Source organism: Cinclus cinclus, chromosome 23 (assembly GCF_963662255.1).
Source record: "Cinclus cinclus chromosome 23, bCinCin1.1, whole genome shotgun sequence".
NCBI lineage: Eukaryota > Metazoa > Chordata > Aves > Passeriformes > Cinclidae > Cinclus > Cinclus cinclus.
The window spans coordinates 3696652-3838879 of record NC_085068.1 but is presented as its reverse complement, the minus strand read 5'-3'; the positions used below and the strand labels follow the sequence as shown (position 1 = coordinate 3838879).

At 42.8% G+C, this 142228-nt stretch overlaps 5 protein-coding genes across 6 annotated transcripts; 3 read left to right on the top strand and 2 right to left on the bottom strand.

The window, feature by feature from the left end:
• Window positions 1-42595: 42595 nt before the first annotated feature.
• UBIAD1 (UbiA prenyltransferase domain containing 1) lies at window positions 42596-46305 on the bottom strand. The gene is made up of 2 exons (XM_062507592.1): window positions 45593-46305; window positions 42596-44679 (listed from the first exon to the last, which is right to left on the bottom strand). Exons 1-2 carry the CDS (start codon window positions 46113-46115, stop codon window positions 44192-44194), a joined length of 1011 nt encoding a protein of 336 aa, XP_062363576.1. The 5' UTR covers window positions 46116-46305; the 3' UTR covers window positions 42596-44191.
• Window positions 46306-50655: 4350 nt separating this feature from the next.
• MTOR (mechanistic target of rapamycin kinase) lies at window positions 50656-110732 on the top strand. Its single transcript, XM_062507390.1, has 55 exons — window positions 50656-50809; window positions 51163-51363; window positions 52090-52224; window positions 52651-52926; window positions 53249-53357; window positions 54179-54365; window positions 54552-54680; window positions 55455-55699; window positions 55874-56089; window positions 57158-57363; window positions 57863-57985; window positions 58305-58394; window positions 58482-58574; window positions 59054-59188; window positions 59525-59654; window positions 59834-60084; window positions 62067-62153; window positions 62726-62893; window positions 63678-63790; window positions 64255-64417; window positions 64670-64762; window positions 65447-65593; window positions 66399-66541; window positions 67137-67299; window positions 67414-67559; window positions 82970-83045; window positions 84912-85051; window positions 87419-87519; window positions 88363-88478; window positions 89815-89892; window positions 90280-90387; window positions 92412-92537; window positions 93135-93266; window positions 96263-96378; window positions 97657-97774; window positions 98504-98710; window positions 99212-99312; window positions 99639-99735; window positions 100358-100456; window positions 101014-101136; window positions 101745-101927; window positions 102514-102648; window positions 102931-103105; window positions 103318-103453; window positions 104125-104272; window positions 104945-105067; window positions 105499-105581; window positions 106523-106595; window positions 107094-107168; window positions 107643-107778; window positions 108086-108151; window positions 108297-108377; window positions 108657-108737; window positions 109161-109266; window positions 109782-110732. Exons 1-55 carry the CDS (start codon window positions 50672-50674, stop codon window positions 109795-109797), a joined length of 7242 nt encoding a protein of 2413 aa, XP_062363374.1. The 5' UTR covers window positions 50656-50671; the 3' UTR covers window positions 109798-110732.
• Window positions 69731-74373, bottom strand: ANGPTL7 (angiopoietin like 7). Its single transcript, XM_062507698.1, has 5 exons — window positions 73995-74373; window positions 72307-72410; window positions 71808-72002; window positions 70838-71036; window positions 69731-69900 (listed from the first exon to the last, which is right to left on the bottom strand). Exons 1-5 carry the CDS (start codon window positions 74371-74373, stop codon window positions 69731-69733), a joined length of 1047 nt encoding a protein of 348 aa, XP_062363682.1.
• A 1156-nt stretch (window positions 110733-111888) lies between the features above and the next one.
• Window positions 111889-126140, top strand: EXOSC10 (exosome component 10). 2 transcript variants are annotated; one of them, XM_062507627.1, is made up of 25 exons: window positions 111889-112017; window positions 112874-113010; window positions 113461-113584; window positions 114047-114151; window positions 114545-114710; window positions 115429-115540; window positions 115817-115892; window positions 116030-116140; window positions 116573-116716; window positions 117035-117225; window positions 117888-118044; window positions 118644-118792; window positions 119074-119124; window positions 119855-119966; window positions 120616-120666; window positions 121204-121282; window positions 121446-121567; window positions 121874-121969; window positions 122579-122653; window positions 123085-123172; window positions 123368-123441; window positions 123999-124179; window positions 124649-124710; window positions 125372-125445; window positions 126007-126140. In XM_062507627.1, exons 1-25 carry the CDS (start codon window positions 111889-111891, stop codon window positions 126035-126037), a joined length of 2697 nt encoding a protein of 898 aa, XP_062363611.1. In that variant the 3' UTR covers window positions 126038-126140. The 2 variants fall into 2 exon arrangements, with proteins under 2 accessions (XP_062363611.1, XP_062363610.1); XM_062507626.1 differs by lacking the exon at window positions 126007-126140 and having other exon boundaries at window positions 111916-112017; window positions 125372-125991.
• Window positions 126141-128418: 2278 nt separating this feature from the next.
• SRM (spermidine synthase) lies at window positions 128419-133875 on the top strand. Its single transcript, XM_062507628.1, has 8 exons — window positions 128419-128564; window positions 128702-128822; window positions 129082-129174; window positions 130626-130779; window positions 131489-131572; window positions 131889-132034; window positions 132900-133022; window positions 133577-133875. The coding sequence occupies exons 1-8, from the start codon at window positions 128419-128421 to the stop codon at window positions 133592-133594; spliced, it is 885 nt and encodes a 294-aa protein (XP_062363612.1). The 3' UTR covers window positions 133595-133875.
• The last annotated feature ends 8353 nt before the right edge of the window (window positions 133876-142228 follow it).

The window sequence follows — 142228 nt, the reverse complement described above, 5'->3', positions numbered from 1 at the left end:
ACATGCAGCTGTTTGCAGGTGGGCACACAGGTCTAGATGCAAACACAACTAAGGGACACACTCCCTGGATGTGAACCCCCACACACCCCCTAAGTCCTGCAGGCAGTGGTCCAGCAGCACACAGACAGCCCCAAACCCCAGCACACACCTTCAACCCAAGACACATTTGCTGTAACACTGCATCAGGTGTCATGTCCCTGCTTCAGGCTCTTCCCAACCCAGCTGCACGAGGCAGTGGTGAGGGGGAGTGTGACTGGCACCACTGAACATCTCTGGAAAGGGTGTTGTGGGTTGCAGGGAACACCAGCACAGGAAACACTGCCCCATGGGAGGCAGAACAGCAGCATCATGAGGGATGCCAGGAATTATGGATATGTTCCTTTTCCTTCCAGTCCTACTCAGTATAAGGCACAGCAAGCCCTGAACTATTGAGCTTGTGTGATGACCTGTACAGTTTGCAGCAGCCACTGCATACATTAATAATGCCACAGTTTGTGCCAAGGACTGACCCTGCTCCCAGCCAGGGTCAAGGTCCATTGGCTATACGCTGTGAAGTAGCCCAAATATATGAACACTGAAACAGAATAGCTTGTCATTGGGCCAGTGATCAGAAGATGGAGTAACTTCTTGAAACATGAGCATATAGTACCCTCATCCTGCACAGCACACGAATAAATGGTGAAGCACTTGCCAGCACAGCCAGCTCCATCTCACCCTGGATGGTGACTCATTATCCTGAAAGCAAACAGCAGAAGCACAGGGTATGAAAGGGAGTGTAGTCCCTTCCCAAACCTACCTGCCATTCCTTTGCCACACTTTCCTGAGCCAGCCAGACCTATGTAAACAGAAGGGAGCCAATTAGTTTCTGATCTGAGTGGTTCCGTGGAAAGTTATTACTTAAAAGCTAATTAAAATAATTAGGGGGCAGTTTAATTAAGACATCAACTTAAAATGAATGCAGTAGATATCAAGCCCAGCAGGATGCACAGCTAGCAGATTCCCCTTGGAGGCTGCTAATTAGTGTTTGAAGTGACTGCTAACAATAAATAAAATAATAATATTCCTTTAGGCCTTAGAAATTTTAAGAATCTGGTTCCTTTGTGTCTGGTGTGTGCCCAGAGCTCAATCCCCACTGCATGCCCAGATACTTTGAAAGAGTATGTCAGTATTTCAGGATATTAGAAGACTGGAAAGCTGTAGTAACTCAGCCTAAGTTTTTCAATGTCTTTGTATCCCTTTAATCTAACAGTGTCTTGCAGCATAGAGAAAACCACTTGAGTTCCAGAAACCACACCACCCACTGGGCCACATTTCAGGGCTGCTGTTTTATGCAGCATCATCTGCAGCATCATCTGCATTTATGCAGCATCACCTGTTCTCGTACCAAGACCTGTGAGCAGGTTGTTTATGATCAGAAATTGAAAGAAAACCTCATTTTTCTTTACTCTGATATCAGAAGTGTTATAACCTGGGAAAAGTTGTTCCTGGGTGTACATCTGGAGAGTCCTGATGCTGCACTGAAAGATGCAGAAACCCACACAGAGCTCAAGGCCATCCCTGATACTGTGCCTTGGTCTCCAAAGAGGAATACACCACCCTTTGTTACCTTTGAAAGTTCTGCAAAAGCATTTGCTGTAATGCTTCTGAGGATCTAATTCTGACCTCAGTGGCACTGGTGCTGCTCTGAAGCATCTCTTGTTCTCTCTGCACTGAACACAACAGCACTGGGCTAAGGGGGAAAAGGTAAGATAGCTGCACTATTTGAGGGGGCATGCTGGTGATTCATCCCTTTAAACAGCTCAAATCAGAATTCTCCAACAACTCCAGAAGGAGACACTCCATTTCACACAGAAGTTAGTTGCAAGGGATTCCAACACAAGACAGGAAGATCTCTTCAGTAGAAGAGATGATGCTTCCAATAGAATGTACAGTGCCATGAGGAACAAAAGTATCTGTTTTCTCAGCTGAACATAGCTGAGATGTGTTATCTACTTCCTGAGCTGTAGATTGTGAGTTGCCCGAAGGGAGGCGAATGCATCAATTACTAAAGAATCAATTGATCTGCTGCTATTGCAGGTGCTTTGTAATAGAGATGATTCCCAAATAGCAGCTCTTCCTTGCCCCCTCTCCCCACAGAAGAGCAGGATGGGAGACTGCAGGACAGGCAACTTTCAGGATGTACAGCACCTGTCTTTTTTTTTTTTAATCAAGACATCAAATTATACATTATTAAGAAATTACCTAGTCTTGCACAGCTTTTAGCAAGGGATGATGAAACTTTTAAAGCAGAAAATGTGTGTTATTATTAGCATTTGCAAACAGGAAAATGGAAGTACAGCAAGATTAAATTTCTTGCTAAAGGTGTTCGAGAAGATTACTGGCCAAGCCAGAAACAAATTCTAGTGACTCAAGTGTTGTGTCAATTCCCATGATGATGCCAGGTAAAGATCAACTCATTCACCACTGAACACAACCATTTCTCAGCTGAAACTGATCACTGCATATCAAAGCCACATGGCAATTCAGGACAACTGTGACTTAGATGTTGTCCCTCTTACCTAATTCAACATCCTATTCCACAGTGCAACTGAACAGGACAATATTATCTGACTGCAAAGCCAATTGCTGGCATTTCTAGTTTAATTCCATCCATCCATCCATCCATCCATCCATCCATCCATCCATCCATCCATCCATCATCCATCCATCCATCCATCCATTCATCATCCATCATCCATCCATCCATCATCCATCCATCCATCCATCATCCATCCCTCCTTCCATCCATCCATCCATCCATCCATCCATCCATCCATCCATCCATTCATTATCCATCATCCATCCATCCATCCATCCATCCATCCATCATCCATCATCCATCCATCCATCCATCCATCCATCCATCCATCCATCATCCATCCCTCCTTCCATCCATCCATCCATCCATCCATCCATTCATCATCCATCATCCATCCATCCATCCATCCATCCATCATCCATCCCTCCTTCCATCCATCCATCCATCCATCCATCCATCCATCCATCATCCATCCATCCATCCATCCCTCCTTCCATCCATCCATCCATCATCCATCATCCATCCATCATCCATCCCTCCTTCCATCCATCCATCCATCCATCCATCCATCCATCCATCCATCATCCATCCCTCCATCCATCCATCCATCCATCCATCCATCCATCATCCATCCCTCCTTCCATCCATCCATCCATCATCCATCCATCCATCATCCATCCATCATCCATCCCTCCTTCCATCCATCCATCCCTCAGGGCCCCAGCCATGCAAGGACAGCTGCAGTGAACACAGTGCACTGACAGGACAGAGTTACACAGAGCACTGTGCCTTTAGTCCAGGGATGATCACTAACTCAGCATGAAGATGGACTGGGACAAAGGCTGGGAATTGCTTCAGGCAAAGACAGAAGACACAGTGTTGGTGTCAAGGACTGAATAGAAAGGGCTGGCCTTGATCTCTGTGCTCTCTGAAGTGCCCCTGTAGAAAAGCTCCAGGATTAGTGGGTAATTAAAGCACTTGTGCCTTTTGGCCACCAGCTGCTGCCTGAATGGATCCAGCTTTGCCCATGGTGACTTGCTGTGCAGGCTTAGGGCACACATGAAACATTGATTCAACACTACCCAAGAGGGCAGCATGTCAATAATTGTACCCAGAGACAGCCACAGCAGCAGCTCTTGCTCTAGAGGAGCAATGGCTGAAGGGGAAGCAAAGAACTCATCACTGCAGATCTAAACAAATCCAGATTGCATGTGCATTTCATTCTGATTTAATAAGATAGTTATTGTTTGTCAGTTATGTGCCAATTGATTAGTGCAGCAACATATTTATTGAAGAGGAATAATTCAGCTGAAGATGCATGTTCTATTCATCTATTGAATCAATCAATTGAATCAAGCAGATTGAAAGCAAAGAAGTGTCATGGAGCATTCATCTCCAGTTTGCACGCACTTTGGAAAGAATTCTACAATCTGCTGCTCTGTTCCACAGCAACCTGTGACTAGGAGGAGGTATCACACATGAAGGACTTGAGTGTAAGATGCTGGAAGTCAATTATGAACCTGCAGACCCTGAAAACCACAAAACCTGGCTCTGCCAGGAGTTCTTGTAGTGCCTGTGCAGCAGCTTCTGTCAAGAAGAGCTGTACATACAAATACATAGAGTAAACACAGAAATAAATGGAAAAAACACAAAAACCTCACTCCCAAAACTGGAAGCTGTAATCACAAGAGCCAATGTTCTCATCCATCTTTCCAGTAAAAAGCAAGTTCTTGTCAACACTAAACTCCATAGAGAGCTGAAAAACCAGGAGGTATGGCAAATATCACCCCTAGAAAAAGGTGAAGAAAAGGCAGAGTCCAGAGCTTGTTCCAGTTCTGGAAAGGAGATGTGGGGTATATGGGGATGGGGGAAAATTAAGTCCCATTTGATGAATATGAAAAACTAATGATCCTCTTCATGATGGTCTCTGCACACAAGCAGTTGCAAATTAGAAGACTACTCCAGCCAGGAAATGTCAATTGTATGGAAATGTCATCTTCATTGCAGAACTCTCCTGGGGCTGCTGGAAACTGCAACTCAACTGCATTAATTTCCATTCCTCTTTCTCTGTCTTGCTTTCTGTTTTATTTTTCAATCTTTTAACCTTTATTTAAAAATTTAAAACAACCACCTTTTCTGCATTCAGTAAAAAATTGTATCTATAACTGTGCAGAAAGGTTAAAGATTTCAATTAGAAAGGTCACTCCAGGATGATTGTACAGCTGGATTCATATGCTGCCTGCTGTTTGGAAAGTTAAAGATAGCACTGAATAGCTTCCTGTGCCAGGGCTGACATCTCCAGCTTTTCTAGTCCCAACAAAAATAAACTTTCAGACATTACTCTTCAAATTGTGCAAAGGTTCACAGATCTCAGGAGGCTTTCAACAGGGAAAACTGTAATTTGAGTTCAAATTGAAGAACAGATCAAGAGGAAAACAAGATGTATACAGTCAGATGATTCCCAGTGGGGGACCACTACACTCCAAACTGAGGACACTGGAGCTCTTGACATCTCCAAAGCACCCTCGGCGTGAGACAAAGATCACTGGTAGGCTTATATAACACTGCTGTCTAAGCTCCAACTCCCCATATTCCATAATTCTTCCCCCTACCCTAAACTATACCTTGTTTCATAGAAAAACAGATTAATGTATTCCCTGGTGTTGAAACAAGGGAGAAACAACAAGGTGCACAGGAGAGACAAGCACGTGGCTGGTCAGGAGAGAGGGATTAGGTGAATTACAATTGATTTTCCACTCTTAATGAACCATGAAGTGCTTGTGATTGCATCTTGAAGAGATTTATAATTATTCATTGAATCTCAGAAGATAATTAAACTTCATTAAACACAGACATGACAAGCTTGCACAGTAAAGAATAAACTCCAGAGCAGGTTCCTTATCAGAGAGGGAGATGCCATGTGGGAGATGATAGGAGAACCAGGGAAAATGAAAGGATTTCTCACTAAAAACAGTTTTTGGGCAAACAAGAAGCTACTACCCTCAATGTGACCTTTTCACCTATTTTTCCTTTGTTTTAAAGGGTTCTTTGATTTATCTTTCACACACTACTTTTGCCTGGCAGTAAATGCTTTATGTGAATGCCACTTCCCTATTCTGCAGCAGTTGCTGTATTAAAATGTAAAGAATGTTTTAGAGCCAGTGGGGACTGGTCTTGTTGCATGTTTACAAAACTGTCTGTGATCTCCAAAGCACAGATTGAGGAAGGAGCAGGGCAGAAGTAAGAGGAGACTGTAGAGGGAAGAAGAGTTCATCACCACATGGATCAAAATTCCCAAATAGCAGCATTTGTGGTATCAAGGGAATGCATATCTCTTTCAAATAGTTTGTTCTTAGCTTGTGACTGTATGAAAATTTAGCCCATAGTAGTCCATATTCTAGATATTTATTAGGACATAATGGCACATGTATTACAGGCTGTATAGCGTGTTGAATACTGATATAAATTACACCCTAGTAAGTTACAAAACAGTTGACACTAGATTAGCAAAATCTAAGAGTATTTCATTCAAATAAGTTATTCATTATTATAGACAAGAAAGGGCATGATTTGCTCTCACAATTAAGGGATGAATATTGTGTGTATGTTAAGAGCAGTTTGATGGATGCACAGTTATGTTGTTGTGGCTCGTTGTCTATAGACCCTCTGTTCTCCCCATAGTCCCTCCCCCCTCGGTGTTGCTGCCACCAGACATCCTTGGTTATGAAAGACTCGTGGAGGGAGGGGTGCACACCTGCCCCTTGCACAGCATGGAAAAGCTTGTCGCTGGGGGGGCACGGTGTGACAACACCTGGTCTCCAGTCAAGCTGCAAGAAAGTGATCCCCACTAATAAATGGCAAATAAGAACCGAGTGACAGACTTTGGGAAGGGGTGGGGTTGGCTGATGCAGGTCATCATCTGAGAGCTGTTACTTATTTTGTCCCTTAGACAATCTTTGTACAAAGCCCAGAGTCTCTGGCACAAAGAGGATTCAGGTTCATGAGGCCTGATTTCTAATTGGTGCAATTGAACTAGTGAAAAGTCCTTCATCAGGTTAAACATTCTATGAGCCAATTAAGCTAAATTGATTTAATAAAGGAGCAAACCAGTCTTGCTGTACATACCCGTAGTACTTGCTCCAGTTTAGATGAATGAATTTAAAATCAGTTTCAGAAAATCTTTGGAAAGCCTGTAAAGGGATTTCCGGTTCTTTCAGAGAAGAGAAAGGCTGAACAGAGACTGTCTCCACCCAAGGCCCTTCCTCTCTTATTTTGCAATGACTCACACATCCCAGCTTTGCAATGAAGGAGATTTCCAAAGGCAGCATTTAGTCTGGCTCTCACCCCCATGCTGGAGCACCATGTGTTTTACAGCATTGTCAAACATAATGATTCCTACCCTGGAGAGAAATTGGGTTCAATTTTATATTTTATTACCTAAGAAAGGAGATTTTTTACTTTCCACAGTCCACAGTTGGCAGTAACAGCCCCATAAATCTTGTCAAATGCTTTTTGTTGAAATATTGTCCAGCAAGATGTCTGTGAGGCTGGGGCCTGCATAGAGTAAACAAGTTAATGACCTCCTGATCCATGTCCAAAAAGGAAGGGCAGCAGGGGTAGAGAGTGCTGCAAAGTCACTGCAGGCAGAGTCCAGCAGCTGGTGGGTGAGCTGAGAGACCACTGGGAGTTTGTTTCCCATGTTTCATCCACAGTAACCTGTAAGCTGCAAAGCTTCCTGACTCCCAAGAAAGGGATCTTATTCAAGCAATGTCACCTAGCCCTGGGGTCAGCACACTCTGCCAATACTTGTGTTTGCTGCAGGGGCCTGGTTCTCACCAGGAACCGTGATGGGGGAAATCTGCAGGAGCCACAGTGTGTGCCAGCAGAACTGGAAACCCAGAAGAAGGATGATTGGAAGGAAGGGAAAGGCAAGAACATACTTGTGAATGCATGTGCATAGATTTCACACCTGAGGGGACAGAATGGAATGCACAGTGTGAGCACAGAGGACTGCATGCAGGGGACACCCAATTCCCTGTCCATAGGGAGCAAGCTTGGTACCACTGCTGTGCCTACTTTCTGCTAGGAGGGTGGGATTGTTAGATGGGACTGAGCTGGGTGTGGTTGCAAACAGAGCCTATAGAGCAGATGAACCGGTCTGCAGATACAGAGCATGTTTTGGTACCTGTGTTTCTAAATTTAAGTCGACAGTGATGGAAGGAAAGATGATTTTTCTTGCACTATGGAAGCATCCAAGATGTGCATTGCCTATGTGTTAGCTGGTGCAGGGATATATGTAGGTTACAGCTCCCTGAGCCAAGCCTAATTCCTAAGAGACTTGTCCTTTTTGGGTGCTGATGGAACCTCCTCTGAGAAAAAGAGATGCTCAGCTTGATTCCTTTGGGCAGTTAATGAGCCATTTCCCTCCTCTCTGTCTTTCTCCCTGTGCTCCGCCCCATGCTACAACAGCTCTTAGTGGGTAACGAGGAGATAATGCCATAATGACTGGGTGTGCAATGCTCAGCCCTGTTGTTATGCCTTGGGATATTACAGCTAACTGCCCTGCAGGGCTCTGTCACTTCAGCTGGTCATGGTCATGGTCCCTGTCTGCCTCTCGGGGCGCAGGGACCTTTCGATGAACTTCATCCTGCCACACCAAACCAAACCTTGCAAGGCCCCAGCTTTACAGCCCCACACTTTTCCTGCAGCAGGAATGCAGTTCTACACACACAACCGCCACCAGTTACTGTGTGTTGGCTGTGATTTCTTATGAGTTATTCTCCTGAGACCTCAAGAATAAAAATACTGCTTACCCTGGCTGGAAGCATAAGGAACAGGAAGAAATATTGATTGCTAGGTAATTAAGTGAGAGCTTTGATAGCCTCCTAAGCTGCATGTGGAGTCGTGAGGAATTAGAGTGGCATGGACTCCCTCCCTGCATCCTGCCTCCCTGTCCTGTTAGGAACAGCACCTTAGGATTCTGAGCACACAGCTGTCCTGCTCCAGGCTTTATAGGCTACAAGTCATTTTAAGGGGAAATGGAAGAAATGAGCTTCCCACAGATGAGTGTGACAGGAGACTCAGGGACTGACTAGAGTGGGAAGGAGCAGGAATTGGCAAGCTGCCTCCCACCCTATGCCTCACCTCCCACTCTCAGTCTCACCTGAGTGTCTCTCCACATTAAGCAGAGCATTGCATCCATTTATAGCCTCTGAACCACGTCTCAGACGCAGGGCAGGAGGGCATGGGGAGAGGGACAGAAGAAGGAGGGAATAATTATCCACCGAGGACTTGAATCCAATGAGATTTACACCCTTTCTCAGTCATAAACATCTCTGTGAGCTCTACAGATAAACATACTTGCTCAGCAGAAGCAAATGCTGCCTGCCAGCCTCCAGCTGCTCAGCCTCCCTGCATGTGGGTTCACGAAGGATAACCCAATTATCCAAGGGGATGCAGCTCTCTCCATGCCACTCCTCTCCCATTCGCACACAGCAGTGGTATCTTCATTGGATATCTCATTCACAGTACGTGTGGTGTCCCAAGAAGAACAAAGATCGTTTTTTCCCCTTAGCTGAGGCTAATGCTCTGCCTGCCAGCCTTTCATTTTGCAGCACAGCCACACCAGTGTTCCCACCCGATGGAACAGATCATCACACCATCCCTCCTCTCCTCCTCCCAGCCCAGCTTGCCCCATGTAGTGCTTGTGCTGGAGTGGTTTCTGTGACAAAAGAAAGACAGGCTGCTCATATACGTGTCAAAAGAAAACATTTCCACGCAGCTCTGCGAAGATCTCCAAGATCCTCACAAGAGCCCCCTAAGGAGCCCCTCTGGCCCTTCCTTCCCCCAGCTCCCACTCCAGCTATGCACAGCCCTGCAAGGAAATACTCTCCTGCAGGCTGTTATCCACGTTTTTCCTGCTGATCGTGGGCAATACATGCACCCAAAAGATACCCTACTCTTTGCTGAAGATACCTCCTGAAATCCATGGTTATGCCAAAAGTTTCACTGTCTGGCAGTTCAAAAAATTCCTTCTGAACTTAGCTGTGGAAGTCTCTCACAATCCAAATGGCCTCCCCAGAGAAGAAAGCTATTCATTTACTGCTTCTCTTTCCTGAAGTCTTTTCGGGTCAGCTTCCACTATGACAAACATAGCAGGCACTGTAAACCCAGCAAGTGCACTACTTCTCTTCCTACCACTGCCAGTATAAACATCACCCTGAATTAAGGGCTAAGTGCCAAGTTAAAATAATACTCTCTTTGGTGTGGGGATCTGGCTTCTCCAGAGACCACAAGAAATCTGTGATGATGGGTGAGAAGGAGCAGGGATTTGATCCAGGGACACCAACAGGAAATACTTTCACACTAAATTTCACACTCAATTTCTCACCTCCTCCTATGGGTTTCAATGAATAGTTGTTATGATGCAGCCCGAAGGGCCCCCAGAAAGATGGATATCCCATCACAGGCTCTTGAACATCTCTGTAACTCTCAAAGCTGTATATTGGAGGGCAACCTTGTTTGTTTTTCCTTTCCTCACTCCTACTCCTCTCTGCTCTGCTGCTTTTCTGGGAAACCCCAGGGGAAATTATTCTAAAAAAAGGAAACAAATTTAATCAGGACACCAAAGCTGTAGGCAGCCCACAGCCAGAAACAGGGCTAGCCTGAGATGGAAGACAGAGAATGTCAGAATTGACAAACAATAACTGCCATCCTGAAACAAGATAGAAATGCCACAAAAATCCTTCCTAAACATAAACTTCCTGTCTAAAAAAAAAAAAAAATCAGGTTGGGTCAATCAATAGGTTTCTTTGCAATAATTGTAAATCAAGTCATTTTATGTCACAGTTACAGGAGGAGTACTGATATGGGTGTAACCAAATGATGCAGTTCTACACCCATCCACGTTAGTCCTGATGAAGTGTGAATGGTGGGTGGTTTTCAGTAGCTGTGCAGTGCACACCTCACCCCCCAGGCTATGAGCTCAGTGAGGGCTTTCTGTGTGGTAACTACACCCAGCCTAAGGGGGTCATCTCTGCCAATGGGCCACCATGGCCCCAGGAGGCAGCTGTAGCAAAAGGCCAAAAGGACTTCCCAAAATATCCCATGACTCATAGGATTACATCATTCTATTGTGAAATTCCCTGCCCTGGAGGCAGTACTAAGCATTCCTGCCTGTATATAATCTGGGCACTTTCGGCTCTAGAACTGCACCAATGGACATCCACAGGACCACCAAACCTTCCACAGGACCACCAGACCTTCCACAGGACCACCAAACCTTCCACAGGACCACCAGACCTTCCACAGGACCACCAAACCTTCCACAGGACCACCAGACCTTTCACAGGATCACCAAACCTTCCACAGGACCACCAGACCTTCAACAGGATCACCAAACCTTCCACAGGACCACCAGACCTTCAACAGAACCACCAAACCTTCCACAGGACCACCAGACCTTCCACAGGATCACCAAACCTTCCACAGGACCACCAGACCTTCCACAGGACCACCAGACCTTCCACAGGACCACCAAACCTTCCACAGGACCACCAGACCTTTCACAGGATCACCAAACCTTCCACAGGACCACCAGACCTTCAACAGAACCACCAAACCTTCCACAGGACCACCAGACCTTCCACAGGATCACCAAACCTTCCACAGGACCACCACTTTCAACAAGACTGCAACCATCACTTCAACAGAACTGCAGCTGCTGCTTAATTGGAATGTGAACACCACCCTGACCAAGAGGGGCCAGCCTGTACTCTGACTTTGTGGCTTTAAGCTAGTTTTTTTTTCTGTCTTACATTTATTGTAATTTCTCTGATTTTAACTCCAGCTTGAAATCTCTTGCAAGGTATTTGTGTGGGGTTAATTTCTCCCGCTGGTTTCTCCTGCTTTCAAAGCAGGATGACATGTTTATATTTTTTGGTAAACTGATTTCTTTTACAACAGCATAAATTCAAAATATAAAAAGAAAATGTGTTTTTAACAATTTATATTTTTTTATTAAGTCATCCTATTTGCTTATTTTACTGCAAATCAGGGCTCCTTTTCCTCACATTAACACAGTGCTATGGGAAGGGATCTGGAGTCTCCAAGCTGGAGCTTCAAACCTCCATGCAAGCCCTCCTGCAGTTCTCAGAGGATGTGAATCTATGCCCAGATGCTTTGCAGGCAGGGCACAATCCCTCTTCCTGCAATGAGTGACCCTGCTCACAGGTTACAGGTTTCCATACAGTCACCAAAGGGCTCTGCAGTCTTTCCCAGCACAGCAGATATACTCTGCACAAGCAGTTATTCTGTCCTGACCTTCCTGCTAATATTCCAAATTCCAATCCAAACACCTGCACCTCAATGAAATTGAATCAAGATTGCCATGAACTCATCTCCAGCATCATTTTCTTTTTCCTCAGCTTGATTGTGAGGCTTTACCCATATGACAGCTTCATTACAAGTGACCTTCAGCACTGGCTTTGTTGGGGAAGTGATTTAGAACCAAATTACTGATCTATTTCTTTCATCTCCTCCTTCTTACTGAAAGCAGCAATAGCAGCCCTGGAGAGGCTGCCTGAAACAGCATATTTTTAACACATTACAGAAGGGGAGAAAGAGAGCAGAAAGCCATTCCCCATCACAGGCCAATATGAAGGGACTAAACTGTTCTTGGAGAAGTGCCAAAACAATTGTGCAATTTATTCCAAGAGTATGGAAGAGTCTGGTTTAGACCAGCCAGGAGACGACTCTTGAGGAGTTGGGGACTCTACTGAGAACAGATGGAGGCAGCTGGAAAAAACAGGGACCAGGTGGCTGCTTGGAAGGCTTGCAAGGATCCCTGTGGCACATGGGCAAAAGCAGAAGGGAGATGGCAATGTGGGCCTCGTTGTTATGGGCTGGTTTAAATCTCATTGGAAGAAGTGAGAAGAGCAGCTGTCTCTGAGTCAGGCTAAATCAAGGAACACTTAAACATGTCTTTGTTTGGTACAAACAAAGCAACGTAGGCTGTTCAAATTTCAAAGACAAGGGTTGATCTGAATTGAGTTATGGCACAGCTTTACTGTAGACCAGTGTCTGTGTGTCTGTGAGAGAGAAGAGGGGGGAGAAGAATATGAAGAAGAAAAAAAATAACCAGAGCAATAGCAGATTATCAAGACAGAATAAGCAGGGGAAACTTGAAAAAAAAAAGTCAAAGAGATGGTAATGGAGAAAAGAGTTGTTAGAGACCTCTGCTTCCTACAAGGCACTAACAGCCAGGGGGACTTCAAAGCAGAGAAAGTGGGGAAGAGACTGGGGAGTCCCTGCCCTCACTGACTGAAGTGTTTTCCACCATTAGAGCCTAATGTAACAGAGTATTACATTAGTTGGGGTCGTAGACACACAACCCTTTAGTGATCCATATGACAAAAGCCTCTTTACTCTTCTGAACCCTTCTTAAATAGAGGTTTTTTATTTCCCAGTCATGACAGCTAATTGGTTGGGAGTTTGGACTGCCCAGTTCTCTGACCAGCGAGGTAACTGCAGCTTAGGATGGAACATGGTTGGATGAATTCTCTGTTTAGGTTTGAATAAATCCTATCATTGTTCACCTACAGGCCTGTTTATCGGACCAGGCTAATCAAACTGAATTTCTTATCTATGGCTGAATTAATTGCCTAGATACAAGCCAGTTTGTGCTTTGACAACAGAACATACCAGCAGCAGATCCTTGTGCAGGTGTTCAGATCAAAGACTTGATCCACCCATGAAGTGCTCATTCTTCCTTTCAGCAGCAGCATCCCCAGTTAGCCAACAGTTCCTGAGCAGGACTGCTGCATGATGGATGAACTACATAAAAGAGAATCTCTGGGATTCTTCACCCATGTAGGCTCAGGAACAGAGACAAACTGAATCATTCATGGAATGAAACTGGTAGCAGGCTGTTTCAGCACAACCATTTCAGTAGACTGACTTACCAGATGAGAAGAGTTTAATTTACAAACAGAAAATAAAAAAGGAAAGTCAAGATTGTAAGCAAAACACCAGTAGAAGAGCCAGTAATGAGAGGTTCACACAAGAGGAGATTGTGGTAAAGAACAGCACAAAGGGATAGATTGACTGGTGACACTGAAGTGCTATTACCAGCTGACATTTATCTCTGACTTGAAATTCCCAGTTGGAGAGATGAATACAAACAGGAGAAATTTACACTGGCCCCTTTATGCAAATCTAACCTTTCTGCACCTGCCAGGTGGGGAGCATTTATTTACATCCTGACTGCCTGGCTAGGTTGGCAGAGGGAATGAATCCAAACAGAACCCTGAGAAGATGAAAGGAAATTACAGCCCATGGCTGTAATTTCAGGACTTGTTATAGGCATTACAATTTTAATGTGGCAGTTGAGAGATACACACTCCAGGCAAATGAATTGGCAGAAGACCTGTGCATGTGCCAGTGTATTGCTCCACATGAGAATTCCATTGCTTCCTGACAGGCAGATTCAGAGTCATTAATCAGTGATGCAGTCCATACCTGTGCCTTGCTCATAAAGGACCTCAGCAAATTCCTTTAGCATCATGTATGAAGAGTGATTACTTTTGCACCAGACAGATCTGAGTCAAATCTCCTTTGCCACGACATATTAAGATGCAAAGATCTTGAGCAGCAACTGTAAGATGTCTGGGGGTGAATTTGTCACAACTTAAAATAGAAAGACTCATATACACTATCAAATTAACAAGTTCATATTGCACTCTTAACAAGTGAATATAAATTACATCACCCCAGAATAAGACTGCCTTCTTTATAGCATTGCCAAATATCTCTTTGCAAAATAAAGTCATGTTAAGTTTTTTACATTAAAAAGTCTTTTTGTCCATGTAAATGCAATGCAGCTGTCTCTTCAGCAGAAAATAGCACAAGAGCCCTTTGCACAAAAGACCAGGAAAAAAGACAAAAAGACAAAGACACCTCTTTCTTGATGCACCATGCTGAATATTTATTGCACACAGTTCATATTTACCTGGTTACCAGAAAGCACCATGATTAATTAAAATTAATCAACTTACTGTAATTTACTGTAACTCAGTTCATTGTCTGATAATGGCTAGTGTCTGTGTCTGTCAAAACTTTTCTCTCTAATGATGTTTACCTATTTGTCTCCTGGGTAAAGAAAAATTCCTCACGGGTAAGAGTCTTTCTTCTCACAGGTGCAATCAGCCCCCACAGGAACAGATTGATATGCAAGCTGATTCTCACTGTTACAAATCTTTTCTCATGGGAACTTATCAGGCTAGCTGTTAGCTATACTTAGCCAGCAACAAGGCCTGATCCATGATTTTACAAGGCCTTTCTTTTGTAAGGTTTTACCTATATGTGACAAATAAAGACCCACATATTCAGCTAAAAGGAGGAGAATTTAGAAGGACTGCTAGTGCCTTTGCACCATATTGAACTATGGTCACAACACAAGAAATTAAAAACAGTGCCCTAAAAGCAAAAATGCCCTGAGATGTCTGGCCTGCCAGGTCAAGAATAAAATTGCACAGCCCTACTAAGGGTGTTCCATCTGCATATTCCAGGAGCCTGCCAGGGCACTGCTTCAGTCAGGCCCAAACAATTATACCACATTTTCCAGCTCATGAAGCATCCTCCAAAATACCACTGACACTAGCACTTGTATAGTCAGTAGAAACCCTGATCTTTTAAACATGTCCAGCAGTTTAGGATCCTGCTGACAAATGGCTTTGAGGCATTAATTTCTAGAAAGTACTCAGATCTACCTGTCTCTTTATGGTATCAGTGTCTGGGCACCAGGGTCACTCAATACATGCAGGCACAGGGACTGCTGACAGCCAGGTTTTTTTAGAGCTGCTTTAAGTCTCTTGAATTCATATCTAAGTCAAATACTTTATAACTCATGAAATTGGCTTAGAAAACAAGAAACTTTTATAAGCATACCTGGGTCAAATGTTCAAGCTTTTCACTACAACTGTGAGACTGGAATTGACTTAACAAAATAGCTTGTGGCATGTTGTTCCTCTAGGATCTCCAGAAGATGAAATCATGCAAAGTTCACAGTAGATACTATAGAAATGGGCAAACTTTGGGCAAAATCACTGGTTCCTCAACTGATCTCCCCATACCACATGGCAACACTGGGACTAAGCTCATTGGTGTCACACTTGAGAGCCTTGCACAGACAAAGCTCAAAGGCTCCAAACATTGTCAATGTAAAATCAGGTTTCTTTCAGTATCTACCGTCTAACCCAATTGTGCTTAGTACACAAGGACTGACAACAGCCTGAGGTGATGCAGCTGCAGGACACACCAGGGACACATTTCTGAACCAGGCATACCCTCACCTTACCCTTGCCCTGCATCTCTGCCTGTCTGGTTTTGTGCAAGAAGCAGAAAAAAAGGATTTATGAAGGGTCAGGGGAAAAAGGCAGAGAAAGAGAACTCCCATAAGATAGAGGAGATGAGAAATTCAAGGTAGTGTTAAAGCAGTTAGTGAAGTCAAGAGCCCAAGCTGACCTGAAGTCAGGGCAGTGAGAACGTAATTGGACTTTTAAAGGCTTAGACTGAGGTTTTCACAACCTTTCAACAACTTGAATGTTCATTTTCATTCTACTGGATTGTAGCCAAGAAAATCCTGTGGGCTGCTCTGATACTGGAGGTCTGAATTTGGAAAAAAAAAGCTAGACTTTGCTTTATTTTTCATCTTTTTATATAGAGACAGGTCTATATAAAGAATCAGCAAAACGAGCCAGTCATTTCCTCATTAGAGTGCCTGAAGGAAGGGTCAGGAATTGCAGGCTACAGACTTCTCCCATTCCAATTCAAGACATTAGGAAAAGCCCATCCATATGAGCCACGTGGGTTGTTTGCCTTTCCAGTAGGAAAGAGCAGTAGTGGAAATGACTTTTTTCTGTTTTCAGCTCTCATGAGCTCCAGCTTAAGAAGACTTGGGGTTTCAGTTCTGTCAGACCATTGACTGCCCAGCAGGTAAAGAAAGCAGTAAGTGAAAAGTAACTGATAGCAGCAGGTAGCTCAGATCTGAATCAATACCTTTTATAGCAGACTCAGCTCCAAACACTGAAGTAGAGAAGCCCAGCTTCATATGTTTACAATATTTCTCATTTTGCTTTGCTTGTTTTTTCTTCCCTACTTCTTTCAGCAGTGATTTTTTGAGAACTGATTTCTCCATGGATGTAAAAAGTTCATGTTTTGTTCATCATTTCCTTACAAACTCATTGTAAATGGAATTACCTGTGTGGCAAAGGGGAACTGTCATAGTTCTGCGGGATCCTAACTGGAACTCAGACACATGGCCTTACTCTTAGGAGAAAGAACGTTTTTTTTCCTATTATTTGATTTAAAGTGAGGATAAATGACTGGAAAGCAAATTTAAAAATATCCACTCCCCAGAAAGAATGAACAGCACAAATTAAATCATTATGCAACCCCAGAAACATCTGTTCTGTGCACTGTATCTCCTACCTGAAAGCCACTGGAATATATGTAGATTCTTTTTCTCTTCCTGGTCCAAGTGATAAAATTACAGAATCTTCCTCCTTCCCAGCAACTTCAGTTCCCAATTTAATTCCTCTGGAAAAGATCATATCAAATCTGTTATATGGAGAAAGTGGATAGAGAGGATTTCTCTCTGTATAAGGTGCATTTTTCTTCTTTCTTGCTAGCTGAGATAGGAAAATGAAAAAGCTGATCTACAGTTCCTTCAAAACTTTGTACAGAATCACAATCAATATTTTTTCAATACGCAAACAAACAAAACTATGTTTTACCCTGAAAAGTTCTGTTTTGGTAAAATATAAAAAGCTGGTTATTTCTCCAAATAACCAGATGGGGAATAATGAAAAGTCTGTATTTGTCAATTATCAACATTTTTTAGGAAGTTTTTAACTAAAAGTCATTTTCCGGTGGGTAAAAAAACCCACCATACTTTTCAGCAAAATGCTGAAAATACTGAGAAACAGTCTTGGGTAAAATTTTTGGCAAGACAAGTAAACCTCATTAGAAAAACTAGTCCATAGGAGATGTATGACTCCTCTCCAGTGACTCAGCAGCCTCAGACAGGCTTCCAAGCTGCTACTTGTTCTTCCAGGGATATTATAGAAACCTTTCCTTCTTCAGGAAACCTTTTACTATATAAGATGGTTTAGGGAAAAAATAGTCCAAGCTTTGGTTAGGTCCCACTGAGGAATCCAAAATAAGGACATTAAAATTTAAGGTATCAGAAACTATTACTTGTCCTCACATACAGAAGAGGAAGCAGCAAGAAGACAATCCCTGAAAAGCCATCTTCCTTGTTCCTGCAGGACAGAGGCACAGTCATGGTTAAACAATTGCTTCTGAGGTTCTCTTGTGGTTTGACAGTGGCCAAACACCAGGCACTCACAAAAGCCACTCACCCTCCCCTGCCACAGTCGGGCAGAGGAGACAAAAGTTGAACAAAGGCTTCACGAGTCAAGGACTGGAAGAAAACACTCCAAGGGCAAAACAGGCACAGCTTAGAGATACAGGCTGAGCTTATTACTAATAAAGTCAGAGGAGGATAATGAGAAGTAAAATAAGCCCTTAAAATCACCTTTTCTTGCCCTAATCCCTCCCTCCTCCCACAGACAGCACAGGGAGGCAGGGCGTGGAGGTCTTGCTGAGTTCATCACCCAAGGTTTTCTTCTGGTTGGCTCAGGGAGAGAAGTTGTTCCCCTGTGAGACCATGGAGTCCCTTCCCATGACAGGTAATGGAGACAGTTCTCCATTAACTTCTCCAGCATGGCTCCACTCTCATGAGCAGCAGTCCCCCCAAAACTGCTGCAGCATGGGTCACTCATCCACAGGGTCCAGTCCTCCAAGGACAGGCTGCTCCAAACTGGGAGCAGGGGCCCCCTCTCCTCATGGGGTCTCCCACTGGCTCACAGCCTCCTCCAGGCATCCTCCCACTCCAGCATGGGCACTCTCCTGTGGGCTGTGGGTGCATCTCTGCATCCCTGTGGATCCCCGTGGGCTGTGGGTGCATCTCTGCATCCCTGTGGATCCCCATGGGCTGTGGGTGCATCTCTGCATCCCTGTGGATCCCCATGGGCTGTGGGTGCATCTCTGCATCCCTGTGGATCCCCATGGGCTGTGGGTGCATCTCTGCATCCCTGTGGATCCCCATGGGCTGTGGGTGCATCTCTGCATCCCTGTGGATCCCCATGGGCTGTGGGTGCATCTCTGCATCCCCCATGGGCTGCAGGGGCACAGTTGCTCCCCCATGGTCTCACCACAGGCTGCCTGCAGAGGAATCTTTGCTCTGATGCCTGGAGCACCTCCTGCCCCTCCTTCTCCACTGACTTTGGTGTCTCCATGTTGTTTCCCTTACATGTTCTCACCTCCTCCTCTTCTCTGGCTATAATCATCTCTAATTGGCCCAGGTTGGCCAGCAGCATGTCCATCTTCAGAGCCATCAGGGATTCACTGTGCCAGATATGGTGGAAGCTTCCAGCAGCTTCTCACAGAAGATGCCACCTCTGTGGCCCCCATGCTACCAAAACCAATCCGTGCAAAACCAACACAGGCTACCTCAGAAAACCTTGCCCTGGTCTTTTTTCTCAGAGAACCATGGCCTTCTTGAGCTTACTCTAGATTTTCTTTGTGGAGGGGACAACTTTCATGGGACAGGTCTTCCCATGGGGATAATCAACAAGGACCCTAAAGAGAAGGTAAAATTCTCCCATGTGCAAAGATCCAGCCCAGATGCACTCCAAGCCCCCTTGACAAGCCCTCAGGAGGATGCTGAGAAACATTTAAGCCTATTCCCAAACCTGAAGCACAGGGATTCATCTTCATTCCTGGGAAAGTGCAGAAGTGCTGTGTCAGCCATTAGAGAGCTACAGAAGGTCCTGGTGGGGAAGTCTCCATACCCCTGAGCATCAGACTGCTCAACCAAAGCCCAGCTGCAGCAATGCCAGGAAGAGATACTGTGATAGGGAGACAGTTTCTTTTTCTTTTAATGACATTTTAAGGGAATGAATAATTCATCCTGAATTACTTTGAGCTGAGGCAACACTCCACATTACCACCTGATTATACGTCCCATAAAAAGAGATGACAGCAATTTATCTCTTTTCTCTTGCTGGGTGGGCTGGTGGGGGATAAATATGCTGCCACCAAACCAAAGTGATGAATCATCTCTCAGTGATTTGGTAGTTCTTCCTAGTGGGAGCAACAGGAAGGAGGACTTCAGCAAAAACTTTCAGGAAAGGAAAGAAGATCATGGGGAATGGAGGGCTCAGTTCTCTTCTTTCCCATAGGACTGGGGGTACCCAGTAAAGGGCAGAAGAGCCTTTCTCCTGAGAGCAGTGGAGTCTGCAAAGATCAGGTGCTCACATTGCTGCCTGGTGATAAGGAAACGAGTTTTATTCTTCTTTATTATTGACTGAACAGCAGGATTGGGCTGGAGGAGCTCCATTATACATTGCCCAGAATAATGCTTCTTTTTGGTATAACAAGCAGTGCAGCACATGTCCATTGTTCATCCAGAAAATGGGAGGGAAAGATTTGTCCTGGGAATTAAAGCACAGCTTTACTTAAATGAGGCAGGCATGCAAGTGGGTGCTGCTCTGGCTAGAGGGATGTCCTATCCTTTACCTGTGCCCACTTAGGACAACCCAAGCCTTTCCCAAGAAGGAATCATTAGCTCTGCCAACATGGAGCTTTTGGGATGATTTGAAACCACTGAACATGGATCAATTAGGGCCAAGTGTGAGAAATGGGGGCTTCCTTTCCTTAAACCACTTGATATCCTGCTAGTGCTAGCAGTCCATCAGGGAGATACCCCAGATGTTTATGGCCATGCAGACAGCTGCAATCAAGCTACACCAAGCCAAAGGCAGCCAAATTCTTGATCTGCTTGCCCACAAGTAACATGTCCTGGCTGAAAATTTTCTCCTTCTGCACATGCTCCCACCTATGCCCCCAAAACCAGTTATGTTTCTTGCTATACCATAAATTCTCTGCAGCCAGGGGCACCCAGAAGCATTGGAGCAAAGGAAACATTTCCTTGTACACCTCTAGTGCCCTCACCTGCACACTTTATTCTGCTGCCTCTGTCCTCCCAGCAGTGCCCAGCCTGCACTGGGCTGAGACAGCATGTAAATCTGCTACAGACACATCCTTCCCACCCCCACGCTGGATATGGGGAGCGTAAAACACAGTGGAGATTGCTGCTACCTTATTATTTATGAAACTTTGGTTATTTCACATATAAATAATCCATGACTGCAAAATATTGCTGGCACTGCAATTGAATATTCATGAGGTATTTTTGTTGAGAATTTTCACCATCATTTCAAACCCAGCCATAAAAATAAAAATTTCAGCTCTCGTTTCACAGTTTCAAACCCTGAGAAACTAAATCTCCTTCCTGTCCTGAGGGCTTTTTTTTTTTTTTTTTTTGCAGGGTGGGACAAAGTAGGGTTAATATGGAAGGCAAGTCCATGCTGCATTGGAAAGAAGTGGGAACATCCTTCATTGTAGCTCTGCCTGCTGACTTTTAACGTTGTCAGGATGCTTCATCTGGGGATGTATGCTGCCTGCATGGAGTATGTGCAAATTCTTTCTCTCCCTTCTAGAAATATTTCTTTCTTCAGGTTTAATCCCAACCAGAACCTTGACAGAGAAGCACCCAGGTGGGATCCTTCAGCATGGAAATTGAAAGCATGCTGCTGCCACCCTGTGGCCCTGAATTGTTGGGGACCCCCTCCAGATGTTCACAAGACCACAGCTGGCATGGTGGTTACAGAGCTACGTGAGGCTGTCGTTACCTTGATGAGACACAGAGGTAAAGAAACCAGGGAATTTCCATTAAATAACTTCAGGATTTACAAGGAAGATGTTTGGATGCTTTACAGGAGCAATTGATGGTAACTGTGCCATCTCCATGGTGTACCAGGAGGATGAAGTATTTCTGCTGCAGATGCTTTCGAGGACATCCTTGGCAAATTTCTGACATAAGCAATGATCAAACATCTCTTGCATGCGCAGCTTCACCTGCTTGCATCACTAAGATTCCCTTTTTTATTTTTCCCTTAAAGCTCTTTCTTCTTGTGCTTTTCATCTCCTTTTTTTTTATACACACCCACACCCCTTCCCCTCAAAAAAATAAAAAAAAAAAAAAAGAAAAAGGCAAAGGTAAGCAAAAGGTAGTGGCACTATCCAAACTGTTTCATTTCCCTGCTTTCTATCCACATCCTCTGTGAAAAGGTTCCACAGCTGCCTGCATGACACGTAAGCCACTGACCCAATTCTCCTCTACAATTTCTTCAGATCACAGCTCCTTTTTCAATTCTGTGCACAGAAAGGAAACAGCAAGAAGGAGAAACAGCAAGTTCCCAACCCTTCTAACGCAGCCTTCTCAAAACCAGATTGGGGCATATGAGAGCCTGGCAGCCAGATCTGAGATCTCCATCCACACAGATCTGCCGCTGTCCACGTGCAAGTGGTATATGTGAGGCTGTGTCACATGAGCACATGTCAAATGGGGCCAGAGCTCTGGGAGCACCTTTCCTTCCAAGAATGATTTATGGCCCCTGTCAGTCCAGCAGACTGAGCTGCAGAGACAACTGGAGCATGCAGCAAAGAGCACAGCAATCCATCAGCACCAGCTGAGAGTCAGCCTGGAATCCATCAAGAGCTTCATCATGGTGACATCTTCGCAGAGGCAGAAAGAGAAACAAAGGAAAAAGACAAGAGACAGAGTGAGTAGGGAGTGGACAATCCACCCAGCATTTCTCAGGACTTCAAAGCCTGGAAGTAAAGCAAGATGACAGACATATTTTTTTTGGGTCTTTAGCAATTGAAGTGGTCCTGCTCCAAAGCCACAAATTACAATGCATCACACAGCTGAACAGGGCTTTCCAGTGGCAGCAGTATTCAGGAATTGCTTTCCCATTGGCTTCATTTCCAGGTAGGACAACTGCCTGGTTTTGAGGGCAAGGATATTTTATTGTTCAGAAGCTGCCTTTGGCAGAAGGAATCAAGCCTAGGTCCACTACAGAGGAGAAAGGTGATGCCCTGTAGTTCAAGAAATATAAAACAATCTGCAGCATGTCACTATACAGCCTAAAGCTGACACCTCAGCAAGGGCCAAGCTGATCCCCCCAAAAATGCAGGTGAATAGATACAAGTACCCCAGAACCACAAGGACACAAGACCTTACACAAAGCATATAGAGACACCCAAGTTCAGAAAAATACATGTGCAACAGGTCAGCATGCGCAAAGAGAAGGGGCAAACACAGAGATTGTGTCTGGTAGAAACGTAGAAGATGCAGACACACAGTCCTCTGTGCAGTGCCAGTATGAATACAAGAGCATACATTGTCTGTCTTTGATCTACAACTCAGTTAGGTACCCCAGTAACACAACTTCTCTCCATCCCAAACTCTCTAATAAAAATTGGGAATGTGATTTGCCTTAAATCTGTGTTGGGCATCAGGGAGTGAGGTAAAGAAGTGAGCTTCTGCTGTTACAGGAAAGAAAAGCTATTTATCTTTGAATAGGGAGCTGCAGAACAAAGCACATTATTTCTTTTGCTTTATGGACAGACACTGTTGTTATTTTGAATCGTGCTGCGTACAGGTTAAGCATGTGCTCCCAAAGCTCAGGAAAGATGGAGGATGTGTTAGGACACCTCAGAACAGCAGAAAATTAGGCAAAATCAAATATTAAATGAAGAAAAGAATTCAGAACCTGGAAGTGGACACAACAAATGTATTTGTACATCACAAGGTGGATAAGACTCAATAGGTAGAAGAGAGATGGAGGTGAGGGTCAGGGCATCTGTGGGAAGAAAGCAGAGGTGGGCATGAGCTGGAACAGCTGGAATGACTGCACAGGAGAAGAGTGAGTACCTGAGACTGAGAAGAAGAGGTCACAGATCTCCTGACCCAGGTTTATTTCTGATATGTGTCTCTTCTGGGCCCCCTGACTTGCCTCCAGAGGACGTTCTCCCCACCTAAGCCATCCATGCAGGCAGAGTGTACCTCCTTGCCCTGAGAACACAGGGCACTGTGGGGACAATACGATTTCCAGTGTAACAGGAACTGTTTTCACAGCACAAGGCAGGCTGAGCTGTAGCTAGTTACCTCCAGCACATTCCCAAGTGCCATCTGAGTCACACAGACTGTGTGGAGCCATTTGAGTTTATGATCCTTTTATCTCTCTGACCAAGGGACCATATGCTGTTTGTACCAAGAAGAATAATGAAGCCTCATACATTACATATCCCCCAAGGGATTTGATTTCCCTTAATCTAAGGGGAGGATTTGCCTTCAGTCTCCAGTCTCTTTTATCATCCATTTGTTGCTCCATCTACAGCACGGATCACAAAGGAATTAAGTCAACCTTTGCTTGGGCATCATTAAGACCTTGCACAAAGTCCCAAGCTGCTCACACCTTAGAGAAATAAAATGAGACAGAGGCACTGAAGGCTGGGTGGCCTTGTTCTCCCTCTTAACAGTGCACTGCAAGGACAAGAGAATGTCTGGCTCATAACCAGAAAGATTAAATAATGAGTCAGAAAAGAAATGAAGCACTGACACTTACCCTTCCCTCAGACCCAAGTTTGCTCTGAAATATGCTGCTTGGACAAACAAGATTAGCTCTGGTTTGGTGAAATACTGCTGTTCACACAGTGGGAGCAGCAGCATTAATCAGAGAGCCAAGACTCCTCTGGGCTGTACAGAGATACACAAAGAAAACTGCCCCATCACAGAGAACACAGCCAGTGTTCTCAGCTGTTTTAAATATGCAAAGCACATCCAGGTAAGGTAGAGCTCCCCTTTACTTTGGGCATGGCTTACTAAAAACAAACAGCTCTCCTGCACACAAAATTTAAACACAAGGAAACAATAAAAAAAAAATCCCATAAGTGGCATTACTAAGGATTATAAAATAATGAAACTGGGTTTTTTTTCCAATTTGTTTCTACCCCAGATAGTGGCAGTGATCAGCACTTTACAAAATATTCTTCTTCCACATCCTGGCATATGTTATTACTGTTATTAATAGCCAGCCATTCCCGGGGGCAGCACTCTGTACAGGTACATTTATTTCCTTCCCAGCCCTGTCACCCCCTTGCTGGTGCTCCAGCTCCCTAGAGCACATCCCACTATGAGGAAAGGGAGGCAAATGGAAAGTTAGGTACCATTCTGCCACACTCCAGACACAGTTGAACCTCATTCTGTCACTCAGGATGTGCCTGATGTTAGTTTTATATCATCATAATGACATAACCTGTCTCTCATTCTACTGTTATTTCCTGCTCCTCCCTCCTAAATCAAAACTGGGCATAGAAGAGGGAAATACTTGGACAGTGCCTCCTTCCCTCAGAGCTACCAGGAATAAGATTTATCAAAAATTTTCTACTCAGTAATGAGTCCAACTCTTTACTAGTTTTTCTGTTTCCAGGTGCTGACTCATACCTTCTGACCTTTGGGCAGGGTCTGACATTTCCCTTTCATGCCTAGCTCTTCTCAGGAGGGGTGCAATAATCAGGTATGTGCTTGGGTGTTACTATGAGCACCTCATCAGCCTCAGGCTTCCAGTCACAGCCTCACAGCATTCAGACAGGTAATGAACTGCAGCATAACAATGTAACATGCAGCAGCTGAGCTGGAATAACCACCCTGAGGCCACCCAAGGTGGGATAAAATGGACAGACAAGTCAGTGTAGAGCTTTGTTTCTCCACCTCTCCACTGCCCATCTTCCCTACCTGGGCCACACACTCTGGGAAGCAAGTCTCTTAGTGTCCAACAGAGCAGGAACTCTTTTCTGATTTTCTTCCTTTACCTAGCTAGTAGCAAAGTTGCAGCCACATTTGCCTTCCCTGGGTGGGATGAAGCTCTGGGCAGTCTCTGAAGTGCTAAACCAACACCCTGTGAGCAACGCAATCCAGATTTGTGAGCACAGAAGAAATCAATACCATTGGGAAGCTTAGCTCCTCTTTGTCCACAGGTCATGTTTATCACCAGCACAAGGTAACAATATAGAACCATTTAATGACACAGCTCATTAGGCTTCTGACAACAGGAGATGATGGAACTAGGGCCTCAAACATACAGCCTCATGATTGTATTTGCATATGAAGTTTTGGCCTGGGTGTGCTATACTTCTCAACATGTGAGGAATACACGTCTGGCACAAGATTCAGAGGGAAATTTCCTATGAAAAACATAGGAATCCCCCTGAGGGAGCGAGCCAAAATGCTCAGAAAACTGGAAAATAGTTTACGTTTAGCAGATAGTGATAACCTAGATTAGACAGTTTCTTCAGCTTCCCAATATCCGGAAAGCATACGTAGCTCACTTTTGTCAGGAAAACTTCAAAAGAACCACTTCTGGTTATTCTATTCTAGATTATAACTTTTCTTGCCCTAGAATTTTGGCCTGAAGCTTCTCTGCTATTTCTGATAAAAATATTCATAGAGGAACAGAGCCATAATGGATAACCAGAGTCCAGTTAGGGACACGCTGCAGTTGCATGGAAAGAGTCTCCTTAGCTGCAAGCTTAGACATGGTTTTCACACAGGTGAAGACCAGTCCCTGCCCAGCCACCAGAAGAGTACAAGGACACAAGGCACAGCTCTCCTGTGCCATAGACAAAAGCTGGAGAACCAAATTCACCAATAAAACAAGGAGTAAAATCCTGATCCCTTTGATGCTGATGACCAACCCACCACTGATTTTAAGGATGTTGTGGGATGTTACCCACAGTCCCTGTGTAATGCCAGGAGAAGGTAGAGGTGATGTGGAAACAAAAGCAAGGCTCCCTGCTGCTACAGCCAAAAGACAACCACATTCCTTCAGCAAGCCAGGCCACCTATGAGATTATACACTTTTTGGAAGAGCCCCCAGCCTGATTCAAAGTCTCCTAATAAGAGACAATCCACCACAATCTCAGGCAAATTGCTCCAGTAGCCAATTATCTCCTTGTTTATGTTTCATTCCCAGCAGGAGTCAGACTATATACTCTTCCAGCTATTCAGTTTCCTAGCACTGGATCTCACTGTGGCCATTGTCTGCTAGATTAGTGAGTTTTCTATTATCAGAAATCTTTTCCTTGTATTTACAGACTGTGATCAAGTCACCTCTTTAGCTTTCTTTGTATAAGCCAGATGCAATTTCTTGGCACATTTCAGAGAGTTGTATAAGAATAAATATACACAAGTTGTGATCCTACCATGACGGAAAACAGAATTTCCAGAATGGAATAATTATTCAAAGCTGTTTACTGAGTTTATCTGTACTAGATTTCTGTCAGATTTAAATGGTTTCTTGCATTGTTCCCAGACTGTAACTTCTAAGCAAGGAATAAAGAGATTTCAGCAATTTACTTTGGGCAGAGAAGGGAGAGGGCAAGTTTCAAAAGTGTTTGGACAGCTGAGAGGTATGTATGTGTGCTTGGGACACTTTTGGGATGCTGCACATTGGGTTGGGGAACGTTCCAGGCTGGATGTGCTCCTATTTGGGACTGGCAGCTGCTGACATGCTGCCTTTGTGGGGGCAATGGGGCAGCCTGGAGGAGCCCAGCTGGCAGTCTCCATCAGCAAGGGGAGCACAGGATGCTCCCTGTGGCACACACAGCTCTAGAACAATGTGCATCCTACTCAGATCATTGCTGCTACCTCACAGGAGAGAAGTGTTTTGGGGAAAGCTTCAATCCATGCTTCTGCAATGCAGGACATCTGCAGAGCCCTAACACCTGGCAGAAGAGGAAGGGAAGAATGTGTCTGGTATCACCTCAGTCCCACCCACCTTCCCCAAAACCACAGCTCAGAAATCCAGTCTAGCTCGCAAGTCTCTCCCTCCTTCCTCTCCTCTTTCTACTTACATTTGCTAGTGATGGTGTAAGAGGGACAGAGCATAAATCAAGTGCTGTATCAGAGCATTCTATCCCTGACTGTGTAAAGAGCAGCTATTGTGACTTCCTGATATGATTTACCATACAATGACAACGTTTAATGTCCACCAGTGTTATAACCTACTTTATCTTAATGCAATCTTCCCCTGCTGAACCCTCCAGACTCTTAACATCTATTTTCATGGAGTTTTTTGATTTTTTTTATGACTTGATACTGTGATTACTGTTGCACTCCTGCTCTTTGTGGAAGGAGAAATTAGTAAGTTTTTTCTTAAGCACTTTGCACCAGAACTGAATACCAATCAGCCTCCAAGCTGGGTTCATTCACCTTCTGGATTCCTTTATGAACCTTTGCTCTAACTTTCCAAGACACAGAACTTTTCAGATCAAGAGCAAGTCAGCACATAAGGCCTTGTTCCCCTTTCCACAGGTTCTCATTGTGGGGAGGAAAGGAAACAGCCACTGAGAGTGGGAATAAATGACTTTTCATAGTTATTTCCATAGACATGTTCCCGTATCAAGGCATTGGCCTCATCACACCTTAGAGAGGAGGGTTAAAGCACTGTCATTTGTATGAATTATTCTCTTCCTTTGCCATCCTTGCTCAGTCTCCCTGCCTCCTTTCAGAGCTCACTGCATTTTCCTTTCTCTCCAGGAAATCATTGTTATTAGGCTGTGCCACATCTCTCTGCACAAGCAGTGATCACACTGTGCTCTCCTGCAATGAACACATTCCAGTTGAGGGTGAGGCTACACAATCCAAGACCTTCCAGTTAAACTCCAGCACAGATGGAAAAGGTTCTGTCTCTGCCCACAGAAGTTGTTTCTTTCTACCATAGAAACCATTTAGTTCAATATCTGGTCCTTTCTTTCCCTTTCTTCCCTTTCTAGAAATGGAATCTGAACCTTCTGCTGCCCCTAGCCTCTTCCATCTCCTGAATAGGGTCTTCTGCTTCTACTAGTCTCCATAACCCAGCAGTCACCCACTCTGTAGCATGTGCATGAACAACCCATGAAAGGAGTGCAGACACAGGGAATGCCATTTCTACAAGGATGATGTCTATCTCTTCCACTCCTAAGGATGAATTTGGTCTGTCATTGAAGTATTTCACAGCTAAAGATGGATGGCTGGCACAAATCCCCAGCAATGCACTGCAAGGATTGAAAAGACAGTGACATTGCATCCATGCCTTGGATTAGGCGGTTTCCACTTTGCACCTTATTGCTACTACAACACAAAAAGCTTCCCTTCTGCTAGGCAGCATTTCACACCTGGTTTGGACAAGTGCAATTGAGCATGTGAAGCTGAGGAGATGGAGGGGAATACGCTTGGGCTCTCATTTTTCAGGTTTCTTTTCTAAACATAGACCTGAAAGGCAGGAGCTGGATGAGAGGACCTGGTTTCCTGTAATGGGGGACACACATGAAAAATGTTCACATGGAACACCCAGGAGTCTTCACTGAATAGATACCCACAGATACCAATAAATACAGCCAGACAAAGGCACCTCCCAGCTCCCTGTGGTACAAAATATTCCATGAGCTGTAAAATCCTACAGAAACAGATCAGACACAGGCTGGGTGCTCACTGCCTGCACCTAGGCTCTTGGGGATGATCCTACAGCATTTATTCTCCCACTCGTTTTTTCAGTTTTTTTAGGATGATCAAACCCTCATCGTGTCCCAAATAGCTGATTGCATGAGCAGCCAGGCTTGGGGCCCAGTCTGCAGGGACAGTGCCAGTATTGATTAGGAAACCTGTAAAAAATAAACAAACTCTCTGTAATTACTCAGCCTGATGGATGCCAGTAGGTTTGTTTGCTTCCTGCCAAGATGCCAATAGCATAATGGAACAAATATCACTGTTATGTAATAAAACAATGCAGGTAATTAAAAACATCCTGGCAGGACTATAAACAGGAACATTATCTATTAACTCTTTCAGTGGAGCATGAGGGAAAGGATGAAGATTCTGCTTCATTTGAGGGGAGACAGATTTAATGGATACTTGAATAAGAGCTGAGCCAGTAGGTGATCACACAGAGCTCAACATTGTCCTTTTTCTGCCATGAAATATCCCCTTGAATATTACAGCATTCTTAAAGATCTCAAATTAAACTAGGACCACACTCCACTGTGTTTCTTCTGTATCAACACCTCAGAGATTTTACCTAAAAACAGAGAAAAAAATGTAGAGGTGCTTTCCAGAGGACATCAGGCACCTGATACACAGCTTCACCTCAACAAGACTCTGATACTGCTCCATCAGTGGGCAGGAAGCAGGGAGAAATGTAATCTATTTAAATGCATTAAGCACCTCACCACACCACAGCTGGCAGCATAACAACTTCATACAACTATTGTTGAAGCCAGAAAAATCTAAGTATAGCCTTCAGTGAGACTTGGGCTTGGCTGGAAAACTCAGAGCTTTCTGACAACTTCTTGCTAAATACTTTAAATAACCCTGTTTTCCTTCCTCAAGTGCACCTGAAAAATACCATCTTCCTATCAAGGATCATGATCAAGCAACTGTGACCTTCGTGTGTATCAATATGAAAGGGCAACTGCTCTGGACAGCAGCTTATGAGGAGATTTTGGAAGAAAGGTCAAACACCTACATCACGTGCAGCACAGATCAGACAAGGTTTAAGCTAGAAAGCTGCATTCACTGCCTAAGGGGTCATGCTGCTATTCCTGTCAACAGTCAGCTGGGAAGCCTTGGATAACATTTCCCTGCCTTAATTTCCCCTCAGCTGCAGAATAATTAATTTGTTGGTGCTTCAGCATCATTAAGGCTTAAAAGACAGTGCTATGGACATGTGAGTTATTTCTTTGTCAGACCCTGATGCAAAACAGTGACATGAGCATAAATCACAAAATGTGATCCTGGAGAAGCAGAGATACACAGATTAAAGCTGTGTGACTCACTGGATCACAAGTCCCTAGGGTTCAAGTACAGCTTGTTTGTAGCTGCTGTGAGCACAAAGTCCCTGGATCTCAGAATGACAGCTGGGAAAGGAAATATACATTATTTTTTATTATTATTTTACCTCTGCGAAATGTTTCTTGCTCACAAGAACACATTAAATCAACAAAGACATGAAGATTCCTGAATCACAGACAATGCTGCATTATATCTCACCTCTTCTGCCTTGCTTACTGAGCAAAGAACTGATCTTGCTGACCTAAGAAATTTAACTGGTGCATGGAAATCACAGCCAGCCAAACCTAGGTAGTGAGAAGAAACTGGAAAAGCAGCCAGGTTGTCCTAGAGATATGAAGTGTACAGAAACTATTTCACCTTTGAGCTCAACTGGAGCCCAAACTATCTTTAGAGACTTTGATACTGCAAGCAATTGTAATGATTTTTTTCAAACTGCACATCAACAGGGATAGCATGAAACCCTCCTGGTGTAAGAATTCCTTCCAGTTTTGCTCCTTCAAGCTTAGGAGACAGGAAGACCTGCATTAGGGAGTCCCAGATAGCCCAGGAGCCAGAAAACAAAGCACTGCAGGGCCTGTCCAACCTCAAATGAATGGATACCATTCATATTCAATACCACCAAGAGCTGTCTCTCATCTACCACTACAAAAAACCCCAGCAGACTCCTTTACTTCCGCACAACAGATAATAAATATTTATTACTGTTTCTAAAAGCATCATTACAGAAAATTTTAAGCACAATAAAGAAAAAATAAGGCATGATTTTCCTAAAAGCTTTTTTCATGGCAAAGCAGGCTTATCAGTGGAAAGGAAAATTCCCAAGGCAGCTTGTATTTTAAAACATGTGGGAAATAACATCTCTGAATGACTTTTGCTTAGCACTAAAGGGTTTGTAACAACAGTACTGACAGGATCTGAAGCTGGAACTCCAGATTTTCAGCTTTGAAAATAGAATTATTGCACATTATTCCTTCGAAGTAAATTAAACCCATTAATCATCATAATTAGTAACACTCTGTGTCAGTGATATTGTAACAGAGCTAGTGATTATATTCTGCTAAAGAAACTAAAGAATGATACTACAGTACCATTCCACTACATGCTGCTTGCTGTCACTGTCTGGCTGTGGAGGAGGATGTTAATGCCCAAGGCTTAAGAAAGATGCCAACTTCAAACAGATATGAGGGAAGTAAGAGATACCATCTCTCCCATGTCAGTTTTAAAGCCCCTGGAATGCTGAGAGATAGCAGAAAATAGCAAATTCATCCTTCTATGATTCTGCTTGAGTCATTTCAAGCATGACAAAAATTATTTTGGTCCACAGGGTTTCCATCTTGATTTATATCTAGCAAAGACAATATTATGCAAATGTGAAGTCAGCTCCAGTCCCACATTTCCAGGCATGGACTAGGTTTTGTGCTGAGTTCATCAGGATGCTGAGCTTTGGCACCATTGTCCTCGTGCTGCTCAAGTCAACCTTTAATCACCATTCATATTGGAAGTGCATTAATAATGTGATTACCAAGCATGAAAGAACTGTCCATTAATAAATGAGCGGGAGATTTTGCTAAACATTTAATCATGATGCAAGTGCCTTATCCCAAACCCTAACATGTAATACTCAGAGGTTAGACATGTCAAGATATTTGTGCAGTACCTTAATCGGGTTGTAGTCCATTTTTACTTGTTTGAATGTATTTTTATGCATACTCATAATGGCAGAGGGCAGTCCATGTAGAAAATGAGGCCTGTGATGATCCCTGCCACAAAGTTTACTAGCCATCCAAAGCACAGCAAGTAACTTTCAGCAAGTTTCTCTTCCTTCTTTTGCAAGATGTCTCTGGAGAGAGGGAGATTTTTTTCAACCTAACAGATTTGTTACTTGTAGTCATTTACTAAAGTGTGTCACTAATTTCATTTTCATTCCTGCTCACCAGTCACGCTAGGTTGCTTAGTTCCAATTGTCAGTTGGAATTATTTTTGCTCCGTGACTTGACAAATGATGAGTTCTCTGATTGATTCTGATGTTGATACTGACAGAAATTTAATGTAACACTTCCTTTCCTCCTGCCTAGTATGATTGGATGGTGTGAATGTTACAGAAAGTGGACTAAAAGGAATCAATCTGAACGCCTCCCTCATAAAGAATGTTCCTTACAGTGATGTCAGCAAGACAACTTGCCTGGAGTGCAAGAAACTGATGCAAACAGATGGCTGTTTGTCTATTTTTTCTATGATAGGCATGTACATGAAGAGACAATGCGCTCACATACACCTGTGCTTGATAGGATGTCATTGTCCTGTAGCAGCTGTCCTTACCACTAATAGTCCCACAACATGCTCTTAGGACAGGTGCCCAAACTGCCCAGAAATCTGGGATACAGCAGGTCCTCAGAGCAGTGTCTCTCTCAGTGAATTGCAACCCCAAAGTAACAGCTTTCAACTCTGTGCTTCCTCATCCCCCATTCTTTAGTACCCTCCATGCTCCACTCCATTCACTTCACATTCCATCCTTTCCCCATACGTTAATTTGCCACTCTCTCACACCAGCTCTTTCTAAACCAGACAGCTTAGTCAATAACAGCATTTGGCTCCTCAAAGTCAAATATTTCTTGTGTCGTGAGCTCCATCTGGTGATGTAACTGAAGCCTTATCTGCAGCCAATCTTCACAGTGCGTGCGAGGTATTTTGTGCTAGACACAAGGGATCTGGCATTGAACAACACTAGGATACAAAGCCTTTCTCTCCTTAAAGAGAACAGTAGCTACAAGAGCTGCTGTGTGGCACAGGCAGTGCAGTCAGCTGGGGAGCCAGGCAGAAGGCTAGAGCAAAACAGGGGAGCATGGCCCAGCTCCAGAGAGGATTGCCCCCATATCCATCCAGACAGGTCCTGGAAGCTGTCTGCAATGAGACAGGTCTCCCACCCCAGGTGTATCTTCCTACCCATCTATCAGAAGTTAATCCTTTTGGAACAGTGCCTCTTCAGCAGTCACACACAGGATGGGCTGATCTCCTGGTGCTGCAGAAAGGATCCTGTGGATTTGGTTGAAGCACACTGAAAGAGCAGACTGAGAGAAACTGATTTCTCATCACCTGTAGCAGCAGAGCACTTGGGCTTCCTCTACTGCCAGCACAAATATTTCCATCACAACTCGTTAAAATTGGGCATCAGAGGCCAATAAAAAGGTGTCAGAGAAGAATAAAGCAGTTTTTTTCCCCTGCATATCTGTCTCCCTTCATTACTGCGTGTAACACTGACGTGAAAAGCGCAGCACCATGAGGAGAGGACAGTTCCAGTGTGACCAGGATTGGGTGGAAGGGAAATCACAGTACTCTGAGACAAAGTGTTCAACAGATTCTCAGACTGTAGGAAAATAATATAAACCCAAACCAGATAGTTTCTTAATTTCAAGAGATAATAATTTACCAAGATACTAGCAAGCAAAAGAAATATATCTCTCTGTATATCTGTCTACAGTGTTTAGTATTTCATCCCTCATTTTTGTAAAATTCATGAAAGATTTATGAGCTATTCAGCTACTCTGAGTTCCTGGGATATTGCTAATAAACCTTCCCCTTATTCCTATTGTTACATCTAATCAACCCTCAGCCAGTTCAGACTTTCAAAACATAGATTCTTTTTTGTTGAAGAATTTTAATATCTGCTTCATGAAGATGAACATCAAGTTTTTCTACTCCATCATATTCATAATTTTCCACTTTCCCATCATAATTCAGAAGCTGGGCAGATGACACATTAATCCCTTGTTAAGACAGGAGTCGAGTTGGATGAAAGGAACTTCTGAAACCAAATCAGGAATCTCTACAAGTTCTCCAGCCTGTAAAGAGCTAAGCAAAGGTAGCTTTTCCTGAAAGCAAATTCAAGACTACTATAACTTGTCATGGTTTCATTTCAATGGGGTGGAAACACCAGTTTAGTGTTATGGTTTTGGTTCACCAATTTGAAATTTCCCAGACAATGCACCAATTTTATGTTGTGGGTTTAGCGTTGGTCGAATCACCAGTGCACCCACTAGAATTATTTACTCATTTCCTGCTGTGAGATAGGGTTAGGAGGAAGGCAGAATAGGCTCAGACTTCAAAGGGTACAAAGAAAACGATAGAAACTATAAGAAAAAATAATAAGAATCAGCATAAAACTTTCAGAACACTTCTTCAGGGTTGGATGAAGGGAACCTCTGAAACAAGATAATGAATCTCTACAAGTTCTCCAGTCCTTAAAGAAGGTAGCAAAGGTAGCTTTTCCTGAAAGCAAATTCAGGACTATTATCACTGCAAATTACTTACTGTCAGCATGCAGTTCAGCCAAATAAGGCTGAATTAAATAATCATTCAAGTATAACTCTTGTGCAGCAAAAAGAATGCTGAGATTTGACTACTGATTATTCTTTAACACAGGATTTTTTTTCTGGACCTATTTCCAGAAGGACCTTTCCCCCTCTCACCACTCATCTGAATTCCTAAGCAATTCATACTATTAATTTCACGGAAATCTTTCAGTGACCATGGATCAGCCACAAACTCCATGCTTAGCAAACCACAGGTTTCCCTGCTGTGGATTCTCAGAGTTGCAATGTAGTGCTTAGTTTACGTCCTACTCAGTTCCCAAAGGAGAGCTGGCATGGGAAGGGTGGAGCTGCCTGCAATGCCTGTAAAGACAGGCTCATGATCAGATCTTTCCAAAAGAAAAAAAAAAAACAACAAATCAAAGGAAATCTTGTCATGGCTTCCAAAAAAAACCAAACAAACAAAAAACAAACAAACAAAAAAAAAATAAACAAAAAACACAAAACAAAACAAAAACAAGAAACCAAAAACAAACAAACAAAAAACCCCCACCTCTATCAAATATACTCTATTACCTATGACCTAGATTTTCCAGTTCAAATTTCCAGGCTTCCATGTCGGACCTTCCATGTTCCCTCCAGGCCTTGGTCTGAAGAAAAGAAGTGCTGTCCATGGTCCTGGAACACAGCTGCTGAATCTGACAGAGACATACTCCCTGTCAGAATACAAAGGCAGTGTCTCCAAGAGGTTTCCGTTTGAGCAAATCTCCAGAGCACACAGTGGATGAGTCCCTTAGATATTAATCCTTTTGCTTTTTATCTCTTTTTTTTCACAGTCTTTTCATGCACTACAATATTTCCAGTTATTAGGCCTCAAACAGAAGAAGATAGAATTCCCCTGCAACCAAGAGCAGAACAAAGAAAGGAATTCCTGATTCAGCCTCTTGTCAGCAAGTCCTTCCCCAGAACCAGGTGTCATGAGATCAATCACAAAAACATCTAAACTGCCTAAACTTAATTACTGACAGAAGCTTTCATCCCAACAATGTCTAGCAAGCTGAGAACCATGATCCCTATTTTACAGATCTGGAACTGAGACCAAAAGGGAAATATGGGATCCACTAATATACACAAAACCTGTTACTGAGCAAAGAATTTAGCGTGAGCCTGCAAGCTGCAGACTAATGTCTTAGCCACTCGCTGCTTCTATGATCTGTCTCTTACACCTCACTATGGAGCAAGTCTTTCCTTCAATAACACTCTGCTCCTCTTCCCAGGACTTGCACTGAGTTTTGCTGTTGGAGGCTTTCAGTGCTGGGAATCCTGCCCCACAACATATCAGTGTAGTTTTCACTGATACTAGCAGCAACATTCAGAGCATCAGCCAAGCAGAACATGCATCAATACTGACTGATCTCACAGCCTCCTAATTCCTGTCTTCACCTCACCCAAGTGATCCAGTTTGGGGCCATCCAAACACATAGTTAAGCACTGTGAGGCAGCACATCTGTAATGTCAGAGCATGTAGGCAGAGCACAGTCTGCTCATTGATCTCCCTGTCTGATGTTCATATGACACAGACATAGCAGGGATTCATGAAAACATGGGGACTCCAAGCAGAATATAGCCTGGGAATTAAGAAGCCAGCTTTCCACAAACTTGTAGGAAATAATGAGAATTAAGAATGCATGGGATTTCACTTTCTTTTTCCTCAGAGCATTCTGTAATTACAGTTGGCAGCCACAGTGGCCACCCCATTTGGCTTTGTCAGGGTTGAACTCAATTACTTTCAGAAGGGGATACAACATGCTTTCCTTAAATCCAAAGCACCTTGGCCAGATGTTCAAAGCAACTCTGAACAGCTATTACCTTTGTGAGGAATTGCAAGCAATAGCAACAGCACAGCAGCAAACACCTTTGGGCTTAGAGATTTTTCAGTGCATTTTGGCAAAGAATAATCCCTAATCTCTCTCCTTACCTCTGGGCCTCACCTAGAGAAACAAAGTCCTAGAAAGAAGCTTCAGTTCTCTTCCCCCGGGGCATAAGTGAACAAACCTGGCTAAAGTTATATAAAAATGTTTTAAACTGGTATGTTTTCCAACAGGGCCCCTAGGCAATAGAGACAGCTATACAGAAGAAGTCCAGGCAGCTGAAGAACCTGCAGAGTTCAGCTCTGGGGGCATTTGAGGTCTGGCCTATTCCTCTGACTCTAAACCTTGTCTGCCTGTTAGAAAAGGAAAGTTTTAAACATTCTCTTCCAAAATTTTCCATCACAACTAAAACGTTGACATGTTGAGATGGAAAGAAAAGGACCTGCACTAAATCCTTAGAGAGAAAATACTAAACAAATTTCATGTCACTATACAGTGTTTCTTTTTATTCCATCTTTGACAGCCCTGGGAGTTTCTGGGATTTTTTAAGCATTCAGCATACTTCAATGTAGATTGGAGAAGGGGAGGGCATATGAAGTACACCAGCAAGGACAGGGAGGTTGACAAGAAAAGCAAGAGACAAGCAGGTGCTCTGAATACACAAGGTTTATGGATGACTTACCCAGCAGAACACCATCAATTACACTGCTGCTGTCTCAGCTGGATGAACTCCTGGCAGACAGGAGGCAGCTGCAGGGATGGATCTGCTTTTCTGTCAGTCATAATCAAGACCAACATTCCCCACTCGTCCAAGTAGGTACATGCGTGCTCAGTTCTGCAAAGGAGTTACTGAAAGCATCACAAATTACTCCAGAGGTCCACTGGCCATCTGCTGCTTCCCTTGTTTGGCTGGTCAGCGCAGGGAAGCTGGCACCACTGCTTCACCCTCTGTGCCATAACACTGTTACTGGTCTGGCACAAACTTCATGCTCAGAGGGCATAGTTGCCAGCCATTCCTGAGCTCAGAGGAAGATGGGGAGTAAAATCTTTCAAGTGTTTTCAACAGCTTTCTAGAAACCACTGCACTGTAAGTAGCCTCCCTGATGCCTACAGGGTGCTGTAAGACCCCTGGAGGGAAGGATTCCCATAGGACACAGTTTATCAGTAGCACAGCACCACTCAAAATATGAATCATCACACACCAATGCCACAGCCCCTGTAATATGTTCCTAAATGCACAATACAAGCAGAAAAGATGATGTCTCTTTGTTTTCTCTTCAGCTCTCCTAGCTGGTCCGTCTTCACTTGGTGGCTGTTTGTGAAAGGAGTTTTTGTGCTTGTGGATTTCTGTTCCTGCCTCTAGATCTTCAATAATCCCATAATTGGGATGCCAAACATGAGGACCATTTCATCACAGTCTGTATAATGTGAAAATACCATTAAGACAGAGGGACTTTCTCATTAATTCTCCATCCCAGTGACAAGCCAGAAATTAACACAATTGATTTTCCCTGCTCATAATCAATCATCCAAGAACTTTGTCACATCTCATCTGTCCCACCTGGGTCCCAGCATGTATTTGCAGACTTCAATATATATTAAACTAATAAAAAAGAACAGTCATAGTAACATCTGGACTCAAACCCCAGACAAAAACAAACTGTGTATGTTCCTAACTCCTTTGGTGGTAAATTTCCCACTATGTACCAGTATCCTACAGGGAACCTGCAGTGGCCAGATTAAGGAACAACTGATTGTACACTGCCTGTTGTGCTAATATTTTCTGTCTTGAGAACAAAAAAATCACACACCTCTGTGTTGTTTTAAAAACTTAAAGAGAACAATTCATAGGGTGTTTGCTTCCTGGAAGAAGCAAATTCAGTCATCTGAAATGTAGTTAGTCCCACAAGCTCCCTGAGTGACCCTGGAGGGCCTGTGAATAAGTGTAATCTGTTAAAATCATCAGTTCTCTTTGGCTCATCTAGATCCAGAAAGTACTCAAAACAGGCTCAGAGATGGAATTATCACTAGATAATAATAAACTTTATGGAAGCTGTTTAAGGGTGATTCCAACCTTTTTTATTAGGGGACTTTTGAAATTTCCAGTACAGATTTTGGAATACTAAGCAGTAAGAGGTTAGAAGGGCATTTCAGTCTGGAACTGTTTCTCCAGATAATTGGATTCCTAATCCCTGGAAAGGTCATGATCTCAGTTTACTGTGCTGGGATAGAAGGTGCCCAATTAGTCTTTTATGACATGATCCAGCACAGGCTTTTGCATTGCCTGCAAGGTAACAACTTGTAAATCATCACAGGGAAAAAAAATACAGATTTTGCTGGTACAAGGAAGTCAGGATCTGATAGACCAGCTCTGTCTTGTGCTCCCACTGGAACAACAGTAGGATACACCTTTCTCCCAGATACTGTAGAACAACAGCTCACAACATCCACATTATCACAAAGGATAATAAAGTCTATTTTCCAAAGGGTGCTGGTAGGTTTGCTCATATAGAGGAGCCTGCTCCTGTCTAAGCAGGGCTGGATACAAACTTCTGCAGCCCAGGCTGGGCAGCCCACCTTGGCTGGGTAGTGGTAAGGGAATAAACCAAATGCTAGATTGATACAAGGGGCAAATTCAGGAAATTTGCATCTCACACAGATGTTTGCAAATACAACTGCACAAATCATGCTGTGAGAATTAAGCAGCTTCTGACTTTGGCCTAATGGAAAGAGAGTCTAATAAACCATCTTCCCAGTATCTTTAGCTATTATCACAAGGGTTAATGAAACAACTTCACATAGAGTACACATTAATCTCTGTATGATGTGAGGCCACTGTATGCCACAGTTAAGTCATTTTAACCTGTGGGGGATGGCTGTACTGCTGTATAAACCTTAGAGCCAGTCAATATAAATAAGAGCTTGGGAATAACACACTAGAGATTCGTGTGCTTTTTTGTGGGTGTGGGGTGTGTGTGTGTTCTAGAGCTCAATAAAGCCTTAGTGCTGTGCCATACCATTCTTCATCTGGTCTTCATTAAATTAGTTCTTAAGTAGTACGCCAGCCCATTTGGGGCACAGACTTTGTTTTTTGGGTTGATGGCACACAAATAAGCATGCATCATCTTTACACTATATCAGTGACAGGGCACACAAACCAAACCACTCCCTAAAATAACTTTCCATTCTGTCAATTCTAAAGACTCTAGGCTTTATCAATATTGCTGGGCTATTCTGCATTTCCCAGTTAACAAACTGGTCATGGATCTAGCACTAGAACAAAGAGCAGGTGCCGGGATCTCCCACATCAATTAGCACCTAAAATGACTGTCAGACTAGCAGACCTGCCCAGTGCTGCTCAAGCCTAGGACAAGACATCTGGAAGGTGCCAACCAGGAGGCAGACTGGAGGAGGCAGACCCTAACCTCCTGTATCTAAGCTCTCTACACTTTCAAGCTCCTAGAGCAGCATTTTAGATCCAATGTTTTGATGAGGTTCACTGTTTTCCTTGCTACCTGACAAACTACCTGCAGCACATCTGGCTTTCTTCAAATGCCCATTTCTGCCAGTACCTGCCTAGGCCAGGAGCATCTATCCAGTCATAATCTGCACAATAGAAATGCATCTGCAGCCACTTATCTTTCAAGTTCCTTTACACCAAAGGAGACCACTGATATACAACCAAACACTAAAAAATCCTTTGCAAATATAGCTCACGGGTTCCTGTAGAGAAAAGGTGCTGAAGCAACAACGGAAGAGCAGTGCTGCCATCTGCAGACTCTCAGAACTGAAACCTCCTTTGGAAGCCCATGTATTGATGTCATGCTATCCTGCATTTTATCCTTTTTAACTACCTCCAAATGCATTTGTCGAGCACAGTGTGCCACTGGCCAAGGCAGGAAAATTTCAAATTATGGTTTAGGCTCATTTATGACATGGGGGAGGCATTATGCTGTCACACTGCTATGGAGCTGTGACTACAGCACTGGAAAACTGGCAGAACATACTGGTGAGGATGAAAAAGTTCATCTTTATTAAAGGTATTAAAGTTCAGCTGAAACCTCCTTACAAATACTGAACAGTACATGGCACAGAAAACTCCATCAGAGAAAATTCTGCACATCAATTAATACACCAGAACTATTCCAAGTCTGCCATTAGTAGGAAATGATCACTGCTACAGAACTGTTTGCCTCGTGATAGGGAAGGAGAGGACTATGTGATTCATAAAAGAACTTTTACACCAAAAAAAAAATTATGATCTTTCAGGCACTTTATAGTATAAACATAGCAGATGAAGACCTTTCTTTTGTGACTATGTTTTAATCAATGTGCAAAAATATAACTTGAGTAATATAAAATAATCAAACATAGCATAATTAACTGAGTAACATTCAGACAGTTTATTGGGTAAGAAAAAAGGCCAGGAGGTGCTTTAGGACACATTAACAGATGGGCTACAGATCTATTTATCTACCAGTGCACACTCATCACACTGCAATACAGCTCATCAACAGCGACCTGAAAGAAGTTTCTAAAGTTTATATTCAGGGAAATTAGCATGGGACAGGGAAAAGTGGGGCAGGGGAAGAGACCCAGCATCTTCATCACAAAGAAAACCAATAAATTAACCTCTCTTACTACTCATTGATTATATATGAAGATTATTTTGGCCAAATTACATTGGTCAAGTCACCCTTTATGTTAGTTCATATCTAAAATGTTTTCTAGCACTAACAAGCTTTTTGGAAAGCACACAGAGATAAAGCACTTTTTACTTTCAAAGCTGTCTATGACAATGATGTCAGCTCAGCATCCCTGTAAGGCAGACAAAAATTAACTATTTTCTGAGACACAGAGAAGTTAAATGACTTCCTCAAAACCATGGTGAAGAATGTATAAGTTATTACTAATATCCTCAAGTACCTGGAATGATACTGTTTTTCAAAGAGAGGGAATTGGAGGCAACCAGCTTCTGCTAGTAAGGAATTACCAAATTTTCATCTGTTTTACTGTTAAAATATTCTGAATCCCCCCTACCCTGGAAAGTGTTCCATACACATATTTTCATAATAATGAGCTGTTTCATGTTAATAACAAAAAGCACTGGTCCTTTCCAGCCCTAAGTAGACATCCTACCCAGGAAATGGTAGTCAAGATACAGTAAGAGTTACATACTCCAGGGCAGCAATGATCTTCCCATTATTACAATTACAGTTATCAAGATACAAGCCAAGTTACTTTAAGGAATTTAGCTGGAGTAGTCTAGTTTTTGTAAAAGAAGTACAGAAAAGATAACTAACCATTCTTTGAAACTAAAAGCTATTCAGAACCAAGCTATCCTAAAATGAAGCATACATCTGCTACAAAGGGCAGGATTAACCTAAACCTGCATATCCCCAATTGCAAGGTTAACAGATTTGTCAGCTCAGCCCTTACTTATCCCTACAAAAGCTTTTGGTTCGCAGAAATGTGAAATGGGTATTGGAGCCAGGCTCTTCTTCATTCTCTAGGTCCACAGAGAAGCCAAGTACCAACTCTGTTGTGTCTATCTGCATTGAAAAGTGTTCCCAAAACCCTCTGGATATCCCCCTCCACCCATCTGAGCTGAACTTTTGCATTTTCTCCTTGTGTTTTTAATCCCAACAAGTATTTTGCTGTAGAAAGCATCTCTTCTTGTCCTGTGCCTAGCGAGATTAGGGAGATCATTTGCCCATTTTAATAAATAGAATATAAAACTGTGCCTCATTAAATAGGCCTGCAAAGACTCCTTCCCATTAACGTCGGCTCAGATATAACTGCTGGGTAACACTGGATAACATGAAGCCATAAAACCAGTCTCTAAATAGCTGTACCATGTAATCTGGTACCATCAAGTAAGTTTTACTGCTGTCAGTACAACCCTCTAATGGGATACTTGGCTTTTTCAGACTTACACCACAAGGACATAATTTACCTATGACAGATGCAGGGTAACACCATGTGAGTTTATTGCTAGTTTATTGCTCATGTGTCAAAGCCCTTCATACAGTGGTTCACACACAAACACGTTCAAAAGCAAGGCTGTGACCTGGCACCAGGAGCTCCGGTTCAACACCTGTGTCAATTCCTCTGAGCTTTCCACAGCTCCTGCAAACAAGCTTTTCACAAAAACCTGTGTACAGGTACTATATAACTCAGAGGAGAATTCAGTTGCCACTAAGTAATATGTTATGGATCAAACCCATCTTTGCACTGGAAGGCACATATTTTCCCCAGTATGTTTGGCATGGTTTTCATGTGACTACATTACTGCTGAAACAATCAACTCTCCAAAGGGCCACATGAACAGCAAGTGGCAAGATCTGCAGGAGAAAACAAAGCAACACCAAGGTATAGAGGAGGAAAAAGAGGTGGGGAACTTCCCTTCAGAGATCACTTAATTGTGATTCAGTGACACAAATTCTGGACTCCATTAGGAAAAATCTTGTTAAAAAAAATTGGTATCTTCCCATTCCCAGTCTTAATTTTTAGGCAGAGCCAATGCAATAATCCAGATTTGTTTTTTCCTAAAACTGTATGTTTCTTCTTTGCTGAACTGGGCTTCTTATAATAAGACATTTCACAATAATACTGGGAATAATATTTTAAATAAAGAGAGAAAAATTTAATGCTTTTTAAAATCAACAGTTTGTTTTCCACCTACGCATCCATTAATCCATAGCTATTCAGAGGAATCTGGAACTCTGTCAGCTCCTCGTTAACTCAAAAACTGTTATTTCAGAGAAGAAATTCTAATCAAAAACAAAAATGGAAACCATTTAGTTTTTTACCCATTGAGGCCTTTCCAGTTGCATGGTTTGCATTTACAGCTTCAGCTTTTGTAGCAGAATCAAATTTACTGGTTTTGGCTTAAAGTTTGTGCAGTGGGGTATTTGTGCTCCATTTTAGGACCACAATCCATAGAGATTTGCAACTTTAAAATTTCTAAACTATGTGGGACAAGCAGAAGCAATAGTTCATGAATCAGTATCTAGTGCATTTCAGGGGGCTTGGAAATAAAAGCTCAAAACTTGGCTAGCAAAAACAAAACAAAAAATAAGACATACAACAAATGAAATAGAAGAGAGCAAATTAATGGCACCTGTGTTGTGATGCTAAACATTTGGCAGTGTTTTCTGATTCCCATATGGGAGCCACTGGACTCCTTCATCACTATAAGAAAAGAAGTGATAAGAGAAATCATTGTGCTTGTGAACTGAGAGTGTGATTTGAGGCCCTATTTTTCATTGAACTGACAGTGAAAAAATTAGGTGGCAGAAGGATGAGGTTTTTTAAACACTTCCTTGACTTCATGTCACCTTGTTCCTCAAAGCAAAGCCACGCAGTTCTCCCTTTCTGAAGAACTGAAAAATCACTTTTTTGAAGTTTGTTGTACAAACTATCCACGACCAGAAATCATAACATCCACTATCAACAGTGCAAGGTGGTCTGGTGGTCTTTCCATTCTTCTCACCGTCCATCATGGGTCATTCACTCATAACATCCACTGCTAATTGACACAAACAGTGAATTATGAGGCCTGACCCTACAGCTCTTTTCACAGTTTGGGCAGAGTACCAGCTGGTGCCAACGTAATGCCAAAAACATAGAAAAGCCCCAGCAGTAGATTGAGTTTGGCTGTCCGCTGAGGAATTTTGCTGAAGCTCTGACTCCGGAACTGTCTTTCCAGTGAAAATGCCATCGGGATGGTGAGCAGTGGCAATGCCATGCTGATGGTATAGCGTGTGGCCAGCACACAGAAAATCAGGTAGGGCAAGAAGAGCAGCACGGTGTAGAGAATATAGGAGAAGGTGGGGCCAATGAGGATGGCCAAGGTGACAATTCCTGCCTGCCGGTCTGACTCCATGTCCCGTGTGTTGTTGCTGTGCAGGATGGCCTCGGTGCTGAGGGCCAGAGGGACGGCGTAGAGCAGGGGTGAGACAGACAGGTAACCAACCTGCACTGCATGGGCAAACATGACAGCCAGGGGCCCAAAGGTGATCAGGATCACCACGTCGCCAAGTGCAACATATTTAAATCCAATTCCTGTGGAAAGACACAAGAATAAAATCAAGAATCATTAAATAATTCAAATGACAGAAGAGAATGGATGATGTAACTGTTCAGCATTTCCCCATATAAATATTGCAAAACTACCAAAGAACATGCAGCTATGGACAAGAAATATGTTATCTCTTTTTTCTTTTAAGATAAGGCTTTCTCCAGGCAAACAGTGCAATAAAAACTAAGGGCCTGGTTTTAATGCCCATCTAGAAGTATCTGCCTCTGCAGACACCTATAGAAACAAGGTACTCTTCAGTATGATCATGCATACTAGAACCTGATCCTGAAGAAATACAGAAAATGCTCAGAACAAAATGCAAAACTGACAAGATGCTTTCAGGGAAACCCACACAACTGAAAGTCTGACAGTTTGAAACTAAGTCGTTTTTTCCTCTCCTAGTAACAATGTTTATATCTATCCAACACAGGAAGACACTAAAACATCCTTGTCTTATTAAGAAGAATCACAAACTGTACAGCACTCACAGGGAAGCTCCATATAAAGAGTAATAAAACATTTCAAAAGAAAGTAAAGTTCCCACCAAAAGAAAGAAAATATGCCATTAGCTGCACTACTAAAGGATATAAGATAAACATCACAAAGAGATTCAGCAATAGTTCTGATAAGCATCTAAAGCCATATATGTAAACAATAATGCCTCAACACCACTATCCAACTGAAGAACTTAGTATGACTCTTCCCACAACAAGCAACTGCAAAATATATAAGTTTACCTACCAGTACTTCAGGAAACACCACAAATATTTTATGGCAGTGCACTAGATAGATCATGTGTATATTCTAGAAACCTTCTGACAATTCAGCTGATTCTATCACTTCCACATTCTATGTACGTATTTCTACGATTCACAACAAACGGGATGCAGCACTTACCTCCGGTATAAAGGAAGGAGCTGGAAAGTCCTCCAAAGTAAATCAGGGCCAGGTGCTCCAGCTTGAGCGTGGAGACAGCATAGAGCCCAGCAGCACAGATACAGCCCACAGTGTAGAGAAAAACTCCAAACCGGACTACATCCTTCGGCTCCAAAATCTGGTCCACCAACGTCCTGTCATCACTCTTCTTGTGATCGATGCCTTTGGAAAAGTCATAGTAGGTATTCACCAAGTTGCCGGCCCCATGCACAGCCAGGACGGTCACGGCGCTTCCCACCAGCAGCCCCGGGTCGAGTGCTCCCTCGGCCCGGTACGCCAGCGCGCTGCCCAGCGCCACAGGGGTCAGCGAGGCACTGAAGCTCCAGGGCCGGAGCGCCAGCACATAGGCCGCACACTTGTGTCTCCAGCTGCCGGGGGCGGCCCCGTCAACGCCCGCCAGCGCCGAGCCGCTGCCGTTCCTCTCGCTCCCGCGGGGGCTCTCGGCGCTGATACTGATCTTCTGCACCAGGTCTGCCGGTCCCATGCTCGCCCCGCCGTCTCGCAGCAGCAGCACCTAGAAGGGGAAGGGCCGCGCGTTAGCGGGGCCCGGGGACGCGAGGGGCGCCGCCGCCATGGCGGCGTGCGGGGGATGCGGGAGCGCCGCCATTACCCGCCCTAACACCGCCAGCCTGCCCGGCCTCGCCACCCCCGCGGCCCTGCGCGAGGGGTTCCGCACCCCCCGTCACCTCCCGGTGTACAAATTAAAAGGAAAAGTAAGCGGCCCACGGCGTCACGCGCGGCGGCGAGGGAGTCACCCCGCAGCACGCGCCAGCACCACGATTCAAGCCATAGCCGCCACGGAGCGCCCGAAAGCCGGCACAGCCACAGCCGCCCGTGCTGCTGTCACGGGCAGCCGGACACATTTCAGCGGAGCACAGCGGGCACGGCACGGCAGCGCTCCGCTCCCTTTGCGCATGCGTACAGCGCACGCAGAGCTGACAGCCGCAGAGCAGCTTGTGCTGGGAAGGACCTTAAAGATCATCCCGTTCCACCCCTGCCGTGGCAGGAACTCCTCCCGCTGCCCCAGGTTGCTCCAAGCCCCACCCAGCCGGGCCTTCGACACTTCCAGGAATGGGGCAGCCACAACAACTCTGGGCAACCTGTGCCAGGATCTCCCCAGACATTTTCCTAACATCTAAAATTCCTCTCTTTTAGTCTGAACCTATTCCCCCTTGTTTCTCGTAAAGAATCCCTCCTTGTAGGCCCCTCCAGATACTGGACGGCTACTCTGAGACCTCCACACCACCTTCTCTTCTTCCCTAGAGGAGATAGATGCTTTAGTCCCCGTCCCATCGCTCCACCATGTAACAGCACCACACAGCTCGGTGTCACTTGCCGAGGACAACTCAATCCCATTGTCTGTGTCACTGACATAGCTAGTGAATATTACCAGGCCCAGTACCACCCGTGAGGGACACCACTCGTCCCTGGTCTCCATGTGGACAAGGAGCCGTTGACCGCAACTCTTTACTTGCGGCCATCCAGCTAGTTCTTTATTCACCGAGTGGTCCATTCATCAAATCCATGTCTCCCCAGTTTAGAGACCAGGATGTCATACAGAACGGTGCCGAACGCTTCACACAAGCCCAAACAGATGATGCCGGTTGCTCTGCCCTATCCACCCATGCTGTAGCCCAGCCATAGTCGGCGCCTCACGGAAGGGCGGAAGCCGGCATCGGGAGGGTGGGCCTGCTGAGTAAGCCCAGCCATTCTATTGATCAGATGTGCTGTCACTCAGCCACTACTGCCTCGATGATTGGTCACAAGGCGACCGTCCTTGCAGTTCCCCGGGAAGGGGCGGGGCTTTGAGCGAGGCTTGCCCCTTCCTCTTTTTCTATTGGTCAGCTATGATGGCGATCACGGGGTTCCTGGGAGCCTATTGGCCAGCAGCGGCTCGCCGGTGCTGCAGGCGCGGCGGCGGGGCGGACACGGGGCCCGGAGTCCGGGAGCCGGCGGCGGCGGGTGAGTGAGAGCGGCGGTGCCTGTCATCAGCACTGGCTCCTCTTCCCCTCAGCTCCCGCTTCCTGCCCGCGCCGACCTGCCCGAGCCCCCGGCCGCGCGGTGCTGCCGCCCGCGGCCCCGCCGGCTGTGTTCGCCTTTCCCCGCCTCACCCCTGCCTCGCTCTCGGCCTATGGAGCTCCCAGCCGGACTCGGGCCTGCCGGGTCCTGTCCGCCGGGTTCTGTGGCCGTGAGGGAATCCCAGGAACTGACACCGGGCTGGGTTGATGGGTAACAGCAACCGCCGGCTCCTGTTTGATCCGGGAAGCTTCTCCCGGCTCTTACCAGCAGCCACTTCACCTATGGTCTCGCTGGATGTCTGTGACTGCACGTGGAATATTTGGGGAGAAGCAGTTGAACCATTTACCAAACCGGTGCTTGGTTTGGTTTTACGTAATCTGAATATCGGGGGGGGGCGTCAAGCTCCTGAAGTGTTTTTGACATAAAGAAAGGCTCCTGAGAAAGTTTACGTGTTATGCTAGGAAACCCCCTGTTTGCAATGGTTGGTGTTGCTATAACTGGACTTCCCATGTCTGAATATATATTGGGGGGTGTAATACTTGCCAATGCTCAGTCTTCCTTGTGTTGGTGCAACACTGAGATTTCTGCAGAGAAACTTGGATGAAAGTGTTCAGGGACGAGTCAGATACTATAGTGATATAATCCTGGGAACGGTTGTGCTTATTTATGATACGTAATTGCAAACCCTCTTTTGACCCTGCTGGTTTTCAACTGTTGCATTACCCTTGATTTAGGATTAGATCACCATGGGGCACCTGGCCTACTGCTGTGTATTTTGGTATTTGAGGAACTAGAGAGCAAATAGGTTGGGGGTCAAGATGTGTGGTGATACAGTTTTATCATGGAGTGTAATTCCTAAGGAATATGATCATTACTTGTAATTTTATGGTCTACCAACACAGCATCTTTATGAGTATTTTGGCGAACAGTCAGGAGGGATAGCCTTAAGAAAAAAGCTCAGAGATTTCAATTCAAGCAGTAAAAAATGCGTCTCTGAAGAATTTACAGGCCTTGATGCCCCTGAGCCCCAGCATACCACCACCATGTCGGGCACCGTGTCCATTCTCCAACAATTTGCCAATGGCTTGAAGAGTCGCAGCGAAGAGACAAGGGCAAAAGCTGCCAAGGACTTGCAGCATTATGTCACCATGGAGCTGCGTGAGGTGAGTGCTACAAATGGGGTTATTTATCCTAGTGTATCATTGAGTGTAAGGGGTGGGCAGGGTGCCTTTGCAGTGGAGATTTTTGGAATACGGAAGCTGGTCTTAGAGAGGAGATGTGGCACAGCAGGGGAGCTTATTTTTACCCCCTGGCATGTAGGCGAGGTGAGCAAGTTGGTGACACAAACAAGTAGTCAAGTACCAGAATAAGTAAACTTGTTGTGTATAGGGCACAAATTAGAAACTATTTCGAGCTCATAATGTATGGTTGATTTAATTTCTTTCTGTTTAAGTGGCAGCATTGTCTTCATGGAGGTTTTAGAGCAGGAGAGAGGGATAGAATGCTGAAAGCTGATTTGAACTTTTTGCTTTTACAGATGAGTCAGGAAGAATCTACCAGGTTTTACGATCAGCTGAACCATCACATATTTGAGCTGGTCTCTAGCTCTGATGCAAATGAAAGGAAGGGTGGCATTCTGGCTATAGGTGAGTGAAAGTGCATAATGCCTCTGCTGAGTTTTCTCTTCATGCAACGATATTTAGGGACAGATTTTCAAAAGGAATGAGCTTGTATACTCGGGGCCTGATGCCTGACAGCTCGGTACACTGGGTATGTTGTAGTTGCTGGGCTCTGGAAATCTGTGTGAAGTGTCAGCACGGAGCTACAGGGAGTGGCTGGAAACCTGGTACTTAATGGGCCCTGAGCTCTTCTGGGAGTTGAGCATCAAATGTGAATGCTGAGCACATGAAAATTCTGTTCTGGAGCTCAGCTGAGAGCACTTTGTGCTGCCCCTTTGTATGTATCAGGGTAGGCTAACTCTCTCAACTCTTCCATTTGGGGAGATTGATTCTTGTTATTTAAATTTACACGGCTCCATAACAGCAACTTCCATCCCCAAGAGGGCTCACATAGATTCTGCTTTGATTCTGATCAGTCTCTCCATTAGTGGCTCTGGCTGTGTGTTCTCTGAGAGATTGCAGAGCTGCCTGAATCCCCACTCTTGGGGAAGTCAGCTTGCATGAATACTTTGTCTTCCAGACAAAGTGGCCTGTATTGTAGCAGTTACTTCTTAAATAGCCAAAGAGATGTTTATGGTTTAGGCTCATAGACATAATTTTCCAGTCCCAATGTATTTGAAGGCAGTGTAAATCCCTTAGAGAAATCTTTATTGATAACATTGTATCTTAAGATGACATTATCACTTTCAAATTGTTTTGTGAATTTAGTGATGTTGAAAGGTGCCAGCTTGACAACCATAGACATTGTGATGGCCTCTTTATCTACAGAGCAGATACAGCCCAGGCACTGGCAACAAAAGCTTCTGCTGTGCTGGTGCCTGATGAAGTGCCTCCACCCTGGCCAGGAGAGACTGTCTCTAGGACTGAGGAGAAGGGCTTTCCCCTGGTGTTTTGAGTTTTTCTTGTGAGGTGGACTATCTATAGTAGTTGCATGCAGATGAATGTCTTTCTATTAAGAATGAGTCTGTGATCACAGGGTAAATTTTTTTTTTTCTCTTTTAAAACTAAAAATGAAGAAAATCTGTGAGGCTACCAAATGCATTTTTCCTCTCACTTAAAAATATCAGGCTCAAAAGAATGCTGACCCTTTCCTGTCGCCCGATTTTCTTTTTTTCCTGTGGATTTGCAGTTTAGGAGGACTTAATGGGAATCTTTAAGGAATGTGTAGGGAATACTAGCTCTCCTCCAGGGATTACCTACTGTCTGACTCTTGGGGAGAACTGCAGCATTGCTCCCTTTCTCTGCAGCAAGTCTTATCGGTGTTGAAGGAGGTAATGCCACCCGTATCGGCAGGTTTGCCAACTACCTGAGGAACCTCTTGCCATCCAATGACCCTGTTGTAATGGAGATGGCTTCCAAGGCTATTGGGCGGCTTGCAATGGCTGGTGACACCTTCACAGCTGAGTATGTGGAGTTTGAGGTGAAACGAGCTCTGGAATGGCTGGGAGCTGACAGGAATGAAGGTCGTAGACATGCAGCTGTAAGTGATGCCTTTTTTGTTGTCATGGGATAATTGGGATTAGTGAACAGTGGTAGGAAATATGCACAGGAATCTGCAGAAAAGCTTCGGTCAGGATGGGAACGGTTGCCGGTCTGTGTCTGAGAATCTGTAATGTTCTCATGGCAGACAGAGTGCTGCTTCATTGTGTCTCCATTACCCAGTGACTGATGAAGACCAAGACACTGTTATGCTAGGAATTGTCAGAGTGTGGGGATGGAAACAGCTCACAGACATTGACAGTCTGAACAAATGGTACTACACTGCAAAAGTTACGAGGTTTGTCTCTGTGTGCTCATCTTCCAGATTGCTACTGTTTCCCTCCCCACCTCCAGGTTCTTGTCTTGCGTGAGCTGGCAATCAGCGTGCCTACCTTCTTCTTCCAACAAGTGCAGCCATTCTTTGACAATATATTTGTGGCTGTGTGGGATCCCAAGCAGGCCATCCGAGAGGGAGCCGTCTCTGCCTTAAGAGCCTGCCTTATCCTCACCACGCAACGGGAGCCAAAAGAGATGCAGAAGCCCCAGTGGTACAGAGTAAGAAAATAAACTTTGTTTTGAAGCAGCCCCTCATAATGCAATGCAGATGTTGAAATGCCAGTTTTCAGAAGAGCCGACTGAGCTAAGAACCTGTGTCACCTTTGTCAGTAATAACCTGCCTCTCCTTGAAAGGGTTGAAAATATAATGGTTTCCAAAGTGAGTAGTTCCTTTATCCTACTACTGTAAAAGTAAGCAAGACTTAACACCTTCAAAATTACATTGTTCTGTCTGTGCCTCATCTTCAGCTATTGAACTTGACCTAGTTCTACAGCCATGCAATTATCTAGTGTCATCCCTTACTAGTACAGGGTTTTATTAGTGCAGATAAATCATGAGTACGAAAGGTGAGAATTATTTTGTCTGAATCTTTGCTTTGCTGCCCTTGTCACATGAATTCAAGCTTTGTAATATCAAGTAAGTTTTGAGCAGTACAGTCAAATGTTATCAACCTGGATTTCTTGTAATCAAATAAGTGCTGCAGATAGTGATGAAGCTGATACCGTGCTGTTTGATTAGTGCTGTTGAAAATGTTCTGCAGCAGAGTCCACAGCTTCTGGGTGAATCAGAATTTTATTGTGTTATACTTCTTTCATTACTCAACTGAGGTTTGTGGGTACTCTCAGAAAATTCAGAGCATCAGTAACTCTTGACTGGCAGTACTACTTCATTTCCACAGGCTTTGTTTCTGCATTGTCACTGAGATTTTTTTCCTTTCCCCCAAGCATACATATGAAGAGGCTGAGAAGGGCTTTGATGAGACTTTGGCCAAAGAGAAAGGAATGAATCGTGATGACCGAATCCATGGTGCCTTACTGATCCTCAATGAGCTAGTGAGAATCAGCAGTATGGAGGGAGAGGTGAGTAGAGGAGCAAGGTGGAGATTATGGGGATTGATTGAGAGTGTGTAGCAACTCTGCAGTCTGTGGATATATCCCATAGTATTGCAGTGGGGTTGTTGTGTGGAAAGCTCATCTGAACATGGAGTTGAGCATTAAAGTGTGTCAGAGAAATAGAAGGGACAAGTTTGGGCTGAGGAGGTAATAAGCTCTGGTGGTAAGGCTATTAACTGGATTAAATACAATTGAAAAGATTCTTTCTATGGAATGAGGACTCTCTTGCATGTTAGATACCCAAATATTTTTTCTGGATTTTCTTCAGTTGATGTTTTACAGCCGTTTGGATATTGATTATACAGGGTGCTATTCAGGAGAATTGGGTAACACTACTGGAAGTATCTTACTCAGTTACTTTTTATTTTTTTAATGCTTCTCTACTTTGTCCAGCGCCTTAGAGAGGAGATGGAGGAGATCACTCAGCAGCAGCTTGTGCATGACAAGTACTGCAAAGACCTGATGGGCTTCAGTACCAAGCCTCGGCACATCACTCCATTCACAAGCTTTCAGTCTCTTCAGCCCTCTCAGTCAAATGCTTTGGCTGGTCTCCTGGGGTACAGTGCTCACCAAGGAATTATGGGTTTTGCAACTTCACCCGTCCCAGCAAAATCTACTTTGGTAGAAAGTCGATGCTGCAGGGATCTAATGGAAGAGAAGTTTGATCAAGTATGTGTTTGTTCTTCAGCTTGTCTCCCAACATTCTCAACATCTGTTCTTGCAGAGGAATTGTCCTCTGTGTTTTTATTTAGCAGGCAATACTGCCCAGTATTGAACTGAGCCTTCAAAACTCAAGTGTTTACGTGTATCGTGTCTTTGTCATTTTCTGCCTTGGGGCAAGTGATTTATTTCCTTTGGAAGCAGTCTTGATTATCCTTTTTGATGGACTCTGAAGCCAATTGTCAGTAGAATGCCTAAAAGCACACAGAGAATAAAATTTATGCATTACTGCCAATTGCCATCTTTTAAAGCCTAATCTATTTCCTTCCAGGTCTGCCAGTGGGTTCTCAAGTGCAGAACCAGCAAAAATTCTTTGATCCAGATGACGGTTCTTAATCTGCTACCACGGTTGGCAGCTTTCCGTCCTTCAGCGTTCACAGGTGACAAGACAGATGGTTGGATGTTAGAAATGCTGCTGAATTTTGTCTGGAAGTTATCCAGCTCTCTTTGGTCCAGATGAACTTGAGCAAGCAGTGCAGCACACCAAATGTGGTGCTTGTGTGATGAGCACATTCCTCTGTGGGAGGACAGTCTTTTTTTCTGAATAAGTGTGACTTGATACCTGATGCCAAAATGATGCTCTGATGAAGAAAATAGATTGAAACCAATTGTCAACATTTGGTGATCAATACCATAAGGCATAAAAACCTCCTTTTTTTGTTTTCTCCTCAATATGTCAGAGTTAGAGGAGAATTCTCTCTTGCTCTAACTCAGTATATCCCAAATGTTATTAGAGTTCTCTTCCTTTTTCTCTGTTGCCTGTGGTAGGAAATACCTGCTAGCTTTAAAGCAGTTAAGTTGATTTATCAAGCAAGGTTAGGAGAGTATTGGAGTTGGAGACAAATTATCAAGATGCTCTTAGTGGGTTTGAACAATTTTTTTGTTAATTATTCCAAATTTCCACTCAATCACTATGAAACCAAGGTGCTTGGATCTTATAAGTGTATAAAACCTGTTGCAGTGGGGGTGTTCTATAGCTCTTTAAAATTCTGGTGATTTTTTTTTTTTAAATAAAACAAAATCTTCTGTAGTTTGAAATTTTTATTAGGTGGTGACACGTTTGCAACTGGTCATATCAGCAAATTTAACCTGACATGTCTGTTTTCTAGTTTTACACTTGTAAACGTTTAGTTGGAAGTGTTATGCAGTTGTATAAACCTAAATGAATTCTAGTATCTGTGTTGTTTTCTCTTGTGGGCAGCTGATCAGTATCTTCCAGACACTATGAATCATGTTCTCAGTTGTGTGAAGAAGGAGAAGGAGCGAACAGCAGCCTTCCAGGCTTTGGGTTTGCTTTCTGTGGCCGTGAGGTCTGAGTTTCAAGCTTACCTACCAAAAGTTCTTGAAATCATAAAAGCAGCTCTTCCCCCAAAGGACTTTGCCCACAAGTAAGTATGTGAAAAGTTAGAGGAAGAAATGCAAACACTTGTTCTTTATATCATTTTTGTAATGTGGGATCAAATTCTTGTATAAAAATCAGAAATGTAAGACTGATAACACAGAAGTGGGATGAGGGAAAAAAGTGGGATGTTTGAAAAATAGCAGTTCTGTGTAATTATGTGGTCCCTTTCCAGGAGGCAGAAGTCTGTGCAGGTTGATGCCACAGTCTTCACCTGTATTAGTATGCTGGCACGAGCCATGGGACCCAGTATCCAGCAGGACATCAAAGAGCTTTTGGAACCTATGCTGGCTGTGGGCCTGAGGTAAGCATAAATCTATTTTGTTGCTAGCTGCAGGATGGCATTGTCAGCCATGCAGAGTGAGATCTTTAAAGTTTTCAGATTGAAAAGGAAGATTATTGCTTTTAAGTTTACTTTCAGAAGAATGGTATGTTTTAATGTGTCTGAGTTATTTAAGAGCATTCATATCTCAGTAACAAAATCTTGTAGAACAACTAGTCCAAAAGCAGTCTCCTTTATTTTTCACTATTCAAACACAGTTGGCAGCAACCTGCAAAATTTTTGAAAACATCTGACAGCCAGCAGACTTGTGCCATATCAAGCTGGCAGAGGAGAGCTGAAGTGCTGAATATTTGCTCCTGGCTTCTTTCCACCTTTGTAGCTGACAGTTCTTATTGGAGGAATTAATTAAGTTGTTAGTATGGAAAGGTATGGAGAAAATTAAGGTAGCACAAGGGTGTTTGAATTATATTGTCACCTGGAAGTGAATTTAGTTGCTTTTTTGTTTAAAAAGCATAAGTGTAAGAATTCATATAGATTTGTAACAGTATTATAGCAACATTGGCTAATGAAGTGATGTGTGCAACAATGCTGGGACTTTGCTCACCCAGTTCATACAGGAAGGCCATCTTGTGCCTCAGTTCACACAAGGACTCTGTGCTCTATTTGCAGGTGTTGCTCTCATGTGCGAATGCCCACAGTTATATTCTGATTGGCAAAGGCATAAATAAACAAAAAGTTGAAGTGTGCACCTTATTGTTTCTTTTCTAATGACTTTTGCTTGCTTCTTGCCCTCAGCCCTGCTCTAACAGCTGTGCTGTATGACTTGAGCCGTCAGATCCCACAGCTGAAGAAGGATATCCAGGATGGGCTGCTGAAAATGCTGTCTCTTGTTCTGATGCACAAGCCTCTGCGACACCCAGGCATGCCAAAGGGCCTTGCCCACCAGCTGGCCTCCCCCAGTCTCACCAACATCCCAGAGGCCAGTGATGTGGGGAGCATCACCCTTGCCCTTCGTACACTTGGTAGCTTTGAGTTTGAAGGTAAGATGAAATAAGGAAGCTGGGGGCATGGGCATACGGGGTATAAGCAACTGCAGCATTAGAGTACAAGCAGCAGGAAAATTCTGGGAGCATGTTCTTTAAACTCCTGTTCCCTGGTGAAACTGGTAATTGAGGTGTAAACCTGTGTTTAAGCACCCATTTTGCTCTTTTCAGGCCACTCCCTGACTCAGTTTGTTCGGCACTGTGCGGATCACTTCCTGAACAGCGAACACAAGGAGATCCGGATGGAAGCAGCCCGCACTTGCTCTCGCTTGCTCACACCCTCCATCCACTTGATCAGTGGCCATGCCCATGTGGTCAGTCAGACAGCAGTGCAGGTCGTGGCTGATGTCCTCAGCAAGCTGCTTGTAGTTGGAATAACTGACCCAGGTTAGTGTGGGATTCAGAGAAAAGGGTTCTTGTAATAATTGTGTTGAGACTGACATGACAGGCACCAACACCAGTCCTTTATTAAAAACTTCTCATGCTTCTTTCAGGCCACTGACTCCTTTTCTCACAGGCAGCTTCACACAGCACTGACTCCTCCCCTGTCTGCAAGTTTCCTTTCTGCATGACTGACTAAGCTGTCCCTTACCCAGTCACCTAACCCTGTCTGTCCCTCACACAACATCTGCTTACCTTATCTGTCCCTTACCTCCTCACAGCCAGCAGACTCTGGGTCTCAGCACCAACTTACTCTTGACTAGCTAGCCCACTCTTTATAACGCTTATCCTCGTTGGGCAGGCAAAGCTGTCTCCACTTCTTGGCAGTTAGTACAGCTGTAATTCAGTGAGGAAAATTGCCTTCTGCACTATCCTTACAAACTATTCTCCTACAGGTTCTCCTGTCACATATTATCATGTGAGCGGGTGATGATATTAAGGACAGGAATAGAATTTGTAATAGGATTTGAACATATTTGCCACTAAACTTCAGCTATCACTCTTGGTAAATTAGAAAAAAAAGTCTCCCAATTTTTTTTTCCCACATCTTGATTTTTGAGGTATTACTAGAACACTAGTGAAAAATGCTCCAATCCAAAAATGCTCTGTGCCCTTGGTAATCCTTTGAACTAGGTAGAACACTGAGACCCCTTTTGCTGCCGTTCTGGGTCAATAAACTTTGTAGTTTGGGAAGGAATTGGTCCCTCTTGTTGAAACTTCGTACTTTATATTTTTTTTTGATTCTTCCTGTTGAACTCATCTCAGGTTGCCACATAGCATCCAAAAGTGACACTTGTAGGTGCAAGAGGATGACACTGTACTGACTTGGTTATTGGGGAATGTTGAGCGGCATGGAGATTTCTGGACTGACCTGTCCTGTTTTTTGTGTGTGAAACACTGATACAGTGTCTGGGGAAGCTCTTGTGAAGAATTTTTGAGGCTGTTTTGTGAGCAAAGGCAACAAAAGGAACAGGAGTTTTGTGCATTTAAAGAGAAATAAATGTGTTCTTGCAGACCCTGATATACGTTTCTGTGTGCTGGCTTCTCTGGATGAGCGGTTTGATGCTCACCTTGCCCAGGCTGAAAACTTACAAGCTCTTTTTGTGGCTCTGAATGATCAAGTGTTTGAAATCCGAGAGCTGGCCATCTGCACTGTGGGGCGCCTGAGCAGCATGAACCCTGCCTTTGTCATGCCTTTCCTTCGAAAGATGTTAATCCAGGTAAGGAGGAGGGATGCCTGCAGGGGAAGCTGTAATCGATATTGAGACTAAGGTGGTGTTAAAGACCTGGGCTATCTAGCTGTAAATGCATGGATAGTGGGGGAATCTTTTGGAAAAAAAATTATTGCCCAGCTTAATGGGTTTCAGCAGATCTTTCTGGTGATATATGTTTGGACTGAAGCTCTATGGATGTATTAGAAGAGAAAAGAAGGATAGCAGTTATTATTTCACCTTAGTCACCATGCCATAGTGCTTTCCATCTCTGTTGAGGAAGAATGTTCTGTGCTGCTTTTAGGTGAATTTATGGTACCTCTCTGTAAACAGATTTTGGAGCCATCCCTTTTATACTAATTAAACTTAGCTTAATGTAGGGAAATGATAATGGAGTGAAATGTAGAACAGCCTTTACAAGTGCTGAATTGTGACAGAAGGAAATGGAAAGAATTTTTTACCTACCTTTATTTTCCTGGTTTGCTTGCTTCCTTTGTCTCTTGTGCAGATTCTAACAGAGCTGGAGCACAGTGGTGTTGGCAGAATTAAAGAGCAAAGTGCCAGGATGTTGGGTCACTTGGTTTCTAATGCTCCACGTCTCATCCGTCCCTATATGGAGCCTATCCTCAAGGTAGGGATTCTACATCTCCTGATGACTTTGGAATGAGGTGACACAGCAAGTGGTTACAAGACCCTCAGGAGCTGCTGTTCTTTTGCTTCATCATAGCAGGAAAAAAAACGAATTGGTGTAGATGTTACCCACAGGAGCACATGTGGGTGACAGTTTCACCCAGTTTAATTCCAGATTTGTATAATGTTCGTGACACCCAAGTTTCTTTTGTTGAAATTCTTACTGTGATTGTGAGGTCAATTTCAGGTGTCAACAAAAGCAAAGATAATTCTGAGTACTCTTTAAACACGTTCTGATTTGTCCCACTGTCACCCACCAGGCACTGATTGTGAAACTGAAAGATCCTGATCCAGATCCCAATCCAGGTGTGATTAACAATGTCCTGGCTACCATAGGGGAGCTTGCACAGGTAGGGATATACTGCAGATGCCTCTTTGCCATGCTTGTTAAGGTTTTGGGAATGCTAGATGAAGGATGAATTTTTGTCTTTCAATAGGTTAGTGGGCTGGAGATGAGGAAGTGGGTGGATGAGCTCTTCATTATAATTATGGACATGCTACAGGACTCCTCCCTGCTGGCTAAAAGACAAGTAAGTGTTCACAGCTGTACTAAATTTGACAGCTGCTGTGACCAGAGCTGTAACAAAATATCCACACATCCCATCATAGCTGCTAAAATGAGCCTTTAAATCACTGAAGTCTCTCTAGTGGAGTTATACTCACCGTACACAGGTGAGGGATTACAGTGCCTGTTGTGACATAATTCAGAGCTGTTAGAGGAAAAACAAGAAGAAAAAAAGCTGGTTTTATTGGAAGGCTCAGACTCTCTGAATTTAATGTTTATTATTGTACCTTTGAGTGAGAGCCTAAGATATTGTTGATTATTACTTTCTTAACTATTGCTTATAGAAAAATGTTCTTTATAGAGGCTTTCTGTCCATGGACTGTGGTTTGCAGTGTGATCCTAAAATGCATAAGGAAACTTTACAGAACTTGAATGACTGATGTATCAGAAGGCATAATAACTTCCCTGGTCAAAACTAATCTTCTCTGGGCTTTATCTTCATAGGTGGCTCTTTGGACACTGGGGCAGCTTGTGGCTAGCACTGGTTATGTGGTAGAACCATACAGGAAGTACCCAACTTTGCTGGAGGTGCTTCTGAACTTCCTGAAAACTGAGCAAAACCAGGGCACCCGCAGAGAGGTATGAACATGAAACTATCACGAAACCACTTAGAAAAGCTTTTTTGGAAGAGAGAGCTGCCAAATCAATGTGGTAGCATGGATTTGAGGCAGGGAGGGAGAGATCATTGTTGTTGTGGCTGAGCAAAATACAATAAGCAGAATTAAGAGAATGCATGTGTTAAGTCACTGAAATGGCTTCCAGAAGCTGGACAGAAAGCTCTGGTTTTTCCAGGCAGTCACTTCAGTTCCGGATCTTCCCTCTTCAGTCATCAGGATCTTTTCAAACGTGAGGGTTTGAGTATTGTCTTTGGCCTTAGTGATGAAATTCTGGTGAATTTTCTTTGTACCTTTCCAGGCTATTCGTGTGTTAGGGCTGCTGGGTGCTTTGGACCCTTACAAACACAAAGTGAACATTGGCATGATCGATCAGTCACGAGATGCTTCAGCTGTTAGCCTCTCGGAGTCCAAATCCAGCCAGGATTCTTGTAAGCATCTCCATTTCTTTCAGATAGATAGCTTTATGATCTACAAACAGGTCTTGACTGTTTTGTTACCAGTTTGTCTCCTCTTAAAGAATCATTAGTGTACATGTTTTAAACTTACACTTAGATGTTCTTGGACCCATATTTAATACCTAGCTCATGACACTGCCTTCTTTCTCTAGCGGACTACAGCACCAGTGAGATGTTGGTGAACATGGGCAACCTCCCTCTGGATGAGTTCTACCCAGCTGTCTCTATGGTGGCACTGATGAGAATTTTCCGAGACCAATCCTTGTCCCAACACCACACTATGGTAGTTCAGGCCATCACCTTTATTTTCAAATCCCTTGGACTGAAGTGTGTGCAGTTCCTGCCCCAGGTCATGCCAACGTTCCTTAATGTAATACGGGTGTGTGATGGTGCCATCCGAGAGGTGAGTTGCTAGGGACCTCTCCTGCTTCCTGTTCCACTGTATGAAATTAAGAATCCATTTCCTTGAAGAGACTGTGACTGGCTTTCAGCATTGCTGTGCTATGTGTTGATGCCACGCATGCTGCAGAAGTGAGGTTCAGCTTTGCTTTTTCCCTTCTGTGAGCATTTACTGGAATGTCCAATGCAAACAATTTTTTTGCTTTTTATTGAAACAGATGCTTCTGAGCATAACCCTTGGAAGGCCAGTATTTGATTCTGTGTTTTCATCAAGCTGTTCTTTTTCAGGAAAACACACATGCAGCTTCCAGATCTTTCAGTGATCTCTCTTAATACTCTGTGGCAAACAGTATTATTAAATAATAGGGGTAGATTCTTCAAATTTCTGGTGCAGTCATGTACTTTGGCTCATCTCTGAGTAGGAAAAATCAATTTGATACAGTCTGCTAGCATTTAGAGCAGCATGGGTGGTGATTCCACAGCAGTGCTTTCTCTTCCCTCCCACTTAAGTTACAGTTATACAGCTACAGAAGTTAAAGTTATAGATGGAAATGATAACTGTGTGAAGATGATGATGGGCTTAAGGTTCATCTAACCAGAGATGGCTGCTGTTTGCCAAGGCTTTTCTTCAGGCAGCCAAATGCTCTGGGGTGTGAAGGGCAGTTTGTACTCCTTACTGCTGCTGTGCTTTATAGGTGGGACGGGTGCTCCCTTAGCAGAATCCAAATTCTGCTACAGAACAGCTGTTTTCTCCCAGCCTGAACTACTACTCAGATTGTAAGGAAAACATCTCACATCTGGGTTGGCTGAGGTTCTAGACCTGACTGGTCTAACTTGCTTGAAAGCTATGCAGTTGTGCACACTCTGTTTAAAAATTTTCAGGTAAAAGAAGATGGTGAAAGTGTACTGGGGAGAAGAGCTGAGGTGGGTATGCGTGACATAAAGCCTAAAAGAGGAAGGTCCTTGTTCTGTATGTAAGCATCCTCTCACTGCACCAAAAAATAGGCACAGTACAGTAGCTCAGAGTTCCTTTTTGGTAAAGGTATGTGTACTGTTCTCACTAAAGAAGCTGAGATTATTTCTTACTTAATTCTCATGAAAGTGTTATCTCTTTTTATGAGCTCCATTTGTATTTTGTCACTGTAGTCTTCAAAAACTGCATGAAGAAATTAAATTTAATAGATTATAACTTACATTTCCGTATTTTTTGTGGAGAAAATAGACTACATCCAAGTGATTTAGCCCACGTGATTTCATACCAATTTAAATAGTAAACTCATTGTCACAATTGGATGCTTAAGATTGTATTGTGGTGAAAGGAATTGCAAAGCTGTCATAGTGTATCCAAATAAAATTGTCAAAGTCAAAATTCCTGGTGGTGAAGAATGGATGGTGCAATCAGCCATCTTTTAAAAATTGTGGTGTTTCTGGCAAGGACCTAACTGCATTCCCCAGTAACTTTTCACCAATAGATCTTGGTGGGGATGGGAAAGAGTACAGAAATATCTTAGAATGTGTGTCAATTTGGTTTCCAGGCAGGGGAGAGAGACTAGGGGCTAAATTTTTGGAAGCATCCTTCAAACCTAAATTACAATGCTTGGTAATTGAGGCATCTGTTCTTGCAGGTCTCTTCTGACATTATAGATTTGCTGGCACTTTTTAAAACCCTGTTTGTGTGCTTGAGTGTCTGAGGCTTTGAGCTCACAAATTTTTTTTGGTGCAAGCTGGGGGTAAAAACAACCAGTAAACCCAAAATCACTTTTCTTCCCCACTCCCCTCTTAAAGAACAACAGTAAAAAATAACCAAAAACCCAAAAAACTGCTGAGCTGAAGCTGCCAAGAATTTAGTCCCAAATTTTGAGCACACAGGAGCTATGCATGCTGTTTGTTTGGTAAATGAGCTTGCAATTGCCTGTGAAACTCTTTACCCAGTGGCTTTGATATTTGGGTAAGCTACACTGATTATTGCACATTTCTTCCTTCCAGTTCCTGTTCCAGCAGCTAGGAATGTTGGTGTCCTTTGTGAGAAGTCATATTCGGCCATACATGGATGAAATTGTCACCCTGATGAGAGTGAGTGCAATCTTTAAGCCAGTACTTTATTGGCATTGAAAGGTGGACAGTGTTTATCAAAGACATTATCAAAAGTATCAATTACTTCATAAGTTCATATGAAGTGCAGAGTTGCATTTATTTGAAGTAATAATTGTACTTTGAAATATCATTTATTTGAAGTTGCAATCTACATTATTGGTAGTAACTGAAGGAAGTGTAGCTTCAGATTCCAGTAGTGACTGAGTTCTTTCAGTGCTTGGATTTGTGCACTTAGTACTTTCAGAAACATAGTTTTAGCAAGAGATATCTGGAGTTCATAAATAGGTGGCATTTCACATAAATTTCACTGAATGTTTGTAAACTTGTAGAAGAATTAAGGAAAAAATCAGTCTTCCATAGGTTGTTTTCAACAACTATAAATGTACTGGAAGTGCAGAGTGTTTTAAAAACAGGAAGCATAGTCCTTCCCTGCGATTCCCTTTGAATTTATCTACAGATTGTCTCCTACAGTTTGCTTTTCTTGTAATTGGTACAGCTCAGCTGAAGAACTGCTAGATATTTTTCCCCCTTTTTTTTTCTTCCTTCTGTAGGACTTCTGGGTTATGAACAACTCCATACAGAGCACAATTATCCTACTCATCGAGCAGATTGTGGTAGCTCTAGGAGGCGAATTCAAACTGTACCTGCCTCAGCTCATTCCTCACATGTTACGGGTCTTCATGCATGACAATAGTCAGGGTCGAATTGTCTCTGTGAAGGTGAGTGGGGGGGACTGCCCAGGCAGTTGTGAGCCCAGCTCAGCAGAGCTCTTTGTGGGTGTGTTGTACAGTCAAATGGGACAGCTGCAGTTTGGCAGTGGCTTGGTGTGAAATGATGTAGGCAGTTGTTTAAAGTTCAGGGTTGAAGAAACTTTTCGCTGGGTACTGACTTGTTTAGAATGGATCTCATCCATTACTTTGAGTCACACTGAGTTCTTTTGGTTGAAGGATTTGATTCTCCCTCTCTTGTGAGACCTCACTTGGAGCATTATGTACAGTTCTGGTGTCCTCAATGTAAGAAGGATGTAAAACTGTTGGAGCAGATCCTGAGGAGGCCACAAAGTTGATAAGAGGGCTGGAGCACCTCCGCTGTGAAGATGGGCTAAGAAAGTTGAGGCTCTTCAGCTTGGAGAAGAAAAGGTTGTATGGAGATCCACTATATGAAAGGAGCTGCAGGGCAGCCAAGGAGAGACTCTTTGTCAGGAACTGTAGTGACAGGAAAAGGAGTAACAGGTACAAATTGAAAGAGGGGAAATTTAGGTTAGCTATTGAGAAGAAATTCTCAGTAGAGCAAGGGTGGTGAGACACTGGAACAGATTGCATGTGGAAGTTGTGGATGCCCCAGCCTTGGCAAGGTTTAGATTCAGGTTGGATATGGCCTTGAGCAACCTGGTCTAGTGGAAAGTGTCCCTGCGCATGGCAGGGGGGTTGTTGTGACTAGATAATCTTTTAAGATCCATTCAAACTTCTTGACATTCTGCTCTTCTGTGATTTTTCTCTCCAGCTACTTAATGCAATCCAGCTCTTTGGAGCTAACCTGGATGACTACCTTCATTTGTTACTACCTCCCATTGTAAAGCTATTTGATGCCCCAGATGTCCCTGTGGTGGCTCGCAAGTAAGTGCTGGTGGCTTTGCAGTCTCTCTCTTTGCAGTTCTACCCGTGATATCCAAGTTCTGCAGTGGCTGAATGTTTACAATGAAATACCACTTTTCGTCCCTTCCTCATCTTTTCTGTGTTAAATAATTGTGGAAGGTTATTTTTATTTGGGTATTACAGCAGTGTTGTTAGCTTTTTGGGTTTGTTGGTGGGCTTTGGTTGGGTTGTTTGTTTTTTTTTTTAATTTGGTTTGTTTTTGTTGTTGTTGTTTCTTTGGGGTTTTTAAAATTTTCTGATTCTCACCTGCCAGTATTTCAGTCATTTGCAAACTGTCCTGCAAGTCCTACCTGCATTAACAGAGTTCTGGTGGCCTATTATTATTAATTTTAGGAGGACTGAGAACTTAAGTATTTTTCAGTCTTCTTTCTTCTTTCTTAACACTCTGAGAGATAAGTTCTTCCCTCTTTTTTCTCTGACTTAAGAGCTGCTCTAGAAACAGTGGACCGCTTGACAGAGTCCCTGGATTTCACAGATTATGCTTCACGGATTATTCATCCCATCGTACGAACACTAGATCAGAGCCCTGAGCTACGAACAACTGCAATGGACACCCTCTCCTCTCTGGTGTTCCAGCTGGGAAAGAAGGTAGTATTATTCTTTGGCTTGAAAGCTCACAGGTGTGACTGTCCCAAAGATCAAGGCTTTAAAGTTTAAGTTTTGTAATGTACTCGTGGATTTCCAAGAGAAGTGATTTTTCTTCTCTGTGTTGTTTCTGGAATTGGGAGTAACTGAAATCAAACTGTCAGAATTGGTTTCTAATCAATGAAACAATGTGATAGAATTTTACTGCTCTTGGTGCCACTGAGTAACAAGTTTCTGATGCATTCCCTTTCACAGTATCAGATTTTCATCCCCATGGTGAACAAAGTCCTGGTGCGACACAGAATTAACCATCAACGCTATGATGTTCTCATCTGCAGAATTGTAAAGGTAAAATGACAAGTGTACAGTTGTTTGCATTTTTGGGATGTTGTCATGTTGAAACAGATGTAGCTGGAACCTTTGCTTGGATTTACTCATAAAATGAGGAGTGGTTGTTACTCTGTTTCTGTGTTAAGTGCAGCTTTTAAAGGAGACTTTCACATTGAAATGGGAAATTTTTTGTCTACTGGCATTAAATATTTCCTATAGAAGAATCATTGCAAATTCTGCAAATACTTAGACTTGTAGCCAGTGTCATTACTATTCTTTTTCTTGGTAGTTCTTAAATGTGGGTTTATCCTATTTTTTTCCATGGTTTCAGGACTGGAGGAGGCCTTGTTATCTCAGTATTTTCTGTGGAATGTCTTACATTTAAAAAATTTAATAGTTGGTTTACAATTTGCGTGCGACTAGGAGCTAGCAAGTCAAATAGACAAGAGTGCTTGTTTCAATGTACATAATTTTGGCTTTTTATACTAGGAGCTAAGAGTTATTGACAGTTACCTTGAGTAGCAAAGGGATATTGTTTAGAGTTCTCTGGCTTATAAGGTGCAGTCATTATAATGAAACATGGGTATTTGCTTCACAGATTTTGCTGTAAGATTTTGCTGCAAGTGCTCTGACTTTTTTGGCTTATTGAAAATTGCTTCTGCATATGTGGGTGTGATCTTCATTGTAAACCAACTATTGTAGGGTTACACTCTTGCTGATGAAGAGGAGGATCCCCTGATTTATCAGCATCGAATGTTGAGAAGCAACCAGGGAGAAACTTTGGCCAGTGGTCCTGTGGAAACAGGTCCCATGAAGAAATTGCACGTGAGCACCATCAACCTGCAGAAGGTAAGACTAGGGCCTTCACAGCATGAATTTGCTACTGAAGGGAGGTAATGTGTCACACTGAAGGAGTTTTGTCTGGTGCATCTGAACTACATTTATTTATGTTGCTTTTATGTTGCTTTTGTATTCTGTATAAAACTGAGGTCAAAGTAGTGTCTGAGACTTTAAAATTAGAAGGTGCTGAACAACTTTAAAGATAGGAGACCTTGAACTATTACACTGTTAATGGCTGTGAAGTAGTCTTTACACTTGCTTGTTAAGTATGAGCAAGACCTCCTAAATCACAATGAATAATCTGCTATTAGAGACATCTATTTCAGAGCCTCTGCCTTTTTTGCATTTTTGCTTTTGCTCCTCTTGTATCTTAGTTGTATATTTTCTCAAAGGCTGAACTTAATAGCTAAGCACTGGCTAGTTTGAACAGTACATGCATGCAGTACGTAGTTCAGTAATTGGATGGATTGGTTTGAAAATGCTGGACTTAAAAGTGTAATTCTAAATGCATTAAGTGCTTTTAAGCTGATGTTTCAACAGTGGCTTCGCTCTACATATATTTTTGTAGAGAAATGATTGTTCCTGTTAAATACTTGCCATGTCATGACAGGAATACATTTAGGGAAAATTTCTTAGACATAAGACTTAAGTACTGCAGATTATCTGGTAAAGGTAATGGACTACAGGAAATTGAAAAGGAATTCTTAGCATGTGGTTTGGAGCTGTAAAGAAGTAATGCTGCCTACTGATGGATTTCTTCTGCTCTTGGCTAGTGCTGTGTTTGGTAGGTGAATTGTCTTCCTTTGTACTGCAGGCCTGGGGAGCAGCAAGAAGAGTTTCCAAAGATGACTGGTTGGAATGGTTAAGGAGACTGAGTTTGGAGCTGCTGAAAGATTCTTCCTCACCATCCCTGCGTTCATGTTGGGCCCTGGCTCAAGCCTACAATCCCATGGCTCGGTATATTGTTTCTGGATTTTTATCTGACTTGAAATGGCAGATAGAAGCCAGATATTCTAAGGAAAAAAATAAGGTTATTTAGAAGCTATGGAGTTTCATAAATAGAGATAGTTCATGCTTTGGCACAAATCAAAGAGCCAACAGCTTGATTTCATTTCCACCTTTTCTAGCTGGCTGCTCCATGATGTGCACAAAATCTTTCATCAAAATTCTGCATATTAGTCCAGAAATAAGATAAGGCACATAAGTGAGGCTGGAAAAACAGCAGACTATGAAATAGTTTTGAGTATTTACTGTGGGGAATAAAAATGCCTCTGAGAGGAATAAACTGCAGTGCTTTTTTACAACCAGCATGTTTGGAGAAACTTTGATAGCATATGATTGTACAATATTTCTATTATTGTAGTATACCAGCCTATTCTATACTTTTTAAGTGAAGGTTTCACAGAAGTTAGCTTTATTAGAACTAATCACTGTTTATTTGAGGTAGGCATGTAAGTGTATTTTTTAGCTCTCTCTGAATAAGAAGGTCAACTGTCAAACAGACTTTTTTCATTAATCTCCATCTCACACTGTCTTTTGTGTTCCTCCCCAGAGACCTCTTCAATGCTGCTTTTGTTTCGTGCTGGTCTGAACTGAATGAAGACCAGCAGGATGAGCTGATCCGAAGCATTGAGTTGGCCTTGACTTCTCAGGATATTGCAGAAGTCACTCAGACTCTACTGAACTTGGCAGAGTTCATGGAGCACAGTGACAAGGTAGAGATGATGTTGGGCAGCACCTTCTAGTGCTAGCGTGGTGTCTACTCCGTGTGGAGTTCATGACTGCTTTGTAATACTCATCCTGCTTTTGATGTGTGTGCTCCTCCCCAGGGCCCACTGCCTTTGCGAGATGACAATGGCATTGTCCTTCTGGGGGAAAGAGCTGCCAAATGTCGAGCCTATGCTAAGGCCCTTCACTACAAAGAGCTGGAATTTCAAAAGGGTCCCACCCCAGCTATTCTAGAGTCTCTCATCAGGTAGGACCACAACTGGTGAGATTTCTGCTCTTGCAGTAGCTACAATATGAGATGCCACTAGGATTAATCTAAGCAATTCTTAGGACTTCACTCTGTCACAAAATGTTGTTAAACTACTTGCAAATGTACAATTTTAACTGCTGACTTCTGTACTTCTACTGTGTGGTTAAAACTATGATAGAAGCACAGGGAAGTTTTGCAGGAAGAGGTGCAGGAAAAGGTTCTGATTTCCCCCTCTCACCCTTCAAGTTCACTATGGAATTACTGCAGGTTAAATGAGACAGATTTCTGTACCTGCATATAAATAAGTCAAAAAAGTTGAAGATCTTAATTGAAATTTCTCATCACATTCTGCTGATCCAGCTTAGATGGGTCTCATTACTAATATGTGAAATCGAAGATATTATAAAGTATGTGTTGTTTCTGAGCTTTGTCAGTAACACAGGTGTTAGCCTGATATACCTGCACAGGATTTGGTGCTAAACTACATATTTTAAAATGTGAATCTCTGTTCTATATCACAGAAATGTTAGCTCAGCTATTTGAGATGAACAAATTGATTTTGGTTGAGCAAAAACTTAAATTTGTCTTTATGCAGTGAATTTTTCAACCCTCCTACATCCTTGGAATTGTGTTTTCAGATTTTTTTTTCTCCTCTTATTTTTTCACCCTTTGTTCTGCCTCAGTGTTATTGAGTAAAATACAGAATTCAGTGTACTTTTTCTTGGTCTCAGTTGCTCATGCAGTTGTTTTTTTTGTGTATCAAAAAGCAAGTTAAGGAGCAAATAATTGATGTAAAGCACACTTAAAAATGTAACAATTTATTAGAAATGAAGAAGTTTTAGAAACTTTTAAAAATCCATTATAGACCACAGTTAAAATAGTTCCACACAGTTGAAATTTGCAGTAGGAATATTTGAACATGTATAAATTCCCAAGACACCTTTATCTTCCATTTCACACAAGACTGAACAACCTAATTTAGATTCAAACTCTCTTCAAGGTGAATAAAAATAGATACATTAATGATAATCATCTTTTCCAACATATTTAAACAATAGGGTGGGGTCATAGGAGGAGTCTCACTCTTGTTTAACTGTTATCTTTAACACTGTGTTATGTGAGGGAGAAGTGTACTTTTTTTGACAGACTGTCTCTAGGTAACTTCCAGCTGGGGTAGTTTTCAAAGCAGATTTTGATACTTCTCAGTCTGCTGTGCTAGCAAACATTCCTTTATGTTGAAATAACTTTTGGCACTTAGGGATTCTCTGGTGTGTACTAGTGTTCTGCTCATGAGTGCAGTGGTCCTAAGTGTTGGAGTTGAGTTTTTTGGCCGGGTCTGGACTTTTTTGGCTAACCTGCTGTTCACTCTCAGCCTTACTGACATACAGCATGTTTGTGTTCTAACCTGAACAGAATTTGTGGACAGCCCAGAAAGTTGCTCTTCTAGTTTATCAGCTTTTAGGTGATCTGTGTGGATAGAAGTAAACATCAGAGGGCCTATGATACAAATCCTCCTCCAGCATTACTTATCTGTTAGGGCGGCCTTCAGTAAGGATTATTTGAGGCAGCAGCAGGAGGTGGCAGTAAAACTTCAGGGCAGAATCTGGACAATGCTAATTTAAGACAACACTTTTGAGCTTTGTTTTTTCTTCTGTAGGACAGTAAGCCACTTACTATACAATAAAGAAAGGTGCATCAGGGACACTTTTGATTGATTCCTTTGGCTTGAAATGAGTCTATAACTTCTGTGGTTTGAGTACTTTTTGAAAGGAGTTGCTTAGCAGTGCTTGCTCCAGACGCTGAAGGAAAGGAAGCCAAGAGGCTTTTGCTTTTCAGTCACTGCCTGTCTGGTTAATAATACTAAGGCACTACCAGTAATCACACTGCTAGTGAAAACACACCCTTAGGTTTTCTGAAGGTGCTATAAGTGCATTCAGTTCTAACCTACTCTAACACAATATTTTTCCCTTTGGAAAGAGCCTGAAGAGGAGGAAATAAGCCTGAGCCCTGGTAATACTGGTGGCTGTGACTGGTGTCGCAGTGTTTGTGTACATCACCAGTACATAGCTGTTGCATGTATTGGATGAAATGAAAAATTATTTGGCTGTTCATTGCCCACCTTTTGTGTGGTGACATCATGTGGCTGTACAATCAAATGTTGATTCCTTCTATGGTTTGAAATCCTCTGGCCGGATCTTCATCTCTACTCTCTTGAGTGAATAGGTTGATCCATGCCACCCATACCAAGTGATGCCATCCATGCTCTTGGTGTGTTCTCCTTTGCGGTAGTAAACCCCATTCAGGTTGGAATCTGTGCAGCAGTTGTACCAATATCCACCTTGTCAGGAAACAAATTAATACATTCCTGGTGAGTTGTTTGTATTAATAATTACTGCTTTTTCTGGAGGACAGTGAGCAGAATGCAGTGTTTAATCCCTGGAGCCTATGGCTTTGATAATTGAGGTTGTAGGTAAATTTAAAACTTAGCATAGATATTTAGGAATTTAAATGCGTTACAGCTTTATAGTCAAATTAGTCCAGCAGCTTTTCATTTAGTTGCTCATTCCTCTTAGAATACTTCCTTGGCATGTTTCTGACTCTGACTCAGTGAATTAGCATAGGCAGTGAATCTGGGTAATTCGCTAGAGCATCTTAAAAAGTGATTAAAAAGTTCCTGAACTATCTGAGTATCTATTGAGACTGAGATCAACAGTTTTTATGTGTTGTGTGGGACGCAATGAGGAAGTTAAAGAGCAAGATGTAATGAAGATAACTCTCTTTGACAGAACTCAAAGATATTAAATTAAATAGAGTAACCTCATTAGAGGCTTATAATAGGGTAGGAATAAAGATCACAAGTCAAGCTGAATGTGGAGGTGAATACAGGAGAAGAATTACAGGTGCCTAATACTAGGACTTGCAAACTAAAAAAAATAAAAGAAAAAATAAGAACCTGATAGATACTAAGGAATAACCTGTATCATTGTATTGTATCAGCATGTGAGATAGTCTGGCAGATACTATAGTGGGCTGGGTAACTGTGTAGTGAGAGCACACAGTTATTTAAGAGTGCTGATGTCTGTAATACACAGTCTGGCTCTTTGTAAACCAGGTTTAACTTCCTGACTTCCCACATAAGTGTATTTTCCAGAACTGGTCACCTCTCCCTTGATTTGCCATTCACATGTTACTAGTTGCATGGAAAGAGGGACTGTTGGGCTCTACAGCTGACCCAAGCAGCTCTCCTGGGACAGGAAGGGGTGTGTGTGTTCTACCTTTCCGGAACTGGGCACAGTCATCCACGCACTTGTCGTTGTCCTTGTCCTTTGTGCTGAAGGCCGTGTTGTTGTGGTAGCGCAGGGAATCCCGGCCCGTGTTCCCGGTGTAATTCCCCACAAACAGCCGGTAGCTGTTGACTTCATTGCTCAGGGTGAATTGTCTGTACTGGGCATAGCGAGTGTTACCTTCCCAGTCCTGCACAGAACAGGGGAGAAGAAATCAGTCCTATTAGTTATGAAAAAAACTCCAACATCCATGAATATATACATGTATTGTTACTGTCTCAGACTCCAGAAACTGCTCTTTTAAGACAAAGGAGCTTTCAAGAGCAAAGCATGAAACTTCCAAGTCTTATCTGCGCTGGTAATAAACAATATGTAGGAAACTGGATGTGCAGCTCTTGCATTCAATATCCTTGTGTCAGTGTGCTGCCTCAAGTAATTTTTTTCCTTTCTGAAACAGTGACTTTTATTAAGCCTTTCAGTGTATACATATCCTATCCCTCAAAGCTATTGTACCAACTATAAAACTAGTCTAAGTCAAACCCAAGCCTTTAACAGACTGAAGAAATTGAGGGTAATACAATGCAGTCTCTTGTACCCAGGCTGGAAGGAAGTGCTGCCAAATGAAAACCCTCAGAGGCTTGCAAACTTTATGGGACATCTCTTTGTGAATTTTTAAATCTGTGATGATCAGCAGTTTGATCTTTGTCTGCAGTGGCTTCTGCAGGATTTCCAAGAACCCTATGCATTCTGAAGACACAATGTGTGTGCAGACAGAAGGTTGTGCCACTGACTTTGTGCAGGAGAGAACATACTTCTGTCTTGTGTTTGAATGTATTCCTAGGTTGATCCTACTTTCTTCTCATGTAATTAAAGCGTGCAAATTCTTTGGGCCTCCTATAGAGATAGGAGATGGTATCTGGTACTGGGGAATCTGAACTGAAATTAAGAACTTATTAATTACCTCCAGCTCTACTCGCAGAACAGTGGGGCGTCTCGAAAGTCGGTAGATATTTTCATTTCCCAGCCAAAAATCTCCCCTAATATTGCCAAATCCTTCCCTGTATTGTTTCCAATCCCTATTGAACGATGTCAAACCAACTTTACGTCTTTGGATGACAGTCCAGCCACCTCCATCTGTCTCCATGTCACAGAACACCTGGAATAGGAAAAAAAGGCAGTGGTTTCTTGTCAGTAGACTTAGGAAGATTCAGTTCTCTTAATTCAAGATATTGTTCCAAGATCCCAAAATATGAAGAAATTTCTGTGGTAAACAATTATTAGATAACCCTTTTTCTATTTTCTCTCTTGAATGTACACTCATTCCATCCTTGAAGTTTGCTTACATAATGATGCTGATGGTGAGTGTGGGGTACCAAAACTTAGTGTGTGCTCTTTTCATCTCTGTAGAGAAATATTTCTTGATTATATTTTAAATGACATTTTGTACTGAATATCCTTACCTCCAGATCTGGAATTCCCAAAAATTCATCAGGAGGTAGCTTGTAAACACCAGAAATTCGGTAGTTCCTCTGGTAAAGTGATGAGCAGTCATAAACAGCATCTACTTGAATCAGAAACAGAAGGTGAAAATCCAAGCAGCAAAAACCTCTTCTGTGAAGGTGCTTTCTGCAAAGTTTAGTTTGTAATGTAAGGTGTAATGAAGAAGGCTTTCCACAAGTCTAATGTATCCCTGAAATAGCTTAGTTTTGAGTAGTGTATGCATTTGCAAAAGTTGTTGTAACACTGGCATTTTATGATTTTTAATAATTAATTTATTTTAATTTTTTTTAACCTTTGCTATGTAAAAAGATGTTTTTAATCTCTGCTTTCTTGTCACATTGCCACTGTGTGCCTGTGCTGGAAAGTGTATTAGCTGACCCCCTCCTAAATAGTAAAGACTCATCCAATGGGATGGCCAGGCCTGCTGCCAGGTGTCTGTTTTGAGTGTGTGAACAGGTTGACCAAGTTTGTGGATGAGGGATATTTGTTCAGCCCTTTCTGCACTGATGTCTGTGACACAGAAGGTGCCTTTTAGCTGCAGTGAGTCAGTCTGTGAAAGCCTCTTTTCCTTCTGCTGCAGGAACTGACTTGAAGATGTTAAAATGCACAGCTATTCTGAGGAGGATAAGTGAGCTGAAGCAAGGCTTTATAATGTCTGACAGTTTTCAAAAATGTCTCTTACCTGGTGAGGTGAGACATGTCTGTCTTAAATACCTTCCGGGCAAGTTTCTGCTGTGTGTTTTTTCTCCAGCTTCAAAGAGATTTGTTATGGTGTAACTTTTTTTTTTAAGGCCTACTGTAAATAGTGATGTGTCAAAACTAACCAGGTGGAACTATTTTAGAGGAAGAATTAAGTAAATAGATTTAGAAGTTATTCCTTAATGTTAAAAAATCATCCACATGAAGTCTTTTGGCAAACAAAGTGGAGATTGAGGCAATTTAAGCTCTTTGCAGTGAATTTCATTTGAGGAGAAAAGTCAACAAAGAGGATGCTTTTTTCTAGAAGTGCCTTTACAGGTAGCTGACCTAAAAATGCACCTGCATTCCACATTTAGTACAGGCCTGTGCAATCACTGTGTGCAGTGAAATTTTCCCTCAGGGAAGAGAATTTTGAAGAATTTAACTGTGGTCTGGCTAGGTATATATCAGAGTTTGTATCTTGCATCATCTATAGCCTTAAATTTTTAAGAATTATCACTCAAAAATAATGGATCACTCTTTGCTCTGGTTCAGACATGCTCATAAAGGTACAATTACAAATCTTTAATAATTTCTGGAGAGCATTTCTAATTGTTTTAACAATTTCTAGTCTCCAGTCAGCACTGTGAATTCAGAGGCTATTACTGCCACAGCCATTTTCTTACCAAGCCAGCTCCCATTCTTTTAGGATTGGTACTGTAGTGCTCAGAAAATGAAATATTAGACTGAATTCCTCACTGCAGAAATGCAGCACCTGTGCTCTTTAAAAGCAGACATAGATATAAAATACAGATGAAGAAATTCTGACTAGTTTTCTCAGGGGCACTGCCTAGGCAGTATTCAGCGTGCATGCTTGCTAACCACATTAGCAGGACATGCTAGCACTAGGAACTAGTCATTAGCTGTGCACTGAGAGGTGAGTCTGGGAGCTTGGTGGCTCCCTCCTTACCAGCAGATGTTTGTGTGACCGTCTGAGCTGCCTGGAGCTGCATGATGTCTATCTGGTTGTTCATTTCAGAGTATTTGCTCTCGGCGTCGATGAGGCGGGACTCCATCTGCTTGGTGCTCCCTTCCAGCTCCATCACCTGCATCACCACATTCACCCAGTCCCCTTCCTGCTTCTTGCTCAGCTCCTGCAGCATTCTGCTCAGGTTGGCTACCTGCAGCTTGAGCTCGCTGATCTCCTCGCAGCAGCCTGGCACCTTGGGCTGTGCATTCCCATTGATCATTCTCCTCTTGGGAGGTTTCTGCAGCAGTGCTGGGTAGATCACCACAGACACTGTGACAATGCAGAGCCAAGCCAGCTGAACCGTGGCTCTTAGTGGCATTTTTGCTTACAGCAACAGAAACCTTCCAGCTGACTGCAGTAGTCTGAATGCAGCTGGGATAGGTATAAAATTTCTTGCAGCAGCCTGGTACCTTCCTTGCTTCCAATGAAGTGAGTCTCTGAAGGTGGAGCCTGAAGAAGTGGCTTTTTTTCAGACCACTCCTGTCAGAGTCTATGACTTTGGAAGTCTGTCTCAAAGCATCTTATATACTATTTTTCTGTTTACCTCCACCCCCCTGAAACTATGAAGAGCTTGCTGGCCCCTCCCAGTTCATCTGTTCATATCAGGTGTTTACAGGGTGGAATTGGAACAGGTTTCAGCCAAGAAAGGTTGGGGAGAGCAGGAGAGACTTTCCTCAGTTCTGTCTTGAAGGGGTGTAGGAGAGGGCTAGGAAATGAAGAGAATTTCCAGCAATTATTGCCTATTGGATTGGAGCCCTCTTGGTGACTTGTTCTGGCACTTAAATAACATGAGAGCGTTAGAGATCCAGAATGTAAAAAAGGCTATTCAAAATGGGTGAGTTTATAGAAGTTCAAGGAAGGTAACTCCCTGGAAGGTAGCCCTGGCTGCTACAAGTCCTACTACAGCCCCAGAAGTTGTAGGGGATAACTCTATGTTTGCATTATTTCTTAATTTAAACAGTATTTTAGCAAATTAATTAGTAAAACATCTAATCCTCATCTCTCTGGACACTGGAGTCTTTCCACTATTAATGCTGTAAAATGCACTGCTGTTCTTTTAGAAGTGGGATATCTGAGGCTGGGATGAAATGAAATCTGCAGAATGTTTAAGTAAAAACTCACTCTGTTTATTCATAGTGGAGAAATGAAAGGACATTAAATAATGGTGAGTCTATGTAAAATTGATACAGGATGGTTGCTTTTACAGGCAATGTGATCTCTAACAACTCCAGTGTTAGGGAGGCCAGTTTATTAATAGGATTTTGAGAGGAAATCTGTGGTTAGTTGAAACATCCATAGTTACATGAAAAGTAGATTTTGGAGTAAGTCTTTAATTTTTAGACATTCAGAGTACTAGTCCAGTCTCAGCTGACTGAGAAGGCAACTTCCTCTCTTCTTTTACATCTTTTTATTTCAGAATTTTATTATAGCACTTTGATCTCCAAATAAAACCATTTCAGCAAAGGTGCAGCCTTTTCCAAAAGGTCTGCAGGCTTTCTTCTAGATCCTTCAGGATAAGTTGTTTTTCCTCAGGCCAGCTGCTGTTTAATTGCCTAACATGTGGGTTCTTGCATCTTCCTGCAAAACTTCTGATTATGGTAATGGGCAGAAATAAGATGAAATAAAGGATTAAATGCCTCATGTATCTGCTCCTTGCATAAAGGCTGGGAAAACTTCTTGATGTCCAAGGAAACAAAAGAAAGCTAATCTTGCCCCTCTTACAAAGGACATTAGGACAAACCCACCTGACACACACTATCCCATCTTGGCTTCTTTTGCTGATCCAAAGTGGCTGCAGGATTTCTGCTTGATTAGGAACCATTAGAAAAGCCTTGCTGACCTGACATTTGCTTTTAAAGAAATAGAAAGCACAATTGCTTGTTGATGCAGTTTCTCTCCCTTCTCAGCTCTGATACACTTGTTGCTTGGTGCTTTGTTATTGCCTCTGATTTGCACTGGGGCTGGTGAATAGTTTATCTCCAAAACAGACTCACAAGAGTGTGAAGATTTTGGGAGATGAAGTCATCAAACCACTACAGGAGTGGAATATGAATACAGGCGTCTCATAAACCTGAATTTTCATAGGGAAGGAAAAGGGAATCTTTAGGAGGAGGTCAGAATTAAAGCTCTCCAAACAAGTTGTCTTGTGGGTGACTGCCTGTGTTCTGTGCTCAAGAGAAAACCACTGGGTCTGTCGTGTCAGCTGGCAAGGCCACTGTGTGGGATTGGTGAGCTGAGATATTGCCAGAGATATGCAAGTACAATTTGTTTAAAGCATGGAGGGTACCTCCATAGCAGACCATAGGCTTCAGTCAATTTTTGTCATGGACATTCCAGAAACCTTCCATAGCAAAATTGCTTTTTATACTTCAGACCAGAAAGTGCCACTGCACACAGATGAAAGCCTGACCTTTTTGTTCTGCCTCTAATCCTGTCTGAGCCCTCTTCCAGCTGGAGCTTCTGTCATTCCCAGGGGCAAATTCTTCACTGGCTTCCTGTGATGAGAAACATGTTTTTGTCAAAGTTGGAAAAGAGACTAGGACAGGCCAGACTCTGCTTCTCTGCCTCAAAAAGCCACCCTGCTAACACCCCCATTGTGTTACCCAGGACTTCAATCCATTCTGCTGCTGCTCCCACTCACCACAACTCTGCTGTCTTGAACAGATGTAGAAGAGAGGAGCCACTTGTTGGTCCATGCATTCCCTCTTTATACAAATTTTGAAAGAATCTAAGATTCAGTTGAACGCTCATGTTACAAAACACCACAAAAAGGCCTCCAAATCCCTTCTCTAAACTGGACTATTTAACTGGAAATGAGACAGCCAGGTTTTTATTTTGGATTCAGCTTCTAATTTGTATATCCAAATGTGAACCATCTTTCTTCTGGATGTTTTGATTTACCTGTTTTAAAAGAGACTTCTTTGTTCTGTGTAAGAGGGTGACAACAGACATATTATGAAGGAATGGAAAAGCACAAATCTACACCCCTCTCATTACTTCTGATAAAGTATTAAAGTAGATTTGGGCAGAAACACCCCTTGGTAGAGATATAAGCCTTAGTGAAATTTGACTTCTTTATGAGTATTTGAAAAATGGGAAGATGGGTCTTTCCCAGTTTCATGGAGATCTGAATGTGGTCACTGAGGCAGCAGTAGCTACAAATGATAGTCATTACCAGGTTAGGTCAAGTAGTTGGAGCTGACAAAAGCTGTTCTGCTGTTCTGTACTGTTCTACTTAGGATATGAATTCAGGATTCTGGTACATTTTGTGAAGAGGTAAAGTTTGAGGCATAGCTGGGGAGAAATGAGTTCAGTGATTACTGAGTGGATCCTGTTCTTTCCTTCCCCAATACTGATGGAGAAATTGAGCATGATTTGGCCTGAAATCCATCACCCTAGTTTTCCTCCATTAGCTTTTGTATGTGGAAATACTGTGGGACATGATAGTTAAAAAGACAAGATCCTATAGTCAAGAACATGAGACAAATCCTTTTTGATTTCACTCATGATGTAGTGATTGGGAGAACTGAGACTAAACATGGTTTCAATTTGTATGTGCCATATGTTTATAATGTTGATTGATGGTACTAAATTCAAATGTATTAGTATTATTTGATTGGAACCAGTTATCTCCTGTCCCTGGAGGGCCAGATTACATTAGAGGTGAGTTTAAATGATTGCTTTCTCTGGGAAGCTGTTCTGGCAGGTGTATGCGAAGCTGAGACAAGAAGAAAAGCTCAGTGCCCTGTAGCTATTTATTTGGTAGCCATTCATTGCAAACCCCTTAATATGCATCTGGCAAATGCTTAGAATCTGAAATTCCTGGTGCTTGCCGAGGTGGCAAAGCTCTCATCAGCTCTCAGCTGGCCCATTGTTGAGTCCACACTGTGTTGAAGCTCTGAAATATTGCTTTTCCCTCCCTGGAAGTGTGAAACTCTTCACCTTTTGCTTTGGAGATGATCATAAATACTCCAACATTCACTCTACTATGGCTTTGTGGTCAGGATTGTGTTGTAAATCTCTGAAATTATATGGAACAGGTGGAACAGATGAGAAACAAAACACTGCTACTTCCTGCTGTCATTTGTGATTTCTTTTTTATTTAAGGCATCCCTTCTTTGCATAACCGTTGCACAAAGACTGGCTCTTTGTTTCACCTTTTATTTTGCTAAATATCCTGCTTAGCAATTGTTCTCTTCTCTGCTTTCTGATTAATAAAAAATGGGTGATACAAAAACTATTGCAGCCTAAGCAGCAGGGCTGGCTAAGAAATTTATTGTAACATTTTTCACTGATTTTTCTTTCAAAACTAATGAATGTTTTTATTTGATTTGCAAGCATTTATATCAAGATTGGCAATTCAGCCAGTTTTGATGCTTGTGAGCAATGTGGTGTCTCCTTGCTGGAATCTGAAGGGGCTGCTCTGGCCTGGAAGCAACTCTTCCAGACCACAATTCTTCATTGAAAACACTTATTTTCTGGTATAAGTTTCTCAAACATATTTGTTCCTGGAATGGGAATAATTTTTAGTGGCATGATGGACATGCATTGGTTTTCTGGGTTGTTTTGAGGACTGTGGGTTGTTTTCTGAGATTTCTTGAGTCAAGGACTGGGGGATGCCTGAAGACAAATGGATCATAGAACTGGGGAAAATGGCCATCAAAGGCAATTCCTTTTGCCAGAGGATTATCTGTTCCCCCAAGTCTCCACAAAGTAACAGTGCCTTCCAATCCAGCAACACTCAGCACTTCTTCAGAAGGAAAAACAACTTTGGTTGAGGCTGGTAAAATCTGTCATAAGAGAATCTTTCTAAACAAACTTGAGGAGAATGAATAAAAGAATAGTTTTTCTACCTGTCTAGTTTCTGCATACAAACTGCTTTATTGCAAAAATAAAGTTTCTCTATTAGGTTTTGGAATGCATTCTGGCAATGGGAAATGTGCGTGTTCACTCATGGGTAAATTTGGGACTGCTTGAAAAGGCTCTATTAAAATAAAGGCTTTTCTTTTTATAAATTTTATGAGAAGATGGGGAAAGTCTGGTTGCTTCTGAGTTCTTGAAAATTTAATATATTTTGAGTGACAGACAATATTGTCAATATCAAAGATAATAGAAGACTGGAAAGCTCCCAGGACTGTATAAAAGAGGACATTTCTAGTAAACATTACTCATTTATGGCTTGGGTTTGTAGGGGGGAAATGTGTATGATTTGAGTTCTCTTCCCACTGAAGACAGTAAAGTTGGTTTTGATTCCCAGTTCATGTCTGGTTTCTGTTTAAATAACCTTTAAAATATGCAAGCAATAGGAGTATATTTCTCTTTAAATATTGGGGTTTTTTGGTGATTCTAGTTCAATGTACATGTAAAACCTGCAGTTTTGGTATCTTAATAATTAAGCAGTAGGTTTATGTAGCTTTTTCACTACTAATAAAATTTGACTATTTAAGACTTTTGACCAAGACTTTTATATTAGGAAGTTTGCCAAGGGCAGTCTTTTAGTACAGATAGTGACATAGCAGTTGGAAAATGTTTTTCATCAGAAGGCTTGTTTACATTTTAATATCCCACTCATCATGATCAAGTGCTCCAAATAGGTCAGGGTTGGACATTATTCTGGCTACAGTACAGATACTGTTTTATAAACAGGGTGGGAAATTTAAATTATATCGTTCTGCATAATCTAATGACTCAGTGAACCTGGATGGGCTGAACTCACACCAAACTTTATTTGCAACTGATTTATGCTCATTTAGAGGGAAAGTATAATGGTCTTCCGTTGTTTCATTGTTTTTACTAATCACTTCATTTATTCAATAAAATGTGAAATGAAATGGTGGCTATTACGCACTGAAATTAGTGCATTAGTTCAAAGTGTATAAAGGTCTAGTTGATCTGATTTAGGAAGTGGTATTATTTCTGAGGTGTCCCACTTGCAAGCATGGGACAACTCTGTCTTGAAATAGCTTCAGAATATTTCAGGTAAGCATGTTAGCCTTGAAAACACATAATTTCAAAATCTTTTCATTAAGCATTAGTACTAGAAGGCTCTGCCAATCCATAGCAGGCAGTAGAGTTGAATATTGGGGCCTTTCTTTCCCATCTTTGAAGGAGATGAGATGTTACCTGTGGCCTACCAAACCTATACCTAGAAACTTCTGAAATGTTCTGAGTGCCCAAAAATGCTCTTTAATGCCCTCCTGCCAAGCCTTCAAGTAGGAGATAGTAATGGGGTTTTTTCTAGCTTTTTAACAAAAATGAACTGATGAATATGGTCTTCCCTCAGTGGATATGGAGAACAACTGAGCTTTTCCTTTAATTTCCTTTAACTTAAAATTAGTCTGAAGTAGGAATAATTGCAAGGACATCTGCCAGTAAACAAAGACTTAAGTTACTGTCTGGCAAGTTAGCCAAGAGTATTGACTCTCATATCTTGAGAGATGCTTTCCCACCTTCTCCTTTAATCCAGAGAGATTTTGTAATTCACTTTTTCCAAATACAAGGAGAAATCCATCCTCTTGATTCCAATCCAGTAAACTGCCCTGATTTCCAGCAGCAACACTTTGGCTAAATACCCCTGGCAACTCTGCCTGGCTGGAATATCAGCCCTCAGGATCTTTTCTGAATGCCTGGATGCTTTCCTGCACTGTTTTTGTTTCTCTTCAGTTCTCCAGCATGATGGCTAGAAGACAGCTTTGTAGTGCTTTTAAGAGCGTTATAACATTTAGGAAGATTCTGATTGAGCACAGACTCTGCAGATCTGCAGGGAGAGGAGCAGTGCCTTCATGGAAGGAAGGTGAAAGAGAAGGAAAGCACAGAACGTTGTATTTTCTTAATGTGTGTTTTGAATGTACCAGGTTAAAATAGTGTATACACAAGATGGGCTGGGAGCAGGGAGTCACAACATTCACTGCTTTCTCAGAAATGCTCCTAAGCACAAGGAAAAGCAGCTGCCAGGAGAGGCTTATCCCAGTCAGAGGCTTATCCTAGTCTACAAAATTATCTGTCACTGTTCACTGTGTTCTAGATCACTTGTTACAGAACAGTAATCTATGATTATTAACAACTACTGCTGTGTATTCTTGTCAATTGAAGTCTTTCTCCTTCCCCTGCCATCTTTTCCTTTGCTTTGCTTAAACCTAACCATAAATAGATTTGAGACACTTAATTCTGCTTTGGGCAGCCAAGAAAGTAAGAAACAAAAGGAGTAATTGAGTGTACTAGGGAGTGGTAGAAGACCAGTGCTAATTGTCAGATAATAAAAGAAAATGGTCAATTTTGTCAGGAGGTGTTGTCAAGAAAGATAACTTGGAAGAAATTAACTGTCTGACATGCTGGAATGTGTGTGTCAATGGCTCTTTAAATCATCAGGTCATTTATCACTTTTATGAGGCTGCTGCCAAGCTTTCCCTTGGGAAGATAGCTGGAGTCGGTGCAACCTTTGACTGCCTTGTTAAAAAAAAAATGGCATGGGTCTGTTTCAGGTGCTTCCCATTGTTGGGTGCCAGTCATCTTGAACTGTGATTATGGTGTATTCTTAGTCTGGCTAAATCTGATTTTAGTTGAACCAATCTGAAGGCCCAATTTCCAAGAGTATTTTACTTAACAGATCTCCAGAGTTTGTCTGTGAGCTTGATTCTTTACTTGTCAGGAAAGGAGGCTTCCAGAGACAGAAGAAATATAACATTGATTTGAAAAACTTCCCCATTTTTTGTCTGTGTATTACTCTCTTTAATGCTTTCGATTTGCTTCTCTTACTGATCCCCTGCCTTTTTATAAGGGGGAAATCATGCAGCCATTCTGATGATGGCAGGCAAGAAAGAGCATTTCTGGGAGCTGCCTGTGTCTGTGGTTCTGTTCAAAGACCACTGGAAGTCTCTTTACACTGATCTCTGTTGCCATGTTTTGTTTTTTTAATTAGGCTGTTTCCATTCCAAACATTAACTAATGCTCATATTGGGCTGTAGGATGTGTTGTAGGTGCTCGGGTGTTACGATGTTGCTTTGAACAATTTGCATTTCTGGTTCTCCTGAGTCAGCAGGGAAGGAGGAGGGCAGTGAACCAGAGGCTGTTCATAAACAAGCTTATATAAAATATCAGAGGTCTAATAGAAAGTTAATTTCCTCATGAAGTTGGGATTTAGGAGTAGTGCTACTTACTGAGTACCCCATTTCTGATAGTAAAATAAGAAAAACCAATGTGAACTAGAAATTATTTAAGAGAATTGCTGTATATCATGAACTAGAGAATCAGGTTCAAGAGTAGCCTATTTGCTTGTGCTTCATAAAATTCAGCTGGCCTTGCAAAACAAGTGCCTCCCTGGTACAGACTGAGGATTGGTTGTGATGGCAGCAGTTTCTGGCATGTTCTTGAAAACCAGCAAAAGAAAAGTGCCAGTACCAATGCAGAGGTTTTGTATGAAATGTGAAGCTGAAATTAGTGTTGCACACATTTTATGTAATTTCCTGGTGGCATTTGTCAGCTGTTTTAATGATATAGACTGTTTCCTGCATCATTAAAATCTCTCCTCTGATTTTTAGAGGAGTTGGTGGTCTGTTTAAGAGAATGGGGAGGAAAAAAGTACTGTAAAGCTCTTAAGTACAGCTGTTTGAAAAATCATGTCTTTAAAACTATTGGAAACTATTCTTCTTGCTGTGCAGGCTGTTACATAGAATTGATAATCACATATCATCTCTATTTTGTGTAACAAGTCTTCAGACTGTGCAGAGAATGTGTGCACATATTGTTTTGAAAATATATGGCCTTGTGTAGTTTAATTGTTCATGTGTAAGTCTAAACAAAAAGAGTGTTCCATTGGTATTTCTAAATGATAGAGCTTGGTATTATCAAGTAGAAGCTTCTACCAACTCCTAATATGACAATTGTGTTAAATCATCTTTCTTCTCCTCCCTTTCCAGCATTAACAATAAGCTCCAACAGCCAGAAGCAGCTGCTGGGGTGCTGGAATATGCCATGAAGCACTTTGGGGAGCTGGTGAGTCCTGCTGGATAATCTGCTTCCTTATGTCTTATGTTTTTATGGTTTCTGTAATTAGTTTTTTGGTGGGTGGTGATGTGTTTTCTCAGTCACATTGAGGTTTTATCCCTACTTATGATATTTCATTGTTCATAAAAAAGGGCCTTGCTGGCTGCAGGGATGTTCTGTGGGCACTTTGCAGCAAATGCTGGGTACAGGGAGGGCTGCAAGAACCTGATTTGGAGGAGAATTTTGCAGCTGCTGTTGATACCAAACACAGCTGTGGGCAAATAGCACCTTGACAACGCAAGTCCTTTTATTTAGGATAAGCTGGGAAGGGAGGGAGTAAGTTCCTGTTCTAAGCTTGAAGGATTTGAGAAACTGCATCATCACCTTCCAGGTAAGGATTTAATGGAAGTTAACCTCTAGTCTCTCAAAAGTGTTCACAGGTATTATTTATAATAGCAAGTTAACCAGTCCCTTACAATTCAGACTGCTCATCAAAATCAAATAACCCCATTATGTGTTTGTTCTGTGTCTTTCTCAGAATGAAGTACCTTTTATTATTTCTTCTAAATTTATGAGTAGTTTAATTTGTGTTCAAGGGCCAAACCACCTATGCTCTCCTGACAGTTCTACTGGTAAAAGGATGATTTGTCAGTGGTAATTGTTGCAGTTTTAGGATAATTAGGAAAAGGAATGCAGCTGTGAAAGCACAGTAGACCAGCCTCTTTAAGTAGTAGCAGCTAGAAAGTGGGAACCAGGTATAAGCACAAAATGGTGGAAATCTTCTAGTGTAGGATCATGTGTGGTTTAGACCTAGACTGGAAAATAAGTTATTTCTGGGAGAAGTACAGACTTCAGAACATCTTTGCAGCTTCTTGTAATTCCTTGGGTAGACTGAGCAAAGTTCTGCATTACCTAATTTTGACTTCACTCTTTAGCAGCAATATAGTCTAGCAGTAAATGTAGTTCAAAGCACAGAGTATGCCAGAATTGGCAATGAAAAGAAATTAAGAGGAGCTGTGAGCTCTGCTTTCAGGGACTTAATTGAAATATGACGTAGCTGAGAAGTTAAAGGGCTAAGTGGAAGACCTGGCATACAAAGCATGGTTTATAGTGACTCTATCCACAGGTCTGGGAAAAGAATCTGCTCTGCAGCCTATGCCAAGACATGAGCTGCCAAGGACTGAGCAGAAAAACACTGGCAGAGAAAAGTATGGAAATATATTAAGGCATTTTTTTTCTTGAGAATGAGAAACAAAATCTAGAAAGAAAGGCTAAACAAAAGTGTTTAGCTGATAAGGATCACTGCTTGGCTAACTTTTAATGGCTTTGTTACAAACCATTGTCTTCCCTTGTGAAGGGTGTGATTGGACCCCAACTTCATACTACCTGCTGTATTAAGTAATTGCCTAGCAGTAGCCAGATGCAACGTTTGGGCTTTTTTTCTAGTTAGTCATTCCATTCCTGAATGCAAGGCTGTTTTTCTTGCTTGAATGCAGGTATGTGCAACACCTGGAAGTGGAATATGTTACAGATTTACCCTTTTTCCTGTTCCACTCACTCCACCTTTCCAGAAAGAAAAGCACCAGCTGCTGAGCTGGTATTTCAGTGGCACTGAGTAAGGGAGTGATGTTGGATTAATCCCTCTGGTAAACCTGAGTTCCTTTCTGGACAGATGTAGCAATGCCAGAATTCCAGTTTTCACAGTAGATCAAGGTTCTCTCTATCACAGAAGTTCATGAGGTTATTTAGAATGATAAAAGGGTGAAGCAACCAGCATAGACACAAAACTTTATAGGAAAAGCTGCAGTGGTTAATTTAGAATGATCAGTGTTAATCCTACTGTTTATTTTTACTTTTTTTTTCCCCTTCTCTTAGGAAATTCAAGCTACTTGGTATGAAAAGCTTCATGAATGGGAAGATGCTCTGGTGGCCTATGACAAGAAGATGGACACAAACAAAGATGATCCTGAGCTGATGCTGGGACGGATGCGTTGTTTGGAAGCACTTGGTGAATGGTAAGAGGGGAATGCCTGAAGAATAAGGAAAATGTTCTCTGGATGCTGTCATTCAGATGCAGTTTTTTCCCCTGAATTCCTATTTACTCCTGCTTACTTTGAGTATTTGTGTGGCATCTCACTTTGTTCATTGAAGTCAGAATTGGTAGTAACATCTCTAAGCCTTTTGGGACTGACCATCTGGTCAGTTAAGTTCTCTCTGGAAGAGAATCTGCAGTCTTATAATCAGGTCAACCCTATTTATAACAGAGGAAGATATTGTAGATAGAGGAAATATTAATGGAGTAGATCTTGTCAGAAACAGTCATGCAAGTAGCTCATTGTGACCCTCCTTTTTAAACTGTAATTAAAACATGAGAAATTTCTGTTCATTCAGTGTCAGACCTATGCCTTGTAGAAGGATGAGATTTTCCATATTAGTCTCTCAGCATTTCTTAAGCCTTGTCTTTGTGGACATTTAGTATTTCAAGTTTTGTGTCAAATGTCTGTTGTCAACACATAACTGATTCAAACCAGCATTTGTGACAGGGTGAGCTGCTGGTGACTTACAGCTTACTGTGTAACTGGGGGCTTCTGTTTTCTCTGGCTATTCAATTCCAAGAAGATAATTGGAGAAGGCACCCTGTTCACTGTGGCATGCACTTCTACCCAGGGGCAGGTGTGGGTTCATCCAGGTTGTGCATTTCTACTGAACTTTGCATGTGACAAACTCTCTCCTGATGGGTCCTGACATGAACTCAGAGGATGGCACCACAGTAAGGAGATTCCTCTTCACTAAAGTTATTTTACTGCTAGAAACACAACTCTTGAGAGTTCTGGCAGCATTTTTCTGCCCTTTTTTTTCCTAAACAAGGGTGAGACATATAGGATGCAGATTTTCCAGTACAGAAAATAGATCCTTTTACTGAGCTTTCCAGCTTTTGTACAAGTAGGCAGTTCTCACCAGGGGTTTGAAGAATTTTTCCCTCCTGCAGGATGTGTATTTGTGCTAAGTGTCCTTTCTGAACCTCCTACTTATTGATGTATCAGCAATAAATCTATGGAACAACAAAATGACAATCTTCTTCAGTTGCAGCAAGGTATCCTGGAACTACTGATAGTCTGTAGTGACAAGAGCACTCAGAGTCTTCCAAGTTCTCTTGTGGAACTGGGTTCCAACTCTGTGCAGCTGTTTTTACAATTCAGAAGTGCTTTTACAGAGTGCTGTCTGCTGCCTTGCAGCTGACTCTAGAGATGTCATGCTGATGCTGAGGATTCTATAGTTTGGCTGCTGATACTATTCAGTAGCATTCAACTTGATTGACTGTGCTGCTGGAGTCTGCTTGACAGCATAAGGCAGATAATCTAGAATTATATTGTGCAGCATCACTATTTCAGCACTCTGCTGTGATATTCTGAGAGTATGGCCAAAACATTATTAGCCATTTGTCTCTTCATGTACTTGTTCCTGTAGGAGCCATGGTGTTTTATCAGCATCTACGAGCTCCTGATTTATTGCTGTTGCTAGGTTTGTCTTGGTTTCTCATTTGTTTTGTGTTTTGTTTATTTTTTCCTCCTGGGCCATTAAGCTGTCAGAATGACTATCTTGTCTGTGGCAGCCCATTGGTTCTGTTTGACTAACTCATCTTCCTTTTTGGGAGGGGAGGGGATGACCCTAGGGAAGGCAAGTTGTTCTCCCTCACAGTTGGCAGCTGTTTCACTGCTACAGAGTATCCAGCCTGAGAAATCGTGGAACTGCAACACCCAGGGTAATTGGTTTGATTAGTGCAGCATTCACAGTTGATTTGAAAGAAATAATATAAAAGATCCTGATGCTTCCTCTCCACTGGAGATGAAAGATTCAGATGCACTCTGAGATCTTGCCATGACAAGTCTTCATATGAGGTTACAGCAGCATTCATTCTGCAGTCTTTGTCTTCAGACTTGATGTGTTAATTCAAAATGTTTGCTAGTAGGAGCCATGCCCAAGCTATCCAGATCATATGTTTCTTCTACTGACTCTTGTAAAAATTTTAAGCATCCTTTTTTGGTGGTGGTTTGTTTGTTTTCTCGAATTTTTTTTCTGTATTTATAGACTGGTGTTATCAGTCCAATTTTAAAGTTGGTATTAACAGCTGCTGAGGAACAAACACAAACTTCTCTTTGGATGAGTATTTTCAAAGCATAGTGTGCCTTAAAATTATTTTCTGGTGATAGGATTTTTGTCATCAAAATAGCATGGTTGAGTTGGCCAGAGGAGTCAAATCCTTTCAGTATAAAAAGAACAATGGGGCTGGTTGTTGTCTTATCAATGGGAAGTGGTTGTCTAATGAGACAGAATTCTTGGAAGAGGCTTTTTGCTGACCAGAAATTGTGGATTCTTCTCAGGGGGCAGCTCCACCAGCAATGCTGTGAAAAGTGGACCCAGGTAAATGATGAAACTCAAGCCAAGATGGCCAGGATGGCTGCTGCTGCTGCTTGGGGTCTAGGTAATGTATCTTCCTGTGCTGGTGTGTGACAGCCCATGAGGTGCAAGCACAGATAGTTCTAGCTTACCTCAGAACTACTGAATACAGGAAACAGCAACATCAAGTAACCACATTATTTACATTGGGAAATGAAGTAAGTGTTATTCCATATTGAAGTCCTTTGGAAAATCTGCATTTATATGAAGTCTCCCAGTGTGGTCTCCAGTAACAGAGTGGTCTGAGCAGATGATCAGTTGCTTAAATGCTTGCTTTTGCTTGGCTTTAGACTGAACAGAGCTCAGGCTGGAAATGTGATAAAAAGACTTTCTCAGATTTGTGGCAGACTGTTATTTATAATGAGAGCAGTATCTGTTGAGCATATTAGAGGTTGTGTCTGCTGAGTAAACAGTCTGAAGTGGAATAAATCTACAGTGGTCCATATGTCCTTTTGTGCTGTTAGCAAAATATTTAATAGAGAAGCTGATGAATCACTTGCTCTCTGCCAGCCTTTGCTGAGAAAAACTAATCTTTAGCTCTGTAGGGCACTAATTCATTCAAATGTTCTGGAAGTGTCAGAATTATAATTGTTTCATCACAAGGAATGAAAGAACCTTTTCCATAAGGATAACAATTTGTCTAAAAGAAAAATGCCTATGTTTTTCTTATCTGAAGCTATGTGTATGTTTATGTATATAATAGTGTCCCTACCAAAGACAAGCTGTTGGAGAACTGACTTAAATGCAGAAGTATCACACAGCACTCAGGCCTAGGCACTGATATCTAAGCACCTCATCATAGTTCTATTCTGTTCCCACAACAGCAGGGAAGGCTGTTGTGTTACTGAGGATATCTGTGTCTCTGCAGGTCAGTGGGACAGCATGGAAGAATATACCTGCATGATCCCCAGGGACACCCATGATGGTGCATTCTACAGGGCAGTACTGGCACTGCATCAAGACCTTTTCTCACTGGCTCAGCAAGTAATTATCTTCCTTGTTGGTATCCCAAAACCTGGTTTGAGATGTTCTAGGCTGCAGAGTTTCATGGAAAAATAGACTGTAGTAAAGCAGTTTGCTATGACCTGTGAATTGCCCAATAATGTTTTTTCCATGGATATATTAGTCCTGGGTGATAAATCTTACCTTGTATTTCCAGAAACATTGCAGTGAGTGTGTTGACAGATAGTAGTGGTCCAGTGCTGTATTACATAAGAAAGCCTTAGTAATTTTTTGGCTTTTTTTCCTTCTGTGCCTCTACTCCAGACAGGCAGGACACAAGGATTTTCTCAGCAGAGGCTCTGTTCTACAAGGCACTGATTGTAAATTGCTGGGAATGCCTGAGACACCTGTAAGATTCCTAATGGGTTTTAGGTGCACTTCTGTCTCTTACAGCTTTTTCAGTGAGGTGCTCATATATATCATGTACAATTACCTTAATTTTTCTGGTAGCACTGATGAATCTCAGATCTTAGATTGTGATACCAAGGCAAGGAATGAGTCTATTAAAAAGAGCTGTATTTGTAATGCTTGTTTGTCACAGAGGAGATTTGCAGAGCGACTCTGTAGATGTCAAATATGTTGTTTACTTTCCAAGGAAGCTCAAGTCCCATTTCTCAGAATTCTGTGCTGGCTTGCCAGCTCAGATAAAGGAGTAATTCAATCTGTGCTGTCAAAACCCGTACATAGATTTTTGGATGATGTGCGCAGTAAAATTAACCAGGCATTCAAAAGGGTAGAGTTTGTGATTAACCTTTAACATTTTGAACAGGAAAAGCTGTAGGTGAGAGATTATATAATGACTAGAACTAGAGCAGGATTTATTTCATGCTTGAAGAGCCTGTCTTAGTTTGAGGATGAGAAATGAAATTTGCTGTCCTGTAAAATTCATAAAATCGTGTTGGGTTATGTAAAACAGTGAAAACTTTTCTTTCATTGTGTGGTATCAAGAGACATTTCTTGTGGCTCGTTTTTGTAACCAACTCTCTTGCACTAAAATGTGAACCTTTCCTCTACAAATGATGTTAATGATGTTCTCTACAATTGCAGTAGGATTTGAAATACTGCAACTTTGATTTTCTAGGAGGACAAACTTCAAACAGTGCAGGTGATGAATGAAGCTTCCTTGACTTCCCTTAAATATGCCCTGGACATTGTTTTCCTGTCAAATCTTTCTATTTATAAGATCCTTTCCTAGTTCTTGTTGGAGAATGAGAACAATGCCAGCTTTGTTCATGAGATGGAACAGCTGAACAGCAGTTTCAACAGTTGCCTCTAGATAAACCACGCTACTTTGCCTCAATATCTTATTCTATTTCAGTGCATTGACAAAGCCAGAGACCTGCTGGATGCTGAGCTGACTGCCATGGCAGGAGAGAGCTACAGTCGAGCCTATGGAGTAAGTGTAGCTCTCAGCCTTCATTCCTTTCATTGATGCTTCAGACTGTCTCTAAAAGTTGCATAAAACTTCAGAGTAGTGCTTGTCTCAAACATAAGACCTGTGTAGGTCCACAAGCTAAATGGCTTTTGTCAGATAAGAAATACAACTTTGCAGGAGCAGCTTTTGGACAAACTAAAAGTGAAGTGAGGTCCACCCCCTCAAAAGAAATAAGAATTGACATTTAGGGAGTTTGAATCAGTGGCTCATCTAGGTACCAGTATACAGCACTTGGTCCTTTCTCTGTTGGGCAGCCTATGTAGTTAAGATTTTGATGCCAAAATACTGTTCCTTAATTATAGATTTGTTCTGTAGTGATTGGGATGGAATGTGATTTTTTTCCTTCAGGCTATGGTATCCTGCCAGATGCTGTCAGAGCTGGAAGAGGTTATCCAGTATAAACTTGTACCAGAACGCCGTGAGATCATCCGCCAGATCTGGTGGGAAAGACTGCAGGTACATCCATGTAAAGGTCAAGGATGGAGATGCTGATGGGCTGGCATGAACAGCTTCCTTTTGAGTCAGTGTGGTGGTTCAGCAAATCTTCCCATGTCTCTCTCCATCCCAGTAATGTCCATGCTCACATGGCTGCATGCTCCATCTCCTTTGGGCTTGTCCTTGTTGCCTGTGGTTTTGGTTTGGGCTTTTATTTTCAGGTTAATGTTCCTGAGGTCTCAGCTCATATGACACTTTGAAAGGGTGAACTAAGCCTTGAAATAGATATGTACAGAAGAGAGATACTACTGACATCCCCAAGGCTGCTTATCTCAATATTGGATTATATCTGGAAATACTGGTTTAGATCAGGCTAATTTGAACTTTTTACCTGGCTGGTTGCATTTTAAGAAGTGAATTTTCTCCAAATGTTGGAAAACTGGTAAGAGAATTCACATGCTTGTAAAATAAAAGGTTATCCTGTTCCTTTTGGACCTCTTACAAGAACATTTCCAGCTAATTGATAGCATTTTGGGACATTGCTTAGTGGTGGAATTGGCAGTGTTAGGTTTATGGTTGGACTTAATAATTGTAAAGGTCTTTTCCAGTCTAAATGATGCTACGATTAACCTTGACCTTTCAGAAGAGACCTTTAGCAATGTTGATTTTCCTGTATTCAAAGAGAAGTTTGTGCCTTTCTTACTCTAAACATCAAAAATCCAAAATACCTCTGGAAATTTAAATCAGACAAATATTTGACACTATTTTCTTACAAGAGACATCCCTACAGTGAAAGTGAATATCCTCAGATGCAGTAGTACATACAGGAATTCTGTTTAAAGAGGTGGGTGGTTCCTGCAAGGGAAGGGGGTAAAAGGAAAAAAAGGGCATAATTCAGGTCAAATGCTGCCCGAAGGAAGAACTTTTCTCGGTGCAGAGTTCTTTAATGGCACTGCTATAATCTGTCACCTTATGAAAGCCTGCTGTATGTTTTTTAGCTGTTTGGGAAATTGTGACAAAGCTTTTCATCTCCCATCTGTATTCCAGTCTGAAAAAATCTCAGCACTGTTCCACTGGGGTAGAGAAACTGAAGTGGCAGGAAGCATAGTTTCTGAATACAGCTTTTAATAGTCCTGAAGGCAGTACATAGAGTTCTTGAATGTTTTATAGGTGTTTTTTAATAGTTTTTAAATGCCAGTTGGAAGAAATTTGTTTGAGTCTTAAGGAACGAGCTTTGCCTAACTTCCCAGTCCTCAACTTCAGAGAAAAGGGGAAAGGAATAAATTCTTTGGTGCTAAGGTGCCTGCTGCCATTGGAAAATGTTTTGTTTACCTCAAACACAAGTAGTCTGTGGCTGAATAGAAACTCTGGAGCATCACTGTTACCCTGTACTTGGCCACTATATCAAGCACCATGGATTTAGTTGTTCCACAATTCCCTTCACAATTCTACTTCTCTGTAGTATCCTTGAATGTTTGAAATACAGACTCATCCTGCTCTGACAGGGTTGTGCCTCTCACATCAGACAGACAAGAACCAGACAATGCTTGCACAAGCAGCACAGCAGTTGGAGCTGCAGTTTCTGGCAGACAATCAGTTTAGATTTCCAACCTCCAAAAGCAACACATGCAAGGAAAAGGACAACAAAAATATCTTTGCAACCATTTGGTTTTCTACCTCCTCCATGTTGAGATTTAAATCAAAAATAGGTGAAGAAGACACTTTGGAAGGCACTTTGACTCACTTTGGAATTGTATGAAGAGTTTTTCTGCTTCTTGGATGCATTTCAGCTTTAGGAGATTTTTTTCTATTTCTATTAGAGGATATCCTTGGACTGCAAGTGCTGAGCTGCCTGCAGATTGTGAGAGTCAGAGACTGAACCTTCTTCATGCACTGCAGTGTTAAAGAAATCGACAGTTCCTAATGTGAATTATGGGCACAGAAGTCTCTATCTTGATGGAGGTCCCTTCAGATTCTGAATCAAGGCTCTGTACAGTCCACTGGAGACCAGGCACTAACAAGTTGTCCCTTCTTTTTCCTCTCAGGGCTGTCAGCGAATTGTGGAAGACTGGCAAAGGATATTGATGGTCCGATCTCTTGTTGTGAATCCTCATGAGGACATGAGAACTTGGCTCAAGTATGCCAGCTTGTGTGGCAAGAGTGGGAGGCTGGTGAGCATTGTCAAGCTCTGTCCTCTTCAGCAGGTTTTCAGATGATTGGCTCTGGTGTGCTGCTTCAGCTTTGAGCATTCCTGAATGCTTTCATTGCTCAAGTGGGATGGGCTCTCCTCTGAGGAAGAAACTAGTCAGAAATCGTTGAAATGCTAAAATTCTAACCAGCATAGAGTTCATGCTTGTAGCCAGGGTTATTTTTGTGGGACTGATGATATACCTGAGAGCCCCTGGGCCAATTTTTTATTGCATGCTATAACTGGAAGTTTTTATGCAGTACTGGAGATGATTAATAATAGCTCTCTGCTAGAGCAGAGAGTCAAATCTAGAATGTGATGGTACTGTTGAACATTTTACCAAATACTTGAAACAGAGACTTTACACTTTCTGTGACTTCTGAAATGAGAATCTAATGCTCTGATCCAAAGGAAGACATGTGATTTATCATGTGGTATTATGAGTCCAGGGAGTCTGCTGTGTCTGTGTTGTATCTGGAGGGTCAGATGTACTTTTTCAGCGTTGGGCAATTCTAAAGAAGTATGAGCTGGAAGTAACAATGAGCTTTTAACCTGCTTTATTTCTTTGCCACTTCTCCAGGCTTTGGCCCATAAGACCCTTGTCCTACTCTTGGGAGTAGATCCATCTCGACAGCTGGATCACCCACTGCCCACTGTCCATCCCCAAGTGACTTATGCATACATGAAGCACATGTGGAAGAGCGCCCGTAAGGTACAGGAGAACACAGGGCTTGGTTTCACTGCTCGGGTTTTGTGCAATGCCATCCATGTCAGCTCTTCATGTTCCCCACAGAACAAGGGCAAGGCTGCAGGTGTTACTTTTGCTCCCCTAAAAGAGAATAACTAATTCCTTTCCTTATCGTTACTCAGATCATAAGCTTTTTATTTTCTTTAAAACTCTGTAAGGCAGAGAAAACCTGGCCTTAATTTTATTTCATATATGGAAAGATTATTTTTGCTAAACCAATAGCTGATACCCAAAGGATGCAGCCAAGATTAATGGTCAATAGTATCTCTTTTGTCCTGTGTAGATTTGCTACTTGACTTTTCATCCACTGTTTGAATTGCCAGGACTCTACACTGTACCTGTGGTCAGGGTTACATGCTGAAACAGGGAAGTAAATGGGGGGTTTATTAACAGTTCTAGAAGTGTCCTGAACAGTTTGCACTTAGTTGCTGAGCAGAACTGATTTTTACTAAAGAGATTATTGGAAATTTCTAACTGAAAGATAGCTGAAAAGTACGTGGAGTTTTGTCATGGGAACAATTTGGCACCAGAGAGCCCAGGATGAATGTTTTTGACATTGCAACACAGGGAGAATTTACATAATTAAATCCAATAAGCTTCAGACTGGATAAGTTATCTTTTTTTAATAAACATTAAAGCCTCCACTTATCCTCATATTCTGCCACATTGTTTTTATTTTTTCTGCCTTTGGAATTGCCAGCACCGAAGCAGAGCCATTGCTGTGGGAACATTGCCACAACTAACTATTCTTTATTTGAATTCAAAAGGCAGAAGGAGCTGTTTCTGAGGCCCTGTTCTGTTGGCTCTGTAAAACAATGAAATTGCCTCTTACTGTCTTCAGTAAATGACCCCAGAAGTATGTGGGGTCTGTGCCTGTCTCTGTGAGGAAAACTGTGTTTTGCAGTGTTTGACTTGTGTTCAAGAAATAGATCTACGTGATGCAGGACACTGGTGCAGTGGTGGACAGCAGAATGAGAGCAGGCACAAAGATTAAGGGAGTGGGAGAACATGTCTAAAATTAACTGATGTGAGAATAAGTGGAGCCCATGAAGATGGGGGAAAACTGATACCAAAATGGATAAATAATACATAGGGTACACCTGGTGATGTGTGTAGTTTTATGTAACTGTGTGTTCACTTGATTTGGTATCCTAAGTAATAAGCTGTTGAAGTAGGCTGGTATGCTGGGAAATGACCATTTTTTCTAGCTCAGCAGTTCAAGGTTCCTTTGTTGACCTAAAATGTTTTCAGTACTGCTGTTTTGGCACTTGTCAAATCCAGGAGGAAAAAAGCTGGCATCTAGAAAGAAACCAGCCATACGGCACTTGCAGGGCTCCACAACAGTCTTTTCTTAAAAACAACAGATAAAAATGGCTAAGTAAACCCTATTACATTTCTTTTAACAAGGACCCTTGCCAGCAACTGCATTCTAAGCCATATCCCATAAAAAGGATGCATACAAACTTAGGAATTCAGTTGTTCTGGAAAACTTACTGTTTTCAGTCCTAAGTGCTCCATCTGTCAGTTTATGGTGATCAGTTTTCAGTATTAATGGAAGCTGAAAAGCAGATTGTTGGGTGTGTCTAGATATGAGAGAGGGGCACATAATAAAAAGATAACAATCTGTACTGATACTGTTTGGCAATATATTTTGTCTGTTTTTAATGGATGTCTGGCATAACTATTTATAAGGTTGTTATTTACACACACACACCCCCCCCCTTCTGTCTAGGCTACCAGCAGTGGAATGCACCACATTAATGTTACGAATATGATCCTTTCTTTTATTTCACCCTGGCCTAATACCCTTTTTCCTCACCACTGAGTTGTGCATGCTGACATTTGTACAGAATAGATGAGGCATTTGAGCTCAGGTGGTTCTTGTCTCTAACATAGTTCATTCCTATAGATACACAGAAGTAGATTGGGCTTCTAACAGCATATTCTGCAGTTCCTAACCTGAAATGACCTTGCAGACTGCAGGAGCTTTACTCTTAATTCTTTCCAGTGAAGTGTGCATTCTTTTTTCTTAAATCTTTATTTTTCAGTTTTCCTACCCCAGAATTCTTTCCAAGGAATTTTAAAAATATCTTTTCCCTCAGAATTTGGTAGTGTAAGTTGTTTTAGCACTGCTGCCCTCTGTAATATTCTGGCAAAAGAGTAATGCACATTTGTATTTCTTCAATAGCCTTAGGAGAAATGTAGACTTTAATTTATTGAAACAACTCAATGTTAATGTCCCATGTTGTGTACTTCAAGCCTAGCCAAAGCTGAAAGTTTAGGAGAGAAGATTAGGAAGCTGCAAGTTTTCCTTCAGGCATTTTTTTTCTCAATTTTTTTTTTTACTTTTTTTTTCTTTTTTTTTTTTTGTCTTTTTTTTGTGGTCTAGCCATAGCATATTATAGATAGACTTCCCTAGATTTGTGATCCTGTCTGTTCAGTATTATCCTGGTCAGATACAGTTTGTAGTAAGCTATAAACATTTGATGGTTGCAATTAGCAGTCTTAGTTCATGCTCAGCTGCAGTGAGATATCTCTGTATCTCACACTGTGTGGGCAGTAACAGGACATTCTCTGCTGCTGAAGTTTTCTCCCTGTACAGGTGAACTTGTTGCTTTGGCAGGGTTGAGTTCTTGCACATTAGAGCATGGTGTTAACTTGTGCTATGGTCAGTCATACCTTTGGCTCTGTCTGACAGTGAAGGAGTGTCTGGAATCAGAAGGATGCAGTTATTTGTTCCTCAGTTCAGCAATTTCAGAGACAACAAGAATCTCTAACCTCTTCATTTATATGGACATACTTAAAGAGTAAAGTGACTTTAGAGAGATGTCAGTGGCTGAAAAGCTTTGAAAGAAAACAAATTATTTACTTCTGTGAAAATCATTTCTACATCGTCTTTCTCCATTGAGAAGTTGTGTTTAAGCCCTGTGGTCCTCACTGCCTCCATCATCCCTTTGCAGATCGATGCATTCCAGCACATGCAGCACTTTGTGCAGACCATGCAGCAGCAGGCTCAGCATGCCATAGCCACCGAGGACCAGCAGCATAAACAGGAGCTCCATAAGCTCATGGCACGGTCAGTACAGGCTCCTGGGGCACCCTTTAGCTCTGTTCTCAAACTGAAGGCTTTACTGAGCTGCAGGGTCCCTGCAGGTGACACATTTCAGACAAAGCTCATGCTTTGATTAAAAGAATGGGATTTCTCATTTAGCTGCTTTGGTATTACATTCTTATCTATCATGTAATGTTCAGTAAATGTTATGCGGACACATCAGCCTAAACATCAGCCAGTTTGTATTTGTTGTTGCTGCCTGGTTGTATTTTTCCAGCACTGTGGCAGGCTGGCAGAAGGCAGAGCTCTCAGCATGTCTGTTTCTTTGCTATTCAGGAGATTTGGTCACTAGGAGAGAAACACTTCCCACATGCCTGGCACATCTGTATTAAATACACAGGCTGCCAAGCACAACAGCAGTGCTTTGGGCAGTAGGTGCCTGTGATGATCTCTTATAGGAAGCATGTGATGGTCCCTTATAATACTGTTGCATTAAAAAGCTTTTCTCCATTTTTCTGTGTATCTGTAGGTGCCAGATTTATTTTTGCCAGTTTAAATTAAAAATTTCATAGTGCTTTCCATTGAAGGATTGTGTTTTTTGAAGGGAGGTGTGCACTCAATTTGCTTTTTATAAGGCATTTTCTTATTTTTTCAGTGACTATAATGGAAAACAAATTAGTAACGATTTGCATACAGTATTTGTCCTGCACAATGCTTTATGGAAAACTCAAAATACAGAAAGGACAGCCATGTAACTGTGGCATTTAAAGCCTGCTGAGAGAGCAAAGTATTAAGTTTTGTGCAACCCCACCCTGCTGCAGTAAAAATTCGTTGTTTTTCCTTTCCTCTAGGAGGGAATGACTTAATGGGGCTCTGGCTGGGGGAAGAACAGTTCTTCTGTGTTTCCATTATTTGTCTGTCAGTGTTCTCCCCAGAAGGCTCATTCATATGGTGCTCAGTGCAGCTCACCAGCCCATGTCTATCCATTTTATCAGCACAGACTCATGAAGTCTTTCAATGTTGCTGTTACCTACTTCTTACATTTATTTTATAACTCATACAGATGGGGAAAAAAGTTTGGTCCCCACCTTTCCTCTTAAATTAAACCTTCAACTAGTTAGTTCCACACTACAAGCAACATGGACATATTTTTAATCTTGAATCCAGCCTGCAGGAGAGGTTTCCTGACTGGATTCACCACATGGAATGTCTTTTAGACTCCAGGTAGCAAGTCTGCCGTTTAATTCAGAGGCTTTGTTTTCATTTTTAGGTTTTGAATCTATAATCCCTTTGCTTAACTAGGTGTTTCCTGAAACTGGGTGAGTGGCAGCTGAACCTGCAAGGCATCAATGAGAGCACCATCCCCAAAGTCTTGCAATACTACAGTGCTGCAACGGAGCATGATCGCAACTGGTACAAGGTGGTTACAGAAAAGTTTCCAGATAAATTTTATCAATTCCCATACTGCAGGAAAGGAAGGTGTTCATTGGAAGATCTCCTATAACTGTCTGCCTTGTTACTTCCAGTAGGATTACAAAAAAGTTAACCAAAAAAACAGAGAAAGTGGCCCAAAGCAATCATGAGATTGTTTAGAATTTTATCTGGTTGGTAAAACTAGGCCACAGTTCAGTTTCTGTTCTTGCTTTTGAGCAAGTCTTGTTGTCAGTTAGCAATGAAGGAGAAAGAAAATGGAAAAATTTAACTTGTTCTCAGTCAGTATACTTGAACAAAGAAAGTAACCTTAATTCTCCAAAGAGCCTTTGATTTTAGGGTTGTGATTTTTCAGTTAATATTTGGTGCCAGATCTTCTCTGGGGCATCCATCTCCTGTATTTTTTTCCCATTACACATCTCCAAGTCTTAACATACTAATTTTCATTTTAGCCTTTGAAAAATTAAGGTATATGCAAATATACTTTAAGTGTTGGTATGGAGCTCATTTGCTTTACAGGGAGTTCCGGGCCAAGAACTGAACATGATATTATTTAAGATAATAAGACAGTTCAAATTACAAGCAATTAGAGAAATCATTGAGAAAGCATTGTGTTGTTTGCAGACACAGAAAGGTTGGATTATATCTAACAATTAGGAAGTGCCTGGTGCAGAAAGGGGTCAACTTCCTTGTGACTTCTGTTCTTTCCTGTTGGCAGGCCTGGCATGCGTGGGCTGTGATGAACTTTGAAGCAGTGCTTCACTATAAACATCAGAACCAGGCCAGAGATGAGAAGAAGAAACTCCGTCACGCGAGTGGAGCCAGCATCACCAGTGCCAACACTGAGGGTAGCAACAGTGAGAGCGATGCAGAGAGCACTGAGAACAGCCCCATCCCATCCCCAGTGCAGAAAAAAGTCACTGAGGTACCCTCCCTCCTCCCTCTTCATGTTGAGAGATTGCTACTTACTGCTTAGACACAGAAAAATTGTGTGGGCTAAATTAATGCAAATGATTATTACTTGTGACCTAAAGTGGAGACTGAAGTGGCTGTCATAGGTGATACAGTGCATTAAGAAATTCTGTTGTTTAGGTCCTTCATGGAAGACTCTGAGGAATCTTTTTCATTTACCAGTTGTAGTAAGGTGGTAGTTTTTAGGCTGCTTGGCTGTCCATAGCTTTGCAAACAAACTGAAGTATAAAACCACTTCACAGCCTTTTCCCTGCCAGGCTGAAAGACCTTTGTGTAGTCAAGGAAAACATAAAATTCTAGGAGCAACATGTGAAGAGTAGGAGCAGAAATCAGCTACAGTGGGGATTAGGTCTATATTTCCACATGTTTCTTCCTCTTTCCCCTTCTTGAGTTTAGGATTCATGTGGGCTGATGTTCTTGCATAGAACTAATGGAGCAATTTTCATTCCAAAAGGATTTATCCAAGACCCTCTTGATGTACACAGTCCCTGCTGTCCAGGGTTTCTTCCGATCCATTTCTCTGTCTCGAGGAAACAACCTACAAGACACCCTAAGGTACATAATAAAGCACACAGTAAATGAAATCCAGCTGGTAAGAGCACATGGTTTCAGATTAGGTAGAACACATTTCTGCTCTTTCTTGTTATGGTTGAATTGAGTGCTTTGGTCCAGGTTAATTTTTATTAGATGAATTATCCCTGCTATCTGAGGGTTCTAGGAAGAAAAGTTGCTTGTAAATGGGTTTTGGGTTGGGTTTTTTTTGGTTTTTTGTTTGGGGTTTTTGTGGTGGGGTTTCATTTGTTGGTTGGTTGGTGTATTTTGTTATGTTTTGGTTTTTTGTTTGTTTCTTTGTTCCTAGCAAAAGTATTTCTCTTTTTCAGAGTCCTTACTCTGTGGTTTGACTATGGTCATTGGCCTGATGTGAATGAGGCTTTGGTAGAAGGAGTCAAGGCAATCCAAATAGACACTTGGCTGCAGGTAAGTAATACAAAGAGAAATCCCAGTTCTGGGGGTAGTTTGGGGATTTGCTGCATGGTGTCCATTATGACCCCTTGCTAAAACAGTCCTCTGTAGGTGAGTGCTGAGAGCAGTGTGCAGTACAGTCTGTAACTGATTTCACTAGCATCTTGAACAGAAAAATGAGAAATGTTTCCATATTTATACACAGATTAGTGCATATTAATGAGAAAGAATGAAAATTCTTAAATTAAAGATGATGTGCATTCAGTAGTGATCAAATATAAAACACTACTGTCCTGCTCTGATGTAGTTCACAGTCTGCTTCAGGATTGCCTTGAAGAATGATTCTTGTAATTAAATTTAAAAATACCTTATTTTCTATTTAAGCTTATTTTATTTTAAGATGCATCTTTCCATAGTAGGGTCCTGTAACAGTTTTGTACAGAACACTTGTGAGCTCACTGAGCTGTTGTACATTTCTGTTTGGAACCTTGTGTTACCCTCTGACCAACTCAAAAATGAGTGGTGGGCTTCCCTGTCTCCTTTAGAGGCTGTGAGGCCTCTAGGAAAGGGCAGAACAGCTGGTGCAGTGAACACATGAGATGACAGGAGTGTTTATTTCCCTTATCCTTACTCCCAGGTTATCCCTCAGCTCATTGCCAGAATTGACACCCCTCGACCTCTGGTGGGCCGTCTCATTCATCAGCTGCTCACTGACATTGGTCGGTACCATCCCCAGGTAAGTGTGGGCTTAGAGGAGGAATTTGCACACTTGTCAGATGCCTGCACAGGAAATCACAGCAAGTGATGACAGTGAGCATGGGGACAATTTCTGTTGCTGCTGCTTTCACCTCAGCACTTTTCACATAAAAATGGAAAGAGGTGAATGAGCCATGCAGCCTGGGAAGAACTCTTTGTCTAATATAATTTAATGTCTGCTGGGTAGTGCAAATCACCTTATATGTCTTTACGTGACTACTAAGAACCTACCTCACAGGTTTTATCTGGATTTCTTTCCACAGTGTGGAATATCAAAAAAATCCTAAAACCTATTTTTGTTCCTCCAGTTTGAAAAAGGCTCTCAATGTCATTCTGCTATTCAGTGAATTGAAGTGTTGACAGCCTTTTGGATCAGAAGACTTTCAGTAGTAAATGCCTATCACCACTTTCCAGAAGCAAACTTGCTTCCTTCTGTTTATCCCTAAGGCTGTTGTTTGTTAGTGCTTTGCTAATTATTGAAATTCAAGTAGCTCTTCTGTGGGGTTCTAAAGTATTGTTGGTTGCTGTCCCTTGCAGGCTTTGATCTATCCTTTGACTGTGGCTTCTAAATCTACAACCACTGCTCGGCACAATGCTGCAAATAAGATCCTGAAAAACATGTGTGAGCACAGCAACACTCTGGTGCAGCAGGCAATGATGGTGAGTGCTCAGCGTGGCGTTAAGTGTGTTCTGTTGGATGATTGTATGTCAGTTATAATAACACAAAATGACTATTCATTGTAGATTCTGTTCAAGTGCAATTTATTTGGGGTAGTTGCAACTGGTAGAAATTACTGTAATAGTGTAATTTTCAGAGAATGCTTTCATTTTAGAAGAATTCACACGCTTGAGTTTTTGTGTTTCCTTATGAATAAATGTAGAGAAGAAATACATGAAAAACCTTTGTTCCATATAGACATGTTTCTGCATAATGGGAAGAAGAAACAAAACTTACATTGCATGGTAAGAGCAAAGTAATTAATTTGATAAAGGTTTTTATGTATAATTGAAAAATAATGCCTTCAGGCCAAACTGCACAAGCATGTAGAACATTTCAAAGATAACAAATAAGGTGAGAAAAGTCTGGTTAGCTTCTTACAGAAAAAAATGTGCTATCACTGTGGTAGCTCTTGTGGCTCCCTCTGGCTGCCAGGAACAAATATTTCATAACATTAGAGAAGAAAGGTGTTAGTTTTGCAATTTTAAGTCGGAACATAGTCCCAGGGATTTCTTTAGAAGTTTAATCTTTTCTTTCTGTCCTAAAACAGGTGAGTGAAGAGCTAATTCGTGTGGCCATCCTATGGCATGAGATGTGGCATGAAGGGTTAGAAGAAGCATCCCGTCTGTATTTTGGAGAAAGAAATGTAAAGGGAATGTTCGAGGTGCTGGAACCACTTCATGCAATGATGGAGCGAGGGCCTCAGACTTTAAAGGAGACATCTTTCAATCAGGTATCAGCAAATGGCCAAGAGGCTGCTCTTCAGGACAGCCACCTGCCCAGATGTGGTACAAGAACTTTTGCCATTTAACACAAAAAGTGAATCTCTTGGGACTCATTATATTAGTTGCAGATTTCATTATTGGTGTTTATCTTCAGAACTGTTTTCACTTTTGGTGACTATAAGAGGCCATGGTAGTCCAAATTGCCCTGGAGCCTTGTATTGGCAGGGTGTCTGATAGGGACTGGAAAATGACGACTGCTCTGCAGTTAATTGTTCTTCTTTCTTCACAGTAAGCACTAGCACAGATAACAGAGAATTAACTGAGCTTGTAAGCCTACTGTTGAAGGGTGATTCTAAGCATTCAGGTGCCTCCTATAATGAAGTCTACTTGTGAGCAATGTTGTTTGATAAATTCAATGCAGATCTTGGATCCAACCATTTCTGGATCTTTAATTCTGATCTGCTATAAAAATGTGAGATCAAGTATTTGTAGTACAATTTGAAAAGATACTTTGATGCTCTTTGTAGGTGTTAAGTGGTCTCCATCTACTACACTACACGTTGAAATTCTTTTTTCTGTTGTTTTAATCCCTAGGCCTATGGCAGAGATCTTATGGAAGCTCAGGAGTGGTGCAGGAAGTATATGAAATCAGGAAACGTCAAAGACCTAACTCAGGCTTGGGATCTCTATTATCACGTGTTCCGACGTATCTCAAAGCAGCTGCCACAGGTGAAGGGAACATTCAGATCTTTTGTGGGTCTTACAGTGCAAGTTGTCAATACCAACCTTTGCTTTATGTTTTCTGGTTATTCAAAACATACTAATTCAGTATTCTGGAAATAACAGCATAGGGTTTGCTGTAAATTTGGTGTTTATGCAGCACTTCCTGCAAGTACCTGAAGTATTGGTCACTGCTTGAACTGCTTTAGGTCCCTTGACAGCATGAACTCTTCAGATGCCTCTGTGAGATTGAACTGGAATTCTAAGGTGTATTTCTTTTGGTTTTGGTAGCTCACTTCTTTGGAACTACAGTATGTGTCGCCAAAACTCCTGATGTGCCGGGATCTGGAACTGGCAGTGCCAGGAACATATGATCCCAACCAGCCCATCATACGGATTCAGTCCATTGCACCCTCACTGCAGGTCATCACTTCCAAGCAGAGGCCCAGGAAGTTGACATTAATGGGTAAGAGAGAGCAGTTTTCACTTTGCTATTCCAGTATTTAACATAGGTTAAACTGTATACTTACCTGGTGAAACCTCTCCAACCTTTCCTTTCAGGTGAGATTTTTCTTAGTCAGTCTGACTGCCATGTTTTCCAGTTTTTTGGTTCATGTGTGTTTACTCTTGTCTGTTTGTTCAATGATAGTAAGCCTTTGTGCACCAATTCTTTTGCAGGAAGCAATGGGCATGAGTTTGTATTCCTTCTGAAAGGTCACGAAGACCTTCGCCAAGATGAAAGAGTGATGCAGCTTTTTGGGTTGGTCAACACTCTGCTAGCAAATGACCCAACTTCTCTTCGTAAAAACCTCAGGTGTGTGCTCTGAGTAATCACTGAAAGTGATTGTCCATATGTGACTCCTTACGTGGGTGCAGCTTTGCAAGTAAACCCGGCACAAGCAGTTCTTTTGTGAAGAAATGGCAAATCTTGGAAGTAAGTTATTTAAAAAGAAAAGCAGCATTCATATAATTCAAACATGGAGGAAATGTATCTGAGAGGATTGTTTGTTTTATTTAATTGAAGTCCTATCTTGTAAATTGTTCTGGTCTTTGAAGCAATGCCTATTTCAGGACACTTTGAGCACTGCATTAGGAGCCTGAGAATGGGGTTTTGCCAGAGACCTTTTATTACAGTCACAAAATAGCTTGGTGAAAAGTCACTGGGTGCAATTCTGCAGTGTCTTTCAAGCAAGAACACATCAAATATCATGTACAAATAACAGATCACCTTGGGTGACATAGCATTTACCTTCTGAAAGCAGCTTTTCAGTGAATACCACGTAAACTTTGAGCTTGTCTCTAGATTATCTGGCAACAATCTCTGCAAACTGGGTGTCTGAAGACTGTTTGAAAAGACAAGCAGAGCAACTACTGACAATGTGGACCAGAGTCAGATTTAACAGTAGTTGTTTTAAGCATCTCAAAATCTAGTAAGTTACAATATACAACAATTCAAGCTGTGATTCTCCACTTTTTTTCCCATAGCATCCAGAGATATGCTGTTATTCCACTATCTACAAATTCAGGCTTAATTGGCTGGGTGCCCCATTGTGACACACTGCATGCACTCATCCGAGACTACAGAGAGAAGAAAAAGATCCTGCTCAACATCGAGCACCGCATCATGCTCAGGGTAAGGGGCAAGCTGGCAGAGGTTTTGGTCCTTTCTCTTAGGACACCAGTGTCTTAATGAAGGAAAATGGTGCAAGGCTTCTTCCCTCTGCCTCTTTTCTGATTGTTACAATAAATTAAAAATATTAGATAAGAGTTACAGCTTGCCATATGTTTGTTTCTCCTTTCCAGTTTTAGCAGTGACCACAAGTTGTTGCTATCTGGTGACTGATATGTATTTGGAATTTTGCATGACTGTGGTGTGTCTCAGGTGCTGTGCTGCTGGCATTTCAAACATTGTGTCTAAGCAGCAGGGCCAAAATTAGACTGGAGAAACTGAACACTACTAGAAAATTTGGAATTTCCTGCCAAAAAGAAAGCATTTGCAAGCCCAGAAGACTTATTTGGATAATGGGTTTTGAAAAATACTTAGCTTTGCAGTTTTTTAGTTAAGTAGGGCTGTGGGCTACTGAATTTGTGGATACTAAATCATTTGCTGTCCCATTTAAAAAGAATTCTTCACTTCTGTGTGATTATCTCACTGTGTTTGAAACATGCTGGTCAGTTTACAAATAATTCAAGTCTAAACTTGATATGAAATTATTTATGATTACTGTGTTTCTCACAGTACAACCAGAGGCTACTGGAGGTGGCTTTTTAATTTGCTGAATGTCTTCTGAATTCTGAATTATAGATGGCTCCAGACTATGACCACCTGACTCTGATGCAAAAAGTAGAAGTATTTGAACATGCTGTCAATAACACAGCTGGGGATGACCTTGCCAAACTGCTGTGGTTGAAAAGTCCAAGCTCGGAGGTGAGTTCGACACAAGTACTGGCAAACAACAGAGTGTGTAATTACCTTCTCTGCAGAATGAGTGAGAGATGGAGTTGATTTATCCTAAACCCCAGCTGAATCACTGCAGAGCATGTATGCACACGTGTATCCTCGTGCAAGGGGCCGTGCAAGGCTTAGAGCACGAGTGAAGTGCAAAGCACAGGACTGGAGATTTTAGTCTCCATATACTCTGCAGGGGAGAGAAAGGCAGAAGCCCCAGAATATATTCTCTTAATGAAAATTAGACATCTAATTCAAGGGTACAGAGTGCTTGAACCCCCTTAAATTTACAAAGTACTGAACCTCAGTATGTCGCAGTTCTGCTTTGTGCAAAATGCGAGTCAATTTTAATATAAACTGAAACATGTAACATACCTGCCTGGCTTTTTCTATTTTGTCTCCACTTGTAGGTGTGGTTTGACAGAAGAACAAATTACACCCGTTCACTAGCTGTGATGTCAATGGTTGGGTACATTTTGGGCCTTGGGGACAGGTAAGCACAGCTGTAAAGGTTTCTTGTATTTAAAAGCACAGACTGTGAAGGCCTGTCAGTTCATTCCTTTAATCTGTTCTTGTGATAACATCTTCCACTGTAGTTACTGCTGAGTTGTAGTGGTACCATCTTTCAGGTCATAATTATGCTGCTGTTATTCTCAGCACTGCAGGTAAGAGATGCAGTTTGTGTATCTTGAGTACAAATAAGACTTTCTTCCTTTTTGAAATGAATACACATGGAACTACATTAAGTACCACAAGTTCTAATTTTGCCCTTTCACACAATGGGAAGTCTATCTCCATCCATTTTATAAACAATATAGCTTCCAAAATGCTTCTGAAGACAGTGTATATTAGATGTTAAATCTGTAATGCAAGAACAGGTAAGCCCTTAAATGTTTTAATAGCAAGAGCTCTTATTTCTGAACTTTGAAGTCTCTAACATGAAATTATAAAACTTTGAAAATTGAGTTAAAATTGGAAAATGTAAACATGAATACAGCACTGTAGTTTTGCTAGTCTGGATTGATTTTCTTCTCTGTTGGTAAAATGATTTGTGTTACTTCAATGAAGCATAATGCATTACATTTTTCTGCACTAAAAAAACGAAAAAGCAAAAAACAAGTGGAAAAATTTACCCTAACTGAAAAATAAACATTCATATCCAAGAAATGTACTGATCATTCTTGTCCAGGAGATTATTTATCTTCCAAGGTGAGAAGGTCTCTAACTCGTGAGGGGTAATTACAAACGTAATGTGACAGATGCACTGTCAGGAAGGTTTCCTGTTCATCCTGAAGATCTCAGACAAGCAAGCTATCACTGCTGTTCTTGTTCATGGTGATAAATATGTTTTCAGACTGGACTTGCTGTGATTTACTTTGGGTTTTTGTAATGGTCTGTCACCAATGGTCTGTTTTTTCTCCCACTTCACCAAAGACACCCTTCCAATTTGATGTTAGACAGACTGAGTGGAAAGATCCTGCATATCGACTTTGGGGACTGTTTTGAGGTAAGTCTTTGTATTTGGATGTGACATTTTCAGTGATACTTCACATTTTCTGGTGGAAATTAATCTATAAACCAGGACAAACTGACCTTGGAGTCTAATCCTAGGCAAACCTTTTGGTTCTCTTTTGAGCCTCCCTTTAGCTATAGGCAAGATGAAAATAACAGCCACTTTATCTTGGAAGCATGTCTTGGGGATTAGCTGACCACCGGAACAAGCAAAGAAGTGTTAACATCACTTCCATGAAATTTCTTGGAGCAATTTAAGCTGCTGATAGGCAGTCTATGTTGCTGGCCACATGCTTGAGTTTTCCCTTTGTTATCAAGTTACTCATCTAGGTTCTCCCAGTAATTTGTGAAAACTAAGGAACATAAAGCTGTGATTTTATTTCCTATTTGGAATAAAATCTTCAAGATTGTAGCAAAATGGTCCCGGTACTTAATAACTTTTAAAAAGTAAGTTAGCTATTAATTTACTTATTCTCCATCATCATGTGTTTAGGTTGCAATGACAAGAGAAAAGTTCCCTGAGAAGATTCCATTTAGATTAACAAGGATGCTGACAAATGCTATGGAGGTAAGCATTCCCTCTGATTTGGAGGGGACTGTTCCCAGGGAAAATTGCAACCGTTTCTCTTGTATTTTTTTTATTGTGGCTAAACTTTACCACTCCTTAAGAACCAGGGGTGTTAATATTTCAGCTTTGTTTTCTGTGAGTTAAAATATCTCCTGTAATATCTGCAGTACATTACAGTGGAAAGCAACTTTTTATTTAGAAAATAATCTAGCCTGAAATTCCTCCAATTCCTTCGGCCTTCCTTTAGTTTCCCCATTTCAAATAGCAACCAGACACAGTCAGTTGCATGGTACTTTACAAAGATCATCCTCATGGAGGAAAGAGCTTCTTAGTTTGTAATTAATGTGTCTCTTGTTCTCTTAATGAACAAAGCGTAGTGCTCCAGTTCAAAGCTACTTACTGCTCCCTGAGTGTTGGGGTTGGAGTTGCAGAGTGAACAAAGCAATAGTTGATTCACTTCTTTTTCTTCCAAAGGTGACAGGCCTTGATGGGAACTACAGAATCACTTGTCACACAGTGATGGAAGTGCTGCGTGAACACAAGGACAGTGTCATGGCTGTGCTGGAAGCCTTTGTGTATGATCCCTTATTGAATTGGAGATTGATGGACAGTAAGTGATTCTGATAAAATAGTGACAGCAAGGGAATATTCATAAAAGAAATCCAGAAGCCTGAAATCCAGTGTGTTTTCAAACAATCTGATCAAACTGTTAGTTTGCATGTGCTACTTCTGTGTGCACACAGTTTTAGTGGTTTTAATATGAAATTACAGCAGTGATCAGGAGATGAAAATTATTTTCAGGTGACATCAAATCTGGAGAAGGAGAAAGGCAGCCAAATCTGTATTGTTTGTGGACAAATTTGCTCTGAAACACTGAAACTCCAGTTCATGCTTTCCAACTCCCTGTTTTCTTGCAGCAAATACAAAGGGCAATAAGCGCTCACGAACAAGAACAGACTCCTACTCAGCCAGTCAGTCAGTAGGTGAGTAGAAAAGATGGTAGATATCACAAATATGCTTTTCAAATTAGCTGATTAACAGTCTTGCTAATGTTTCCAGCAGAATATTGCACCTGCTTTTCAGCTTCACATTTATGCTTTATTGTTTCCATGGTTTTTTTTTCAATAGAAATGTTGGACAGTGTGGAACTGGGTGAGACAGCCCATAAAAAAACTGGAACCACAGTGCCTGAATCCATTCATTCCTTCAGTAAGTTTCATTGTTTTTTCTATACTGATTCAGAAACTTTTCTTGGATCAGAAAATTTCATCGTGATCCAAGTGCAATTATATGAGATGGGACAGATACAGTCTCTTGTCAGCATAAAAATTATCTGCATTCTCAACTCCCACAAAGAGTTGTATCTATAGAAAATGCATCTATGTTTGCTTTCAAAATGGTATTTGGAAAGGGCACATCTAACAGCAGTACAAATGCTTTTATTATTCAGATGAAGTCCTAATTGTGTGTCCTATTTCTGTCTTTTAGTAGGAGATGGTCTGGTGAAGCCCGAAGCTCTAAATAAGAAGGCAATTCAGATCATCAACAGGGTTCGAGATAAGCTCACTGGTGAGCATGTAGTTATGTTTATATAAAAGAAACATAAAATCTGATGCATCAGCATTATGCTTAGTGTTTGTATTTTGTGCTAATCCTTTAATTTAACATATTCTGGTTAAGTAGATGAGGCCATTTTCCTGTTTTTGTCCAAAACCTAAGTACTGTGCTTGCATTTAGATACAAATAAGTCTGATTTGAAAAATAAACAGGTGTTTGTAACTACAAAGACTTAATATTTTGCCTGTATTAGCTTGTTAGTGGAAGCTGAATTTCTACTGTCTTGACTTAATAGTTTGCAGCATTTAGTTGCAAAATTTTACACTTTTAAAGTTTATAAGAAACTACTCCCCACAAGCCAGATGATGTACTTGAAGGGATTAGGACCAGGATTTGTGACTCTTTTCATGGCTTTTTAATCCTTTAATTTCAAAGGTCGAGACTTCTCTCATGATGAAACTCTCGATGTACCCACACAAGTAGAACTGCTCATTAAACAAGCAACTTCTCATGAGAACCTGTGCCAGTGCTACATTGGATGGTGAGTTTGTCACTCAGCTAACCTGGCAAAACTTCTGGAATAGTATGAGCAGGAAACTGCTAAAGAGAGCCTCAGTGGTGTAGTTAGTTATTTGTAGGAGCTTTACCACATACTGCATCTGATCTGGTAGATTTTGCAAGCCCATGGCAATGCCATAGGCAGTCCTCTAGGAAATTTGCTGTTATAAGTAGTTCTAAGTAGTTCTAAGTAGTGACAAGGATTTTACATTTTAAGTGTTTAAAATAAGGAATGTGGTGGTCAGTGCTTTCATTTACACTGAAGAACAAAACAAAGATGATTTAGTGTCATTTTGAGAGTTAGATGACTTGGAACTATGCTTCAAGAAATAGATCTCTTTCCTGCTAATGTTTAAAAGTGATAAAGATACCCTGGCAACTTCACCTGTACTCAAATGTACAGTGCCTGGTTCTGTATGGAATCTCAGTCCTTCTCAGTGTTGCCTTTGTGAAACTACGTGCAAGTCAACATTATTACAATATCTTTATTTTCTTTAGGTGTCCTTTCTGGTAAGAGGATATTCCAGAGTATGCACAGCCTTTTATTCTGGAGGCTTTTTCACTCCAAACTTGCTCTTCTACAAACACAAATTGAACGTTGGACTGAAATACAGCCTTTGTCACATATTTTTAAATGTAAATGAAAAGAGTTATTGTATATTAAAAGTTGGTGTAAGCCAATGTATAGCTGCTGTTGGAAAAACAAGCTGTCTGAAACACAACACTTGATTTGGGTTTCCAGGACAGTGAAGACTGATTGTACCACAGATGTCTATGGTTCCACTTTGTCTTTGGGGAACTGGAGATCCATTGAAAATAACTATACGGGTTTTCACTCACTTTGCAATGTAACTAAGTAACTTGCAGATTAATTATTGCCCTGGTCATTCCTGTTGATGTGGGTGCAGTGAGCTAAATGCGCTTGTGCAGGAGGCTTCATTTAGGTTTGGAGGGAGCTGCATAACTGGAAAGCAAGAGAAGTAGAATTTTACCATTGTGTCCTCCTGTACCTTCTTATCCAACTTGATTCTTGCCCCAAAATTGGAAATTGTCTACCCGCTCATTACACTAGTTCAGGATTTATGTTTCTGACTAGATCAGGGTTTTGAACACATCCAAGATTTGAAAACCTTGAGCTGAGCAAAGTCAGGGTGCCTCTGTGCAGAGTGATCAGTGGCAAACTCGATGCAGGGTACAAATAAATAGCACTTGGGAGCCTCCTGCAGTGTCTGAGATAAAAAGCAGTGTTGGGAAATAACTAGGGAAAGGTAGGGTTTGGCGCAGGAGGCAGACAGGAGGGAGAACTGGTTGTAACTTGAAACAGAAAATAATGGTTGTTAAACACGAGAGTGAAGATAAAGTTATGATTTATGAATTAAAAATATTAAAAACAATGCACAAAATACAACAGAGTAGCCATGTTTAGATGCCATGTTGTATTTGCATATTTTTTGTGCCAATAAATTACATCAAAATGTAAACACTTCATCTGTGTTCCTGTTTATTCCTAAGTCTTTCTAAGGCAGGGACAGGGAAGCAAGTTACAATTTTTTTTAAGGTTTCTGTTGCCATTGATTTGTCTTTTTGTGCATCAGTTCGGGTCGTTGGCTTTATTTCCCGTCTGATAGCAGCTGAATGAAGTCTGTCAGTTGTATAAAAGATCTGTGACCATACAACCCCTAAACTTTTGTTTTCCATGAGATGTGATGTCATCTGTGTGATAAGAACATCATCTTCCTTGGGCTCAGGGTCACAGCCACAGCTCCAGTCACAGCATGGAGTGTTGGACGGGATTCCCTGGACTTCCCCAGCTGCTTGCACAAATGGGAAATGGGGAGGTGGCAGTCACGAATTTGGGTATTGGCCCTAGCCCTTTTCTGGACACTGGTGTGGCTATCAAGGGGACTGGGCACCACAATATAAGAAATATTATTAAGTTGCTAGAGAGTGTCCAAAAAAGGGAAACAAAGATAGTGAAGAGCCTGGAGGGGAAGAGGAGCCACTGAGGGCACTTGGTCTGTTCAGCCTGGAGGAAGGAGACTGAGGGCAAACTCATCCCAGTCTACAACTTGCTGTTGAGGGCAAGAGGATGGGCAGGCATTGATCTTTGCTCTGTGGTGACCAGGGACAGGACCTCAGGGAACGGCTGGAGCTGTGTCAGGGGAGTTTTAGGCTGAGTATCAGGGAAAGGTTCTTCCCCCAGAGGGTGCTGGGCACTGCCCAGGCTCCCCAGGGAACGGGCATAGCCCCAAGGCTGCCAGAGCTCCAGGAGCGTTTGGACAACGCTCTGAGGTACAAGGTGGGATGGTTGGGATGTCCTGTGCAGGGCCCAGAGCTGGACTCCATGATCCCTCTGGGTCCCTGCCCATTCAGGACCTTTTGTGATTCGGTGGGTCCCACTGGTGGGTGTTTGTGGGGTAGAAGAGGCCGAACGTGCCGCACACAAACAAGGCCAGCCGGGCTCTCCTCAGGACAGGGCTTGTCCTGCCCGGTCCTGCCGCTGGGGGCGCCTGCGCTCTCCGCCCTTCCGCTTTCCCCCCCGCCCGCCGCCAGGCCTCCGTTCTCGCAGCTCTGGCCGAATCTCGCGAGAGCGCCGCGCACCAACATGGCGGCTGCCGCCCGTGAGGGTAGCCCGGCGGGGCGGGCGGGCTGCTCCGGGATGCCCGCGGACACTGAAGGAAACAGCACGATGTCGGCCCTGCCTGGGTTCGACAGCCCCGATGCCTTTGTCAAGGTGAGGTCACAGAGGGGTAGGGGGAGTGGGGGAGGCACTACCGCTCCCGGCGTGCCGTGTGCGCTCGGGCCATGCCGGGAGCTGTAGTTCTGTCCCGCGGGGGCCGCGTGGCGATCCCAGCCTGAGCGGGTGACACCCGTAGGGTGTCCCCAGTGCGAGAGGGAGGGTGTGGGCCGGGACGGCGGGTTGGGAGGCCAGAGAGGTGTATCGGGGCCTGTTACCGGCCTGAGTCGGGCCCTGGCCCTGTCAGCCACCGGGGATTCCCGGGAATGCCAAGGAATCGGGACCCTCGTGAGGGCCTATCGCGATGGGAATTGCCCCTGGCGTTATAAGTCGCAGCGTCAGGCCCCGTTTGTTTTACCTATGCACGATGCTGCTTCCAGAGAGGGAATGGCTGCCAGGTCTCAAATAGGAAGCGTTGCAGGGATGTGGGGTGTTCTGTTAAAGTAATAAAGTAATTATCTGCGTACCTGCTGATTTAGAACTGTAGAATAATCTGAGTTGGAAGGCTCACGAAGATCTAGTCTAGCTCCTGGCCCTGTACAGACACCCTTTTACTATCCCACCTTGTACCTGAGAGCATTGTCCTAATGCTCTTGGAGCTCTGGCAGCCTTGGGACTGTGACCATTCCCTGGGAAGCCTGTTCAGTGCCTCATCACTAGTTTTTAGACTTTGATAATTTAAAGCTATCTAAATTTACTATGTGAAGTTACTCCTGGTGAAAAGCCCCACAATACCACACATTAGAACCATGCACTTCCAGCCATCCAGGCAAAGTACATTTCTATTAAAGAGTATCCAGAGTAAATAGAAACTAAATACTGACAAAATGCTGATAATGGTGTTCTTGCACAGTACGCTCTCAGCACAGTGGTGGCTGCAACAAAGGCATCTAATGGGCTCCCCCAGCCTGGTGATGAGTATGATTTCTACTGCAGCTTCCCTGGGTTCCGTGCATACTGCAAAACACAGGGGGACCGCCTGCTCCACTGGTAAGGCTCCTTTTGCATCTCTGAGCTCTTGCTGATAGTTCTCCATCCAAACTAGAAGGTAGCCCCTTTATTTGGCAACTCCAAACTTGCTGTAGGTAAAAGGTGGTTTATTTTACACATCTGGTTTTAGCTGCTTCTCTAGCACTTGGGCAGCTGAAGTGACAAGACTAAAGAGGGCCTTTCATAATGACTGCCGTGAAGAGTTGTGCAGAGAGGAGCACCTGATGCTGAACACGTTAGGCTGTCCATTTTAAAAGTCACGTTTGTGCAAAGCTAATTCTAACACTTAATACTGTAAAGGTGCTTTTTCTATTTACTGCTCATGCAGTGATACCTATAGTATGATTTATTTTCAGACTTTGAAGTCTAGAAGGTTAAAGAGAATTGGGTGTTTTAGTGTTTAGATTGCCTGCTTTCAGATTGCTGACAGCTGTGCTGTTTTCTTGCAAGCATGAGCCAGGTGATGCAGTACCACGGCTGCCGGAGCCTCACGAAAGATTCCAGCAAAGTGACAGGGCTGGAAGATAAATTTGATATGCTGGTTGACTCCAATGATGTCATTCTAGAAAAAGTGGTAAGCAACTTATTTCTGGATGTGGTTCTTATAAAGTGTTCAGTTGCCAGAACTTTAGTGGTAGTGCTTTTACAATTAATCACTATTTCCTCAATCTGATGTATTCCCCTTTTATTTTAAAAACCCTTCCAAATGCTAGGCTAGAGATCCCAGCAGCTAAGGTAGGTGGGCCAAAGGGAGGGAAGGTAACGTGGGATGTGTGAGGAAATGAAATACAGTTTGACGTAAAATCCTTACAGCCTGAGAACATGCTTGTACATTTTAGAGTGCTTCTCTGAAGAAACTCTCCCCACTCTTGATGCTCAACATACTCCTCCCATGTTTGTCTGTCTTGTGTTGCACAGAATTTGGGGGAGATGTCTATGGAGGTACCTACCTACACGACTTTCTTTATTTAGTCTGACTAGAGTGTCTGAGTGTGGTGATTTCACAGGTGTTTCACATTGTTTTTCTGGATTTTAGGGTATTTTATTGGATGAAGCATCAGGAGTGAACAGAAACCAGCAGCCAGTCCTGCCAGCTGGGTTACAGCCCCCACAGATGATTGTTTCTAGCTGGAACCGTAAGGTGAGGCCCCCCATGCTCAATTTGGTTGTTAGCTCAGCTGTTCTCCCAGCCATTGCACTACCAGTTCTCCAGTGGAGTAGTTAAATGTTCTTTTGTGTTTTTTCACACATTCTAAGTACCTCTTCTTTTTTTTTTTTTTCCTGTTCATTCAAACTTTATTCTGAAATCTTTCTGCTTTCAATTGCCATTTCAGTTTCACATGCTCAACAGCCTTTCCTGTGCTTATGAATTCAGTATCTTGAGTTGCAATACTTTCATTCCTCACTGAAAAAAAGTTACTCTGTTTTAAGTTTGGGGTATAACTCCTTCTCTGAATGTTGGATCAGACTGAGTAAAAGAAACTCTGAATGTCTGATAAGTCATGTTGATTTTACCACTGGTTCTTTTAAATAGGCAGGAGAATTCCACAAGAGAACTCAGTCTGAAACATTCCGACTGCTTCATGCCAAGAATATTTCTCGACCACAGCTTAAGTTTCGTGAAAAGATTGACAACTCCAACACTCCCTTTGTACCTAAACTTTTTATCAAACCAAATGCTTTGAAGCCTTTGCCTGAAGGTAAGGGGTTTAATTGTTTTTGTAATTCGTTGCAAGTATTTGACACACACCTGTCCTCAGTCTGGAGGAGAAGTCACTGACTATAAAAACAAATAGCAGATGTTGAACATTTGGGTGTAGTGATCTTGGTGACACTGTTTCCATATGTGTGATGTCAGGGTAGGTCAGCAAACAGCATCTTCTTGCTGATATACAGCAAATAATCTGTTCCAAACAGATAATCTGCTGCTGCTTTTTACCAGCTTGAACATATATGAGAGTGACTTTTGCATGAGAAGTTTTGATTAGTCAAGTTGGCTTTACAGATATTCTTTCAGATGAGTGATCTGCAGTAGGTGTGTGGGGAGACCTGCCTTTGGTTTTGGTGCTTTATCAAAGCTGCTGGTAACATCCTGTCTCATTCTGCTGCTGCCAGTTCATCTGTATTCTGCACTGACACAGTTGTGCTTTCAGTAACTGGGAATGACTGAAAAGTTTTTCTGAAGATTTTTCAATTTCCGTCCGAGCTTTTGAGCAAAGCCACCTTGTGTCTTGCCTAAAAGCAGACAAGTAACTGAGTTGTTATTTCAGGTACAAAATGACAGCAAAAGAAGCAGCACTAAATTAAGATTTTTTGATGCATCATAAACTCTTGTGGTGGGTGGAGAGGGAGATAATAGAAGGCTGAGAACATGTTTTGTGGGGGACCCAGTCCAGTTATTTCATATTGGTTGTTCAGCCCTCACAAAAAGTGGACGGCAGAGAAAGGAGCGCCCTGAAGACTTGGATGTGCCAGCTGCTTTGGCAGACTTCATACATCAGCAGAGGACACAGAAAACTGAGCAAGACATGTAAGAAACTAACCTGACAGCAAGGTGCTTGGAGTCCCCTGGGTGAATCTGTGTGGTCAGATTGTACTGGTGCTCATCATGTATAACAGTTCTGCATGTGTTTGTGTCCACACTAAGTTGTGTGTGATTTGCTTTAGACCTCTGCAGTTACATTAAACCTCTGCTTAAAAAGAGACAGAATAGGGAAACTACCATAGCTGTCAAAGCCTCTGTGCTCTGTCCTCAGAAAGAGGACTGGAATTTAGACTGTGCTTGTCTCTTCCTAATTTCCCACAGGTTTGCTCACCCTTACCAGTATGAACTGGAACATTTTTCTCCACCAGATGGAGTTCTCAAGAAACCTGAACTCCAGGTTGGTGCCCACTTTAATTTTAAACTACAGATGCAGTATATTTATAGCCATACTTGACAAATATCAGGTCTGAGGGTGGAAGTTGGGATTGGGAGTTGACAGTGAACATGCCATGCCTAATTCATTTGCTCTGGCAGATGTACAGGCCCATTGAGGAAACACCCTGTCATTTTATCACCACACTGGATGAGTTGGTGGAACTAAATGAAAAGCTTATGACTTGTAAAGAATTTGCCTTGGACTTAGAGGTAATCCAATTGCCTTTTCTATTTAAAAGTTACACGTGTACTTTTAGGAGCTGGGAGACTGTTACATTCTTCTGGTGTAGGGAAGGAGGGGTGGTTTTCTCCTGATTTTTGTACACCCCGATGTGAAAAGACAACTCCTGACCCCTGATCTATCATATATTATCTACAAGGTTGAATTAAACTTTTTCAGTACTAGAAGTTTGCCAGTGGCAGGGCTGCCTGCACATTTCTTAGTGAATTTGCTCTTCTTTCCATTAATCCCATTTTTTAATGTCATCTTAGTGACTGCAACGAGAAAGTTTGCTCATCCAATTGTCTTTTCTTCTCAAAGAAGTCCTTGTTGCACTTTCTTCCCTCGTTTGGAATGCTGTTTATTTTATAGTATTGTTTCTGTAATGATTCCTGGCTTACATCTCTCTTCCCTGTTTTCAGCACCACTCCTACAGGAGCTTCCTTGGCTTGACATGTCTGATGCAAATTTCCACCCGAACAGAAGACTTCATTATTGATACACTGGAACTGCGCAGTGACATGAACATCCTCAATGAGACCTTCACAGACCCTGCAATTGTGAAGGTCAGCTGCCAAATTCACCAGATTTTTTTTAAAAATTACTATTGTTGTTTTAGTTTAAGCTTTCTTATAGTTAAAATCACACTGTGTGCTCCGTCTTGGTCACTTGATTCTGCTTTTCACTATAATTTGTTGAGGAGTGTGTTTCCTTGATGTTAGTGGTGAACTGCTTGCCAGATGCAATTATTTAGTAGTTCTGTACTTAACAGTAAAAAACAGAGAAAAGAAATCTGGTCCTAGGCATGAGTATGAAAGCACAGCACTAACAGCCTGGAGTAGAAATGATCTTCATATCATTCCCAAATTTTTATGTTTTTCAAGGTCCTTCATGGTGCTGATTCAGATGTGGAATGGCTGCAAAGAGACTTTGGTCTGTACTTGGTGAATGTCTTTGATACTCACCAGGCTGCTCGTCTCCTCAATCTTGGCAGACATTCTTTGGACCACTTGCTAAAGCTGTATTGCAGTGTAGATGCTGACAAGAAGTACCAGCTGGCTGACTGGAGGATACGGTAAAAACTGACCCCTAAATAGGCTAGAGCTGTGAGGTGGCCCTTCTCCTTGTTTGCATTGCTGGAGCTTCTACCTGCAGGACCCATAGTTATAGATTAATCTCAAAGTGAACGAGCACAGCGTTTACCTGGCTGTGACCAAAATTTTTGAGTGTTACATTCTCCCCATGATTTTTAGAAAATTACTTCACCTTTGCAGATCTTTCCAAAAAGAACTAATGAAAATCTGGAAGACCACTTCTTAGGAGTAGTTTTTAATCACTGGATCGTTATGGAGGCAGAATTTGCTCCTCTAGTGCCCCCACAAAAACATTTACTCACCTGTGCAAGGTAGAGCAGATGGTGTTGGAGCAGCGATCTCTGCTATGCAGATGCATCCTGCATACCACAGAGATCTCAAATCTGTAGGCTCTGCTGGGAGAAAAGAGCTATGACAAATACCATAGCAAGCAGTTCTGCCATGTGACTTAGCTACACAGCAGTCCTGCTCTCCTGCACACAAACAGGAATCTGGAGAGATTCCTTCAGTAAGAAAACAGAATTTCTGTGTTAGTTCTTGGCATGTCTCATTTGCATTTTGCCCTAATATGCCTTTTAAGAGAAAAGTGACCGTTTGGTGGGACAGCTGAAATGTGTTATTGTAATTGTGGCTCTTTTTCTAGCCCTTTGCCAGAGGAAATGATCCGGTATGCCCGTGATGACACTCACTACTTGCTCTACATCTATGACAAAATGAGGGAGTTGCTGTGGGAGAGAGGGAAGGAGCAGCCCACACAGCTGCAGGTTGTATGGCAGCGCAGCAGAGACATCTGCCTGAAGGTAAGGTTTCACTTGTTTGATTACCTGGATCAGAGTACGGGATTAGGAGAGAATTCTGGTCCTTTGCCTATTCCATGTATTTTTCCTTTTTGTTTGTCTGAAAACATCTGTATAAACTCTGACTCAGTCATGTGCAGTCACCTTCACTAGCTAAGATCCTTGGATTTGGATGCCTTCCTGCTCTTTTTTGAATGCTAGTATTCCCTGGCATCACAATGCATTCAGGTGTATCTTTTCTAAGAGAGATGTTACATACCTAGTTCTTCTGGATGTTCCTAGAAGTTCAAAGCCTCACTGGACATTCTGAGACAACTGTATTGTGCCTGTGGAAAACCCTGTGTATGAAAGTAGGCTTTGTGTGATGTAGTCAAACTTGAAGATAGTAAAGCTGCTCCTGGATCTGATGAGGGTGGATTTCCCCTAACAATGGATGAGATGTGTGTTTTTCAGGAGTAGATTCCTACCAATAGTTTAGGATAAAAAGTTCAAAGACACATTATATCAGAGTGTATTCAGAGTGTATCATTGATGTCCATGTGAGATTCTATGTCTGAGAGAGGCAAAACAGAAAGCTCATGAGTGCTTTTTTTCCTGTCCAGAAATACATCAAGCCCCTCTTTACAGATGAATCCTACCTTGATCTCTACAGGAAGCAGAAAAAACACCTTGATACCCAGCAGCTGGCAGCATTTAGGCTGCTGTTTGCATGGAGAGACAAGATAGCACGTCAAGAGGACGAGAGCACAGGGTAGGAAATCTTTTGTTATGGACTTATGTTATGGATTTATGGCTTAATACTCCAGTAAATCTCTTGAATTATGCCCCTGCTACCCCTGAGATGGGACTGCTTTGTTACCTGTGGAAATTACTGTACTACATCAGGCTGCTTGTTACACAGTTCTGTTATGTTTCTTTTCTTATTAACCAATTTCATAATCTCAGACCTTGTAATGGGGGCAAAGTTGAGTACTTTTGAAGGTATTTTTGTTTTTCACATTCCATTACATTCATACCACCTCTCTGTTGTAGATATGTGCTACCAAATCATATGCTGTTGAAGATTGCAGAGGAGCTGCCCAAGTAAGTTTTGTTCACACTGTGAGTCTTACTTGATCTTAATATCTAGCAAATTACTTCCAAGTGTGTAATTACTTCTGCAGTTGGTCCCTTCCTTCCACCTGTCAGTACTGCTTTTCTCTGTAGTTGTTCAGTTTGGAAGAGAAATAAATAGTAATACTCCTTCAGAAGTCTCCAGACTTCTGGGATGCATCACTTGGATTGTACTGCAGTAAGAAACAATATTCCTTTGCATTGCTCTGTGTCACACATTCCCTCTGAGATACCTTCACTTTTGCAGAGCAAGAGGGGGTGAGTGCCCCCAAAACTTACTTGGATTTTTATTGCAATTCCTAAAGGAGTGGGGAAGGCAAGGGACAGATCTCTTAAAACACCCAATTTATACAATAGTTTCCTCAAACATTTGGCAGTCATCACCTAAAACCATACCTGAGAATAATAAAAATACATCTTTAAAGGCAGGTCTGCTGCTGGGCTCAGCTTTCATAGGTGAATACTGAATGAAATGACGATTGAGGACCACAGAAAAGTTGAGTGAGAGGAGAGCTGACTTGATGGCTTCTACTCATCTGCACAAACCTGGTGCAGAATTTAATCACAGAGATTAATCTGACTTGTCTTGCTCTGTCACTGTCAAGATGGTGCTTATATCCAGTTGCACATCCTTTGAATTCAAATGCTCAACATAGCAGCCATAAATACAGCACACTGAATTTTCCTCCTCTCTCTTTAGAGAAACCCAGGGTATCATTGCTTGCTGTAACCCTGTCCCACCACTTGTTCGCCAGCAGATTAATGAATTGCATCTGCTCATCCAGCAGGCCCGGGAGATGCCTCTTGTCAAGGTAGGAGTAGCTTGTACCACACAGGAGACTAATCACTGGCATTCCCTAAGCCAGGCCCTGGATCTGAATGGTGTGTGACCTGTGGTGATGTGTATGCTGAAGTTTGCTTTTTGAACACTGAATCTAATGTTCTAGAGTAGAGCAGAAAGATTTGTTGCAACTTCTTGCCTGTCTACTGTGTAGTGCTTTAGACACAGTGTAGTTTCCTGGAAAACTGGAGCAAGTAAACAAACAGACACTGCTTGAACAGAATGCAGTTTATCTTAAACTGTACATCACATTTGCCTATGTGAGAAAGAAATGCACCTTGTGGAATTTGCTGGCCATGTAAATGACTCAATAATGTTTTACAGCTATGGTGAGGCAAAAAAACAACCTAGGTGTAAGAAGTTCCTTAGTTGAAATATATCATCAGCATGTTGATATTAATATAGCTTTCATCCTGTAGTGACAAAAATTATTTGTGAGCAAGAACGTGGCCTTTCTGTGTGAGGAGTTTAAATGTATTGCCAAGTGCAAACACTGAAGGAGAAGAAAGTCATTTTATTAACCTGCTAGCTTGTAATAAATGTGTTGAAAACATTGCTAAGGTGGCCAGCCTGGAAGAAATGGGGATTTTAAATGACTTACCTTTTCTCTCCCATTCTAGTCAGAGATTACTTTGGCAGCCAAAAAGAGAGCACCTCTACCCAACCCTGAGGTATTGTTTGCATACTTTTACCTACTGTCTTAAGCCTTAAACTTGAAAAATATGTATCAAAATTCTACCTGCTAGTAAATTGCTTCCCTCATCCATTTTACAAATTGCTCTGCTTTAGCTTAATGGTACTTTTCTGTGCCAGACTCATAATATTACCAGCTGTAAACTCATGTTTTACAAACCACCATAAAGCAGCTCTTAAGGTTTCATCAGCAAACACTCTGCTGCTGGACAGTTTTATGAATGTTGGAATATACTGACTGAGCTGTAAGAAGAGAGGTTTCAGATGAGTTTCTAAGGCTGACTTGTTCTCTCTCATGTGTATGAAGTGCAGCATCTTATTAGCTGATGAGTGTTTGCACAGGTAGGCTTTTGGTACCAGATGGAATCTACTCTGGCACAGGAACTACACTGAGAATATTCCATCTCTGAATTTCATCCCATTTTTTAGAATTTTCTTTAAAGTGTCTCTGCAGTGTGTGAAAATAATGTATTCATAGTGGATTAATGGCATTCATAATTTGAATCTCTCTGCAGAAGCTGGAGAATGCCCTCTTTGGACCACATGACAGTTCACGGATTCCTATGGATGATTTTCAGAATAACTCTGCCTTGGGTAATTTAGAGTTAAGCTGAAAGCTATGCTAATAATGCAGTGATGAATCTTTGACATGAGGAAAATAAGCAGTCCTGAAAAAAGTTTCAGGGAAACCTCATGACACAAAAGAGCAGTAAAGTACACAAGACTCTAATAAAAATTTTATCTCCTTTTCATGCAGACCCTGCACCAGTTTTGGAAGATGTTTGTCTCTTTTCAGACAGTGAGAAGCCAATGGATATTCAAGACAGTCAGCCAGAGTCAACATGTCTTGTTGCTACTACCACTGTCAGCATATTCAGTGTAAGCAGTATGTTTGTGACAGTGTCAGTATTGAAATATTATAAAACAAACTTAATCTGATAAAACTGTGTGGAAGTGTTGAAAGAAATAAGGTAGGAATGCATGGCAACGGTACTGAATTTTGACAGGTATATGGCCTCACCAAGACAACTGGGGTAGGAGGCCAGCAAGGTTAATTCCATGTCTCTGGAGGGTCACTTCTGTCAGTGAGATTTCAGAGTGAGAAGCAGCATGGCATGAAATGGCATTAGCCAAACCAAAAGAATATTTGTGTTAATATTTCTTCCTTTTTTCCTTTCTTTTAAGGAATGTGATGAAAACGAAGGAAATAAGAGGACTTTAACCACTGCACAGCGAAAAGCTCAGCTAATAATGGAGTCCTTTGAAAATCCATTTAAAATGGTAAAATCTCCCAGTGGTGGGACACAAATTACCCAGTGCAAGGGATGCCATGGGTTAGGTTTCCAGGCATATCAGAAGGGCTTGACAGAGCATCAGCTGCTGCTGCCTGACTGGAATCAAGGGATTGTCCTTGTGAAGACACATGTGTGAACTTGTTTTCAGAACACATTTAAATACCTCTTGGATATAAGTCTTTCTACATAGTAAACAGATCATTCACCATGTTTTTAAAAGCTAGCTTTAGGTTTTTCATGTGTCCTTTATGGGGTAGGATTAGTGAGCTGATTCTAACTCTCATAAAGAATCAGGAGAACAATGCTGTTATACATGTGGAGTGGTAAATTACTAGAAAATAGTACCAACATTTTTTCTGGTGTGCAGCTGACAGTTGGTCTGTTGGGGGTGTTTTGGTTTTGTGGGGAGGGGTTTTTAATTGTTTTTTTCTTTAATATTTCTCTTGGCAGTAGCTGTGATGACTTCTTTTTTTCCACAAGTGTTCTCTCTGTAGAATTTTTCTTCAAATGAATTCATTAATTTACAACAAGTAACATTTTAGCAATGAGCTAAATGTCACATGCTGTCTAAAGCAATTTTTTTTCCTTTCTACAGTATCTACCTCCAGAGGAGAATTCTGCCTATGTCTCACAATCTGCAAAGTTTGACCCATCATCGAAAATTTATGAAGTAAGACTGGTGCTAAAATTTCCTGCCAAGTAGTACAAAAGAAGCAAATAAGTAGTTTATTTTCCATCAGGAGCCCCAGCAATATAGTTTTATTCGCCTTGGATACTTCTTGAGAAACTTAACACTTTTTGTGACATTTGTATCCTTTGAAAAACCAGGGATTGGAGACATTTTGCTGTATAGTCCCTGTCTGTTAAAGCTAAAACTCTACTGAAAGTATCTGCATTTGTTTTCAAGGCTTGTTTGTAGCTTCGAACTTCTAAAGCATTTGGTTTTACTTCACATGGTGCAGCAGATCTTAATCTCTTTTACAGTCAAATTTGATCTTTTGTACTCTTAATGAAGACCAGCATGTGTTAGCAAGTTTATAAACAGCTTCTTGCCTTAACACTTTAAACAAAGTGTTTCCAGGTAATATTTTTTCATTGCAGATCAGCAATCGGTGGAAGTTGATGAGTCAGGCACCAGTACAGAAGAAGTCCAAGAATGAAACCAATAAGAAAGCAGCCCAGCAATCAGGTACAGCCATTCTTCCCTTCCTTGGTTTGTCTGCCAGCATGCTTTTCCCAAGGCATGATGATAGATTTCCTGATGAATGACATTATTTGATAACATTTGTACTCTGTACTTGATACAGTCTGCTTTGCTTGCTTTTTCTAAGCCCCTGGCTAACTTACTCCTGCTTTTTACAGTAATGCTTGTTTGTCTCCACAGCTGCCCAGGTCCAGACACAGAAGTTGCATAAAAAGCCAGTACAAGAAGTTATATCTGTTCGTCAGCAAGCCATGGTATGTCACAGAATTCCTCCTTCCAGCCATTGCTCATGTTGACTGTTATAACATAGTTCAGAATGAAACTCTGAGCCCTGTAACTGAAATACCTGAATGACAGTGTTTTGATAGTAGTATTTCTGTGCTGCTGCCCTGGGTGCAACAACAGGCTCCTACTAATTGTGCTGTGCACATCACCACATCCCTCCATGTGTTCAGCAGGGAATGTTTTCCACTGATTCACCTCTGCTCTTCACTTCCTTTAAGATTCCTCAGTTGTTCTGCAACTGAGGTTCCCCCAAATATGCCAGTGGGGCCACAGCAGATCTCAGCTTCCCCTGTCCTGTGAAATGACAATTTGACTTTTCATAAAAGTCCCTACTATGAGGAGGAAAAAAACCCAGCAGTTTAGGCCCCAGGAAGAGCACAGAGCTTTCTCCCAATGCTATTATTGCCGAAGGCAGGAGCAGTCACTGGAGCCTGGCTCCATTGGGCAGTTAATTTGCCCAATGAGATGTTTCATTCTCCTTTCTTCAATTTACCTTTTTTTTGTGTTCTTTGGGTTGCTTTTGTAGCAGGAACAAGCTAATAGGAAGAGGGAGAGAGATACAAATGAAATGGGAGCAGAAACAGGAGCAGAGTTGCAAACACAAGAAAAGAAAAGGCAGAAAACCCCCCAGCAACCAGAGGAGCTGGAAGCACCGAGGCAGTTTACCCCCTTTGATTACAGCAATTCCAACTTCAAAGTGTTTGCAGGTAAGATCTGAGCCCATGCTAGAGTGCTGCACGCTGTGGAAAATGTTACCAGCTGAGCCTTGGGAAGGCTGGGTGAGTGTGGGTGCCAGTGCAGTGCAAACTGTTGCAAGGTGCTTACCTTATAGTGGGGAAATACTTGAAGAAATGGACTTGAGGAATGTGCACTTCAGTATTCCTTTTCTGATTTGGGAACAAAATCCTGAAACTATTGGCCAAGTGGGTTGTGGATTTGGATTTTGTTTCTTTTCTCTATCTGTCGAATTGGAGCCAGGAACTAAGAGGCAAAGGAGATTTGACTCCTTTGTAATAAAAGCATCTATTAAAAAACATATCCTGCCCTTAAAAGATTGTTCTGGATTTTACTGTGTGGGAGACTGTAGTGAAACCTCCATATCATCAGAGGAACGCTGTGGAATGCATTGTTCTTTATAGAAAATTTTAGTAACAGCTTCTCTCCTCTCTCTGTTAGGAAGCAGCAAATCAAAACAGTTGCCACAATTTGATCCTGCCAAGCAAGCTCACACAGGCAAGGTATGGACCTGTCATGAGAGGAGGAACAGAAATGTGGGTGACCATGTGTACACAGCCAGGAGCTCCCTGGGAGGGCACATGATATTTTCTGCATCTGCAGAATGTTCCCTAATAGCTGCTGAGATGCAGCTTCCATTCACAAGTTCATGCTTTGGATTATTACCTCTTCCAATTCAGGAGCAGCTTCCTTGGAGTCCCTCAAGACTTTCTTGTTGTTTCCCACCTATTCATACACACACCTATGCTCACACCTATGCCTCTGTACATCACAAGCATGACATTTGGACCATAGCAAACCTGCAAATTAAATTCTCAAAAGTCAGAGGCATTCCAGTGGTTCCAGGACATGTCAGGTTTGTGTGTTGCTCATGTACCCCTCCAAGTACTGTTATTAGGAACAGTCTCAGCTCAGAAATGTTTTACTTAGCTTATTGCTAATTGAGATTGAAAAGAAGAAGAAACCCAGAAACAATCAAAACATGGTTTGCTGGTGAACAAACATCATGTTTTGTGCTGCCTCTTTATGCATACTTAGGGAAGTCTGTGACCAGCTCAGGGAAGTCAGATTTCTGTGAGATTGGAAAGATCTGGCAGCACATGAATCTCATGGAATATACTTGGGAGGAACCTCACTGTGGTGGTGTTCTGTTTGTTTGTACAGAAATTTGCTGGAGCTAACAAACTTCAACAGTCTGGAAACCGGAGCATGTCCTACCTGGCGGGGAAAGCTGAAAGGTGTGGTTTTAACCTGCTCTCATCCAGCTGGAGTGTTGGCACAACCCTGCCCCAGAGCCATGGACAGAGCTTAGCTATTGTCCTCTGCTGTGGTGCTTTAACATATGTTTAATGGAAGAGGTGCATCACACCCTGACATCAATTTAAAGGAAAAAAAAAAAGAAAACCCTAACAATTTAGGATTAATGCAATCAAAGACAAGTCTGGGTGGAAGGTTTGAAATGCTGAGGTAAAAGTCTGTGTTAAAGGGTGTGGACGTTGCTTTGTTTGATCAGAGATAGGTGGAAGTGGAGAGAACATCTGCCTAGCTTGGGAGGAATAACAGTACTGCGAGTGTTAACTTCTTGTTCTGCATAGATACTTAGTATTCAGCTTAGAGGATTTGATTATTATGTGTTACTTAGTCATAAAAGAGCAACACTACCTAAGGGCAGTATTGGAGGGAAAAGAGTGCTGTCTGCCTCAGGACCCTCTCTTGATAGAATCATTGTAATGTGGTCACTTTTCAGTCTTGAGTGAATTTAGAGTAAGAGTTAAAGTGTTTGTTTAACTCTTTTGCAGGGGTTCAACACATCACTGGCCGAAGAGATAATCTTTGTTATGGGACCTGTGGAAGTTGCTGCTGGATGAAACAATGGTTTTTAAGTGTTGCCACCATGGGAAAGAAAATGCCAGTATTGATCAGTTTTTGTACAGGAAAGTTTTAAAAACCATTAAAAATCCTTTTTTTTTTCCATAAGGAAAAACATTTTAATTGATGTCACTTTTGTTATGTTCACATTGTTGTTTTTTTTCCTAATTATACTCAGTGTTGCTTTGTTTATAATTTTGAAAGTTTATCCTGTGTCCTCAAACACAATTAGGCTAAACTTGTCACTTCTTGAACCTGCCTGAAGTGCAGAACCAGCATGTCCTTGGAGTATGGGAGTAATCTCTTGGCATCTCTAAAGGTAGCACAGAAATAATAGAGATGCAGTAGATTTGACTCAATCCCCAGCTGTTCAGAGAAGGAAATGAGGCCAGAGTGTCCTTCATTATAGACTTTGCTTACAAATTGAATTGCACAGCTCATCTCTTACAAGACAAGGTAATACAGAAAAAGAGTGTTTACCTCACAGTCATGTGTTTTTAATGGAAATGTTTGTGTATTTTAATGGAAAGATTCTATTTTAAGGGAAAAAAAAGATATAGGAGACCAATTATTTCACCATAAAATTCCAGAGTGCAAGTAAGAGCATTAGGCAGAAGGGAAAAACGTGATTGGAAGTTCTGTAGTGGGGAAAGGCAGAGGGTTCTGTGCTGCAGCTGGATCTGCAGCTCAGCTAACATGTCCAAGTTTTAAATACAGTGAGTTATCTTTAAGTCTTTGTAGAAAGAGTATCAGAAACAGTATCATCAGTATTTGATGGGTCAGTGACAGAGTTCATGCTCATGTAGACCTCTGACAGTTGGTAATATTGCTATGGAGAGGTAGGGAACATGACATTTTTAAGAGGGCTTTATTTTACAAAGACTAGGAGGAGGCTTGAGATTTAGTTTGTTTTCAGTCTTTTCCCCTGTTTCTGGGAAATAGGGAGTGGAAAGAACAGAGGAGGGTTTTCCTCCTTAGGTATCTTAGTGTGAACAGTGCCTGACTAAAGCAGCATTGTAATGGTAGAACAGAGTCTCTTTCTGCTTATAAAATCTGCTTGGATGGCTGAATATTGGAAAATGGTTTTGTAAGTAGGCAGTTAAACAGCAATTGTCTCCAAGTGCATTTGCAGGGGCTGACAGTTCCTTCCTTGTCAGCTTTACTAGTTCTTGCTGTTTCTTTAACTTGAAGAACAAGTAAGTGTTAGTAAAAGCCCCACTCACTGGCCCTGGAGATTTTAAAATCTCTGTGCTTTAAATTATCTACTTTAAATTGCAAGGAAAGTGACATTTCAAGGCTGATCCGAATTCTAGTCTTTTTCTGTTTTTCCTTTACCAGTTGCAAAAGGTTTTAAAAATATCTCTAGTGGAAGTGGCTAGCAGCTATCTAACATTCTTTGTTGTCTTGGTTGTGCCTGTGAAGTTGTAGCACTGGAGTCCCCTGCTGTGAGGTTGTTTTACTGTTGTGCAGCAGATACTGAGGTTTTTGTGGAACCTGGTCGGAGAGCTGCTCTCGGTAGAACCTTGGTGCATTTCTCCCAAAGTCTCCTCACAGCACACACCATGTTCTGTGAGGCCACTGAGCCCTCACCTGGGCCCACCAGCACTAGAACTGAATTTGCTTTTGTGATATCCACAGAATCATAGGATGGGTGAAGTTGGCACAGCAAGGCATCTGGTCCAGTCTGCCTGCTGAGGCAGGGTCATCTCAGAGCACACGGCACAGGATTGTGCCCAGATCTGTCTCGAATATGTCCAGTGGAAAAAAACTCCACACCCTCTGTAGTCAATCCATTGGTCACCCACACAGGAAAGTTCTTCCTAGTGCTCGGCTGGGACTTGACGTGCATCAGTTTCTGCCTGTCGCTTGTGTCTCAGCGCTTGGCGCCGCTAAGCAGAGCGCGGTTCCCTCCGCGTGGCGTTTTCCCTTTAGATATTTGCACACACCAATAAGGTGCCCTCTCACCGTTCTCCTCTCGAGGCTGAACAGGCCCAACTCCCTCAGCCTTTCTTCTCCTCTCCCCACTCGACCTCGCGATCTCCAGCACACTCCACGCTCCTTACAACCACCCCTTTAAACCCCCGACCGAGTCTTGCCGTTCTCCCGAGCACCGCCGGCCCAAGGGCTGCGGCCGCGCGGTTCGGGCGCGCCCTTTCCCGGTGGCCCCGCGTGGCCCGTCCGTCACGGCGGGCCGGGCCAATGGCGGCGGGCGGGGCGGGGCGGGGCGGCGCGGGGCCCTGCGCGCGGCTCCCGCGCCGCTGGGGTCAGGCGGCGGCGGCGGCGGCGGGAGCGCAGCGCAGGTGGTGCCGCTCCCGGCAGCGGCGGCCCCGCTCCGGTGCGGCATGGAGCGCGGCGCGGCGGCGCTGATCCGCGAGGGCTGGTTCCGCGAGACGTGCCGGTTGTGGCCCGGCCAGGCCATGTCGCTGCAGGTGGAGGAGCTCCTGCACCACCAGCGCTCCCGCTACCAGGAGATCCTCGTCTTCCGCAGGTGCGGGAGGGCGGCCCGGGGAGGTGGGTGGATGGCGGGCCCGCTCAGCGCCATGCGCTGGGGCCTGGCGGCGCGGAGAGGGGGCGGGGGAGCGCGGCCCCAGGCCGGCTCCAACCCCGCTTCCCCGCTCTGCCCAGCACCACGTACGGAAACGTCCTGGTCCTGGACGGGGTGATCCAGTGCACGGAGCGGGACGAGTTCTCCTACCAGGAAATGATCGCCAACCTGCCCCTCTGCAGCCACCCCGACCCCCGCAAGGTGAGTCGTTCCCGGCCCCCAGCTCGGGCTCCCTCCAGCCGGGGTCTGCAGAGCCGCCCCGGGCCCTGGCGGGGCTGCCGCGGCCGGGGGATCGCTCGGGCGAGCGGGGCCGCCAGGCTCGTGGGCCCCGCGGTTCATCTCCGCTCTCCGCGCAGCGAGGGCCCGCTGGGCTTTCGCGCCGCTCTCCTTCGGCCGTGCAGCTGAAGTTCCCCCGAGCCGACCCCGCTGACAGCCCCTGTTCTTCCCTCTTCTCTGCCAGGTGCTGATCATCGGCGGCGGCGACGGGGGAGTGCTGCGAGAGGTGGTCAAACACCCGACCGTGGAGTCCGTGGTGCAGTGCGAGATCGATGAGGTGCGTTGGGCTCCCGGCTGCGAGCAGGAGCCCCGGGCCTCGGGCCGGGCTGGGCTGCCCAGCAAAACGAGCCCGACTTCACAGCATCCACGGGAGCTGCGGTTTCACCTGCTGGCTCTCGTCAGCACCGGGCGCGTTTGCTGCTGGTTCTGCTGGCGTGACAATGACAGCGCCACCTCTTTGCCTTACAAGTCATCTACGTGGCAGCTGGCTGCCTCTTCCATGTGATTTCTTTCACACACATACGATTGAGGCCCTTCCAGGCAGACGTGAGCCAAGCACGGGATCTGGAGGAGTGCCCTGACTTTGTGGAGGTGCTGCTTTCCCCTCTCTCTTGCTGCCGAACAGAGTGCTCCTGGCCGAGGAGGATGGTTGCTTTGTTGAGCAGTCTCTTGCAACCAAAATCAGGAAATAAGCAGCAGGGATTTGCTTCTGTGATAGATGGGCCAGTTGCTTTAGAAATGGTCATCATTTTCTGTCTAGTGCAACAAACTTGGAAGGGAAGAAGTCACTACCAATTTCCAGAGCGTATTAAGGCTTTGGCTTTTTGATGCTGACTGTTATGGAGTGGGCACCTGCTAAGAAGCAGCCTGTGACTGATAATCTGCTCACAGAGGCCTCCAAGTGAGAGTCAGTGCTAGGCTGTGGGCTGGTAACTCTGTCAGACCACTGAAGTTTACTCTTTTCCCAGTTCTGCTCTCAGCCGGTTTTATTCTACTTTACTCAGCCTGGTATTTTACTTTCTCAGAAAAGTTTTGCTTAAAAGCAAAGCTCTGTTAAGAACAGGAAATACTGCTATATGAGATTGTGTGTTCTGTCTGCCAGCTAAGTAGGCAAACGTCCCTGGTTTTAACAAACACTGCCTGACACCAGCATATTTTTTTTTGTTTTTGCCAGCTATGAGAAGCTGGTAGCGTTCAGTACAATTGCTGGGCCCAGGGGCAGTGGCTGTCTAATGATTTTAGAGAGAACTTTATCTTACAGAGAGGTTGATGTAATGGCTATAGTGCAGAGATGGGGGATGTTTCTCATCTTTCATTCAGAAACCTGCTGGCATGGTTTATCTTAGGAAGAAAAATAAGTTGATTTTAGCTGAGATCACCTATGCAAGTGATGTTCTGTAGGGAAAAGAAGCACAGAGCAGTCTGACCTGTAATCACATTTGCTCAGTTCCTCAAGGAGCTTTTGAAGCTCCAGGTTTTTGTTGAGTTTGGCGTAGACAGACCAACAGTGTCACTGAGCCCTGAGGCTGTAGGAAAAGGCTGAGAGGAGCTTGCTGGCTGAAGAAGCTGGCAGCTCTTGTGGATTTTCACTGGCAAGTCAGGCTTGAGCTGAAGGTATGGAAGGAAATGGCTCATTGTGCTGTTCTTCTAGTCACAACTGCACAGTAGGCTGAGAAGAAGGGTCTGGTAAGCTGCTTCTCTGATCCACTTGTGCTGTCTGTGTTGCAGGATGTGATCCAGGTATCTAAAAAATACCTCCCAGGGATGGCAGTGGGGTATTCCAGTGCTAAGCTGACGTTGCATGTGGGAGATGGTTTTGAGTTCATGAAACAAAATCAAGAAGCCTTTGATGTGATTATCACGGACTCGTCTGACCCCATGGGTAAGAACTCTAGCCATAAAAGGGCACTGCTTTCCACATACCTCCTTCATTTTCTTTCTTCTGCCTACCTCTTGGAAGTTATGCCAGCCTGCTCAGGATCCTTTCAAGTGAAAGGACTGTTGCCAATTTGGTTCTTTTAGTAGGGAAAGGGAAGGATGGAAACCATAAAATTGTATTAGCAGGCCTTCAAGCCAGCTGTTACATTTCTCTCCTCAAAATTCAACTCCAACAACTATTTCTCGTGGCAGAGCTGTTCCCTGAGTCCAGCAATCCCAAGGGGATACAGCACCATGCTGGCAAGGGCAGCTTTGCATATGTGCCTGCTGATAAACAGTGGCTCACACACTGTTAGTGCAGCCCCTACCCTGAAGAGAGCTGTGGTGAGGCTGCTGTTTTCCTGAAGGGAGAAACTCAGGTAGAGAGGGACAAAAAGTAGATACAGCACCTCATTTTAGAAACCCATCGATAAGTCTGAGTCACCTTCAGTCTCTTGCCAGCACAGAGAGAGGCATCTCTAAAAGGCAGTTTGGAGCAGGAGTTCTGCTTAAAAAATGCTCTGTGAAGCAAGAGGCAGCTGCTAAGACTTTGTTTAATAGAGGACCTGGGCTTGATATTTAGCAAAGCTAAAATCCCACCTGTTTTGTCCTGCTAGATGCAGACTGGGGGTTTACCTAGGCTCAAAACTTTTCTTTATTCACCTTTCTCCCAGGTCCTGCAGAAAGTTTGTTCAAAGAATCTTATTACCAGCTGATGAAGACGGCCCTGCGAGAAGATGGGATTCTCTGCTGCCAAGGTGAGGATGCTGTCCCTGGGCAGAGGCTGATGCCAGACCTTTACATACCAAGTGTGAGGCACAGAGGGGACTCTTCTTGGGGAGATGTCATGCAGGGAGTAAAACATCTCCCAGGGAAAGCAGTGGTTTTGATCTGTCTGTGTCAGCTCCATTATTGGACTGGGCTTAGCAAAACTGGCGTAAGGGTCTCGTCTTGTTTTTGCAACTACATGAGCTGTACAAGTTGAGGCTTGGAACCACTGTTAACCTGGCACAGTTCTGTGCAGAGAAGAGGGGCAGCTCTCACCTTGCCTCTTGACTTCCTTTCTCCCTGTAGGTGAGTGCCAGTGGCTGCACCTGGATCTCATTAAGGAGATGCGTCAGTTCTGCAAGTCTCTGTTCCCGGTTGTGGAATATGCCTATTGCACCATCCCCACGTATCCCAGCGGGCAGATTGGCTTCATGCTCTGCAGCAAGAACCCGGTGAGTTGCAGGCACCTCAAGTGCCCTTTTCCATTCCCTAGAAGCCTTCCTGAGGCTGTCCATTCCAGATCTTGAGCTATGGCACTGAACTCTCCCAGCTGTGGGACCTTAAGATTCATGATGGGGCATGGCTCCGCCAGCCCATTGCTCCAGAGCTGCAATGCAGCTTGGTCAGTGCTGAACGAAGTGCAGAATTGACCAGTTGCTTTAGAAATGGTCATCATTTTTGTCTAGTGCAACAAACTTGGAAGGGAAGAAGTCACTACCAATTTCCAGAGCGTGTTAAGGCTTTGGCTTTTTGATGCTGACTGTTATGGAGTGGGCACCTGCTAAGAAGCAGCCTGTGACTGATAATCTGCTCGCAGAGGCCTCCAAGTGAGAGTCAGTGCTAGGCTGTGGGCTGGTAACTCTGTCAGACCACTGAAGTTTACTCTTTTCCCAGTCTGCTTCAATGTGACAGTCAGATGGGTCAGTGGGGTCCCAGCATTGCTGCTGTACGTGATTAATCTGGGATGCTGGCAGCAGGCACGGTGCCAAACAAAACACAAACGTGGATTCTCCTTTGAAGAGCAAAGCCTTGCCTCTTGGATGCTCAGGCACTCTCACAGCTTCATCTGGCACGTGGCTCATTCAGTCTGACCTCATGCACTGACATCTGTGCATAAGTGCTGGTTACAGGAGTTACAGAGCATCAACCCCAGCCCTTGGTACTGGGGCTGCGCACAACCTTTGACCTCATATAGAACAGAAAGTTATTTGTTTTCCTGTGAATTATCTCAGCTCTCTGCCATGCATCAGGGTGCCCATCACACAGCCTTTGTCTCTTTACCCAAATGGTCAGAGCTACCTGACTTTGTTTTTGCAGAACACAAATTTCCGGGAGCCTGTGCAGCAGCTCTCGCAGCAGCAAGTAGAGGAGAGGAGTCTGAAATACTACAACTCTGATATTCACCGGGCAGCATTCATTCTGCCAGAGTTTGCACGGAAGGTAAGCCAGACTGTGCTCCCTCAAGGATGAGGTGGTAGTGTGAGTAGCCAGGACTGAGGATTTCTTGCAGTCGCAAAGATTTCTATGGGCAAGTCAGAGCAGAACATGACAGAGCAGAGTATGAGTCAGACAGGGAAGACTAGAGTTTATTTAGGAGCTGTTCTCTGAGCTGATGTCCCATGCCTTGATGACAGATTACTCCTACTTCACCTGTCAAAGCCAGGTCCAAGAGCCTGCAGAACTGGTGTTTCCCACTGGAAAGCTCCAAAAGTCTTAGATAAAATGTGCTTGTGATTTCTAGCACAAACCAGAGGGTAAAGAAGGGATGTTCCAGCATAGTTCAGTCTCGCTTCTTGAAGGATAGTCTGTATTTCCACATTGTTCTGTCATCTTGCCACTGGGCTGCAGCTGCAGGTTCCAGAAAAAACTCCTGAGAGTGTCTTAGGGATGAAGGAAAATCCCATAACTGTACTGCAGAGGTGGTGATTCATATTCTGCTGTGGACTGGTAGAGCTATGGTAGGTCCATCACAGTTTGTCTTTGGCTCTCTGCAGGCCCTGAGTGATGTGTGAGACCCAGACGCCGCTTCCTTCCTCCAAGTTGGACTCTGAGATCATCAGTGATGTGGCTGGGATCTTCTCAGCAGACTGCAGATTTGCTCTCCACTGTGTGGGATTGTTTAACCCTTGGCCAGCCAACATTCCCTCTGATGTGTTAAAGATGATGGGGCATAAGCCAGATAAGACTATTGAAAAGGTCAAGTGACTTATTGTGTGAGGTCAAAACTGTTCTTTCCAGTGCTGGAAATGTAAGATGTCTTTTTCCTTCCTCTCCTCCCTGCACCGGTTCTAAATTCTCCCATCCCAACCACACCCCCCACCCCTCCAGCTGAGTGATGTATTTATAACTGACACATATTTCTGTCTGGTCGTCTGGGAAGAGTCCAAAGGGTCCCTGACTCAGCCTTAAGCACAGAGAGAGAGAGAAAGAGAGCTTTGTGCACAGTAAGCTCACTCTCTCCTCATGGGAGCTCCCTGCTGCTGATACATTTTGACTGGTAACAGGTCTGAGCCTTTGCATTCCACTGCCCTCCTGTGACTCCTGCAGCACAGCTGGAGAAGTCACAGTGCAAACTGTTGCCATTCACAATAGGTCTCCCTCCAACCCTGATGGAGCAGCAGTATTAAACACTAGCCCGGCAGGCTGGCAGCAGTCTTGTGGCTCTTTTTTTTTTTTTTTTTTTTTTAATTGGTTAGAAACAGAAGTGCTGAGGTGCCAAGAGGCTGACTCCTGTTCTTACCTCTGCCCTCAGAAAGGCTCCAAAGAATGTTTATCCATATGGTGATAGGTGCTTTATATATATATGTATATATGTGTGTGTGTGTGTGTGTATATATATATAAAGCAAACCATAGCTCCATTGCCTGATGTTCAGTACTGATGCTGGGGAGTTGGTTGTGCTGACAAATCTCTCATCTCAGTCATGCTGAGATGCCTCAGGCCTGGGTATCTGCAAGTCCTTAGGAGGCATCATAATTTCCAATGCTGCCCTCAGATGCATAAGTTATTTTTCCTTGTACTCTGTAAGATGGATCTGCCTTCACTTCTTTACTTCTGTTCTGAAGATTCCATAGCTCTGCACCGTGGGAATCACCCTCCCAGCACAGCCACTGTGTCACTGTCACTCCCTTGCACTCCATTAAACACTCAGCTCTGGTCAAGGTGGCATCACTATGGGTCAGTGCTCTTTGGGGAGAGGTTGGCATTGAAAACTGAGATCCTGAAGGTTTGCTGTGCTTCCAGGTGCACACTCTAGTTTGTCTGACTTCCTCCCTCACTTATTTTTAGGGATGATAAGTTATCATCAAAATTAAGCATTGAAGAATGATCCCATTGCATGTTTTGTATTGTAGTGTAGCTGCCCCATAGCTCCTCCAGCTTCTGCCATCCTGTGCTGCAGACTCAGTACCTGCTATCCAAGCTACTCTCCAGTCCAAATGCTGCCTCTGTTACAGTTTTCCAAGTGGTTTTCTAGCTGCCCATCTCCCTGCTGCTATCAGGTCACTCCTGTCAGTCCTGGCCCCACTGAGCTGCACCCTCTTTTCCTCTCCAGAAATGGTGGTGGCTCAGGCTCTGAGGGCTAAACCACTGAGCTCCAGCTGAGCAGGCTGGAGAAAGGCACTAAGGGGCATCAGGAAAAGACAAAAATGCTCCTTCTGAGAGGCTTTTCAACTTGGTAAGAGAGAACTAGAAGAAGCAGACTTTAGCAAGCTTTGGGGTTGAGCTTTGCCATAACAGTGACTGTACAAACAGTGTAGGTGGTCCAGCCACTATGTGCCCACAGCAAAGGATTTGTGTGGTCAGTATTCTCCTTCTTTCTCCTGTTTCTGATGAAACTTAGCACTTCTTTCCCAGTGTCTCCTCCTACCAGCAGTATTGGTACAGCTGCTTTGTGGTTGCAAGGGTTTGCAAAGCATCCTAGAGCTGAGTCTAGATCTCTGTATTCTTGTGTTGAGAAGATAACACCTATTTTTATCTTAATTGTCTGGGTGACTGTCTTCTTTCTCACACGATTAGTTTGGGTTAATGAGGCATTTTCAGTGCTCAACTCTTGTATTTTTATAAGGAGCAGACCAGTAATGAAGGCTGGTTCTGGCTCCTCCTGTTTAAATTCCTGTGGGACCTGAACTTTACTCAGCCCTTCATCCTTGACAGAAAATTAGCTCTGGCACTTTCCCCTAGAATGTGAATCAAGACCAGGACTACAGTCCAGGGAGGCCTTAGAGCAGCAGCCAGCTAGTAACAAGTTCAAGCCTTTCACCCATTCTTGGTGAGTACAACAATGCCCAGGAGGGAAAGAGCTTCCTCAAACCTGTTGTTGGCCTCCACACAGCTAATTATTCCTTCTGGTTCTTTGAGCTCTCTCCAAATATGTGAGTTCAGCAAGTGGCCAGTGACAAGAGCAGAAGACAAGACTGTTTCCCATCCAAGTCACACAAACTCTGTCCACAAGGCCCTATATATAGTTTATATATAGTTTGAGTGATTCCAAGTCACTGTTCCCCACAGACAGTTCTAAACACTTCAATGTGAGAAGACAGAGATCAGTGCCTGAATCAAGCACTCATTAAATGAATGCAGCAAGAAAGGAAGCAAGAGCTGATTACCTGAACAGCTCTGAGCTTCAGGACTTAAAATCCACCCATGTGCTGAGCACTGCCACGGGTCTGTGTGCCCTGTGAGCTGCTGGGATGATGTTTGGCACTTGCAAGGCAGTTTGTGTCCACAGATGGATCATCCACAGATTTGTGTCTGAGCTGTTACGCTGCAGGATCTGGTGGCTAAGGGATGCTGGGGATTGAAGAGACATGGGAAATTTAGGCAATGCTCAGCAGGAGGAAACTGTGGGGTCTCATGTAGAACTGAGCACTGACTGCTTTTGCAGTATCTCTAGGTGGGCAAGTAAAATACTAACCTTTTTCAGAGTTTTAGCTGCCTTTTGCCTAAGGCTAGTTAAGCAAGACTGTTAATAAGCAAAGAGTCACAAAGATGATGTTTGTCTAGACATGCTGCAGTCATGTTGCAGCATCTCATTAAGCCAGGAGCATATGAACAGGGATAGGCTTTGTCCCAGGCAACATAAAATGTAATGACAGAGCAGGTGGAGACAAGCAAGGAATGGAGCCTGATGGGCTTTAGCACATCCATTGCTTAAGTCACCTGGCACCTTTTGAACCGTGTCAAACTGCTCTGGGCTTTACTCATTGAACTCACTCAGTTTTTAGAAGTTCAGAAGAGAGTTTCAAAAAATTGAGAGAAATCTCTTGCCTGTGTCTCTGGAGGCCTTTCAGTCAGTTAATTGGCATGAGTGTAATATTCACCCCAAGCTAATATTATTGAGGCCTGGCTGAATTATTGATAGAGCTTGGCTGAAGCAAGAGGCTGCTGAAGAATGACATCAATCAGAACAGCAGTCTCAGCAAACAAGCAGTCAAAAAAGTATTAAAAAGTGCCACCAGGTTCAGGTAGAGGAAAGTTCCCTTGTTAAAATGCTGGGGGAAGAAGAGGGAAAAGTGTGGGCAGCATGAAATGACATCTCAGGTCTAGCAGAAGAGCCAGAGTAAACAGTGTTACAAAGTACCATGAGAGATCCAGCCAAATTAAATGCTGAGAAGTCTCTTGGAGAATGCTCTTTCCTAGTCATGTGCTGGATGGAATTTATTGCTTTTAAAATATGCAAAAGATGGGCAACTGGAGACAGGGAATTGCAGTTATAGCCCAGTGATGTGTAAAGCAGATAAAGACGGGGGTGTTATCACAAATGTTAGGGATCTTAGAGCAGGACTTTCAAGGACAACAGCTGATGGGGCTTGAAGTGCCACAGGCTGCTGGAGCAGGCACTCCACAGGGACCACACTGGAGGCCTCTCCTTGGTACAGCCAGGATCTCCAGCAAGGAATTTACTGAACAAAGCTAATTCTGTGTTAGAACAAGATGATTTATATGATGCCCCTGCAGGTGTTTTGCCTCCTTAAACTGTAGGAGAGGAGTAACCAGAACCCCACACTATGTGCAATTCCTGATGAAGGCTCTCCCAGCCGAGCAGTGCCTTCTCCTGTGCTCACAGCCTCACAGGCCCATGTGGTAACACCCCGGTGAGGTCTTGGAATTCCCACGAGGTGTAGTGCATAAGCAATTCCTTGGGTAATCCGAATGCTAAAGAAATGTTTCTATCCAACTCTCATCCAGCCAATCTTGCCACCAATGGGACAAGTCTGGTGTAACAGAGATCATGAGTGCATGGCAGCAGACAATAACCCCAGACTGCACAGCCTGAAATGCCTCCTGCCTGGAGCCAGGCAAAATGTTTCTGTGAAAAACATATTTTTATACAGAACTGTTTCATAGTGAATAGTTATTTTTGAAGAAGATTTTTGGTGGAATAATTGAAACGTTTAACTAAGTGCAGTCAAATAACAGAAGGCTTTGAGCACACAAGTGAAGAATTTTGCTTGCCCTCTGATCCTCCTGCAGTCCCTTTGGGGTTGGCATACAGAGAAGGTAGCACAAGTCCCCCTCCCCAGAGAGCAGGCTTGTAGTCATGCATGCTGTGAGAGGAGCATCCCCATGGTCCTTCCTCCCCTCCTCAAACCAAGACATCCTCCTCCTCCTTTGCACGTGCTCTGAGCAGGGATGAGGCTCCTGCCATCTCTTCCCTGGGTTTGTTAGATTAGTGCCAAGGAAAAGCCATGGCTAAAACAGCCATCTGCATATTCCTCCAGGGCCCTGGGGAGAGCAGTGCCAGGCACAACTGCAAACCTGGCCTGTTTCATGAGCTGTAATTTCAAGCCTGTGAATGAATTGGTTTCCCCTTCTGGGAAGGCTCACAACTGTCAGTTAACTATTGCTTTATTTATTGCATTTGCCTTTGTAACCTGAGGGCAGAGAGCAGGGGTTCCAATGACAGGAAGGTATTTTAACTTCTCCTTCTGCTGCAGTTGGGTGCCTTACTTTTGGGAACCAGAAATTTCTGGAGGCCTGGTGTGATTCTGCTCTGTGCTTTAAAACATGGTGATCTGAACCCAGACCAGGCAACAAACAGGCAAAAGACAGCAAATATCCAGGCCAGAGAGGAGAGCAATTGAGAAATTCTCTCATTCCTTAATGTGGTATTTGTTGCCAGACACAGTGATAGCTCCTGTGTCCCTGCAATGCCCAGTCCTTGCTGCTGCACAGACACACTGAGGAGAGGTCAGAGGCCTCTTTTTTGAATGACAAAACTTTTCCCACTGTGTGTTGCATGTGCAGCCTCCATCACAAAAAGGAGGTTCTATCCAGTAATTGTGGAAGCACATTCTGTACTTCTGAACCTACTCTGCATCTCTGCTGGAGCCATGCTAACCATGAGACAAAATCCTTGGAAAGGCAAGTGTTTTCTAGTTATTGAATGCAGAAATTCCTTCTGGAGCATGCCTGCCTCAGGTTCCCATGGCTGTGTTCACAGGTGCACTGATTAAAAAAGATCTGCCCTCACTGTGAAGTGCAAGAAATCCACTCAGGCCATTTGTAACTGAGGGCAGGAGAGCATCAAGGAATGTGACTTCCAAAGGGGGGAGTCAGATAACAGAGAAAGTGGTAAGAGGATAGAATAACCAGAAATGTTTATTGTTCCAAGGGAAGTCTGTTACCATATCCTGTAAAGGGTCATAAGCATTTAAGGGTTGACATAAAAATTAAAAATAAAATTTTAAAAAATTGAGGCCTTCTTAAAGACAACTAATATGAACAGCACACAGAATATGAACAGCACTAATGAAGAACAATCCTGGTGCTATGTGTTCAACTCTGTCTGATTACAAAAAAGAGCAAGTTTTATCACCAGAGTTATTTTACTTCCTTATGAGAAGGAGATGGTGTTACATCTTGTGGTGGGGAGGTGGTCAACAGCATCTGTAAAGGGGCTGGAGGACAAAGTAACATAGGGGAAGCAGGAGAGTGAATGTGAGGAAAGGGAAGAGCACCAGAGAATGTGGTGGAATCTGGAAAAGAGGTGCCCGATTTTGAGAGAAGCTGTAGCAGAATTCAGGGGGAGCTTGTTTGGATTTAGGATCCATTCCTACTATGGGCACTGGAATGTAAGTGCATTGATGTGACCCTGTTCACTCCCTCCCAGCTGGGAAGAGATAGCTTTGCCCAGCCCAGATGTGCAAGTTTTGGCTGTGCTGTGCTTGTCAGCAGGGCCACAGGCTTGGTGCTGCTGTATCTGAGCAGAAACTCTCTCCAAAGTTAGCCCTGCTCACAAGGTAACAGTTATTTTATTACTGCCCTTTAATTCCAGGACAGTTTCACAGTAGCCTGGTCCCCATTTATATCTCTGTGGGTCTCCTAAAAGCTGATCTCTGGTTCAGCACATCCTCTCCTTTTTGATAGGAGCATTGTCACACTTGTGACCCTGTTGGCTCAAATGGAGCATGTCAGAAAACAACCCATTCTGACAGCAAGGGGCAGACAAAGCTGTGTTTGTTGGAACAAGCAGTTTGGGTGGAGCAGATGGCCCCCAGCATGGAGACCTGCCTGCACTGCTCCCACTGTCTGCCTGGCTCTGGGGCCAGTGGGCCATGTGGGTTAGCCCTGCAGGATGGGACTCACCCACTGCCTGCCTGCCAGGCCAAGCACATCTCACACTCCTGGGCACCTGCCCTTCATTCCTGTTGGGCAGCCAGGGGCACTTTCTCCATTTGGACTTCTCCCAGTTTTACCTCTCCTGAAGCAAATTGGCTGTGGGTCATTTGGTACATCCCTGTGGTTTGTCTACTCACTGGAGCCTGGTGCTTCACTGCTCTTCCTCAACCCCACACTGGGAAGTGTTTGACAGAATCCATTCCACAAGGGTAACACAGCAATCCTGATAAACTAGCATGATCAGTTTAAAAGGAAACAGCTAATGTTTTATCTGGATATGGTGCATGGAAGCCAGCTCTCACATGGAGAGAGGAAGAAACAAGGAGGTTTGCAAAGTTTTCTGAAGTAAATTCATATCTGGAAATTGCTAGAATGTTATTTGTCCTCACAAGACTCTGACTCAGAAAAGGTTTTTTCTATCTTCCAATGACAGATTCTAGCATTTCTTTTACAGTATGCATGGACATGATAGCACGTTTTCCCTCAAGAGCATCCAGGGTGGGATAACTGGCAATAGAGCTGGATTATTTGCAGGCAAATTTTCATTATGCTGTTTCCAGGAATTGTAATACTGGTAAGAGGTAGAACTGACAAACAGGTTTTTCTCCCTTCTGTTTAGTTCTGCCACAGCATCCCCTGGCCAAGTCATCTCTCTGTAGGGTTTGTTTTGTTGGTTTTTCTTTTTGCTAAATTAGGATAATGATTTACCTTTTGACTGCGTGTTGTTATGGTCAGGAAAGGACTTGCTTTGGGGTGAATGCTTCTGGAGAAAGGGCTGGTGATGAGATGGGATCTCAGCTCAGCCTCTGTACCTCACAGGCAGGTGACAGTGGATACCATCCTGGCATCCCAAATTTTGGCTATGGGCATCTGGACAAGAAGAATGGCTCTCTTCCACAGGAAATTATTCCTGGCACCACAGTATCATGGAAGCAGAGAAGAGGCAGCCTCCCAGGAGGGCAAGACCAGCCAGACCATTGGTTCTGTCAGTGTTCATCTGAGAGCAATCCTCAGACCATCACAGCTTTAGGATGAGGAATCCGAAGTCCAACCATGGGCAGCTGGCTGCAAAATCCATCGCTTTTCCACAGGGAGGAAAGCCTGGCACCCTGCTGCCCCAGGGGCAGCTGAGAGGTGGCATCTGAGAAACCAAGGCCAGCCAGACCCATCGGTCCTGGCAGCTTTCTTCAAGGAACAATCCTAGGATGTACCAAATTTTGGAAGCAGATCCCACTTTAGTTTTGTACTTTGAAAACAAGATAACAGAGACTGAACACGCACCAATTTAGAAAGTTAAAGGACAAATGATGAATGAGCACAAGAGGGACTGTGTTCTTACAAAAGGACAGCAGATGGCAGCAAAGACCGTGAAATAGTTAACCCATAATCTAAAATACACTTTAATGTTTTTGCTTTCTTTCTCTGTGTAATGAATATGTAACAGCATTGTAAGTATAAACTGCATTAATTCATCCAGTGGTTGGGAGCACTCATGGTGTGGCTCCAGCCCTGTAAATAAAGAATGCCTGCTCAACAGTGATATTCATTGTTTCAAAAGCAACCATTCAGTAAATTCATATGCCATCAACGTGGCTGAGGTGTAAATAAATTAGACATCTTTAACTCCGGAACCTCAAGTGAATGCAGGAGTATCCACTATGGGACCAGGTTTATATGGCTGCTGTAAAGCTAGCATGCCTGGAGTCACAGCTATCTGTAATTTTGTAGGTTCTGTTGGCCAGTCAGTGACATCCATGTGATCTGCGACCCCTGAGACAGGTGCACACCAGTTGTACACTTTTGGTCTTTGTGCAATTCCCTCTGGCAGAGCACTGCTAATGCTGGCTAACAGATTGAAAGGTCCTTGTGTTGTACAGAAATGTTGAATATTTCTTCTTTAAGAGCATGGTCACAATAAACCCTTTTCCCAGTTTGATTTTTCATTGTTATTGTATACAAGGGAATTGTTATTACAGAAAATTCAGGGACACGATTTCTTCTTTATCCCAAAATACCCATGATAT

Excerpts from the sequence above, each read along its gene's own strand:
- ANGPTL7 (XM_062507698.1), bottom strand. The coding sequence starts at position 74,373 with ATGCCACTAAGAGCCACGGTTCAGCTGGCTTGGCTCTGCATTGTCACA. Across the intron at positions 72,003-72,306 it reads TGGGAATTCCAGATCTGGAG|GTGTTCTGTGACATGGAGAC; the intron begins GTAAGGATATTC and ends TTCCTATTCCAG. Across the intron at positions 69,901-70,837 it reads CTGTGCCCAGTTCCGGAAAG|GTGGATATTGGTACAACTGC; the intron begins GTAGAACACACA and ends TTTCCTGACAAG.
- MTOR (XM_062507390.1), top strand. The coding sequence starts at position 50,672 with ATGGAGATGGCTTCCAAGGCTATTGGGCGGCTTGCAATGGCTGGTGAC. Across the intron at positions 66,542-67,136 it reads GCCTACAATCCCATGGCTCG|AGACCTCTTCAATGCTGCTT; the intron begins GTATATTGTTTC and ends GTTCCTCCCCAG. Across the intron at positions 107,169-107,642 it reads TGCTGACAAATGCTATGGAG|GTGACAGGCCTTGATGGGAA; the intron begins GTAAGCATTCCC and ends TTTCTTCCAAAG.
- EXOSC10 (XM_062507626.1), top strand. The coding sequence starts at position 111,943 with ATGCCCGCGGACACTGAAGGAAACAGCACGATGTCGGCCCTGCCTGGG. Across the intron at positions 118,045-118,643 it reads GCAGAGACATCTGCCTGAAG|AAATACATCAAGCCCCTCTT; the intron begins GTAAGGTTTCAC and ends TTTCCTGTCCAG. Across the intron at positions 124,180-124,648 it reads CAACTTCAAAGTGTTTGCAG|GAAGCAGCAAATCAAAACAG; the intron begins GTAAGATCTGAG and ends TCTCTCTGTTAG.
- SRM (XM_062507628.1), top strand. The coding sequence starts at position 128,419 with ATGGAGCGCGGCGCGGCGGCGCTGATCCGCGAGGGCTGGTTCCGCGAG. Across the intron at positions 129,175-130,625 it reads TGCAGTGCGAGATCGATGAG|GATGTGATCCAGGTATCTAA; the intron begins GTGCGTTGGGCT and ends TCTGTGTTGCAG. Across the intron at positions 131,573-131,888 it reads TGGGATTCTCTGCTGCCAAG|GTGAGTGCCAGTGGCTGCAC; the intron begins GTGAGGATGCTG and ends TTCTCCCTGTAG.
- UBIAD1 (XM_062507592.1), bottom strand. The coding sequence starts at position 46,115 with ATGGGACCGGCAGACCTGGTGCAGAAGATCAGTATCAGCGCCGAGAGC. Across the intron at positions 44,680-45,592 it reads CTCCTTCCTTTATACCGGAG|GAATTGGATTTAAATATGTT; the intron begins GTAAGTGCTGCA and ends GTCTTTCCACAG.